At 32.9% G+C, this 118,117-nt stretch overlaps 2 protein-coding genes across 2 annotated transcripts; both read left to right on the forward strand.

The window, feature by feature from the left end:
* The first annotated feature begins 21,368 nt into the window (after positions 1–21,368).
* On the forward strand, positions 21,369–36,914 carry LOC114333436 (protein unc-119 homolog). Its single transcript, XM_028283304.2, has 3 exons — positions 21,369–21,971; positions 24,246–24,418; positions 27,677–36,914. The coding sequence occupies exons 1-3, from the start codon at positions 21,625–21,627 to the stop codon at positions 27,793–27,795; spliced, it is 639 nt and encodes a 212-aa protein (XP_028139105.1). The 5' UTR covers positions 21,369–21,624; the 3' UTR covers positions 27,796–36,914.
* An 11,523-nt stretch (positions 36,915–48,437) lies between these two features.
* LOC114333435 (WD repeat-containing protein 18) lies at positions 48,438–115,947 on the forward strand. The gene is made up of 3 exons (XM_028283303.2): positions 48,438–48,821; positions 79,987–80,321; positions 115,272–115,947. The coding sequence occupies exons 1-3, from the start codon at positions 48,589–48,591 to the stop codon at positions 115,937–115,939; spliced, it is 1,236 nt and encodes a 411-aa protein (XP_028139104.1). The 5' UTR covers positions 48,438–48,588; the 3' UTR covers positions 115,940–115,947.
* Positions 115,948–118,117: the final 2,170 nt, after the last annotated feature.

The raw sequence follows: 118,117 nt of genomic DNA on the forward strand, positions 1-118,117 counted from the left end.
CATAGAAATATTCCGGGCCATTAACACTGCAATCTAAAAATAATGTCAATTATACAGGGTGCTTCAAAAAAGAATGGTATATCAAAAATATATTTTTTATGGAACACCCTACACCTGATGGAATTTTTAAATTGCCCTTGAAAAAGAAGCTAGACTATACCTAAGTACAGGGTATTTTGATTTATTTCAATTTTTAGAAAGATGTAAAGATTAAAAAAAAAAAGAATATGTGTGTACTTTGTACTCACGTAAGAAGTTATACTTCTATTATATGATTTCTTAAAAATAAATATACTTTAAACAGATTGTTTTAATTTTTTTTAAATACCAAACTAATTTTGTGCTTACCGCTTTCAAAAAAATAAAAAAAAAGTATAGGATTATACTGGATTCGAACTCAAGACCTCTCGATCTCTGGCCGAATGCTATACCAAATGCGCTACGAGGACTGTGTCTGTATCGGTTCGGACGTACCTAATGACAATTCACAGTAACAAACAGACAAGGTGAATAAATATACAATAAAACGTTTTAATAATACTCATCTTACTCCTGAAGAAGACAAATCCAAAGACACAAAAATTATAAATATATTTACTAAAAACACTAATATATTCTTTTCACACCTTTTCTTGCAATGATATATTTATACATAACTAGAAAGATTTAGCAACTAAACGCCATACTGTCTGTGTGCGCATGCGCGCAGTATTATGAAATTTTACTCTCAATCGCGCCTGAAGAAGTATAACTTCAATAAATATTTACAAATCTAAGAATCGGTGACAATTTTTTTCTTGGATCTTCATAATAGACTATTCAGCATATTTAAACAGATGTTTTTTGTAACAAAATTAATAATTACTTAATCGTACATTTTTAGATTTAAAATTAATTGAGAACAAAAACGTTCTCAAATTAAAAAAAATATGTATAGATTATAATTATTCATCTTCGTTAATTCTACACAGTTTTTGTACAGGTTCATTAATTTCTTCCACAATATCCATAATTTCTTGAAATAAATCAATTGTACCGAGCTTTGCATAAATTGCAAAGATGACACTGGCGAAAAAAATGCTACAACCTTTTGACAGTTATTATAGATGACGAAAGTGGAAGTTGAAGAAGATTTGTTTAAAAAAATTAGGGATAATGCTGAAGAAATAAGAAATTAATGAAACTGTACATAAACTGTGTAGAATTAAAAAAGATCAATAATTATAATCTATACACATATTTTTTATCAATTTGAGAAGGTTTTTGTTTTCAATTAGTTTTTAAATCTAAAAATGTACTATTAAGTAATTATAAATTTTGTTACAATAAACATCTGTTTAAAAATGCTGAATAGTCTATTATGAAGATCTAAGAAAAAATTTGTCACCGACTCTTAGATTTGTAAATAATTATTTTTTTCTAAAATTTTATATTTTTGTATAAATTTAAATGAATCAAAATACCCTGTACTTAGGTATAGTCTAGTTTATTTTCATCAGTTGTAGGATGTTCCATAAAAAATATATCTTTGATATACCACTCTTTTTGTAGCACCCTGTATAATTCACATTATTTTTAGATTGTAGTATTAGTTGCCCTATATGTCTATGAAGAAATTTTTTACATCAAGTCATTTTCCGTACAGACACCGAGGCGAATAAAATGAACCACCCTGTATATAAATAGATATATACTATAATTATATTTTAACATTTATTTACAAATTTATAATATTTTATGAAAATATTTATCAAAATATATTAGTGTTAACATTGTAAATGAATGTTGAATAAAAAGTCCATTTTCCAGAATTTTCCGGTTTTTCCGGTAAATGAAAATTAGCTAGTTGTTATTCGTTCGTCGAGTTACCCAAATTTAAAAAAAAAACGAAGGCTCTACGTTTAGTGGAAGCTGTTCAAGCGTTCGAAATTGAACTTTCTGTAGCAAAATCTCGACGCGCGAAACTGGAGTCCGACAATCTTCCCCATCACATGGTCCCAGCTCAGTCAGCGTATGTAATAACTTCACTTTAAAGGGTTATTACTTGTTTTAAATAGAAGATATTTATTATCATTCTGTTTAAATTTCAACTCTTAATATTTGTAAACAATCGAGATGTGATTTTTCAGAAAAAAAAGTATAACTTGGCTATTATTGGTCCTAGAAAGTGGTTTTTTTCTTTTTTAATGTGTGTTTTTTACCAGCATTTTGAGACAACCAATTATAATTATTTATCAGAAAAAATAACAAAGATATTCTAATTGTTTATAAGGAAAAAACTCACCATTTTTCTATCGAAACAAATATATTCTTTTTTTTTAACTTTCTTAGTACTTTTAGTCTTTAAGAACTCATTGCACTTTGTCAAAAAGCTCTGAAAATACTCCTAGGGCAACAATGATTGTTTAAACATTCGATGTCTGGGATAAACATTTAACATAACTCGTAAACTGACAAACAGATCTTCTTGAAATTTTGCACACTAATAAAGGTACCTAATTGCCTCATGATCAAGGTATAATAAGTTCCTTACGACCTATTTGGTAAAAGTTATTAACATTTACAAAATAGTACAAAAAACGTGGTTTTTTGCAATTATCTCGATTAATTCTTTATGGATTTTAACTTGTAAAAATTCAAAATAATCGTTTTTTCATGATACATAACTTTAATAAAACAACTTTTTCTGTAAATATGATACTAAAAATGCTATAGGCAAAAAACTATATTTTCTGACTTTGGCCTTTGTTTATAAAAAAATGAGGTCGATTTACGAGTATCTCTGTATGTATTTTTAATTAATTATATCCCGCCTACGATTTAGCACCTTCAAATACCTGTATTGATTTTTTTCCCGTTTTTATTTTTCGGCCCTGGACTATATATTGTGGTTACGCGACTTTTGTTTGGTTACGTGTGCGTGCATATATTTCTATTTTCATTCTGTAAATTTTCCATTCCACAAGCGTTTATTTTTAAAATTGATCAATTGCATTTTCAGTACCAATTCCAAATGGCTAAAAATGTGGATTTCTTTACTGATATTTGTATTGAAAGGATTTACTATGAATGCTGGATTGGTTTTGTTGTTTTTGAATTACTCAAATCTATCAGCAAATTCATGTTTAATTTTTTTATACTCTGCTGAATTCGTGTCAACAGTTGGCTGGTTTTCCGGATATTCCTTTAGAATTTTAAAATATTAAAATGAAATAATTTACTGCTTTGAACATCTACTGTAAAAATAATTAATTTTTCTACAAAATAAATCATTTCTTCTTCCAAAACATAGGCTGGTTTTCCCTTTCCTTGTCGTTTTATATTCAGTTCTTTTAATTTCACTGGTGATATCCACCATAAAGTAAAATTTTTGTAATTGTTTGTCGTTCTCTGATTCAAGGTGATTAATACCTGTTTCATTTAGGAGTATATTATTCATGCAAGCACAAAGCAAAACTTTTCAATACCTTGTTAAGTAGGAGTACCGGAATACTGGAATCTCCATTTATGATGGAGACTCAATCTATTCTTTTTATCCACACTATATGGTAGCAAGCTTTTGACAAGATGCTGTTAGCAAGTTTGATTATCAAATTCAAGACTTTACCTATTTCGGTCTGAAATGTTTGGGTACAAAACGCTTCTTGGTGTATTATGCAGTGAAACATAAGAATTTCGTAGTTTATTTTGTCCTGAAGAATCGTTGTTGGCCCTTCAGTTTTCCTGTTACACTTACTCACTTATTCATTCACGGTATTCGCTTTATTCTCCCTTCTTGTTTGTACTGAGAGCGATAGTATTCCTGGAAGTTCTTCTTATGAACCTTGGAAAGATATATACCTGACAAGAAGGGCAAATTGTGCGGTGTCTTTTATGTCTCAAAACTCATCCATAGCACGTTATAAAACGAAGAAAGATAGAAGAAGAAAGTTAATATCGTCCACCTCCAAATATGTTACATTTGAAGATATTTTAGCTATTCTCTATTGTGCTGTTTTAGCGAATAGTGGCAAATCTTTTATTTTTCTCAAAATGTTTGGTTTGTTGTTGAAATCTCGAAACAGTTCTTTAAATGTACGTATGAAGCAATATTTGACATTCTCACCGTCTGTGAATGGTTTGTCTTTCTTTCATTTTCTAATGATACTACGAAGCTTGCCAAATTAACATTACTGGTAGAATGAACTCAGTTACTTAACGTTGAACTTGCATTGCTGTTTTTATTTTTGGAGCTAGCTGGCCGCTTTTTTTCGTTATTCACCAACTACTAGCAAACCGAGTATATGTTTTAGTGAAGAGTTTCTCTAAATTTTATTTCTTATTGTGGGTAGGTTGTTCGTGCGAGTAGACAAGTCAAGCGAGAGCTTTCGATAAACTGATAAAAGTGATTACAAGTGGCTGAGAGTTAGCATCGGTGCCTAATCATCGTTAATCAATTCAGAACGACCTGTATATAATCTAATAGACATATAATAAATTTTATTATTTATTTATTTATAAATAAATTTTTCGCTTCAATAAACTGGGAGCTTTCCCACCAATCTGAAATTTGCGATTATTAAACCCTGCCTAAAAAAGGGTGATATCGATTCTTTTGATAATTATAGACCAATTAGTCTACTTATTTGTTCCTCGACACCGTAAGGTACAAGAGGACGGCTTAAGTAAGTAAGTAAGTAAGTAGTCTACTTAGCTCATTTTCAAAATAGTTTCAAATTTGGTTGTTCATGATCAGCTGTTTCAATTTTTCCCAGAGGCGTAGCTACCGCCGTATCAGCCGTATCAATTATATGGGGCCCCCGAAATTCAGGGGATCCGTATCAATTATATAGGGCCCCCGAAATTCAGGGGCCCCGGCATGTCAAAACAAAATTTCCATTTAAAAAAAATTGATCAAAATATTCTACAATTTCACTATTAGGTCGTTTTGAAACAGTGTGTATTGTTTCGGTATTTCTTATATAAATATAAATTATATTTATGTATTATGTAGGTATATCTATTAGCCGCCGCGGGCCATACCATAAGAACATTTGTTTAAGCTAATTTCCATTGTCCATTTACCATTGGCTGTTACACCAGAGAAATAAGGCAAAAATATACCATGTTCGGGACACTTGAGCAGCCAGGTTGCAAATGGGTTTTTTGCGTACTATATACCTAATACATTATAAATACAAAAATGCCCGTCACAGTTTGGACAAGAAATTTAGTTATTAACAAATAAGGGTCAAAAATGAGAGTTTTTTCATTTAAATCGCTACAGGTAAAAATAGGGTAATTAAATGTCTTATTTATAATATTTTTCTTTTAGTAGATGAACCAAGGTTTAAAATAAAGGTTTAAAATAGCGTTTTTGAATTTTGGTCCGATTATTTGTTGCTTCGGATATTGCAAAATAAATCTATTAATTTAAACTAAAATAGAACTATTAAAATTTCGAAAATAAAAATTTGCTATAACATTTGCGAAAATGAATTTAGAACTTTCGTATTGCATGAAAAGTTGAGTCAAACAGTCCGTACAATCCACGAAAAATTTTAAGACGATGCGTCAATTATAGGTCTGGATCCCGCGTATGAAAAAAAAGTTGATTAATAGCAAGCTGAAAATTTGTTAATAGCTTAAGGGTGTCTAGTCGGACAAACTTTGATATATAGGAACACTGGAACAGAGGAAGTTTTAATTGTGGAACAGGTTAAAAATTTGGAACGGTCAGACCACGAAAACGGCACATGTATTTTGTCCGACAGAACAGACTTAAACTCTCCGAACAGAGATTAAACTCTCATGCAAAAATCAGACTGCTATTATAAATAAATGTGCCGTTTTCGTGGTCTGACCGTTCCAAATTTTTAACCTGTTCCACAATTAAAACTGCCCCTGTTCCAATGTTCCCATATATCAAAGTTTATCCGACTAGACACCCTTAAGCTATTAACAAATTTTCAGCTTGCTATTAATCAACTTTTTTTTTCATACGCGGGATCCAGACCTATTAGTTTAAATTGTATTCAATGTGTTTATCCCAAAGAGCTTTTTTTTCGCAATGTTATTGTTCATAAAATAATAATGATACAGCAATTCTGTGAAAAGAACATGAAAGAAGAATAGTCATATTATTATTTTCAAAGCATTTAAAAAAATCATTAAAAAGTCATTTTTGTCACTCAGAAAACTAAAACTAAAATAGAGTCATTTTTGGCTTATAAATAATTTGAATAACTTTGTTAATATTGACTGCAGGCTAAAACTACAATGGAATTTGGAAAACTGGTATTTTTATACGAATTTTCAAAGAAAAATGTTTCGCCTAGGTTAATTACGGTCAAAGTTAGCCACTTTTTTTAATTAATTGACGGCTACTTTGTTTATAACAATTAAGCAACCTAACTAGAGCCATTTTGAAGTTGAAGATATATAGGTTATGTGTAAAAATTTGAGTAAACTTTGAACCACAATAGAGTGGTTAATAAAGCTTTAAAAATAGCGTCCGAATGGAATTAATTTGTGGTCGGTGGAGGGGAATTACTAAAATACGTGCACTCAAAAAATGAAACTGATTCTGCAAACATAATATGCTGCGATTAACCCGGCACCTGCCGCGTGGCTTTGCAAGACGTCAACTGCCACGTGGGGTGCTCAGAGCACCCCTTAAAAATGTTCTGTGATCTACTTGTTAATAAATAAAATAATGTGTTGAGTTACACAAGAATACAAAAAAACATGTTTTATTAACTTATTAGCTATTAATGTATAATAAAAGTTAAAAAATAAAATTAAAAAGGTGTTATAAGCAAATTAGGAAGTACCAACCCATAATAAATGAAGTGAAGTAAAATATCTAAAAAAAAGATTTATTGAGTATAGAGACTGTATTAATAATTTAAATCAGTTATTACAATAAAAAATGTAAATCTGACCTCTTTATCAAAAACACAAAAAAATTTAAAACTTTAACTGACAGATGATGACACCCCGATTCGACTTTAGAGCTACAAAATTTCACAATGAAACTAAATAACCACTTCAAACGTAATCAGATCGATGCTATATAATATTATAGAAAGCTATTATGACGCAAAGCACGGTTAACAAACTTGAAATACCAAATATTTGATGAAAATGTGTTATGGGGTGCTAGTAGCACCCCACGTGGCAGGTGCCGGGTTAATATCGCTGGAACTTGTTGATAGATTTTGATCATAATTTTTTTAATTTGTATGTACTCGTAGTCTTATAGAGTACGTTATATGTACACATAACCCCACCTAACAGTACAAAATGTTAGGGTGAACTCCCCTTATCACTCAGGGATATGAAAAATAGATTACGACCGATTCTAAGACCTACCGAATATACATATATAATTTCATAAAAATCGGTCAAGCGGTCTCGGAGGAGTATGGAAACTAACACTGTGAGAGGAGAATTCTATATATATATATATATATATATATATATATATATATATATATATATATATATATATATATATATATATATATATATATATATATATATATATATATATATATATGAGTTAGTTAGAAGCAACCTACCTTGCTCGTTTCGGTACGAAACCGATTTGTTTGACACTTGAAACTTGTTTGACGCCGTAGGTATTTTTCAATAAATACCAGGTGACATCTCGTGGCCTCAAAGTAGAGGCACAGATCGGTTTCGTACCGAAACGAGCAAGGTAGGTTGCTTCTAACTAACTCAGATTGCGCTAGTCCCATAAGGACTGCATGGCTGTCTTACGGCCTCGGGTATACGGAGGAAATATTCTACATCTTCGTCTGTTCTGAGAGCTTGGCTGATGAGCTGTAGACAGCGAAAACGTTCCCAAGATGGCAGCACAGACGAAGGTAGAATATTTATTTCCCGTATAATATTTTACATATTATTTTCATACTTTTTAAAAAGTAGAAAGTTGCGATTATTTCCTGCTTGTTTGACGCCGTAGGTATTTTTCAATAAATACCAGGTGACATCTCGTGGCCTCAAAGTAGAGGCACAGATCGGTTTCGTACCGAAACGAGCAAGGTAGGTTGCTTCTAACTAACTCAGATTGCGCTAGTCCCATAAGGACTGCATGGCTGTCTTACGGCCTCGGGTATACGGAGGAAATATTCTACATCTTCGTCTGTTCTGAGAGCTTGGCTGATGAGCTGTAGACAGCGAAAACGTTCCCAAGATGGCAGCACAGACGAAGGTAGAATATTTATTTCCCGTATAATATTTTACATATATATATATATATATATATATATATATATATATATATATATATATATTCTGATGTCCTCGAAGAAACCCATTTTACAATATACAAGTAGTATTTTGATTGACTTGATTGGAAATACGAATTTCACAAATTTTTTGGGTATTGAAGTCAAATTGGGGCTTTAAAGTATACTATTGTCTAATATTCGAGCTTTCGGAAATGTTTATTTTTTGTCAGCCATGTATTTATGATAAACAACTTTTTAAAAGTCAATCAAATTTAGATCATTACTTCAAAATTTAACTAATTTTTATCCTTTGTTAAGTGTTTTTGCTAAGAATTTTTATTGTTTTTTATGTTATTCAAAATGTACAACAGCCGTTTACCATTGATATTTTTAATCTTATGTATAGTAACCAACATTTTTTTATAATCTAAATTCTGGTAAGTTACTCATTACTATTTGTTCTTTGATAAATATTCTAATATTTTTTTTTCTTATTGCATTATAGACATTCTTGAAAAAGGAAATAAACATTTCCGAAAGCTCGAATATTAGACAATAGTATACTTTAAAGCCCCAATTTGACTTCAATACCCAAAAAATTTGTGAAATTTATATATATATATATATATATATATATATATATATATATATATATATATATATATATATATATATATATATATAAAGGGTTGTCTACAGCTAATGCCGTTTCCCTTCCGTCAGCCAGGACTTCCATTTTTTTCGATCTTCCCAGTCTCCGTCTTCCAATCCTTTCTTAGACATGGCTTCGTCGACTTCATTTTTCCAAGATCTTCTAGGTCGTCCTCTTCTTCTCGTTCCTCTTGGGCTCCATTCTGCAACCTTGTTTATCCAAGTGTTTTCTGCTCTGCGGAGAAAGGAGAATTCTATAGATGTAAATATATAGATGGCTATTAACAAATAGGAGTTGGTGATAGAAGAGTGAAAATTAAGGGTTGTATGTAATTTTTAATTCTACATCATATAAAATTAAGGTACCTAGATAATTTTGTCCAAAAAAATTTAAAAAAATGTCAGGGGGGCAACCCCCCTTATAACTTATGGATATAAAAAATAGATTAAAACCTCTTCAACGTCCTACACGATAAACGTGTAAAATTTTATAAAAATCGGCCAAGCCGTTTCGGAGTAGTATGGTAACTAACACTGTTACAGGAGAATTTGATGTACATATATAGAAGTAACTGAGAATTAAATATTAAAAGTGACTAACTTTGAACCTAATTAACCTAGGCAAAAAGTTTTTTTCTGAAAATTCGTATAAAAATACCAGCTTTTGAAATCCTAAAGTAGATTTGCTCTATAGTAAATATTACCAAAGTTATTCAAATTGTTTTGAAGCCAAAAATGACTCTATTTTACTTAACTTTTTTCGGAGTGATAAAAACGACTTTTTAATGGTTTTTTTCAACACTTTAAAAACATAATTATTATTCTTGCATGTGGTTTCCACATAATTGCTATGTCATTATTATTTTGTGAACAATAACATTGCGAAAAAAAAGCTCTTTGCGAAAAACAAATTGAATAAAATTTAAAATAATTGACGAATCGTCTTAAAATTTTTTGTGCATTATATGGAATATTTGACTCAACTTTTCGTGCAATATAAAAGTATTAAGGCCATTTTCGCAAAAGTTATAGCACATTTTTTATTTTTGAAATTTTAATTTTTTTTTGCATTTTCCGAAACAAAAAAGGATCGGAATAAAATTCAAAAAGTGCCATTTTAAACCTTGGCTCATCTACAAAAAGAAGAATATTATAAATAAGATATTTAATTACCTTATTTTTACCTGTAGCGATTTAAACAAAAAAACTGCCATTTTGACCCTTATTTGTTAATAACTAAGTTTCTCGTCCGAACTGTGACGGGCATTTTTGTATTTATAATGTATTAGGTATATAGTACCCAAAAAATCTATTTGCAACCTGGCTGCTCAAGTGTCCCGACAAAAACCTTATTTCTCTGGACTATGTGTTGTGTGCGAGGCACTGTATAATGTATAATACAAAATTGCAATTTTTGTAATTGATTTACCTTTGAATATTTCATTGTTTGGGTACCGGCAATTTCGTATAATAATCTATTCATTATCTATAAATTATATTTATCTTTCGCTTCATATCAAATTATGACCCTATTTTAAAGGAACTTAGTTTAAAGCCCAAAGGTGAGATAAATTATTTCAGCCCCAAAATTCAAAATCAAATTAGTATTAGCTTACTTGGTACTAAAATTAGGGAAATAATTGTCTCAGAAATTAAAAAAGCTTCATTTGTTGTTTGAAATAATGAATCCTGTTTCTAAAGCTCAGCAAAATGAAAACAATGATTTACAGAAATCTGGTAGGTACTCTACTAAGTACTTAGTCTTTTAAATAGGCTGAGAGATAAAAGGAAATCAAAATTCATTTCATGATTTGATACACGAGTATAAAAACCTAGCAAAAAAGTGGGGATAACAACTATTTTTAAAAACTAAAGGCGAAAAGTAACAAAGCGATTTTTTGATGAGTTATCAGAAGATGAGAGGATTTCAAACTCGGAATCGTACAGCCTAATTATATTATTGCTGTTTGGATATATTTATTTCTACAACCAAACAAAAATTTGAAAGTTTCTGTGACTTGAGTAAGACATTTGAAGTATTACAACCGGAGAAACTTCTATGATTTCCAAATGAAATTTTATTATAAAGGAGTAAGTCGAAATACTGACTACTAAATACGATAAAGACATTTCATTGGATCTTTACGAACAGTTACTTGCTTTAAAAATCTGGTTACAAACTGAAAATCAGAAAATTCAATAATATGTTACAGAACTTACAAACTTACTAATGATAAAATATAATAACCTTGCATCCAGATTTCTGGAGGTAAGTAATAACAACATGTTTTCTGTTTTTGATCCTTCCGGTAACTACGAACTTAAAACTAAAAATATCACAAGGAAAAAAATTCCTTACTGGCTGTATACCATAAATCACAAAAAATAAAAACCTTATCTTGTAGAAGGTATATTTAAAATCCCTAAAAGGGTTGTATCACAACAAAACGTTTTCGGAATCAATATTCCATCATCAGTGTTATCACCTAAAATAAGGTAAAAAGTGAATAGATAGTTATACTTACAGGTTTACATGCGCACGGGTAAAAACCCTTAAATTGATATTAAACAGTTGGGGTTACATTATATTATCTGATTTTAAAGGATGTTAAAAATATTTCCAGATTAACCCCTGGCATCACATAACATCAACCATATTGGTTGGAAAATTGTTGGTAGAACCTTGCATGGCAAAGTTTAGGTGACAACTGACCGGAATGGCCCTCTGAAGTATGTCAGCACTAGACTGACACCGTACCTTGACAGACTGTAATAATATGTGTAGTTACTTTAGCCAAAAGAATTTAAATTTTATGTTAATATTTAAAATAATAACAGTAGTGAAAAAAAAAACCAATGTGTTACCAACCAATATGGTTGATGTCATGTGATGCCAGGGGTTCATCTGAAAATATTTTTAACATCCTTTAAAATCAGATAATATAATGTAACCCCAACTGTTTAATATCAATTTAAGGGTTTTTACCCGTACATTTTGGAATCTTAAAGCATGTTAACCTGTAAGTATAACTATCTATTCACTTTTTACCTTTGTCAAAATTTAACCTCACGTTTGTTTTACTTATAGAGTTATACTTATTTTAGGTGATAACACTGATGATGGAATATTGATTCCGAAAGCGTTTTGTTGTGATACAGCCCTTTTAGGGATTTTAAATATACCTTTTACAAGATAAGGTTTTTATTTTTTTTTAACTAAAACTTAAAGAAGTTTTTTAAAATTAAAACTGATTAAAAACTACCTCAGAACTTCTATGGATAGAGAAATTTAAATCTTATTTAGTTATGGATGCTTACATAAATAAGATTGCCGAACAAAAGGCGAGAAAAGAGGTTCATTTTTAAATTATTTGGTAATATAAATATTATTGGCTTGCAGGAGCATATTTTTGTATACTTTGGAACAATATTTAATAAGTATTCTGTCCAATACAAGCGTGTTTGCTTCTTTTGTTGAACAAGGTCAAAAATGGCCCCGCGACACACTTTGATACGGGGCCCCTGTGGGGCTTGCTACGCCACTGATTTTTCCTTAATGGTAGGTGCACCGAGACTGCTCTATTTGAACTAACTAATGAGATATATAATTGTTTGGATGCTGGGAATGTCTCATGTGTGATTTTTCTGGATTTAAGCAGGGCCTTTGACTGCGTTGACTTTGATGTTTTATTTGTGAAGCTTGAACACTGCGGGGTTAGAGGTGTGGAATTAAATTGGTTAAAAAGCTACATTACTGGACGTGCACATGCACTAAAAATAAAGGACAAAACAATGCAATATGTGCGGTCAGAGCCTCTGGCAGTGTCCAGGGGTGTTCCAGAGGGAAGGGTTCTGGGACCGCTAATATTTAGTATCTACTTAAATGATTTTTCGTCAGTTGCTAAAACTAAGGAATTAATTATTAATTATGCAGATGACAGTACAATGTTGGTTTCTGCCGAAATTTACCTGAACTAGTTCTGGCAGGTAACTCTTTGATGTCAGAAGTAGAAAACTGGTTCTTGAATTCAAGACTAATAGTTTTAAATCCCGAAAAAACTAAAGCTGTATTTTTTAATACAAACCGAGGTCCAGACACACCTGACAATATTAACCTAAATGAACATCTGATACCCTTTTCTGAGTATGTCAAATGCTTAGGGGTTGATTGACCAAAACTTAGATTTCACATATCATATCAAGAACCTTTGCAAAGAACTAAGCAGAGCCTGCTATGATATGAGAATTCTTGTAAAAAATGTTAACATTAATGTGGTAAAGTCTTTTTATTTTTCTAATTTTTATTCGAGAGCTCGATATAACATCATAGTATGTTTTTTTGTCATTATGTTTTTTTTTTGTTAAAACTAATTAGTATAATAAATTTTATTATTATTATTATTAAAAAATGCTGAAACGACACGTCAAGCGGAAAACACGGTTTGTCCGGGACGATAACTCCTAACGCCACCTACGAAATAAATCTGAACTACCAACTGACATGAACAGTTGTACGTCGCAATTTCAAGTGTGGAAAGAAAGTCAAACGTATGTGTCAAAGTTGTTGATACACCGTCATAGAAAAAAGTGTTGTGTGATTGGGTAGAATGCGATCTTACTCTTCAAAAAATATGTCACGTATTTCAGCGCCATTTCAGCACCTGGTTAATTGGAAGGATACTACAAATCTGGCCTCCACATAAGTGGTCTGTAGCTTCGACATGATAGGTGTGTAATTTTAAACGTTCTTGTTATTGATTGGATAGGAAGAGTGGCGTAATCTAGCCTCCATGCTAGGTACATCATAGCCTCCATACGGTACTTCCAATATTTAATATTTTATTCAAGTGGACAATAAAGGTACAACACAAACAACTTTTGTTTCTTAATTATTTATTTATACAATAATGTGACATTTTACATAGAAATATGAGTATTTAATTTGGATTAAATATATGTTTACTTGTTGAATTTTTCCACCGTCTGCACACAACACCTGATGGGAGCCATTAGACCTAACAACAAAACGCGAAATAAAATGTGTATTTTAAAACTGTTGGATAAACAGTACCTACAATCAGAAAATCTCTACCTTACAATCAGAAAAACTTACCTTTAAAAAGGTACTCGATTACTAATAACAAAAATATCAAAAAACACGACTGACTATCAGCTTTTTATGGTGATACAAACACAAACACATAACCGACCATAATATAATGACAACACTGAACACAGATAGCGAGATCAAATACTATTGGCGAGATAGCGCAGGATTTGTCAAAAGTCATGTTCCACCAATCACGATGCCGACATCAGCGCCTCTGACAAATTGGAAGGAAAATAAATACGATTACATTTTTTTTTCTTAGAGTGCGCGGGGCATGTACACCGTCGTCGCAAGGAAAATTAGTCCAAGGAAGTGATAGGGTTTTTACTAAAAATACAGTTTTTAAATTGTGTAAAATTGTATGCAATATTAATTAAATATTTATCCCGAAATTGAAACGAGTTATCACGAATGAATAAATCAATGATTTGTTTCATTCTTGTATTTGATCTGTATTTCACACATGCTAGATTCAAATTACAACACACTTACATCTGTGAGTAGGTTTACTCCCGTGACTAGGTTTACTCCCGCGAATGGGTTTACTCCTGAATAGGTTTACTCTTACTCCCGTGATTGGGATTACTCCCGTGAATGTGTGGAATCGGTTGACTCCCGTAAATCTGTGCGAATGGGTTTAACTCCCGTAAATGTGTATAAATGGGTTTACTCCCGTGATTGTATGCGAGTGGGTTCACTCCTGTGAATGGGTTCACTCCCTTGATTTTATGTGAATGGATTCGCTCCCGTGAATGTATGTGAAAGGGTTCATGCCTTTGACTATATGTGAATGGATTCACTCCCGTGAATGTGTGTGAATATAGTCTGGGCAGATTATCGTAATCGAATCTTATGATTGTATAAGTATATTAATAATATAGGTATGCAAAGTCCGCAGATAGTGTGCTACTTTTTTTATAAACAAAATGGCGCCCGAAAATCGTGTTTTTTTTTTAATTTTTGCTCTATAACTCCAAAGATTTTAACTCTACACCAAAAGCACTCAAATATAAATTCACTGTAATTAAATTCTGCATAGAGACGTGTTTTACCCGATTTACTTTGACGAAAATTTTCCCCGGAAAATGCGGGTTTTTCCAACAAAATCTTTAATTTTCAACTAAAATTTTCGATAAGTAATTGTTTATCAATACTTAACTAACTTGGTGATATAAAAGCTCTTTTTATATAGATTATAATTCCAGAAGCCGATGAAAATTGAATGGACAGTTTAGCAACAATTGAACTGTTAATTAAAAATTTACGATCGCTATAAAAACCACAATAATTATGATATTATTCATGAGAATAACTATGATTTTTGTATAAAAAGGCACTGTACCTATCTAATGTACTTTACAGAATTGAAATTGGACTATTTAAGCGGCCTCGGGAATATTTTAAAATTATAAACAATTTTTTGGCTTATAAACAAATAAAATATTTCGGGAAATATTGAATTAAATTAAATCGTTAAAGCGGTATTGGAAAAAAGCGGCAGGATGCTTCTTTTAAAAGAAGAAACGTTTAATTGTGATGAGTGGTTCCTGAGATACCACCAGTCAAAGTTGACCGGCGTTTACGGCAAAGATATAAACAATAGAGGATAATAATTTTCGAGCCATCCCCTTTTTATTTTTGTCTTCTTTCTCTACATCAATTTTCATATCTTTAAAATACTCATAACATATATTATTATAAAAAAAAACTATCGATATTACGAGTGAAAATAGCCAAAAATAGCAAAATTCCAATCCAAAATTAGGTTGGAGAAAATGTAATCTCAAAGTTCAAAATCGGTATACGTTAAGAAAATGCATTTTTTCGGCTTCCTATGGAGCAATTTTCTTCATTCTTTTTTTGTTCCCAAGTAACTTGAGTAAAAGCCATCTAACTAACGCATTATTAAATGTCAAAGTTGCTTTTGTTTTGTTATAAAAAATTAATTTATTTATTATAACAAAAAAATTTACAAAACATACTCGAGTTACTTGGGAACAAAAAAAGAATGAAGAAAATTGCTCCATAAGAAGCCGAGAAAATGCATTTTTTTAACGTATACCGATTTTGAACTTTGAAATTACATTTTTTCCTAAAATCTAATTTTTGATTGGAATTTTGCTATTTTCGGCAATTTTCACTCGTAATATCGATAGTTTTTATTATAATAATGTTATGAATATTTTAAAGATATGAGAATTGGTGTAAACAAAGAGAACCGAAACAAAAAGGTGAGGGTTTGAAAATTATGATCCTATTGTTTATATCTTTGCCGTAAATGCCGGTCAACTTTGACCGGTTGTATCTCAGGAACCACTCATCACAATTAAGCGTTTCTTCTTTTAAAAGAAGCGTCCTGCCGCTTTTTTTCCAATACCTTGTCCATGATTTAATTTAATTTAATATTTCCCTAGATATCCTTTTTTAATAAGCCCCAAAATTGTTTATAATTTTAAAATGTTCGTGAGGCCGCCTAAATAGTCCAATTTCAATTCTGCAAAGTACATTAGATAGGCACAGTGTCTTTTTTTATACAAAAATCTCTTATTTATTTTTATAAATCTTAATTATTGTGGTTATGATAGCGACCGAAAATTTTTAATTAACAATTTAATTGTTGCTAAACTGTTCATTCAATTTCCATCGGCTTCTGAAATCATAATCTATACAAAAAGAGCTTTTATATCACCAAGTTATTTAATTATTGATAAACAATTACCTATCTAAAATTTTAGTTGAAATTTAAAGATTTTGTTGTGAAAAGCATTTTCCGGGAAAAATCTTTGTCGAAGTAAATCGGGTAAAACACGTCTCTATGCAGAATTTAATTGTGAATTCTTATTTGGGTGTTTTTGGCGTAAAGTTAAAATCTTTGGAGTTATATAGAGCCAAAATTGAAAAAAACACGATTTTCGGGCGCCATTTTGTTTATAAAAAAAGTAGCACACTATCTGCGGACTTTGCATACCTACCTATATTATTAATATATAGACAACATAGAATCATAAGATTCGATTCCAGCAAAAAAATTGATGGTAAATAACTTTTCCTTGTATTTTGCTAATTAGCCCAGAGTAATATGTTTGCTCCCGTGAAACGATAAAATAGAAGGAAGTCAGAAAGAATTAGAGGAAAACACGATAAAATGGTCAGGAAAAATTAGAGAGCGACAGGAAACATTAGAGAATGTAAGAAAATATTAGAGGGAGTTAGGAGAAATTAATAGGTCTGGATCCCGCGTATGAAAAAAAAGTTGATTAATAGCAAGCTGAAAATTTGTTAATAGCTTAAGGGTAACTAGTCGGATAAACTTTGATATATGGGAACACTGGAACAGGGGCAGTTTTAATTGTGAAACAGGTTAAAAATTTGGAACGGTCAGACCACGAAAACGGCACATTTATTTTGTTCGACAGAATAGACTTAAGCTCTCCGAACAGAGATTAAACTCTCATGCAAAAATCAGACTGCTATTTATCACCTGTCATAATTCCTGTCATTTGACATATTCTACATGTTCCACTCATTAAAACGCCCATTTGGTGATAAATAGCAGTCTGATTTTTGCATGAGAGTTTAATCTCTGTTCAGAGAGTATGTCTATTCTGTCGGACAAAATAAATGTGCCGTTTTCGTGGTCTTACCGTTCCAAATTTTTAACCTGTTCCACAATTAAAACTGCCCCTGTTCCAGTGTTCTCATATATCAAAGTTTGTCCGACTAGACACCCTTAAGCTATTAACAAATTTTCAGCTTGCTATTAATCAACTTTTTTTTCATACGCGGGATCCAAACCTATAAAGGAAAATACTTTAAAATAGGAGGTAGTCATCAAAAATTAGAGAGATGATAAAATTGGAGGAAGTCACAAAATATTGGAGTAAGGTACAATTAATAAAATAAAGAGTAAAATAAAATAAAATAAGATAAAATAGGAGTCAGAAAAAATTGAGTAAAGTGACTATAGATAGCAATTGATTTGATCCCTAGTAAATAGTCCTGTCGCCAGGGGGGGGGTACAACGGCCTCCTGTATTCAGATGGACTTACCCAAGTTTTTTTTATGTATTTTGACCCGTAGAACACGAATTTTTTGGGTAACAGTTGATCCGGATGTCGATAAGATTGTTATAAACAAAGAAGTTGAGGAATTACATAACAGCGATTTCTCGCAAAACAAAACATGTTTTTGTATTTTTTGGGCCATTCTAACCAAAAAGTGTTCCTACAAATTTTTTCGTAGGATGCATCGTTTTCGAGATAAACGCGGTGGAACTTTCAAAAAATCGAAAAATTGCAATTTTTGTACCCGAATAACTTTTGATTAAAAAATAAAATAGAAATTCTGCTTACCGCATTTGAAAGTTCAAGTCAAAGTATATCGGTTTTAGTTATTTGCATTGCTAAAAATTTATTATTTTATTGTTAAACAAAAGTATAAACACCTAGTGCTGGAGTGATGTTTTCAATGATTTCTCATTTAAAATCGAACGAGTAGATAGAGTAGGTACAAGTGCAAGCGAGGCTATTTCTACGTAGCATACATGTAAACGCATGTATTAGGCACGGGAAACACTATGTGTTTATAGCTTTTTTTAGCAATAAACACATAAATTTTTAGCAATGTATATATTCGAAACCGATAGAATTTGACTTGAACTTTCAAATGCGGTAAGCAGAATTGCTATTTTATTTTTTAATCAAAAGTTATTCGGGTTCAAAAATTGCAATTTTTCGATTTTTTGAAAGTTCAACCGCGTGTATCTCGAAAACTATGCATCCTACGAAAAAACTTGTAGGAACATTTTTTGGTTAGAATGGCCCAAAAAATACAAAAACAGGTTTTGTTTTGCGAGAAATCGCTGTTATGTAATTCCTCAACTTCTTTGTTTATAACAATCTTATCGACATCCGGATCAACTGTTACCCAAAAAATTCGTGTTCTACGGGCCAAAATACATAATAAAAACTTGGGTAAGTCCATCTGAATACAGGAGGCCGTTGTACCCCCCTGGCGACAGGACTAAAATCATTAATACAAAAAAATATTTGCGTATGGAACTAAAAAGCACAGTTTCACTTCACATTATAGTCCGTTCTTTAACGGTAAAATATCGCAAAACCTCTAAATTTTAAAGAACCGCTTAGATTGACATGAAATTTGGCACACACATAGCTGACATGTCAAAGAAAAAAAGTGATATTGTGCCCATATGTGCTTTTGCCCTGGGGGTGGTTTTCGCCCACTCTTGGGGGTGAAAAATATTCGTCCAAAGTAAGTCAGGAAATGGATAAATTGGCTAATTTTAAGTAACTTTTGTTCCATATTTTTTCACTAAGTCAATACTTTTCGAGTTATTTGGCAGTGAATATGTTCATTTTTTCAACAAAATAACCACGCTTTTAGACGGTTTTTCGCAAATAACTCAAATAGTAAGTATTTTGTCGAAAAAACATTCTTAGCAAAAATATAGCCTGTAAAAAATTAAAAAAAAAATGGTGTATGTATCACGTCTCTATACCTAGTAGAAGCAGAGTTATAGCTAATGAAAAATAGGTTCATATTCGTCAAATTCCAAATGGAATACTTTAACGTGAAATAACCAAAAATGAAGCACATTTCGGGGAAAACTCATTACAACTTATTTAAATTATTTAAAAAAAGCTTCATTTTTGTTTTATAAAAAAATTTCTAGCATCAAAAGTAAACAAGTTACGCTCAAAATAAAGTTAGTCCCTTTTTGTTTTGGTAAAAAAATCGAGAAAATCACCCCCTAATTAGTATCTTAAATGAACTTAATCGTTACGACTTCACAAGTTTCTTGACTCGTGTATGTATTGTTTATATGATCTGTAAGTTCCACAGAAAATCTGTAACAGAAAAACAAAAAAATGCATGATATTCAGAAAAGCAATGCTGACTTTTTTTGTTTTTCAAGATTTTTGGTATCTCTAACAATTTTTAAGTTATTTTGAAAAAAAAAACATATTTTTCAAAATTAAAATTTTTAAAAATTTTACTTTGAAACCAAATTTTTTCAAAAATAAGCACTTTGAATCAATGAAACTTACAGATCATATAAACACAACATAAGTAAAATCATTTGTGGAGCGGTAACGATTAATTTCATTTAAGTTGCTAATAGGGGGTGGTCTTCCCGATTTTTTTTGCCAAAACAAAAGGGACCAACTTTATTTTGAGCGTAACTTGCTTAAATTTAATGCTAGAAACTTTTTGTAAAAACAGAAATAAAGCTTTTTTTAAACACTTTAAAAAAGTTTTAAGGGGTTTCCCCAAAAAGTGCTTAATTTTTTGGATATTTCACGTCGAAATATTCTATTTGAAATTTGGTGAATATGAATCTATTTTTCATTGGCTATAACTCTGGTTCTACGAGATCCAGAGACCTAAAGGCCGCGTCTCACCATCAAATAATTTGATCAAACAGTTTGAGCAAACTTGACGTACTTGAGGAAGTACGTCAAAGTGACGTCACAATTGCAGTTTTTTTTAATTCTAAAAATCTGTGCTCTCACTATCAGTCTAGTTTGATCAAATTTTTTGTATTGAGTTGTCTAACTTGTTTGTACTTTATTTAAAATTAAAATTTTTCATTATTATCCACAATGAACACTCAGGATGTGACGTCACTAACTGTCACTTTCAGTTTGCTCAAACCAGTTTGATGAAATTATTTGATGGTGGGACGCGGTCTTAACGCGTACACCATTTTTTTACTTTTTTATAGGCTATATTTTTGCTAAGAAAGTTTTTTTCGACAAAATACTTACTTTTTGAGTTATTTGCGAAAAACCGTCTAAAAATGTGGTTATTTTGTTGAAAGATTCACTCGCAAATAACTCGAAAAGTGTTGACTTGGCGAAAGAGCTCTATAGAACAAAAGTTATTTAAAATTAGTCAGTTTACCCATTTCCGGACTTATTTTGGACATATATTTTTTCACCCCCGATAGGGGGTGAAAGTCACCCCCAGGGCAAAAGCACACATCGGCACAATATCACTTTTTTTCTTTGACATGTAAGCTTTACGTATTCCAAATTTCATGTCAATCCAAGCGGTTCTTTAAAATTTAGAGCAAAAACCGTGAAAGAATGTACTATTAAAGCGTCGCATGTGGCTCGCTAGCCGCAGCCGCATGTTGCCCCTGTGTGCCCCTGGACCCCTGGACTATAGTCATAGATAAATAAATAATAATATATATAATACGTATTACCGGTATGGACTATAGTACCAAAGAATACTCCATCCTTGGATGGAGTATTCTTTGATAGTACTTAATATGAGCGCCTGCGCCTATGGTATGGTAAGGACAAAAAATCTTCTTTTTTACCTTTTTGGCCTCGCAATTGTAGTATATTAGTTTTTCAATGAAACACAAATTTGATTGGATGTTTTCTATTGATTTTTTATAATTAACCAATAACACTCGAACTATTTCAAAGTCATTAAATTGAAATGTATACAAATATAAACGCGAATTTGTTTTAACGTGTGTCACGTTTGTGTATCGACTTTTTATTTTGATTTATCCCTGTCAAAGAGGTCGTTTTTTTTGTATGTTTTATAGATAAATAGCTTCATAAATAAAGTTAAATTTTTACAATTATGAGTGTCTTACGAGAAAAAGTCGACACTATTAACAACAAGCCATTACCTCAATTAGAATCGAAAGTTATTTCACCAGAGGAAGTGTTGAAATTAACAAAAATTACTGATACCTATTTGTGTGATCCCGATGCAAACATATATGATATTGACTTTACAAGGTTTAAGTTACGGGATTTAGAAAGTGGGGCAATACTTTTTGAAATTGCTAAACCATTGCCAGAAAGTGTTGAGGACGGTGGGGATAAACATATTGAAAATGAGGAGATATTGGATCCAAATGCTGGGCGATTTGTTCGATATCAGTTTACCCCTCAATTCTTAAAATTAGCAACTGTTGGAGCAACGTGAGTATACGGTCCTTTAAGTTATTCATTCATTCATGAAGCATTACAATCCCTAGGGATTAGGTATAACTAACGCCACGGCCTTCAAAATCTTATTCTTAGGCAAGGTGGATCATTTCTCTATGTCATTTATAGCTTGGTATGTCCTTAACATTCATGTTGTTCTGAAGCTATTTCCTTGTGGCATTTTTATGATTAATTATTTATATGAAGGATATTCTTGAGTTGGGGTTAATTTCATGTAATCGAATGAACTATCTTTCAGTAAGTCGTCCCAGGAACGCAACTCATAAATATTGGCAATATCATTTTAAAGTCTCCTACTTTAAAATGTATAATATATGTCTGAATTGCCAATATAAATGAGTGAGATTAAATAAATTATTAGAAGAATTTTTTTTGCTTAGCAACAACACTTTAGTTTATTTTAGTAATATTTTGTATTTTGACAACGGCACCCGATTTGGGCGTCGAAACGTTAATAAAATTATTTTTTTCATTTTAATTGTGGCTTATTTCCCATATAAATAATTAATCTTAACATTCATTATTCATGATTCTTATATCTTCTTCAACATCATCCAGCCATCTTCTTCTAGGTCTTCCTCTACACATTGGCCATAGTGGTGTCCAGTTAGTTATCCTTCCCAACATATCCGAGTGTCAATATCTTTGTATATCTCCTATCCATTCTAAGCGAAGAGATTTTACGTATTTGAATATATTTTCCCCTTTAATTGTTCTTCATTTTCGGCATTTGTTTTCATTCTTATTTTTCCATCTCTTGTTACATTGTGGCCCAGTATCGTTCTCATTATTTTTCTTTCAAATTTCAGAAGACTGTCTTCCTCTTTTTTGTTAATTGTTGTTGTTTCCATCCCAACAATAGGTCTTATTAACCCCCTAGTGCCCGAATTTTTTTAGTGCCACTACCAAATTTCTCACTAAACTGAAAATTACGGTGTAAAAATTTGTCTCATTGGCCAAATTTTTAACAGTCGATGCTTATCTGATCTACTAACTATAAAATACGGAAATAGTAAGTCTGGAAAAACTTTTATTATGGTCCGCCTTGAGGCGGACTAGGGCACTAGAGAAATTAAGGTCGTGTATAGGTCCATCTTTGTTCTCTTTCTTAGAGTCTTGCTTCTCAGCAGATTTCTATTCATTCCATATGTTTTTTTCTTTCAGAATTCTTTTCTCTATTCTCTCTTTTCTGTTTTTTTTTGTGCAGGTTCTAAAGTGCCATCTTTGTCTTTGCCATGATAACTAGATTGTCTGCATATGCTATTACTTACTTGAAGTTGATCTATAACGTTTTTGTTCGCGAAGTTTGTCCTGCTTATTATTACTTCGAATATCAGGTTAAAAAGTGTCAGGAGATGGAGTCACCTTGTTTCACGCCTTTGTTCCCTTTAGTTATACTTGTTAATTTTATTAAATGTATTTAAAACCAGATATTCCTTATAAAGCTTGCTAATAATGTATACTTTTTGGATGGTTATTTTGAAATACAAATGAATTCTTCTTGTGCCATTTTCTAACGAAGGTTGCGATCACTTCTTTAAACTCGTCTCTATCTTTTGCAATGTGAAATATCTGTTCAACACAAGGTTAGTCCAATCTCTGATATTCTTCAGCCAAGATTTCTTGTTTCTTCTCAAGCTTTTTTTCCTTCTGCTCTTCCTTGGATGATGACCTGTAGCACAGAGTATATTTATCGTTTCGAAGTAGGTGGCCCAGATACGATGTTTTTCTTATTTTAATTGTGTTCATAAGCTTTCTGTCATGCCCAATTCATCTCAACACTACTTCGTTTGAGACTTTTATATAGCCACATTTCGAATGCCTCAAATTTTTTTACAGGCTTTCAGAGTCCAAGCTTCTACCCCGTATAGTAGTTGTGACCAAACATAACATTCAACAAACCTCAATCTGATGGCCATACTCAATTTCTTATTTGTAAACACTGACTTATATTTGATAAATGAATGGTGGGCTACAACAATGTTGTAAGCGACAGAATTAAGATTATGCAGGAGATGAAAAAAACTTATTGACAAGTCATTTATGACAATACAGATACTAATATTGCGGTAGGAAAAACTCGGGGAAGGTAAAATTTTTTTAGCCTGATTGAAAGATGCTCGCATTGGTCATTGGATATACAATAATATTGCATTAATACCTCACTTTGACCCAATCTGTCGCTTACAACGTTGTTGTAGCCCACCATTCAAATAATAAATGACTTATTATTTATTTATATTCTAGGGTTGAGTTTACGGTTGGCAGTAAACCTGTCAACAATTTTAGGATGATTGAACGGCACTTTTTCAGAGATAAACTATTGAAAACGTTTGATTTTGAATTTGGATTTTGTATACCATACTCTAGAAACACATGTGAACATATTTATGAATTCCCTTCATTAGCTCCTGAACTAGGTAAGTTCAACACCAGTATACATACAATCAATAGGTGATATGTATATATATATACAGTAAGCGCCACCCTACTATATACATAGGAACATTGAGCTATTACAGTCCTGGACCCTTCACTTGTCGCAATTTTTATTTTTATGTCTAGTGACATTTGTGACTTCAGAAAAGTATAGAAATTGAATATTAACATAGAAAGTTGACAAATAATAGTATACTGAATTCGCTCTACTGAGATTCACTTTGACACATTTAGAATAGGAAACATACAACACAAAAATTCCTACCTCACACTATTAACTGCTAAAATCAACTTAATCTTTCATTAAAAAAACTTGGACTTAAAACGGACTACTTTAGACAAAACTTGACTCCACATGTTTTTAACATTGGATTTTAGGGTCTCTAGCCACATCTATGCACCAAAGTCTTTACTAACGCAAGCAAATGAGTTTACACTTTCATGCATACCAGAGAGAGAGAGAGAGAGAGAGAGAGAGAGAGAGAGAGACATACTTTATTGATACAATGTACCAAAAGGCCATCGACCGAAGTCTTTCAGCCAATTTACACAATTAATATACATTATTACAATATATGTTTTTTGTTAATATTAATACAATACAATAATTAAAAAAAAAAAAATATTTGTATGTGGCGGTAATCACAATATCACTGACAATTAGTTACAATACAGATGATGATTTGAATAGAGTTGTTTATTGTCTTGATGTGTAGCAGATTTCTTCAAAAAGAGTTCTTCCTGGATATCTACGGGCACTGTCCTCTGGTATCTTCACAATGTGGGGCTCAATCAAATTTTTGTTATTGTCATTAATAAAGAGATATTTAAACAGCTTATTGAGTCTCTCATTAATAGGTTCAATTCCAGTTTCCTCGTACAGCATTCTGTTGGATGGATTGTGAAGTGGATTATCAGGATGACGCATTCTAGTAATTTGTCGAAGGCTAGTTGTTTCAGCCACTTTTATATTATTTTTGGCAGGGCCTTTAGAATTATAGAAAATTGCAGAACCATACTCAAGCATGGGCCTGCAAATCATTTTATAAATATTGGCTGCTGTTCGTAATTCCCTCATTCTTGTATGTTAAACTTCTGAAGTGTTTTGCTCTAGTTATAATTTTCCTTTTTATAACTGCTGTGTGGTGGTTGAACGTCAATTTGTTATCTATTTCTATTCCCAAATACTTAACAGTTTGGGAGGGTTTAATAATATTGTCGCATATGTTTATAGTTGGTGAGTGATCTTGGATTCTATGGTTAAATATTATTAGTTTTGTTTTAGAAGGATTTATTGTTAATCTCCATTTATTCATCCAAGATATTGTGTCATCCACCTGCCTCTGCAATAAGTCCATTGTTTTTATTAAATTTTTTCCATATGATATCACTGCAGTGTCATCAGCAAATTGTAGCAAATTAGTGTTGGTTAGTCTATTGTCGCATACCATTTTTGGCATTTTTGAAAAAAAAATGAGTTAAAACCTTCATGCACTAATAGCTTCAATTGTAAGTTAATATTTACATTTACCACAGATATAATTATTAGAAATAGTGGGAGTGTCTACTAATCTCATAAAATTTTTTCTACAAAAAGTTTTATTTCTACAAAATATTTTTATTTTGTACAATAAATAATTTTCTCATTTGTTATCAATACATTATAATGGTGTAAATAAATAATTATTGATTGGCGTAAGGTTTATGTTATTTTTATGTCTGTTTACTATTAATTATATTGGCTATGAGCAGGTGCGTTGGTTGTGTAGTAATTTCCAGTCACTTCTGACAACTGAAATTCCCAAAAAAGAAATTACTAACGTCAGTGTCAAAGTGAATCTCGATAGCGCGAATTCAGTATATCAGCTGTATTAAATACAGCTGATCTAATTTTTACGTTTATAGTTGACATCTTGTTAAAGTTGTAAAATTTTTAAAGTATTGTAATATTCTTGGTATTTGATTAAATATTTTAAAGCAGAGTAACAATACTATTAAGTAATGTATTTTTTGTACGGAAAAACAATCATTTCGAATAGTTTCTTGGCAGTAACATGACAGAGATGAAAGTCACATCTGAGAACGGACTGGATTAGCCCATAAGCATAACAATTAGGTACCCACCCATGTATCTAGTAGGGTGGTGCTTACTGTATGTATTTTAATTGTCAAGTTAATAATTAACATAGACAGACATGGGTGCTGCCAGGATTATTTTTAGGGAGGTGCGTCTGCATCTATGCATACTACACCCATGGACCAAAATATATAACTTAAAATAATAATGAAATATGTTGTTAAACTTATTATTTACAGAGATGAGACCAGAATTAAGTTATGATAGCCAAATGGTCAAAATTCGTCTACAGAAAAGTTGGCGAACAGTATGTCAGTTGTAACCTCATACAGAGGGTTAGTTTTTGTGTTAGCAGTATAATACTATGCACCAGTTTAGCTATGGAAGGCCATACCAAAATTTTGGAGGTGATTGGACAAATGACAGCTAACATGTAGATTGAAAACATTTTGGATTTTTTCATTGTGTTATAGATTTCCCAATTACAAAAAGATGGCAGAGTAGAAGATGGCAAAACCTGTTGTGTTCAGAAAACTTTAAATACCTAACTCTGATATCTTAAAAAATTTCACTTACAAACTTAAAACTTTAACTGATATTCAAGCTCTACGAAAAGTGACTCCTTTTATTAACTCTAAATTGAAGCTGTTAGTGCATGAAGGTGTCAAGTTATTTTTTAACAATTTTGAGATATCATGGGTTAACACTTTCTTGCTCGGACTACTTTAGACAAAACTTGACTCGACATGTTTTTAACATTGGATTTTAGGGTCTCTAGCCACATCTATGCACCAAAGTCTTTACTAACGCAAGCAAATGAGTTTACACTTTCATGCATACCATTTTTGAAAAAAAAAATGAGTTAAAACCTTCATGCACTAATAGCTTCAATTGTAAGTTAATATTTACATTTACCACAGATAGTTTATCTTATAAATGCTCTCCTGTAAATTAAGCGAAACTCAATATATCAAGTTATGGTTTAGTTCCACAGATATATTAAAACAGGAATGGGAATGATTCTTTTGAAAATAATGATACTTTCAAAAATCGTCATTGAACTGTTTACTATGTACATCGTTTAGTTTTATACTGTATATAGTAGCTTGACAGTATTTTGTTTTAGTTTTCTTATCGACTTTACATTTTGTCTTTTTTTTAGTTAATGAAATGATAGAGAACCCTTTTGAAACAAGATCGGACTCCTTTTATTTTGTGGACAATTGTCTTATAATGCATAATAAGGCTGACTATGCTTATAATGGTGGTATGTCAACATAGCAGTAAATTTTGTATACAGGGTTTTTAAACACAATAATTTTGTCTAAATTTTTGACGTTTGAGATAAATTTACACTACAAGTAAGTTTAAGCAATCATGTAAGTTAATAATATGGGCACAGGAAAATTTCTTGGAAACATTACATGATCAAGAATGCTGTCACTGTCTATAAAACTCATGAATGCCAATTTAAATCTATGTTTTTTTATAAGAATGGGCATTGTAAGTGTTTGGAGAAAACATTTGATAAGAACATAGTATGAAACTATTAAAAACCTTTAAAATTCACAAATTTACAATTCAAAATATCATGTTTTTTTATTTTATGGTAAAATTACATTTCAAATTATTTTATTGCAATAGAAGTAAAGTAAAACGTTCTTATTCTTAATATGCACATGGTACGGCAATAGCATTATGTCTATTGTAATTTATTATAAAGGGTCACTGTAATGTTAGTGGAATAGTAGGGGAGACCGGGGCTAGTTGTCACACTTTTTGGTTCTGGCTCTGTAACTCAGACACATTTTATTTTTTTTTAAACCAAACTTTCTCCAACCAATGTGTGACATGTGTGATTTGTGTGACAACATGCCCCTAGATGGGGCATGTTGTCACAGTACCTGGGGAAAATTGTCACAGGATTACAAAAATAAAGTAAATAAGAAATAGAACGATTTTATTCAAATAAGAACTCACAAACTTAGAAAGAACTACATATCATCCTCAATGGCGGTTCTAGACCAAAAAAACTGGGGGGGGGAGGGCAAGTCACAATAGATTTTGAGTGACCGGTTTACAAAAGTGATTATAGTACAAAAAGTCCTGTAAAAACTGCCCCCTGCCCCGGGCTAGAACCGCCACTGATCGCCCTCCGAGTTACAATAATTGTGGCACACATAAAATTCGTTTCCATTGGTGCAGTCTGTATGTGTCCATTGTTTGCATGCTATACATTGGATCTAACGTTCAATAGAAGCACTATAAACTTAAGAAGTAAGAAGAATTTCTTACTTCAATAGGTGTTAAACCAAAGTACATATCAGAAGCTTTTTTCAAATATTTTTCTAGTTCGATTTCTTCCCTCTCACAGAACACGAGTCGAGATTTTTTGTATTCCATTTGGACAGTTCTATTGGTCTCTGGCGTTCTTTTGATAAATCTTGTTAAACTCCGATAATGTATACCGTGCAGCTTTCCTAAAAGATATTATATGTTCCTAATTTTTTATAGCTTCTGCTGCTCTCAAGAAAACATCCAAAAGTACTCGATGGGTCTTTCGCTTGTATGTTCTAACCATCTGAAAGTAATTAGGTATCAAAAGCAATAACAATTGTTTATTACATTATATGTAACATATTAAGTTTTACTGAGCTGCTACCAAAAGCAGAGTCTGAGCAATAATTATGTTATTTGTAATACGGATTATAGTCTCAGAACGGCAACACTATCGTTGTGTAAGCAACTAGGTAGGTAACTATAAAACAATCATGTTAATCCCGTAGGCATTAAATCGCTTATTCACAAATACGTGTACTTTTGACAAATCCATAAATGATTTACCCTTTATTCTGCACCAATCTAACTTGATTTTAATACGTTCTAAAATCATTTCAACAAATTTAAATGCTGCGGAGCAAGTTGTCACAGTGACATCTTGCCCCGTAAAATTTGTGACAACTAGCCCCACATAAGCTTCCGTAACTGAATGTCAAATCAAAAATATTCAAATGAATAAATATATTAAAATATGCCTACATGCTAGTCTACAAGATTGACAGTACCCTTTAAAATATATTTTTCTTTCCTTGGTTTCACAAATTTACTCACAGAACGAGATGATTGAATATTCAAAATTTTACATGAGAAGCGCCAAAACACATTTACACAAATAAGAGAAATAATTACTGGCCGATCTCTGAAATATTTTGTGTGGAATTGGTGATTAATAAGACCTTTCGACTGTAGATGGCACAGCGTGTTAATTTCACAAATTTGGTAAAAATCGGCATTGTGACAACTTATCCCTGTGACAACTAGTCCCGGTCTCCCCTACACCAGAGCGAATTTTTGGATGTGAGAGGTGGCATTCAGATTTTTACAGAAAAGTTATATGATAACTTCAGTAATAATAATTGACTTATGCTACCTCTCAAATATGCCCGGAACATTAATAAAAAAATAAAAATATTTAAAAATTGTAAAAATATAATTTTTTTTACTTTCTTTGCTTATAACTTTAAAATGATTAATTTTGGTGCAAAGTCGTAGCGAAATAAAATAAATATAATTAAATTTTCTATGAGATAAGACTATTTATATATTTGTCTTAATTTATTATCTTTGCTGAAAAGTAGCAATAAATACAAAAAAGGGGAAAACAAGCATGTTCTTATTCAATGTTTTTCAACAACTTAAATATAAGTCTATTTTTCACTCAAAAAGGAACTATTTTCAGTTTGATCTGTCTTGCAGTGTATATAATAATAGGTAATCAGCTAATTCTTTTATTCCTCACCAAATCAATGAAAGTCAGCATAATTTTACAGTTTTGGATCCCAGAAATATTTTATTTATCGAAAATGTTCTTTGATAAACTTTCCTGTAGCCTATGGAATTATTTAAGTTACACAATTTTAAGCACAAACACTGCTTTAATAAAAGATATTCACGTGGTGCGCTTGACTAAGAGTGTTTTAGAAATTTTATGATAAATGTAGAGCTTTTATTGATAAAATACGTACTGATGACGAAACATTGTTATATTTGTTTAATCTTGAACTACTAACTCACTAAAAGATTAGTATTGCTATTTTTTAGACAATTAACATTAAATTGTCAATTCCTAGCTAGTCAAGTAGTATTGAAAGGCGAAACTTTTTCCTTCTATATTTTGTTTTACAGAAGTATCTCTCGAGTTATAGGCGAAAATATAGGCGCAAAAAGTAAAAATTTCCAATTTTTTTTCAGGTTTTGTTCAATAAAGAATTAAGCACAAGGTTTACGACTGGCGCACATCGCTATATCGAAAATTATCAACTCAGTTCAAAAGAAACAACAAAATAAAAAAATCAAATTGAATTAAAATTTGTGGTACTTTGTTTTTTAAAGTACTAAAAGCTTTTTACCATATATGTCAATGGTATTAAGGTCTGGACTTTGAGCAGACCAGTTCATTCTTGGAATATTAACATCTTCAAGATACTGTTCTACAATCCTTACCGTGTATGGTCTAGCAGTATCTTGTATTAGCAGGAAACCATTGCCAATAAACCCAGTATATGTCATCACACGATGTGAATCTCCGTGGTGTATCTGTGCCCTCTTAATTGAGACGAGATCCTCGTATGCGTCAGAAGAAATATGTGCCTAATAAATTATTGAACCACCATCAAAAGCAACCCGTTGTGATCAAGTGCAGGCAACATAACGTTCTCCAGCATTTCTGTAGACCATATTTTTACCACCTTTACCATAAATTGATATTACATACCCATCTGTAAATAATACTTTTTTCCAATCGTCTATTGTTCAATTGACTTATTCACGGCCAAATGCAAGTCTGTGTCTTTTGTGAGCAGCATTAAGTAATGGCCCCATTGCTGGAGTGCAAGGTGTCAAATCCTGTTCTCTTAACCTTCACCGAACAGCAGAAACTATGATTTTTGGTCCTTGATGAAGAAATCGTTGGTAAGTTCTTTGCTCAGTTGATGACTAACATTCAATTGTCTTGTCACATCCCTTTGGTTTGCTTCACTTTCCAGCAATGTAACAATCTAAACAGACTTTCTCGATATGTTTCCATCGTTATTAATATATACACTTCATTGTAAGGAGCCCAGTGTAATACAAAGATATCTCAGAAACTCTTTAGAACACTACAATATTTCACACAGTTCTTATAATAATCAATTCCGTGACACTTTGTTGATTCGTAAATAACCAGTTCTAAGAATTTTATGGATTAATAGGTTTTGCGAATTGCAATGGTTTCTAAAATCCATCATTTACTAAACTTTTTTCTTAATATATTTAGTGAGTTAGTAGTTTAGGAATATTTGTGTTTTTTATATTTTTTATAATAAATTGTGAAGTGGAATACAATATTTTAATATATACATATGTGATAAAAGTGTTTTAATCCAGAAATTTATGCATGAATCAAAAATTATATTGTCATTTACACGAAAATTGTAACGGTTGTACTTAAATGTTTTGTAAGTTACTTTTTAATTAATCAATTAATCAAAGCCCATTTTATGAAAAACTTTTATAAAAATTTTATATAACCCAGTTTTGAGAAAGCTCCGTTACTTCCGAACAGCGTAGGCGCAAAATTTCGGGCCGATGCTTTTTAAATGCATTCACTTTTTCCGAATCCGGAAAAAACTAATAAATATTTTTGATGGATTTCTTTTGAATGATATATTTGAAATTAAAAATCACACTCAATTTTCTCTTCTTTTTCACTCCTGTAACTTATAGACCTTATAGAAGTTTTCAGGGGCTTTCGGCGCTCGGTAATAATGTAATCTTTCATTCTGCGTTTAAATTTTTCAAAAATATTTATTAGTTTTTTCACGATTTGAAAAAAATTTGTAAAGCATTGGCACGAAATTTTGCGCCAATGCTCTTAAAAATTATACTCGATCAAACAATAACGCATAACATTTTATTTCTTTACTCATAACGATTTAGGTACCTAATATTAATTCATTTAGAGTTATGTGATTTTGGTTCACATGATAATACATTCCATTATTATAAATAAAACATATACAGTGATGAGCACACTAATAACCGGCAAAATAACGCAAAAGATGGAAAACATATTAAGTTGTGAGATAAAAAGGGATGAACTTAGTGGGGGTGTTAAATTTAGCAATAGTAACTTAAAAATTGACATTATATTGATTGTTTCCCACCTTTAGACGTATCGGAATAGTTTGAGAAATGCCACTGTCACAGTGGCAGTTTTAGTTGACACACTCCTTTGATACGTCTAAAGGTGGGAAACAATCAATATAATGTCAATGTATATATTACTATCGCTAATTTTAACACCTATACTAGTTTTATTTCTTTTTATCTCACAATTTAATATGTTTTCCACTTTTTGCGCTATTTTGCCGGTTATTAGCGCGCTCATCACTGTATACAAGTTAACCTTATGTATTACACATTGAAATACACTCATGGATAAAAATATTAAATATTTTGAAATTATTCCTCCTCTATCTTTTCTCTTTTGTAATAATGTAGTGGTGTCGGTTAATTTGTTTAACTATTTATGTCTAATTATCTCTCTCCTGTGAGTGTTATTTTGCTTCGGAGAAAAGTAACCAGTCCTGTCCCTTATTTGGTCCGACCATCGTACTGGAGATCTTCCTCTGGATCTTTTGCCCTCTACGTTGCCTTCAACTATCATTCGTTCCATGCCTTCTCTTCTTCTAGTTATATGTCCAAAATATCTCAGTATTCGCGGTGTGCAAGTACTTGGAAAGGGAAACGAGAAACGACCGTGCGCGAGTCGCGGAGAAATATTGCAACTATCTTAAATAATTCATATTGTCAATTGAAATTGTCAAATTGACGTATATTTCATACCTTCTGTCATTGACGCAGAAAAATTATATATTGCTCCACAATATTGATATGATATGCAATTTTTATATAAAGGTAAATTTATTTAATTGTATTTTGCTTGCAGTACTGCATTTTAATAACTGATTTTATTTACTACATACAATTGTTTACGTTTGCTAAACATAACCTGCATCTTATTTTTTCTTCTTATTATTTTTTTGGACTATGGTCTTGACAATTATACAGCAACCAGGACTAATATAATTGGCCAATATAATTAAAAGTGCGAATAAAAGTACAGAGCGTAGAAATAGAGGTCGCTTTGCCGAACTTGCACGGTCCCAATATTTTGGTTGATAGTTGTGGTGAGTCTAGTTTTTATGTAAAATTCTGCTAGTATTGAATTATTTGTGCGATGTGAGGTCCATGGTATGCGCAAAATTCCACAGTAGACCCACATTTCAAATGCCGTTATAAGATTCGAATCTGCTTTTTTGATTGTTCAAGTCTGTGATGCGTAGGTGGCGAAAGGAAATATTAATGCTCGAACAAGGTGTAATGTTTTGTTTTTTGTAATGACAGTGCTTTCCCATATTTTTGTGAGTTTGGCAGTTGCCGATCCGGCCATTGTGATGAGTCTACCGATCTCGTCTTCGCATCTTCCACTGTTGGAAAAGACGGAGCCTAAGTAATTAAATTGTCTGACTACTAATTTGTATCTAATTCGCTGTTGTGTCTGCGTTCGTTACGCAAGGCATTATATCACATGAAGGGTTTGGCGTTCTGACACTACTAATTTATTGATTTTTTGAAGTTATACTTCTTTAGGCGCGATTGAGAGTAAAATTTTATAATACTGCGCGCATGCGCACACAGACAGTATGGTGTTTAGATGCTAAATATTTCAAGTTATGTATAAATATATCAGTGCAAGAGAAGGTGTGAAAAGAATATATTTAGTCGAGGCATTGAAGGATTGAAGTGTCGATTTTTTTGCAGTAAGACGGATTTTAATGCGGATTGGTGCGTTGGATTCGTGAGAATGTCAGGAAATTTTGTGAACTAATGTAATGAATAGAAAATCTCAAATTGCATTTGTGCATAAGAAAAATGCATTTCAAAAGTGCATTTTGAAGGCAATTATTATGTGCAGGTACCTACATGCTTTTGTGTTTACGAATGTTTTGTATAAATGTACTTATTTACGAATGTTTCTTCTAAAATTTAGGAATGTATTAATTTTATAATACATTTAAGTATGTAGTAATTTTCTTTACAATTTTTACTTACCTATTTGTTTTTTTATACCTAATATCGCCCGTGTCTAGCAAGTGTCTGCGTATGCTAACGGTATGTGTATCTAGTTACGGGCGTGTTAGTACTTGGTTCGATTCCCCATAAGGAAAAATTTTTTGTTTATTATTAATAGTTATTGACATCTTAGACTATTATATGGACTTAAAAAATGATTAAAAATATTTAAAATAATTAATCGGGATGTTGCCCAACTATTTACCGAGTTGCAAATTTATAATAATTGCCTATTTCAAAATGCACATTTGAAATGCATTTTTCTTATGCACAAATGCAATTTCAGATTTCTTATTCATTACATTAGTTCCCAAAATTTCCTGACATTCTCACGAATCCAACGCACCAAACTGCATTAAAATCCGTCTTACTGCGCCAAAAATCGACAGTAAGTCCTTTTTTGTGCTTCAATGCCTCGACTAATTAGTGTTTTTAGTAAATATATTTATTATAATTTTTGTGTCTTTGGATTTGTCTTCCTCGGGAGTAAGATGAGTATTATTAAAACATTTTATTGTATATTTATTATACTTCACCTTATCTGTTTGTTACCGTGAATCGTCATTAGGTACGTCCGAACCGATACAGACACAGTCCTCGTAGCGTATTTGATATAGCATTCGGCTAGAGATCGAGAGGTCTTGAGTTCGAATCCGGAGCAATCCTATACTTTTTTTTATTTTTTTGAAAGCGGTAAGCACAAAATTAGTTTGGTGTTTAAAAAAAAATTAAAATAAAGTGTTTAAAGTATATTTATTTTTAAGAAATCATATAGTAGAAGTATAACTTCTTACGTGCGTACAAAGTACACACACATTCTTTTTTTTTTTTTTGTTAATGGCCATGTTCCGCGTTCGTAGCAGCTGTTGGTCGTATTATGATCTTGTAGACTTTGAATTAGAAGTTTTAATCTCATTAGATGTTGAATTGTTATTTGTACCAGACCGATATGTAATCCAGCTTCTTCAAAACTTGCGAGAAAATAATTGAATTGTGCTACCTTTTTTTATGGCAAGGAGGTGGTAAATCTTCTAAGACCGTGCCAGGCCGTGTACGGTAAAATAGAAGAGAGAAGAAATAAGGAAGTTCGTAGACAAACCGGAATGTTAAACGTTTTCGAAAGTATTACAAGACAAATACGGAATGTTGATGGGAATGTTGCAAGAATGCCCGGGAAGATCTCAAATGCGATGGCCCGACGACCTCCAAAAAACTGCGACCAATTGGATAGCAGAGGCGCTGAACAGAAATAGATAGAAGAATCTAGAGAAAGCCTAGATGATGATATTTCAATGCTAGGTTAAGTAACAATGGGGACAGCGGATTTCCCTGTCTTAGTCCAGAGTTTACGCACAAATAATTTTATTATTCACCTCCAAAAACCTGCGACCAATTGGATAGCAGAGGCGCTGAACAGAAATAGATGGAAGTATCTAGAAAAAGCCTAGATGATGATATTCCAATGCTAGGTTAAATAACAATGGGGACAACGGATTTCCCTGTCTTAGTCCAGAGTTTACGCACAAATCATTTTATATTTTCCCTTCTATTCTAACTTGTGCAAAGGAGTCATTTACACTCATTCGCGTTAGCGCAGCAAGTTTCTTAGGTCATCCCATCTCAACTATTGCTCCAAATTCTTTTCAAGCATTTGTCGAGTAGTAAATTTTATCAATTGTCAATCTTTCAGGCCTGAAGCCACACTGCTAGTCACAAACTATTTCTTCGGCGTAGTATAGTAACGTTTGTAGCAGACGTAGAGCTAGTATTTTATACATAGATTAGTGAAATTTCTCTGTAGTGGTCATTGAGTAATTTTTTCCATTTTTATGTATTGGTATAATAACGCCACACGCCACACTATTCCTTCGGCATTATTTCTTGTTCCCATGTCTTTACTATTATTTGATTCATTTTACTTATAAATTCATGTCCCTCTTTTTAATTTGGTCTGCATCAATATTGTCCTGACCCGGGATTGGTCGTTTTTAGGTTTTTTAGAGCATTACTAATTTATTCTAGGTTTGACGAGGTTATATAACTGATAGACCAAACATAACTTAGTTAACTTAAGGAAAAACGGAGCTTTATGAAACCCTAAGTATAAAATGAGCTTATGATAGATATTACCTAATCAATATAAAATTGAGCAATATAAGACTTTTAGTGATAAAGGTCAAAAATATGTAGTATCATCTAAAAATATAATTAAAAATACGTTATGGTTTTTTGTTTTCTAACAAGTTGTTCACAACCGCAACAAAGTAAGTCAGAGAATAATATGTCCCTTCTACTAATTTTGGTCTAGGGAGTTTTTTTAGTACACATGTATTTTTTAACTAAAATAACAGAGTATCCTAAACTTGGAAATGTGAATAAAAGAGTTTTATATTCACTGAGAATGCACCAGAAAAGTAAACAAACTGTAGATCACTCAAACTCGCAGATTTCAACTTGACTTTGATTACATGTAGCTATTATTGTATTTTTTTTTAATTTCTGACTCAAAAATATTCTCTCTAACAGTATATAGTACTGTCGCTAGGGGGGTAAATGGACCTCTTTATCTAGATGGACCCAAGTTTTTTTTATGTATTTTGACCCGTAGAACATGAATTTTTTGGGTAACAGTTGTTCTGGATGTCGATGAGATTGTTGTAAACAAAAAACTTGCGAAATTACAAAAAAGGAGGCCGTTGTACATCCCCTGGCGACAGTACTAATAATGTTTGTAGTGTATTATTATTAATGAAACATCAAATGATGGTCCTTAGTGGAGTTTATTTCCACATTCGTGGTCATTTGTTTATATGTACCTAGTTGGGAAAATTAATATTAATGTTGAAAAAAATGTATAGTAATTAAAATTGTTGATTCTGTGAAATTTAAAATCTTTTCATTGCGATGTTAATTATTGCTTATTTATATTTTTATATGTTACTACATATATTTAGACAAGATAAATTACAGTGAGAAGCAAAATATTTGAACTTTTGCAATATGCGACCTAGTTATTTCAATTGAACTTATTTTATTTCGTACTTCAAGCATTGTTTTCGACGGTGTTCAAATGCATTTTATACAAATAGGTAATTATATAGATAGATACAAAATAATTGCATTAATAGTTGGGCTAGAGAGTTCTTCGGAGTATATGAGATAAGGAAATTAGAAAACGTTTCAGATTTGGGTAGATAGTGATTTTTTTGTGATACTTGTACCATTCCATATAAAGTTGCATAATACGATTAATTTTATGTATGATTACGGTAAATATAAAAACGCCAAGCACCGTTTCCTTCATTTTCGTAATAGTCCTGTCGCCAGGGGGGTACAACGGCCTCCTTTATTCAGATGGACTTGCCCAAGTTTTTTTCATGTATTTTGACCCGTAGAATACGAATTTTTTGGGTAACAGTTGATCCGGATGTCGATAAGATTGTTATTGACCAAGAACTTGAGGAATTACATCACAGAGGTTTCTCACAAAACAAAACATTTTTTGTTTTGTTTGGGTCATTGTAAGTAAAAAATATTCTAACAAGTTTTCCCGTAGGATGCTCAGTTTTCGAGATAAACGCGGTTGAACTTTCAAAAAATCGAAAAACTGCAATTTTTAAACCCGAATAACTTTTAATTAAAAAATAAAATAGCAATTCTGCTTAGCGCCTTTGAAAGTTCAAGTCAAATTATATCGGTTTTGATTATTTGCATTGCTAAAAATTTATTGTGTTATTGTTAAACAAAGCTACAAACACCTAGTGCGTGAGTGATGTTTTCTATGATTTCTCATTTAAAATCTAACGAGTAGGTGGAATAGGTACTAGTGCAATCGAGGCTATTTCTACGTAGCATGCGTTAAAATGCATGTAGAGGCACGGGAAACACTATGTGTTTATAGCTTTGTTAAACAATAAAAAAATAAATTTTTGGCAATGCAAATAATTAAAACCGATATAATTTGACTTAAACTTTCAAATGCGGTAAGCAGACTGGCTATTTTATTTTTTAATCAAAAGTTATTCGGGTTCAGAAATTGCAATTTTTCGATTTTTTGAAAGTTCAACCGCGGTTATCTCGAAAACTAGCCATCCTACGAAAAAAATTGTAGAAACATGTTTTGCTTAGAATGACCCAAAAAATACCAAAAAATGTTTTGTTTTGCGAGAGATCGCGGTTATGTAATTCCTCAAGTTCTTGGTCAATAACAATCTTATCGACATCCGGATCAACTGTTACCCAAAAAATTCGTATTCTACGGGTCAAAATACATGAAAAAAACTTGGGTAAGTTAATCTGAATAAAGGAGGCCGTTGTACCCCCCCTGGCGACAGGACTATAAGATTCACTTGCTATAAAACATATTTCTGGAATGTTCTATTGCAAAGTGGTTAGTTGTTTACGTTTGTTTGTTAATATTTTATTTTTTGGAAATTACCTACAAATAAGTATTTTTTATTTGAAGTTTAAGTTTTTGAATCGAATATCGATTCAAATGTACACCCTGTATAAATAATGATATTATTATTTATATTACTGAATAGAGAATTGAACACCCTTTCAAATGAGCTATTACACGACCCCTATTCTCATTTAAAAAAATCATTGATTACGTCATCATGCCCAGATGGATGACGTCACTAGTATGAAATATATATTAAAAAATTGTAATTTAATAAATAAAAATCGACCTGTTTCGGCATTTCCTTAAAATCTAATAACTACCGCCTAATATCAGGTGGACTCTTTTCTTTGGCCCAGCCTGTATATATGCATTTTTATATGGAATAGTATGTTAAATAACATCTTAGTGAAAAATGTGCACTCCAAAATATGTACCTAGTATTTTTTTGCTAAATAAATTATAGTTATTGATAGTTCTAACTGCAAGCACTCTATTTGAATACTTAATGTTTTAAAATGATATTGATTATTGCAGAGAATGAAATAGTAAAGTGCGTTGTGAAATCCTAAAATTCTACAAAGTCGTAAACTGTAGTATTTGCGAAATTAAAATGCATGGATAACTGTTTTTATTTTAAATGGATCCTAATTTGGTACGTAATTGGTCATAATTCCCTTAACGTTTGAATATTGTGGATTACCTAAAATGATATGAACTGATACCTACAACTATGACTATTCAATTAAAATTGAAACAGACCAATATAATAATTGTTTATAATCTTATTTAAATTGCACTAGAAAGAAACAAAGAGAAAGCTGGTATCAACATATAACTGAAATGGATGAAATTACAGTATGCGACAAAATAAACAATACTGAAATGAATATTGAAATGTTTAAGTATGATTATTTATATATTTAATGTCCGACTGGTATATTATTTGAGAAATAATGACATGATTTTCAAGTCAGTTAAGTATGATATAATGCCCTAGGGCGTTATTTTGAAAAATTAACATTAAAAGTAATAAATATACCAGAATTAGTCACATCGACCGGTAATTATTAATAAATCCCATATTAAAATGGTAAATGTGATAAATTTTATAACGATCATTCAGGCTATGACGATTTCGTTGGTTGCTATACGGAATAGTTGTGTTGAGGTCTTTCTATACCATGTTCTCAGGTTAGCAAGCCAGACTATTCTTCTTCGTCCTGGCGCCCTTTTTCCTTCAATTTTACCTTGCAAAATGCATTGGAGTATGTCGTATCTGCCTTGATTTCTCATTATATGTCCCAAGTACTGCAACTTACGGCATTTCTCGAGGTTTACCAAATCTGTAGTTGTGTTCATCCTCCGTAGCATTTCTTCATCGGTGACTTTGTCTGTCCATGGTATCTTCAGGATCCTTCTGTACAACCATAGCTCAAAAGCCTGAAGTTTTAATAGAGTTTCCAACTTCAATGTCCACGTTTCTACTCCGTATAGAATTACTGAGTACACGTATTCCGTATTGTTTCTAGGGGGAGGTCATGGCTCTTGAACAGAGAGCTCATAGTCAAGAATGCACTTTTTGCCTTTCCGATGCAACATCTAATCTCTTGGGTATTATCCCACGACTCATTGATTACAGTTCCCAAGTAATTGTATTGTGAGACACGTTCAATTCTCCTTTGGTTCACATACAAATTTGCTTCAGTTATGTTTTCCTTGCTGATGATCATTAGCTTGATTTTGCTGGTGTTTCCAGTCCATATGTTCTACTTTTTTCCCTTATTTTGTTCATTAAGTTTTGCCTTCCTTCTATGGTATTGAAAAACACTATTGTATCATCTACATACCACAGGTTACTTAGCTTGACTCCATTTATTGAGATAACTTCATCAATATCTTTTAGAGCCTCTTCAAAAATGAGCTCTGAGTACATATTGAATATCAGCGCCTGTCTCACTCCCCTTAAGATTTTGACCAGATTTGTATATTTTCCATCTATTCGGAGTACCGCTGATTAATTCCAATACAGGTTAGCTATTATTTTTAGGTCTCTTCCGTCAATCCCTATTCTCTTCAGCACTTCCATCATTTACTGCAGAGTATAGACCCTTTAAATCGTATAAAAATTTGTTACATTAACATAGTTACTTAAACGATGGATAAAAATTATAAAGATAGATAAAATTATATAGATATAAAGTAGAAAGTGCCCTTAGGCACTGCATGACTCCCCCATCACGTGGGTTGCTAAACAGGTTGATTTGTCTCTACATGAGGAATGTTGGATGGCAAATGAACAGTTGCGAATGCGAGAATACGAGTCTGTTTTTACTTATTACTTGTCTAGTTGGATATTTTGATTGATAAGTTCTGTTTAGGCGTTTACCTTTATCGTCATATCTCATGAATAAACAATAGCAAAGCCCAAAATGCGTTTTTATTACATTAACAAACATTGTTAGGAAATTATTAACAATAGCCGGTAGGTCTAATTATAAAGGCATTATTAATCACATTGACCAACTGCTACGGTTACTATTAATATTTACCGGTAATTATTAATACAGACCGGACTTATCACATTGACCGTAACATATACACCATTGACCTCAAGTGTTATTATCCTTATAATACCCTTGGTACCTTAATAACTATAGTATAATGATATAGCTTTGCGAACATTATTCAAGACGACGGTCCCGATAAAACATATGTTAAAGATGCCCTCTGGTACGAAAAACTATTTAATTCTAGTCGGCAATTCCGTAATATCAGACGGTGGATCCGTCTGCCTCCTTCAGCATTCTCCATATGTATGTATCAGGTAGCATTAGGTTGGTGAGTGGAGATTTCCCAAAATGATGACCCAAAATGAAACCATTGTTGATTTTAAGCTTAGACCATTTTCGCGACCTTTTCCTTATGACCGAAAATAGCACTCCACGATAAAAATTTTTTTAAGCAAAACTGAGAACCATCCTGCAGCACCTAACATTAACACGACATTCACATACCTTATAACGACGTTCGGAAACCACTCCATACGTTTTGGCACATGACACATACAAATTGGGGGCATGCATACGCATGTCAGTACTGTTTATTTTGCCGCGTACCGTATTTGCACTAAAGAGATCGAAAATGAAGCTAGTATCAACCGATAACAGAAATGGAAAAAGTTATTTAATACTTAATTTAGGTATTTCTTCTTCATATGCCGTTTCCATCATTGGAGGTTAGCGTTTATGGTGGAAAACATGTATCTGTCTTCAGCTGTACGCATTTCAAAACCAAGTCCTATGTATATTCATATAAACCGGTATTTAGGCGTCAACGCCCTTCCGGTAGGGATCTATGGGGGAGTATCACTGAGCCGCAAACCCTTATTTTCTGGGAGTATCACTAAGCCTCAGATTTCTATGAATTTTAAACTGCTGCGTTAGATTTTTTATTTTTCGTTCATCGGGCTGGGAGTTGAACTCGCAATCATCACGGCGAAGTGATGTGCGAGCCACCTCTCGTCCCGCTAGCCTATCCGATCGACGTAGTCGTATTCAGTTTCTAATATTAAGCAGCCAGGACAATGTTTTCTTTCAATGCCTTGTTCCCCTCTGTTTTACCCTTAATGATCAATTGAGGAATGTAGTACTTTTTATAACGCTTCAAAGACGTAATAATCGTTCCCAATAGATATTTTTCTGTAATCTGTTTAGAAATTCTTCATTTGTTTCGTGCTGTCATTAAGTTTTAATAAGTTTCAATCTTAGTTTGATGTCAGTATGTTTATTGTAGTGTAGACCTCGCTTTTGGAAGAAACTGTCTTTAACGTGAGCAATTCTTTATTATAATTGGGTAATATTATTCTTGGCCATAATGTCATCATTATGAGAAAATTATACCTAATACTTAAAGAGTACACCATCATTTACTAATAATTTGTCAAAACAATATCGAATGTTCTTGCGAATAGAGAAATGGGGGACGTTTGGTTGTACAATATAACTTTAAAATAGTATAAATACTATACTATAAAAAAGTATAAATAAATAAAAACCATCAATTTCGGGTAGGATTAAGAGAAATAATTGCTTGTATTTGAAATAGTGACAAATCTGACAGTATGTATTCCATCCCTAGATTACGCTAGAACCTGGGAGTCTGCAGCTGTGTATGGTATTTGAATAGTAAAAAATGGACGTTAAAAAAACGTTTTATCAAGAAAAATAACATAGTCCGTTTAACCAAAAAAAGTTAAAATTATAATATGGAAGTAATTGCTTTTTGTACTCGTATTATGTCAGACTTCGGACGAGTTTTTATTTGTTGTTCCAAAATTTAGGTGCTTCGTGTATTGGCTCCGTGCGTCTCCCCTCTACAGAAATTTAGAGTCACGTGACACGCTGTCAGTTCTGTAAGGACGTTTTAGTATTGACTCTAATGGGATTATTTTGTTAAACTTGAATATTTTATTTTCTAGTGATAATAAACGAATACAAATTGTTAGAATTCATTAGTTATTCTTTTATAATGTCATTTATAGTTCAACAAAAATATTTTTTGTCGTTAATAAAGATTTATTGACATTTGCGATAGTGAGGTTATATAGGACATACCGTATCCGTACTTTTTGGAGTAAATTCGGATTTATTAGAGCTAAAAAGTGTACGTAATATGCACAAAACTTATAAAAACGTACCTAAATAATATTATTATATCATGTGTATATTGCCCCATCCTTTGTATATATAGAAAAAGTTAACCTCACTTCATCCTTATAACAGCGTTAACTAATTTTATTCTTTGATCTATTTTTTTTTGGGAATGAGGAAAATAAAAGTATTTCACATCACTAGTTTTCCATGTATTTTTACAGTGAACAACACAACAAATAACGCGATATGGCATTTTTTTTAATGTCCCATTTAAACATACAATAAAGTGTCCTTACAAAGATTCAAGCAACCGCCACCAAGAGCAGGTCGGTCGATTTTGCTTTGACACTTTGTTAACGCTCGGAGCGAATAGGTATGTTCCAAAATTTAGGTGCTTCATATATGTTCCATAAATGTGAATTGAAGTCATTTGGGGTACATATTTTTTATTATACTGGTATATAAGTTGCACTGATATTTATTTGACTGCAAATTTTTTTCCTATTTTTTTTTTGTTAGATTATTATAGTATTTTTTGTACGTTTATTTATACAAAATAAAGAGATTTAAAGCGACATCTTTTTTTATTTAATGCCCATGTAAAGTTAATAAACGAGATTCAATTCAATAAGTATGCTTCCCTCTCCCTTCCACTATTGTCTCCCTTAACTATCAAAATATCGACCACATGAAAAAATTGTAAAAAAGAAATAGAAAATCGCATTTTCGCCAATTTTGATTCTCACTATTTTTGTCGAAAAGTTGAAAATGGCAGAGATACTGAGCAACAACAGTTCTTTTTTTAAAATCAAGATAGCCGTTGCGGGTAATGCAACGGCGGAATTCAGTCGCGATGTTAAATTCACCCTACTATTGACCTCCCCCAAAAGTTTAGAATATAATATAATTTCAGGCCCAAGATAGAGAACAATGGAAGAATATGAAGGAGACTTATATGCAAGAGGATGAGAATGAAAATTTCGGGCAGCTCGCCATGCAAGGTCAATATGCTATCCCGACCACAGCATGAGAAAACCAATTGGTTTTGAACCGGTACGGGGATATGAAAAAACGCAAATAGTGCAATAGGCAATCTGGACACAGCATAAGAAAACCAAGTGCTATCCCGACCACAGCATAAAAAACCAATTGTGGTTTTCTTATGCTGTGATCGGGATAGCATTTGGTTTTCTTATGCTGTGTCCCGATTGGACTATTTTTTCGTATTGCCGTTTTTTCTTATCCCGCCCGTACCAACGGTGTAACCAGGATGCTCTTAAGGGGGGGGTTACAACTACTGGAGGGTCTCTAGCACTGACGAAGCGTCCATGTAACCACTGTTACCATAACAGTTAAAAATCTTGCAAATAAATATTTTATGACGATGAATAATTCCATTTACCTATATTATTACCAATAGAAATATGTTATTATAATTATATGTTAATAGTACCTAATTCAGTAAATAGCCAACTACTCGTAGACACACGAAAATATTGGCGAGTTTATGTGACTCAGTTGCACTTTATTATACTTTGTTACCAGATTCATTTGTGGTTACATCGTCGCTGTCGCTCGGGACCGGCTAATGTCTGAAAATTTTTAAGGAGCGACGGGCGTAAGCGCACTGTGTAAATCAGTAGCCCTGTTACCAGATTTAAATTTGGTTACAGTACCTATAAAAAGTGTGCGTGCAGTTAACAATGGATGAGTGTTGCTGTGTAATAGATCAACTACTTGAAAAGTACTTCTCATTGTATAATTTTGAAGAAAAAAATTTATTGAAAGTGAAAGACCTATTTTAAACAGTTTCAAAAAGGAATCAAAAAAGGTAGTTCGATATTTTAAATTTAGTTGGTACAGTGAAAATCCTTGGTTATGTGGTTGCAAGAAAAATAGACTGTATTGTTGGCCATGTCTTCTGGTTTCTACAGAAAAATGGGTGGACCAGGTTCACGATTTAAATAGTTTTAAAAAGGAGACATGAAATTTCTCCGTTACCTACATGTAAGATGTATACCCAATTTGATTCAGTTTGGCAAAACAAGAATCGAAAGTTCTCTTAACCAAGCTTTTAAAGCAAATATTGCTAAACATAATGAGTGTTAAAAAAATAGATAGGTATATACCATAAATAATTTATTTCTCTATGGGTATATCCTTAGCACACTTATAAAGGGAGCTCGCAAACCAAAGCAATAGGGCCTTTCATCGATTGTCATTTGTTTCGAACTTCAGTCATGTGTCACATAATATTAATATATCTACGTCATACGTCTTTGGTTTGTATCATTGTAAAATACCAATAACGTATGACGTAGATATACTAATATTATGTGACACATGACAGAAGCTCGAAACAAATGACTGTGAATGAAAAGCCCTATATCCCTACATCACATAACATACATTGCGGAAAGATACGCACTGAGTGTCACATCTGGTTTTCGGTGAACGAAATTCCACCGAAAGTCACCGAAAACCAAATGTGACACTCGGTGCGTATCTTTTCGCAATTCGCAAAATTAAATTCCAACAGAGGGCGCTCAAAATTTCAAAGATGGACGACAACGCTAGGAAAACAATTCATTTTGTCATTTGAATTCACAGTTCTAAAACGTTAAATTAAAATCATTTACAGGAGTGTTTTGCCAAAGTAACCACTAAGTTTTGCAACTAAGACATCTTATAAGTTAAAGACGACTCAAAATTATGTTTAATCTGTATGCATTCATTAAAATTTGATGCTAACTACTGATTTGTTTTTACTTTTTTTCATAAAAAAATCTGGCCCCCGATAATCACACAGCGTTCTAAAAATTATTAATCTATCTTAGGATTTCTAATTTTGTTTTTAATTTAATTAATAGGTGCACTACAGTTTATTTTACACCGACAGATAAAAATTTTTGATTAAATAAAAACTGGAAACTAAGTAGGTGAATTTATTTTATAATAATTGTGTTCTGGAAATTACGAAGTGGTCGGGATATTTTTCATAAGATTGTACATTCTATGTACAGAATATATACTACATTTTATTCGTTTATTTAATTTTGCAGTCGCTTAAACATTAAAAAATACTACGTTTAATACAAACGTTAAATTAACAAAATGTGTGATTTGGCATTGGTTAATTTAGGTCATTACGTAGAGTATAATAGGAATGAATACTGAGGAACACTGCAATAGTTTTTTTAAGTCGAAATTATTGTTAATGGACAGCCTAAGTCTTGACGTCACAAAATTGGGAGGAGCTTATATTTGGCTCCAAACAATTTTGTTTATAATGTTAAACACTCATAAGGAATTTTTAATTTATTGTTTACGTGGTTTGTGTGACAAAATAAGACTTTTCATTTAGGTATTTAGTTAAAGAAACGTGCCAATTAAGAGATTTTTATTCGTTTTTGCCCAGATGAGTTAATTTAATGCAATGATTAGAACGTAAACAGTTTTGAGGTTATGTTTATTTTCAATCACTAAGGAATAAAAACCACCTGAGCAAAAACGAATAAAAATCTTTTAATTAACACGTTTCTTTAACGAAATACCTAAATGAAGTCTTATTTTGCCGCACAAAACACATAAATGAAAAATTCCTTATGACCATTTAACGTTACAAACAAAATTGTTTGGAGCCAATATAAGCTCCTCCCAATTTTGTGACATTTGTGACGTCAGACTTAGGCTGTCCATTACAACATAAACTGACCGCAAATATGTACACAACCAGGCAAAGTCAATGTTTTCCTTGAGTTGATGCTTTTCAAATTGGCCACCAGGCGTCGCCCACTTTGCGGTTCCTCGCCAATAGGGCGTTTCATCGATTGTCATTTGTTTCGAGCTTTTGTCAAATGTTGTATAATCTGTGTATAATATTAATATACACGGATTATACGAGATATGCAAGAAGCTCGAAACAAATGACTGTGAATGAAAAGCCCTATGCATGCCACATGCGATGTAGGATAGGTAGATACCCTGTTTTTTGACCAAACAAGAATTAGCGTTTCGTGGTCATTTTTTTGAGAGCGACGACTCTGACAATCGAGACAATTACATGGAATAATAATAATTGTTAACATTGCCAAAAAAGATCAAAAGTTTTGCCAACATCTAGAACTGTTTTTTATTATACATTATAACTGTTTTTTCGAGAGTTTCAAGTGATATACAAAATGATATTATTGAAGCTATATTATATACAGTCGGAAAAATGAAAGAATACCCATGAACGAACATATAAAACACGCTGTATTTTCCTGTCACCGTGTCACAAAGAAAATTGCCCAGCGCAAGTATATACGCATGTAATAATAATTATTATACATGTACTTGCGCTTGCCAATTTTTTGTGTGACACGGTGACAGGAAAATACAGCGTGTTTTATATGTTCGTTCATGGGTATTCTTTCATTTTTCCGACTGTATATTATACATTTAGCCATTTTTTTTAAATACGATTTTTTGCATCTGTCTTTGGTAACGCTTTAGAAAAAGTCACGCGTATGGAATAGTATGTACCTAAAATGGTGTTAATCATTTAAGAGCTCAAAATACATCCTTACAACTACAACCCCCTGATTACGCCACTGCCCCGTACCGGTTCAAATAAAGACGTCCATAGATTTTTTAGATTGACCTGCTGGGTGGCTGAAGCTGAAAGACACAGAGTCATCGACAAAAAAAGAAGAATAAGTTAGGTTATGACGAGGGGTGTTAGGTTAGGCGTTAGGCCGATTCAAATTTGGATAGTTTATTTTATTATTACAGTTTATAGTTCACATGATAAGTATTGCATTGGTAATTTGAGTCCATTTCAAATTCATAACAATTATGCATAATATACCTGATTTACTAGTAACAACAGCACAATCTGATCAACAATTTTCTGCTTGTTTATGGGACTATAACACACAGAATGTGCGAAAGTACTATAAAAACGGGGGCACTGTTGCCCCTAAATGTTTTGAAATAATAGGAAAAGATTATTTTTTGTCTTCAAAGCTGGGTAAACCATTCTTACATTTATGGTTGTTAAACAGTCAAGATGTAGCCAAAGATATAAGGTATGTAGCTATGGAATTTTAAAAATATGTGGGGGCCACCCACAAAATTGGCCATTTGTGATGTCTCGAATTTCCTAAACCTGTTGTCCGATTAAGTGAGTTTTTCTCAAAGTTCACCGCACCCTGTGGAATATTATAGCATTTATAAAATACTGAAATTAAAACCAAACTACAGTCCATACAATATAGATACCCTTGCACATCATTATCTATGGCCGAGATCTAAGTTGACATTGTTGCCCATTTACAAAAAAATCTTGAATTCATTTTAAATCAAATATATCACATAATTATTGTGAAGTGGATTATACAACAAAACAAATTAATATTCAATGTAAATAAATAAAAACATTAGAAATAGTAAATAAGAATTAAGTTATAATCTTACGTTAAAGCATTGTTTATACAGTGATGAGCACGCTAATAACCGGCAAAATAGCACAAAAGATGGAAAACGTATTAAGTTGTGAGATAAAAAGAAATGAAACGAGTCGAGCTGAGAAATTTAGCGATATTAACCTATTAATTTACATTATATTGATTGTTTGGCAACTACCACTGTCACATTGACAGTTTTAGTTGACATTCTCCTCTAAATATGTTTGATTCAAATTGAGACAGTCACCAGATGTCCCCACAATTTCTGTCAGGGTCGCAACATCAAAATGCATAGACACCTTAACTCGTATACATATTAAGAAAAATAAATATATAGAAGAGTATATCGTTGGTGATGTGACAATACCTCCTATCTGCTTTTTCATGAATTTTGGAAGAGAGACTTCAAACTTTTTTTAGGATCACCTCCTGTTCTTATATGTTAGTTTTGACGTATTTTGTAGTAAATAAATAGTTGAATTGACTACAAAACAAGTTAAAAAATATCATAATATAAAAGCAGGAGGTGGCCCTAAAAAAAGTTTGAAATCTCTTACAAAATTCATAGATAGGTGGTAGTGTCACATCACCTACGATAATTAGAAATTGAATTAATGATGTCATGCTATTATACATTATATATATATATATATAATTTCATCTGTTTGATTTCGTACGAGTGATCGTCAAACCATTAACCTTGGATCTTTTGATCACTGAGTGTGTTTCAAGGATCTACATCTCATGTTTTTAAACATATATTTTACTTACTTTAAGTAATTAGGGAATTAAAACTTGAGACTGTCATTGTCGGACTTGCCGTAGATTTACGCACCTTCTATGTCTAGGTCTCGAATGTTGTTTTTTGATTGGAATGTGTCTAAAGATATTCAACCTCTCATCTTTATTGATAAGCCCAGAGAGGTTGAAGAGGGCGAAACACATTTCTAAGAACTGGTGTTTGGATCTTTGATTCTATTCAAAAAATTTTTCCCAACCCGAAATGGTGGATGTGTGAATTGTTCGTAAGGGGATTTTTCCACATTCTCTATTTCATCTGTTTGATTTCGTACGAGTGATCGTCAAACCATTAACCTTGGATCTTTTGATCACTGAGTGTGTTTCAAGGATCTACATCTCATGTTTTTAAACATATATTTTACTTACTTTAAGTAATTAGGGAATTAAAACTTGAGACTGTCATTGTCGGACTTGCCGTAGATTTACGCACCTTCTATGTCTAGGTCTCGAATGTTGTTTTTTGATTGGAATGTGTCTAAAGATATTCAACCTCTCATCTTTATTGATAAGCCCAGAGAGGTTGAAGAGGGCGAAACACATTTCTAAGAACTGGTGTTTGGATCTTTGATTCTATTCAAAAAATTTTTCCCAACCCGAAATGGTGGATGTGTGAATTGTTCGTAAGGGGATTTTTCCACATTCTCTATTTCATCTGTTTTATATATATATATATATATATATATATATATATATATATATATATATATATATATAATAGCATGACGTCATTAATTCAATTTCTAAATATTTTCTTCCATATATCTTTATTTTTCTTAATATGTATGCGAGTTGGGGTGTTATGAATAGGATCGTATCCGATTTGGTGTCTATGCATTTTGACGTTGCGACCCTGACAGAAATTGTGGAGACATCTGGTGACTGGCTCAATTTAAATCAAACAAATTTTCCTTTTGGACTGACCAACTATCCCTATATAAACAATGGTTAAAGTAAATAATAAAAACAATAAATATAATAAAACAAAGACTTATAGTAAAGAATAAAAACAAATCTGAAGTGTCAATACCGCAACTGTCAAATAAATGTTACCAATTTATGCCAAAATGTCACCTTTGTTTGATTACAGTTAGAGTGTAATCCGAATAAGTGTGCTTTATATAAACGCATTATATTCCACTTATACAAATTAAATGAAATAAGTTAGGGTATGTTTCTTTAAATTTACATAAACCTTTTCGCGGTGGGAAACGACTGTATTCACTAAAACTTTCGGTGCCTGTAGACAGGAAACGACTCAAGTCGTTTCAAAGAGGATCTGATTCATACAGTAAATGATTAATTGATGATTAAAATTACTTTCTAAAGCAAGTCTTATCTGTGATAATATTACAGTCTTATCTACTTTGTCAACGATATCACGTTACATGCTATTTCATCACTTTTTTAGGTACAATATAATTGAGTGTTGATTAGTTTTTACAAAAGCGCTGTCCGCACCTGTCCAGCCGGTTACATTCTAGTAAACCGGTGCCATCCCGAAAGGGTTAATAGAAATCTTCCAATTTTATTTCTACTAGTATATAATAAAATATGTCTAGTGGCTGTAATTCCAGTATACTCTGCTAAACTATTCTAAACTTGAACACACCTACGACTTCAATATTTCATGTTGGTATAGTTTATCCACGCATAATTTTCCAACATAATCAGCACTCATATTGATATCAAAGAGATCGGCTTTCGAATCAAGGTTGTCAGATATATTTCCTACAATTCCCAAGTACAGCTGGTTCAAAGAAAAACTGATACGACTCTTAAAGCATATTTTGTAAAAAATTGAGTAGTGTATTTTGAAGGATAAATACTTATTATTTACATACTGTCACTGTCACTGCCAAATATTAAAATTTGTTCTGTTCAAGCTCAAAAAATGGCTCCACATGCTAGCAAAGAACCAAAAGCAGGAATTGTAACGAAATTAGAAGATGGTTGGTCACTATCTGCCGTAGTGAACCATTTTAATGTAAGCAGAACAACAGTTTTTAATATTAATAAAAGATGAAGAGAACAAGAAACTCTCAAAAGAAAGCAATGTTTATTTATTTATTAAACGGTAAAATCTTTATTTTACAAGCATACATAAAATACTGAAATAGAACATACAAAAATAGTTAAAATTACCAGAGAACTCGCCAGTGGTGCACAACCACACCCCTCTACACACGACACTACACACGAAATTTTCGATTTTCTAAATCTGACTGAATTGAAAATTAAGCCAACTCCTATCTTAAAGTTCAGGAAAAGACTCAGCCATTCATATGTGTGGATTTTACGGCCCTTCCTATTTAGGGTCTGTTTTTCGTTCTCGTCCCCAAAACTCCCAAAACTTCGAAAATTTAAGTCCGACCTTTGTGGCTTCTAATAGCAATTAGAACCTTACCTTTAGATCATTACCTTTCCAACGCATGTCAATTTTGAAAATCGGTTATACCATTCAAAAGTACCCGAGCTCAGAAATATGACTCAATTTCTATTTAAAAAATTGAAAATGTTTGTTGTGGATATGTATGTATGTATGTGTGTGGAAAAGTTAAACGGATCTGAATTTTTTTCTGTGTTTAAAGAGGGGATCAGGCTCAATAACCTGGCAAAAGACAATAAAGTGTCTTTAATATGGGTGCCGGGTCATGAAGGGGTGCATGGGAACGAACGAGCAGATATGTTAGCGAAACAAGGCTCGAGAGAAACTTTTGAAGGCCCAGAACCTTTCTGTGGCATCACTAAAGATGCTATGAAAAACGAGGTTCAGAAATGGCTGATAAAGAATCATCAAAATAAATGGAGAACCACTCAAGGGCAAATCCAGACTAAAAAAATAATCAAGAATATTGATAAAAACTCTCGAACAGTTTGATGAACCTCAATAAACGAGAGATCAAAACGGTCACTGAAATGGTGACTGGACATTGCCGTTTAAGAAATCACCTATACAAACTAGGTAAGGTGAATGAACCATGGTGCAGAAAGTGCGAAATGGAAGAAGAAACTGCCATACACATAATATGCCATTGCAGTGTGCTAGGTAATGTAAGGCAGAACTTCACTGGTCAAATAAGGTTAGAACCAGAAGAGATCCTAAAACTACCAATAAGAAAACTGTTGGCCTTCGTTGAGGCCACAGGACTTATTAAAGTTTAAGGAGAAGAACAGGGTTTGGTACAAAGGTCTTATGACCAAGTGCCAGAGACTAACGAGTCTCGCCTGAGTTAAGAAGAAGAAGAGGGCGTCAGGGCCGATTCAGAACCGGTGTAGTTTGTGACTTTTTACCACCCATAAGCCAGCTATAGGACTTGGTAGGTACAAAACGGCATATTTTTTGGGGGTATATATCTTCGGTTCAAGAAGAGACAGAAGAACCGCAAATACACCAAATCAATTGTGTTGAGTTAAGCTTTCAAATGGTGTCTAAGCCGTGAGGATCAGACATACTTACGGCTCAGTATAGCCGAAAAACTAAAAAACTAAACTTTGAAAATTTTGGTTTTTCGACAATTACTCAAAATTTCAACCTACGAATTGCGCCAGTAACTGAGCGTTTTTAGGACTCTAGACGAATCTGACAGTGTATACCTCATATCCGGGAAAATTAGAATTTTTAGGTTATAGGCTTCATAAGTATGATCAAATCTATTTCCTATGGGAAAAACGGTTTTTCAAGCTCAATAATTCCTGTAATAGCTTCAGTTATCATACTTGACCTAAGATGCATCAGATACTACTGGTCAATACATTTCAAACTCATGTTTAGTGATCAAATTCGGTTAAGCCGTTTAGAAGTTATTAAGCTACAAAAGTATAATCTAATCATTAACGATTATTCCCGAAATGGTTTATGTAGTTGTAGTGGTTACGACGCTAAATTTGATCTGGCAACGGGCAATCAGAGTTCATTAACCGGCCATCCCAATATTTTTTTTCAATCTATTTCGAACAGAAAAAAAATCTAGTGTACATTCGATGGACACTAGATCATTTGGGAGATAATGCGACAAAGGCGACCATTTATAAAGCTTAACGTGTAATCGAGAAACATTGCATTCAACTTCATGCATTTAATTTATAAATATCTTTGAAAAACTCCTGATACAAGAATAAAAAACCGCTAAACGCCGTAAAAATGAGTGGCGCATACAATATTCCAGCTATAAAAGATCTGATATGAATATTACGTGGCGCGAAAATGTACTTTCATTTTGATGCAAAACAAAATTCTAGTTTTATTTTAAAAGATTTTTCCATAATATGTATTTGCTAAATTTGAAGTAAGCGCGCCACAAAAGAGTTTCAAAATTAAAACTTTATCAAAGTTACTCTCTTGTGGCGCGTTTTACTTCAAATTGAGCAAATATTAGGGAAAAATCTTTTAAAATAAAACTAGAATTTTGTTTTGCATCAAGATGAAAGTACATTTTCGCGCCACGTAATATTCATATCAGATCTTTTGTAGCTGGAATATTGTATGCGCCACTCATTTTTACGGCGTTTAGCGGTTTTTTATTCTTGTTAGAATATGTAGAAATATTTCATCATTACAAATGTCAAAAATAATAATAATTACACTAATAAAAGTAATAATAAAATAATAAAATATTTAACTTACTTAGTATCCTACTTAAAACCATGTCACAACTATATATTTATTCATAAACAATAAGAGAAAAAGAACACAACGTGGCAATGGAGCATGGTATCCGTAGTTGGTTATATGACTATTAGGGGCAAACAAAACATTGTTCCCTTGTAACTCTTAAAGGCACACGAAATCTAAACAAGGATAACAGTTCTTCTGAACCAAGAATTCTGGATATAACTTTAAACAAAAAAATTAAGTCTGCTAACAAACTACGGTTTGCCAGAGATGGAAGTTTCAGAAGATTTTGTAATTCTGCGCAACTAAATGTACATCTAGCATATCCAAGTTTAAATGCAAGATATCTAAAGAATTTACGTTGAACTGATTCCAGTCGTTTAACTGAATCGTAATAGTGTGGGTTCCATATAACAGACCCATATTCTAAAATGGATCTGACATAGGCTGTAATATCTACTTAAAATGCATATGCTGACAAGGACCGAATATTACGAATTATAAATCCCAACCTTCTCATTCCTGTATTCAGAATCGGGTTAATGTGGTTGTTAAAAGTTAAATCAGAATTGAAAAGAATCCCCAAGTCCTTTATTTCAGTAACACGAATTAAAGGCACATCATTGTTCACATAATATAGTCATAATTTAATTGAGTTTGTTTTCTTGAGAAACTTATGCAATGACATTTATTGGGATTCAATGGGAGAAGGTTAAGAGATGACCAATTGCTCAATGCATCAAAGTCGTTCTATAGATTAACACAGCTGTTTATGTCTTGAACTGTTATAAACATTTTCAAATCATCAGCAAATAATAAAAAGAGCAGTAATTAAAAATGGAATTAACATAATTAATGAACAAATTAAATAGAATCGGGGCCAGATGAGCACCCTGAGGAACACCAGAAGAAACCTGTATATTATTTGAAAAATAATTCCTTATTTTGACTTTTTGTGTTCTACCAACAATAGAGCTGCTCAACCAAGATATGAGGTAAGACGGAAATCCATAGGCATCCAATTTGAATAATAATAGCTCATGATTGACCTGGTCAAAAGCTTTTGAAAAATCTGAATATACAGGGTGTCCCGAAAAGATTCTTCATAAATTATATCACACAATCTGGGGTCAAAAATAGTTCGAGTGAACCTAACTTACCTTAGTACAAATGTGCTCATAAAAAAAGTTACAGCCCTTTAAAGTTTCAAAATGAAAATCGATTTTTTTCAATATATCGAAAACTATTAGAGATTTTTTATTGAAAATGGACATGTATCATTCTTATGGCAGGAACATCTTAAAACAAAATTATAGTGAAGTTTGTCCACCCCAAAAAAATTTTATGGGGGGTTTGTTCCCTTAAACCACCCCAAACTTTTGTGTACTTTCCAATTAATTCATTATTGTGGTACCGTTTGCATCTTAGTCTTTTTTTGATGAGTCACCTTTTATCGAGATGTGGCTTCTCTTTCAAAATATACCTTAAAAATGCAAATTATAAATAAATTTTCAGATTATTAACAGGTCTCTATAATCGTACTTAACCATGTACCGGGTGTCCCAATAAGAATGGCTCTCGGCCATATCTCAGTAACCGTTTATAGTAGAGCTTTGAAATAAAAAATTTTATAACAAAAGTTGCCTAAGAAAAGCCTGGAAATTATTTTCATAATTGTGGGACCACCGCTAGAGGGCGTAATTGAATATCAAAAATTAAAAAATCTAAATTTTACAAAATTTTCCTAATGAAGGGGCACTGGAAATCCGATCGTCGTATTCTTCATAAAATTCTACGCATATTTGATTTGACAAGTTTAGGTCTACCTTTGGAAATAAGAGGTGGGGGTGAGTGGGAACCTTGTTATGAAAAACTGGCTGTGAGTCCGGTTCTGCTTAATCAAATTTTGCAAACTTGGTCTTGTTGAAGACAGATCTTTTTCGTCAATGTAAAAGTTATGATTTCGAACCAACTTACTGAGTAATATGCCAGCTAGAAGGCGTTATTTAATTTTTTTCAGAAATCTAGTGTTCCTTGGAAAATATTAAATACAAACATGCATTTTTAATACCATATTACAAAATTAGACAAAATTAGCAACAGAATAGCGAAAACCGCATGTTAATACCTTTTTTCTATCTCGAGATATCTTACAAAACGTGTAAATTTAAAAACATAACTGTTACTGTCACCGGTAAACGAAATTCATTAAAAGTAGTGTGCTATGGAAACAACAAAGAAACATTTTCCAGCTGTCAACGTATATTAGGTCTTTTCAACGCTTCTCATTTGTTTCGAGCCTCGTTCATATCTCGTATATTAATATTATACACGGATTATACGGCATATGACAGAGGCTCGAAACAAATGAGAAGGGTTGAAAAGCCCTATTACAAAGAAATAAAAACAACTATTTAGTGATGACATAAACGTTCAAATTTTTGCCCTTCATTTTCGTTGCAAACATTTACTCTTTCAAGAGTAGATTGAACAGCAGTCTCAATTTCTGCTCTCGATATGCTTTGAATGGCGTTTAGTATTCTCTGGATAATGTATTCTAGAGAAGTGTATGATGGGCAACAATTTGAATATTTAGGTCGTCACTAAGTAGTTTTTTTTGTTCTGTGTTATATTTAATTTTAATAGTATTGTTTCTCTTTATATTGTTGTTTTAATTAATTATATTTTTATACGTTGACATCTGGAAAATGTTATTTTCTTTTTTTCCACAGCACACTATTTTTCATTAACTTAGTTTACCGGTGATAGTAACAGTTATGTATAAAATTTACACGTTTCTCGAGATATCTTGAGATAGAAAAAAGGTATCGACAGGCGGTTTTCGCTATTCTATTGCTAATTTAATCTAATTTTATAAAGCATGATTAAAAATGCATACTTGTATTTAATATTTTCCAAAGAAAACTAGATTTCTGAAAAAAATTAAATAACGCCTCCCAGCTGGCTTAATACTTATTAGAATGGTTCAAAATTATCACGCTTACATTGAAGAAAAAGATCTGTCTTCAACAAGACCCAGTTTTCAAAATTTGATTTAGCAGAACCGGACTTACAGCCATTTTTTCATAACAAGGTTCCCACTCACCCCCACCTCTTATTTGCAAAGGTAGAGTTAAACTTGTTAAATCAAATATGCGCAGAATTTGATGAAGAATACAATAATCGGATTTCCAGTGCCCCTTCATTAGGAAAATTTTGTAAAATTTAGATGTTTTTATTTTTGATATTCAATTACGCCCTCTAGCGGTGAACCCACAATTATGAAAATAATTTCCAGGCTTTTCCTGAGGTAACTTTTGTTATAAAATTTTTTATTTCAAAGCTCTACTATAAACGGTTCCTGAGATATGGCCGAGAGCCATTCTTATTGGGACACCCGGTACAAATATGTGGTGGATTCGACAAATATTCAAAATATGTCGATAAACACTGGCTTATCGAAAAAGTACTAAGAGGCCAAAAAGTTTTAAAAACATTGTGTTTAATTAATGGTGCCATAATAATTTAATTGGAACATACACAAAAGTTTGGGGGAGTGTAAAGGAACAAAACCCCCATAAAAATTTTATGGGGTGCACAAATTTCACTTTAATTTTTTTTAAGATGTTGCTGCCATAAGAATGCCACATGTCCATTTTCAATAAAAAATCTCGTAAGAGTTTTCGATATATGAAAAAAAATCGATTTTCATTTTGTAACTTCAAAGGGCTGTAACTTTTTTTGTGTGCACTATTGTATATAGGTAAGTGAGGTTCAATCAACCCATTTTTGACCCCAGAATCTGTGGTATAATTTATGACCAATATTTTCGGGACACCCTGTATAACACCAACTTGACCATTTTTGACTGAAGTAATTAGATGATTGTGGTAAATAATGAGATTTGAAATTGTCGATTTTTCACTTATAAAGCCATGTTGTTGATCAATGAATAAATTTTTGCAATACCAAGATAATTTTTGAGCAATTAATTTATCAAGCAATTTCGGAACTGCTGACTGGATCGAAACTGGTCTGTAATTTCTTACATCTTGTTTCGAACCACTTTTGTGAATTGGTATAACATAACTGTCTTTCCAGAAGTTAGGACATTGTTGAGTTTGAAGAGAATAATTAAATAATATTTGCAAAGGCTTTGACAAGGAATAAATACAGCGTTTTAAAAGAAACGAAGGAATGCCATCAGGACCAGAGCTCAATTTATCTTTTAGAGAACAAATTCCAGTAAAAATCTCTTCAAGGTTAAACTATATGAATGGAATGTCAACAGAAGAGTTGGGTGTAAAAGAGAAGTTATTCAAATTAACAATATTGTTAGAGTAGTTGTTTGCGAAGTAATTTGCAAATAATGTGGTGATAGATTTACCACCGAAACCTTCTTCGTTGTCAAAAGTCATAAAATCTGGTATATCAATATTTTTGTTAACTGAATTTAAGTAAGACCAAAATTGTTGCGGATTATTTGATACAGATGAGTTGATGTTATTAAGGTGATACAGTAGCGATCAACAGGTAGCCAAAACGCGTTCCAAGATTGCGGCTGTAATTTTGAATATTTTTTCGAGATATTTGGCACACGTATTCGTAATATAATAAAGAATGGCGGTACAGAGTCCAATTTGAAAAATATATTAATATGTGGAAATTACTCTGTAATTAAATACAATATTAAAAAAACGAGCCTGTACCGCCATTAAGAAGAACAAAAAAATACACTTTCTTCAAATAAACTTTTTTATCCAATGCCTAGATTTTGTGTCATTTTGGAACTACTAATGAAATCAAACATTTTAGTAGTTCCAAAATGACACAAAATCTAGGCATCGGATAAAAAAGTTTATTTGAAGAAAGTGTATTTTTTTGTTCTTCTTAATGGTGGTACAGGCTCGTTTTTTTAAAATTGTATTTAATTACAGAGTAATTTCCACATATTAATATATTTTTCAAATTGGGCTCTGTACCGCCATTCTTTATTATATTACAAATACGTGTGCCAAATATCTCGAAAAAATATTCAAAATTACAGCCGCAATCTTGGAACGCGTTTTCGCTACCTGTTGATCGTTACTGTTTCCTCTTAATATAATTCATGTAGCAGGTATGAGAAACAGTTTTGCAAATTTGTCTTAAATTAGAGAAGTCTAGATAGTCGCTGTAACTAGATGTTTGTTTATATTTTAATTGTGCTCTCTTTTTTTGCCCTGTGAGTTGCTTTAATTCACCTGTAAACCATACTGGATATGTAGATATCTGTCTACGTTTTAACGGAACAAACAAATGAATTGCAGTATTCAGTACTTGATAAAAATTATGCACCGAGCTATTAATGTCATTTCTGTTTAGTTTAATCTATCTATAGTTCCAATCTATAGGGGATAAGTAATTATTTAGAGCCGTATAATCCGCGTTCTTAAAATCAAAGTAGTATTCTGCATAACACAAAGGTTTAATATTGTTCAAAGGTTTATACAGGGTGTCCCGGAAAATAGTGCGTTCCTTAAAGGTATAGGTAGAAGGCACCATGTAGAACAAAAAACTCTTATAACATTTTTTTCTAAATGCAACCGTTTGACCAAAAAATTAAAATGTATTTTGGTATCCAAATTTAAATCTGACAACTATGTGCGGTACGCAAATTTAAGCATAGACAGTCCCATGTAAATAGATAGAAGATGATAGTAAACAGATAGTTTTAAAGAATCCTGTTTAGTGTCAATGCCGAAAATGTTTTCGAATAGTGAGTGTATTACCTATTATGTTATTACCTATGAATGGTGTTCGTGTTTGTGAAAGGTTACTTGAAACATCTATTCGGTATATTAATTATTTTCAAGTAAGTACAACTTAGTTATTTCAGTTCACAAGTAAACAAATTACTGAGACATTATCTGGTGTATTTAAGTTCCACTGTAAACTATTAAAACTATGTAATTCAGTTAAAGCCCTCAGCAATACTCAGCATTCAACCCATTTAAACCTTACTAAATACATAATACTAGTTTAGTTAAAAGATGTGTTTTTATGTTAAAAGATGTGTAATTCGTTTAAAATTATGCAATATGTATTTCAATACATTTCAAAAGAAAATAATTTTAGTAAACAAATAGTAAATACATAAGTAGTATTACCTACTATTAGGTTGGATTATTTTAAATACTGTTAATCACAATCACAAACGAGTTCTTATTATGTTATTATGCCGTAGTGCGTACGATGTTGCCAGTTTATTAAAATTTCCAAACATTAAAATACAGGTATATGGAAAACAATGTTTACTTTTTTTTGGAAACGCTTAACTTTAGAAAAAAATGGTATAGGACTTTTTTGTTCCAAATTGTGTATTCTCTCCATACCTTAAAGGAACGCACTATTTTCCGGGACACCCTGTATAGTTAATATTGTTAAGAGATTTAATAATGTTCTGGAAGACCAAAAATATCTACCGCTCATGAAGATCGTACGCTTTTGGAGAGATTAGAAGAGAATCTTTTTGAAGATGCGAAAACTGCAAGAATTATGTCACAGTTTCCGGGAAGAAAGACAACAACTTGGCGCAGAATTGAAGAAGAAGAAGTTTTAGGTACTGAACTGCAGCAAAAAACGAGCTCTTACACCACAACAGAAGCAATCAAGACTTATATTTGCTTAAACCATCAGCTACAAAATCAAGATTTTTGGGACAGGCTAATATTTACAGATGAGAAAATTTTTCAATCTTCTAAAAAGGGCAAAATTGGGTTGTATATACCAGATAATAATACATTTAATCCTCTATATGTTGCTAGATATCGAGCAGCTGGTCATTTTAGCGTCAATGACGGGATGGATTTCATCTAGAGGAATGGGAATGGTATGGCGTATTGACGGCAGGTTTGTTGGGCTGACTTATCTGAATATTCTAGAAAACATCATGTTTTCTAGTGTAGAACAGTTGTATCCAGAAAATAATTTTATCCTCCAACAAGATAATTGTCTTGTTCACACTGCAAATTTAAGGTTTGTTCTAGCAAACAGTCAAACTAGTCAGAAACCGTCAGCAAACAGTTGGTCAGTGAGAGAACATAATACAGTCACCAGTGCTATCCCCTCTACTCGCGCTGGTCGACTATTCGCTGATCGTTTCAAACCGTTTGAAACTGATGCTAGAACAAACCTAATATAAACCCGTGGCTCCAGAATAACAACATCGAAACCTTACAAAGGCTCAGCTAATAATCAACTCCTTAGTCTCCTTAAGTCCTCCTTACAGTCCAAATTTAAACCCAATCGAGAATGCGTGAGCGGTTATTATAAAACGGTTGTATCGGCGTAATTTTTTACCTCAAAATGCTGAAGAGCTGTGGCACGTTATACAATAGGTTTGGGAAGAGCTCTCCGAAGAAGACAATTTTATAGTTCCTTTCACGCAGATGGACCTAAGACTACAAGCTGTTATCAATGCTGATGGAGATATTGCAAAATATTAATTTTATTTTTACATATCTAAATTTTAGTATAGTTTTGGTCTTCCAGCCCCCTCGCTTTCTTTCGAGAGTTTCTTGTTCCCTCCATTTTCTATTAATAGAAAAACTGTGGTTCTGCTTATGTTAAAATGTTTTGCTGCCTCTGATAGTGCCCAGTTTTAATTTGGTTACAATTCTTGCTTTAATATATTGTTGAAGTCGTTTCTTTTATTCCTTAATAATAATAAAAATAATAACAACAACCCCATTTTATGTAAAAACTATCATTTATATACTCTCTCTAAAATGCAGGAATTCAAAATAATATCAAAATTTAGACGTTAATAATTATTACAATTTATGAATTAACATTAATTAATCAGTTGCTTGTTGTTTGTTTGTTTATTTTATTATTTGTCTGTCATAATAAATATAATATAAGGTTTGTTCCAACTCGATACAAAACCATTCTTGAACGGTTACGAGTATGCGCAGTAACGAAAAATGTGTTACTGCGCATAATTATTCGTTATTGCGCATGCGCGTAACGATTCAAGATCGGTTTTGTTTCGAATTGGAACAAACCAATAATGTCAGACCAATCAAATACACTGCTCAAAATGATCAAATCTTACTAAGAGTCGTGTCAGTCTTTTTAGGAACCAGCTGTATACAGGGTGATTTATTAGTGGGGTAAAACTCAATAGATCCGCTATAGTTAGGGTTACCATAATTCATTAAGGCCACATCCAGACAGGGGTAGTCCAAGGAAGAAAACATATCCTTGCCCTCATAGGCGTAACCAAGGGGTAGTTTTGGGGTTAAACCCGGGGATGGATCTACTTTGAGCTTTATATGCTTAACACCATTATGTGTTGTTGACAAATCAAGCCATTTTGAAGTTGTGACCCCCCCCCCCTTAGGATCATCCTGGTTACGCCGTTGCTTACCCTTGCCTTTTGACACCCCCAAAGTTAGTATTAGTATTATCAGCACAAAGGCAAACTACTTTTGAATCCATAGAGTACTTTTTATTACATTTTAAAACATGTTCTACTAAAAGATCGGATGTTTCACCCGGAAATTCATAAAAAAATAAAAGTTTCACGTTGACACCTTCATTTTGCTTAAAATAACGAACACATACCGGAGTCAATTTGATCTCGTTTCCGTTTGAACTATCAATTGTAACCGTAATAAAATTTACATCTTTGAGATCTTCGAGTAATTTGTTAAATATGTTTTTTTAATTATTTGTTTTAGTAGGGAAAGGTAAAAACAGAGACAGAAACAAAGGTATTCGTGTAGGGAAAGGTAAAAACAAATACATCGTCATGGAAAAAATAATGGAAGAAATAATAGAAAAACTTAATAAAATGGAAGAGAGAGAGATTAGGGTAGAAAATAAAATAGATGCTATATCAATCGAACTCAATAAGCTAAAATTAGAAAATGAACTGATCAAAAAGGAAAACCTGGAAATCAAAGAGGAGATGAAATTGCAAGAAAGAAGAATCGAGGCTCTAGAAAAAGAAGTAAGAAAGAAAAACATTGTGATACATGGTGTAGACGAAACAACAAATGAAAATAGAGCAATCCTAAAAAATAAATTCAAAGAAATAACTAATAAAATGAACATTTCAATAGACGAAAACGAGGAGATACAAGATATCTATAGAGTAGGAAACCAAAATAATAAAAGCAGGCCTATAAAAATAGAACTTAAACATGTGTCGAAAAAAATAGAGATACTAAGCCAAACACGCAGACTCAAGGGCAGCAAAATATTCATTACGGAAGACTACTCAAAAGAATACCAACAGAAAAGGAAATTTCTAATCCACCAACTGAAATTGGCTAGAGATAAAGGTTACAGAGCGTTCCTAAACTATAACGGGCTCAAAATAGATGGAGAAATATATACCCCGGAGCAGTTGGGCTACAAAAATGATAACAATGGAGAAATTCAACCTGAAAATGGAGCAGAGGAACAAAAAACAAAGGGGAGAAAAGCGAGTGAAAGATCCCCAGGAAACGAAATACAGCAAATACCAAAATCAATAAGAACAGCAGAAGGGGGAGCATATAACTCAAAAAACTGAAAACACAGGCACCAAAAACTGCAAAGATACTAGTAAAAAAGACAACGCAAAGGGAAAAGGACAACGAAAATAATGGAAAGGAAACAACAATAATAGGTACTTGGAATATCACAAGTCTTTATGGTAAAGAATTCGAATTGACAGAGGAAATGAAAACATACGGCATTGACATCCTAGGCCTGAGTGAAACGAAGAAGAAGGGAAGAGGAAATATGAGATGTGGCGATGGTTACAAGCTCTTCTACTCAGGTGTACAAGAAATGGAAAGAGCAAAAGAGGGAGTCGGTTTTATAATCACGGATGATCTGAGTGGGAGAGTTGTAAAATACCAAGCAATAAACTCTAGAATAATTACCGTAAGTATAAAACTAGACGAGTTAGTTAGCATGATACAAATATATGCACCAGTCGAGGGCACAGAAGAACAGAAAATGTCTCAATTCTATAGCGAACTCCAAACAGCTTTAGACGAAGTGAGAGAAGATACTGAGAACATAATTATTATGGGAGACTGGAATGCTAGAGTTGGAAATGACATCAACAAGGGACTTGGAAGCCTTGGGCGGTATGGAGAAAAAGCTGAGAACAGAAATGGGAAGAAGATGATACAATTTTGTGTAAATAACGACTTAAAAATTGGAAATACATTCTGGTATCAAAATATGGAGGACAGATACACTTTTGAAGCACAGGAAAGAAATGCCAAAAGTCTAATAGATTACATCGTGATTCCTGCAGAAATGAATATTATCAAAAATATAAAAACAGAAAAATTTGCAGAACTTAATACTCAACACAAGCTACTCGTAGCCGAAATGACTACAAAGAAAAAGCAATATATAGTCGATAAGTCATACACTAAGATAAATATTAAGAAGATGAAAACAGAGAAAGAGAAAAGTGACTATAAACAAGAAATATATGAGGAATTGCAAAGAATGGAGCTGGAAAGAGAGCAATTGGATATGGAAGAAAGATGGAAAATACTAAAAGACACACTATATAAAACAGCAGAGAAAATTTGTGGAAAAAAGTCAATAAATAAATATCATAAGAGAACAGAATGGTGGAGTCAAGAACTAAAGAAAATAATAAAGGAAAAGAAGCAAGCCTGGAAAAAATATCAACAATGTAGAAATGAAAATAACAAAGTAGAATACATGGAGAAACGTAATAGAGCAAAGATAGCAGTAAGGAAAGCGAAAAATATGAGCTGGGAAGAATTCGGAAAAGAATTGGAAGCAAATTACAAAACAGATAACAGAAAATTCTGGAACCGTATAAAGGGTCTAAGAGGGAAAAAAGGTAGGGAACAGTATGGAATCAAAGATAAAAATAACCAATTGAAAATAGAGACTACAGAAATAGTAGAAGTATGGAAACAATACTACGAAGATAAATTCAAACACGAAGAAGTAGAAATATATGAAGCAGGAAGAAATAGACCAGAACTGGAGGAGGAAGAGGAACCAGAGAGTATAAGGAAGGAAGAACTGGAAGAAGCTATAAACAATATTAAACTTGGAAAAGCGGCAGGAGAGGACCAACTAGATCCAGAAATGATAAAATGGATGGGTGAAAAAGGAGAGGACTGGCTATTACATATATGCAAGGAAGCATGGAGTACAGAGAAAATCCCAGATGACTGGAAGAAGAACATAGTTCTACCAATATACAAAAAAGGACAACATAATGAATGCGAGAATTATAGAGCAATATGCTTGTCATCGGTCGCCTTCAAGGTATTGGGACCGTGCAAGTTCGGCAAAGCGACCCCTATTTCTACGCTCTGTACTATTATTCGCACTTTTAATTATATTGGCCAATTATATTAGTCCTGGTTACTGGATAATTGTCAAGGCCATAGTCCAAAAAAAATAATAAGAAGAAAAAATAAGATTCAGGTTATGTTATGAAAACATCAACAATTGTATGTATTAAATAAAATTAGTTATTAAAGTGCAGTACTGCAAGCAAAATACAATTAATTAAATTTACCTTTATATAATAATTGCATATCATATCAATATTGTGGAGCAATATATAATTTTACTGCTTCATTGACAGAATGTATGAAATATACGTCAATTTGACAATTTCAATTGACAGTATGAATTATTTAAGATAGTTGCAATATTTCTCCGCGACTCGCGCAGGGTCGTTTCTCGTTTCCCTTTCCAAGTACTTGCACTCCGCGAATACACGAGAATTATAGAGAAGCGTCTAAGATCAGTGATAGAGAAAGAATTGGAAGACGAACAGGCTGCATTCAGATCAAACCGTCAAACAAACGATAACGTCTACATCATAAGAAATATAATAGAGAGACAATGCCGTAAAGGGAATGAACTATTTCTCATGTTCGTCGATCTGAAGGCGGCATTTGATACGATAAACAGAGAAATATTGTGGAAAATATTGGAGAGCTATAATATACCAAAAAAGATGATAAAAGTCATAAAATCTATATATATGGAAGTAGAAGGCCAAGTACAAATAAATGGAGAAAGATCAGGCACTTTTAAATGGGATAAGGGAATTAAACAAGGTGATGGACTAAGCCCCCTCTTGTTTATAATAGTCATGGATACTTTAATCAAAAATACCAAAGATCAAACAAGAAACCTTCAATACATAGTAGGATATAAAAACTTAAATGCAATAAAGATCAACTCCCTTCTATACGCTGATGATATAGTTCTAATCACAGACACAGTAGAGAAAATGCAGAAACTAATAGATATTTGGCAAAAAGAGATACATAAATTAAAAATGGAAATGAACCTCAACAAAACAAAACTTATGATAATAAATGAAGATGAGAAAAGAGAAAGGAATACTAATATAATAGTAAGGGAAAAAGTAATAGAACATGTATCTACTTTTGAATATCTGGGAAATATAATAACAGATGATGGGAAAACGGACTTGGCAATAAGTAATAAACTGAAGAAGGCAACTAGCGTGTATTACTCTTTAAATAATACAATTTTTGGAAAGTCAGAAATAAGCAACAAAACTAAACTCAGAGTATATAACAGCATAGTAAATCCGATAATGACATATGGGGCGGAAACATGGATTGTCCAAAAGAAACATGAATCAATGATAAACGCGACGGAGATGAAATACATGAGAAAAATAGCCGGAGTTACGAAGTTTGACAGATTAAGAAATGAAGATATAAGAAGAGAGTTGGAACAAGAACCGATAATTAGGAAGATCGAAAACAAACAATTAAGCTGGTTTGGACACATACAACGAATGGAGCAAAATAGACTTACAAAGAAGGTACATGAAGCCAAAATGGGAAACAAAAGAAAAAAGGGAAGGCCGAGGAAGACATGGATGGACCAGATCCAAGATATAGGTGAAAGGAGACACATCAGTATGAGGGATATGAAGAACCTGGCCACCAATAGAAGCAATTGGAAGAAGTGGATAAAAGGCGGAACCCGACATCCGACGCCCTGAAGGGCACTAAGGATTATGAGAAAGAAGAAGAAGTTTTAGTAAAGAAAAAAATCCGGACATTTCTCATATCCGGACGCCAATCCGGACATGTCTTTCAAATCCGGACTGTCCGGACGAAATCCGGACGTATGGTAACCCTAGCTATAGTAATAGATAGCAATAAAAGTTAATAACAAAAATTGTAATCAACTTTCACGTTACAAAATTAGTTAGTTGTTTAAAAATTAGTACAGGTTGTTCGATAACACAGTGGCAGACCAAACTTATGTTTTTTTAAATGGAACACCCTATATTTTATTTTATATTCGAAATCCTGTTAACTTCTCTATCACGAAAAAAGGTTTGTTATGTTATACAGGGTATTTACAAAGTTATAACCAATTTTGTATGAAAATCGTTACAAGTTCAACTCCCTGTATAAATAAGAATAAGCACAACAGCAATAGTTTATTAATGCCATATTTTTTATTTATTGTCGAAATTTTCAAGAATTATTGACATTGCTAATTTTCTATATAGCAAATACAGGGTGAGTCAAAACGCAAGTACATTATTTTCTCAGTAATGTTAAATGGAACACCCTGTATTTTATATCATTATTGAAAAGTAACATTACCGTACTTTAATTTTTGTATAACATTCCCTATGTTCAAATTTATTAGTTTTCGAGATATTTTCATTTTTCAGAGCAAATTATTTTAGGTGTCTAAATTTATCTAAATTTTAAGTAAACCATGACTGAATTGACGATTACTGATTATCAATCCGGTAATCAATGTAACAATGTAGCAAATAAAGAAATAAAAATAATTTATTAGTAATACCGTTGATTGATAGTATAGTTATCTATCAGTATATTTATTTACTGGCGTTTATTTACTACCGTTCTACTGGCTTTAATTAATTATTAGTCTTTTACCTCTTCTTCGATATTATTGTCGGCTGATAGATTAATTCCCAGGTATTTACTTTTATTGTCTAAGTCCAATTTGCATCTTATTGGTTCTTTGGATATTACTAAGCTTTTTGTTTTTTAATCTGATATTTTCATATTTATTTCTTTTGCGTTAATGTTGAATTCGTGCAGTAATCTTTGTAGGTCGTCTTCGCACTCTGTTACTAACACGGTGTCATCAGCGTAACAGAGTATTTTTATCTCTTTATCGCCCATTTTGTACCCTCTTTTTTTCTTCACTTGTTTTATTATTGCATCCAGCGTTACGTTAAACAGTAGAGGGCTTAGTAAATCTCCTTGCCTGATTCATGTTTGCTTCTATGGGTTCTGTTATTCCATTGACTTTCATTTCTATTTTATTTCGTACATAAATGTTTTCTATCAGTTTTATAATATCCAGTGGTAAATTTTTGTCATATAGTAGGTGTATCACATCTTTTAATTGTATTCTTTCAAACGCTTTCTCTAGGTATATAAAACAGAAAAACCCTCGCTTGATACATTCTAATGATTTCTCTGCTATTTGTCTTATCACAAAAACTGCATCGTTATGATCTTCCACTTCTAAATCCTTGTTGTTCAACCGATATATTTATGCACGCCATTATTTTCTTCATCAGTATTTTTGTTGTGAGTTTCAGTATAGTGCTCCGTAAATTTATCCCTCTATAATTACTGGGGTCTGCCCTATCACCTTTCTTAAATAACGCTATCATCTGAGTGGTACTCCATTTTTCTCGAATTCTTCCTGTATTTATTATTTTTCTTATCAGGATATTCAGTTCTTTGTGAAGTCTCTCTCCTTCGTATTTTAAAAGTTCATTACCTATTCCGTCTTTCCCTGGTGCTTTTCGATTTTTCATCTGTTTTAAGACGTTCGTTATATCTTCCTCTTTAATTTCTTTTTGCTCATCCGATTCTAATCCTGATTTTCCAGTTCTTCACGATTAGCTGTTTGTTACAGGTTTTTTAGGTAAGTTTTCTATGTATTTGTATCAATATGTTTTACTTCTATCAATTCCTTCATCTCTGCTGTTTGACTTCTCATCATTTTCCACATTTCCTTTTGCATCCCGTATAAGTCGTGCTCCGTGTCTTTTGACAATGCTGACCAATGTTCTGTTTTCTTCCTTCTTACTAGTGAGTTAAACTCATTTCGAACTCTTCTATATTCTTCATATGTTTGTCCCGTTCTTTTGTATTTGTATTCTAGCTAGATTTTCTTTTTTTCTTGGCATTTTATTTTTATTTCTTCACAGTACCATGGTGTTCTCCTTTTCTTTCGTATATGCTTACTTATTTTACGTTCTCCAAGTGCGTCTGTTGCTGCCATTTTGATATTATCTCTAATCTTCCTCCAACTTTCTTCTATGTCTTCATCTGGTGTTATGTAGTTTTCGTTCAGTACTTTTTGCAGTCTTCTCTGGTATAGATCTCGTGTTGACAAGTCTCGTAGCTGTTCTACCTTTATTCTTGTCGCACATTCAATAGGGTCTTCTTTCCTTTTTCTTTGTATATGTATTCTGATTTTTCCAAGTACTAGGTTGTGATCACTTCCGATATTAGCTGCACTTAAACATCTTATGTCTAGTACTTGAGAATGATGGATGTTTCTGTTTGTCAATATATAATCAATATCGGATCTGTGTCCTCCTGTATTTTTGAATGTATATTTGTGTTGATCTTTGTGTCTGAAGAACGTATTGTTTATTCGAAATTCGTTCTGAGAGCAAAAGTTAATAAGTAGTTCCTAAAGAATTTACAATAAATTATTCAGAATTGATTAACTTCTTGGGAATAAAACTGGATAGTCGTCTATCTTGGTAAGACAATATACAGTCACTCCGACTGTCAGCTCAAACGGCCTCAACTTAATGAAAAATATCTCTCATAAACAATGGGATGTCGACTTCCAAACTCTTATGACTGTTCACTGAAAGTTGGGTTTCAACTTGAGATACAATACGCTAATGTGTTACGTTTGGCTTGTTCTCTTGTATGGAATGAAAGCATGGATAATAAAGGCCAGCTCCATTAACAAACTTGAAGTCTTTGAAATGAGGTGCCTACACCGAATGCTTAAAATATCATGGACGTACTTAGGGACATATTGCGAGGAGAACGATATACTTGTCGGCAGCTGGTGCTCGAAGGAAACATAGAGGGTAAGAGAGGTCTAGGAAAAGATGTCATGGCTGCGTAATATTCGCCAAATGATATTAATGAAATTACTCTTAATAGAATAATGTAATTCTGACTATCTAATATCTCACCTGACAATACAATGCACGGTGGACGCTTACGCAGAAATACACGGCACCTTTAAGAAGTAAAGTTAATAATAAATAATTCAATAATTATACTTAGGCACAATTTTCCCCCTAACTCGGAAAATATCGACCGCACGAAAAAACTTGGAAGAAATTGTAGGAAATCGCGATTGCAATAATTTAAGTCCTTACCATTTTTCTCTTGAAGAGTTTAAAGTGGCTGAGCGGGTTATTAGTCAATTTGTGTATATACACCGTTCTTAGGCGTCAACGCCCTTCGATAGGGATCTATGGGGAGTATCACCGAGCCGCAAGCCCTTATCCCTTGCCGTACTGCTCCCTCATAGGTCGATCAGATGCCCGCATATTCCAGTCTAAGCGCCAGATTCATATTTAGAATTTTATACTGACGCGTTAGCCTTTTTGTTTTTCCGATGGCCTGGCTTGGGCTTGAACTCTCGTACCTCACAGCGAAGTGAAGTGCGGGTCAGCCGCTAGTCGCACTGAGCTATCCGATCGACTATTAGTCAATTTCATTTAAGTAAATACGGTTGCAATATCTCCAAACAAAATATACAAACATCAGAAGAGACTGTAATTAACGAAAATAACTACCTAATTTTTTATCGAGATTATGAGGCAAATAAGAAGTGTACAATATCTAAAATCACCCAGTGAGTATTTTTCTCGTTAAATAATTTTTTATTAAATAAATTATATTATTATATACATGTTTAAATAAAAATACATGTTATATACATGTTTTAAATTATTAAATAAATTTTAGAATATTCAATGATTTGTTTCAAGAATTTAAATTAAAAGACAAATTACAACTACAATTCTTGCTAATTTAAAAACGAGTTTAGAAAGTAATACATAGGTACACTCCAATAATTATTTTAAAGATTGCCACTGTTATCGTTGAATGACAACTCAAATTTAAATGCACCAGAAGAAATAAATAATTTTTATTATAATCCAGTCAACCCGACCGACCCCAAATTCCAATAAAGCTACCTGAATACGTCTCATCGTTGTCTCAAGTAAATTCAATCTCGTGTCTCGTACCTAGAAAGCTGCTAACGCCAGCTATTTCTAAAACCACTGGTGTCGTACATAAACGCTCGTTCAGTTTCGTATCTTCCAATATATTTATCAGTCAACGGTAATACATTTTACAAAAAAAAACATAACCACAACATGCAACATTTTTAAAACAATTAAAAACTACTTTTTTATGTAAATGTAACAAATAAAGAAAGAAAATTAGTAATCAATTTTACAAAAAAAAAACACACAAACACAAAATGCAACATTTTGTGAAGACAATTAAACACTACTTTTGTATGTAATTGTTACAATGTAACAAATAAAGAACGAAAAATAATTTATCAGTAATATATTTTGCAAAAAAAAACATGTTTGAAAAAATTAGAAGTTACTTTTAATAAAATATTTTTAATATTTAATTACATAAGGTGTTCAAAATTACCTCCAACACATTTATGCACGCCTAAAAACGATCATTGAATGAGCTACTTACTCTACGAAGCATTTGTAAGTTAACACAGCGAAATACACTTTGTATTCTATTTTTCATCTCATCTCTTGTTGTTGGAGGTATTTTATAAACTTCATTATTAACGTAACCCCAAAAAATCAGTTCAGTTTATTAAATTTTGGTGATTTGGGTGGCCACGCTACTGGTCCATTGAAAAATGAAAACATCTCGAAAACTAATAAATTTAGACATAGGGAATGTTATCTAAAAATTAAAGTACGGTAATGGTACTTTTCAATAGTGATATAACTTTTCAATAAATTACTGAGAAAATAATGTACTTGCGTTTTGACTCACCCTGTATTTGATATTAAGAAAATTAACAATATCAATCTTGAAAATTTTGACAATACGCAAAAAATATGGCATTAATAAACCATTGCTGTTTTGCTTATTTTTATTTATACAGGGAGTTGAACTTGTTACGATTTTCATATAAAATTGGTTATAACTTTGTAAATACCCTGTATAACATAACAAACCTTTATATTTTTGTGATGGAGAAGTTAACAGGATTTCGAATTTAAAATAAAATATAGGGTGTTCTATTAAAAAAAAAAAAGAAAATAATGTGTGTACTTTGTAAGCACGTAAGAAGTTATACTTCTATTATATGATTTCAACGAAATCAATATACTTTTAAACAGTTTCTCTACTACTTTTCTCACAAATGATTTCTGAACAATAATTGTTGCCAAAAATTTTAATTAAATACGTATTTTCTGAAAAACATTATATAATAATATACTTACAATCATAAAATGTATAAAAAAACTTAAAAAATAATAACTTGCATTGGGGCTCGAACCCGCTTCCCGTCTATCCCGTCGATCAAAAGTCAAAGCGAATTCCCACTGCGCCACCTTCGCGTATACGTCATGTGGGAATATACACAAACTGAACGTTTACACCATAAACTTTTTGACATTTTGTTTATTTATATGAATTTAATCAAATTATTAGTTTGATTTTTGTCGAATTAAAATACAACAAAATATAGAGTAAGAAAACGATATATTAGATGAAGATTTGTAGAAAGTTTGTTCGTAATCAGATTATGTAAATTAAAGCATTGCCTACTAATAGGTAAAAGTACATTATTTTTTTACATTTTCAAATAGGTATGAAGATAATTTTTTATTGCAATACAACTGAAACATTTAGAATTACGTACCTGTGGCTTTTCAAAACTATTTAAAAAGTCACTACAATTATAAATTTGATTTTATTTCTGTCCTCACAACAATAAAAACTAATATAATATACAACATTTTTGTTTACCGATAACCTCCATATTGAACAATTATTGACAAATCATTTCAACACAAAATCAGAGCCCGTATAACGACTAATACCACACTGTCGGTGTGCGCATGCGCCCAGTAAAATAAAAATTCACTCCCAATCGCGCCTACAGAAGTATAACTTCAAAAACATAAGTTTGGTCTGCCACTGTGTTGTCGAACACCCGAGACGAATTATAGACAATTTAATATCTGAAAAATGCGAAAGTATGTACGCATTTTAGAGACTTAAAAACTCATATTTAAATTATTGTTTTTGAGATTTTCAAGAGTTTAAATTGATGATATAAACATTCATTTTCAAGATTCTGAAGAGTAATCGGGTTTAACTTCAATTTGGACCGTTTTTCTTTAATTGTTCATTACGCGTCAATCCCATTTTTTATGCCGTATACTATTTCAAAAATCTCTTATTTTGCCCTGAAAAACATTTGTTTTAGATTTTCTGGGCCATCCTAAACAAAAAAGGTTTCTTGTCATGTTTCTTCGAAGTTATTAGTTTTCGAGTTATAAGCGATTTAAAATTTGAAAAATGAGAAAATATGCATTTTCGAGGCTTGATAACTTATGTAAATTAAAATTTTTGAGGATATTGAGTGCTTACACATTCATTTTCAAGATTCTGAAGAGTAATCGGGTCTAACTTCAATTTAGACAGTTGTTTTTTAATTGTTAATTATGCGTTCAAATTCGAGTGGACGCGCCTAATTTACAATTAAAAAACCACGGTCTAAACTGAAATAAGCCCCAATTACTCTTCAGAATCTTTAAACATGATGTTTATATATCAATTTAAGCATTTAGCAACCTCAAAAATTATAATTTGCATATGAGTTTTCAAGCCTCGAAAATGCGTATTTTTGAATTTTTCAGATTTTAAATCGCTTATAACTCGAAAATTATTAACTTCTCAGAAAAATGATACAAAAACTTTTTGTTTAGAATGACCCAGAAAATCAAAAACAAATGTTTTTCAGAGCAAAATAAGAGATTTTCGAAATAGTATACGGCATAAAAATCGGATGGACGCGCATCATTAACAATTAAAACAAATTGAAGGCACTCGTGGGAGTGCCGACAGAAGTGAAAACTTCTTATAGTATATAAATTACGAGCTCAATGCTTTTACCCCATCCTAAAAGAAGTGCTGTACCTATATCATATACGATATACGCAATGCGTATGCCCTATGCTGTTTATGTATACATACACATAATTTATACAGTATGTCCCTGTAAGTTGTATCCATATGGAAAACTTTTTTATTATTAATTTTACGAAAAAAAGTTATTCTTTATAAAAAGCTCTGCATGGTCCAAAATCTAAGATTTAACCATCAAATATCAAATTTTTTGAATATTATACGAGGTATGTCAAAAAGTTTGAATTTCACTCAAGGGTAAAGTAGCTTTATTTTTCGTAATATTGGAAATTGCTATTATGAAAAGATGTTTGGAATTAAAAACTATATTCTAATATGCAATTACATCCTTCTAATTGAAAAAAAAATTTTTTTGAGAAATTATGGATAACTATCATTATTTTTTCAGTTATTTCAATTCTGATAACTCTTTTATTATTAATTTTACGAAAAAAGTGATTCTTAATAAAAAGTTCTGGATGGTCTAAAACTTAAAATATGAAATTTTATCAATTTTATACGAGGTATGTCAAAAAAGATAAATTTAGATCAAAATTAAAGTACCTTTATAGTTCAGAATATTTCAATTAGAAGGATGTAATTACATACTGTAACATAGTTTTTAATTCTAAATAACTCTTCTTAATAACAATTTTCGATATTGTGAAAAATAAACGTATTTTACTCTTGAGCGAAATTCATATTTTTTGACATACCTCGTATAAAATTGATAAAATTTGACAAAAGATGGTTGTATTTTAGATTTTAGACCATGCAAAATTTTTTATTAAGAATCACTTTTTTTCGTAAAATTAATAATAAGAGAGAGTTATCTGAATTAAAATAACTGAAAATAATGTTAGTTATCCATAATTTTTCAAAAAAAAATTTCAATTAGAAGGATGTAATTGCATACTAAAATACAGTTTTTAATTCCAAACAACTTTTCATTATAGCAATTTTCAATATTGTGAAAAATAAAGCTACTTTACTCTTGAGTGAAATTCAAACTTTTTGACATACCTCGTATAATATTCAAAAAATTTGATATTTGATGGTTAAATCTTAGGTTTTGGACCATGCAGAACTTTTTATAAAGAATAACTTTTTTTCGTAAAATTAATAATAAAAAAGTTTTCCATATGGATACAACTTACAGGGACATACTGTATATGTACAAAATTTATTTCAGCGAAGTGATGACGGTCGCAAATTCAATACTTTTCCCCATCCAAGAAGTGCACAACGTCCCTAAAGAAATTTTCAATTCAAAAATTTATTTCGTCGAAGCGATAACGGTCGCTAATTTAATAATTTTCCCCATCCAAAAAGTGACAGTCCCTCAAGAAGTTTTCGCTTCAAATATTTATTTCGTCGAAGCGATTATAGTCGCTAATTTAATACTTTTTTACATCGAAAAAGAGCACAGCGTCCCTAAACAAGTTTCACTTCAAATATTTATTTCGTCGAAGCGATTACGGCCCTAATTCAATACTTTTCCTCCATAAAAAAAGTACACAACGTCCCTAAAAAAGTTTTCACTTAAAAAATTTATTTCGTCGAAGCGATGACGGTCGCTAATTTAATAATTTTTCCTTATCCAAAAAGTGCACAACGTCCCTCAAGAAGTTTTCACTTCAAAAATTTATTTCGTCGAAGCGATGAAGGTTCGCTAATATAATATTTTCCCCATCCAAAAAGTGTACAACGTCCCTCAAGAACTTTCCACTTTAAAAATTGATTTCATCGAAGCGATGACGGTCGCTAATTTAATACTTTTTTCTATCGAAAAAGTGCACAACGTCCCTAAAGAAGTTTCACTTCAAATATTTATTTCGTCGAAGCGATGGATGACAGTCCCTAATTCAATACTTTTCCGCCATCCAAATTGTGCACAAGGTCCCTAAAGAAGTTTCACTTCAAAAATTTATTTCGTCGAAGCGATAAAGGTCGCTAATTTAATATTTTTCCCCATCCAAAAAGTGCACAACGTCCCTCAAAAAGTTTCCACTTCAAAAATTGATTTCATCGAAACGATGACGATCGCTAATTTAATACTTTTTTCCATCGAAAAAGTGCACAACGTCCCTAAAGAAGTTTCACTTCAAATATTTATTTCGTCGAAGCGATGACAGTCCCTAATTCAATACTTTTCCCCCATCCAAAAAGTGCACAACGTCCCTCAAGAAGTTTTCACTTTACAAATATATTTCATCGAAGCGATGACGGTCGATAATTTAATACTTTTTTCCATCCAAAAAGAGCACAATGTCCCTAAAGAAGTTTTCACTTCAAATGTTTATTTCGTCGAAGCGATGACGGTCGCTTATTTATTACTTTCTCCCCATCCAAATTTAATAATTTTTCCCCATCCAAAAAGTGCACAACGTCCCTAAAGAAGTTTTCACTTCCAATATTTATTTCGCCGAAGCGATGACTGTCGCGATTACGGTCGCGATGACGGTCGCAATGACGGTCGCAATGAGGGTCGTAATGACGGTCGCGAATTCAACGCTTTTACCCCATCCAAAAAGTGCGATGATGGTCGCAATGACGGTCGCAATGACGGTCGCGAATTCAATGCTTTTCCTCTATCCAAAAAGTGCACAACGTCCCTAAAGAAGTTTTCACTTAAAAAATAACGGTCTAAATTGAATTTAGACCCGATTTCTCTTCAGATTCTTTAAAATGAATGTTTAAAATTAAATTTAAGCACGCGATAACCTCAAAGATTATAACTTACATATGAGTTTTCAAGCCTCGAAAATGCGTATTTTCGAATTTTTCAGATTTTAAATCGCTTATAACTCGAAAACTATTACCTTCTCAGAAAAATGACAAGAAACCTTTTTTGTTTAGAATGAGCCAGAAAATCTATAAAAAATGTTTTTCAGAGCAGAATAAGATATTTTTGAAATAGTACCGGTATACGGCGTACAAATCGGATGGACGCCCATAATTAACAATTAAAAAACAAGGGTCTAATTTGAAGTTAGACCCGATTACTCTTCAGAATCTTGAAAATGAATGTTTAAAATTCAATTTAAGTACGCGATAACTTCAAAGATTTAATTTACATATGAGTTTTCAAGCCTCGAAAATGCGTATTTTCGCATTTTTCAGATTTTAAATGGCTTATAACTCGAAAACTATTAACTTCTCAGAAACATGATAACAAACCTTTTTTGTTTAGAATGACCCACAAAATCTGAAAAAAAAACGTGTTTCAGAGCAAAATAAGAGATTTTTTGAAATAGTATACGGCATAAAAATCGGATGGACGCGCATAATTAACATTTAAAAAACAACGGTCTAAATCAGTGGTTCCCAACCTTTTATGTCTGGCGACCCACCTTCTGATGTTTTTTCATATTCGCGACCCATCCCTCACCCATGATGATACGCTATTCTGTACTCTCTACATCACTCAGCTACTGTAAGAGCGACGCCGCGACCCACTGAAATCTGCCCGCGACCCACTAGTGGGTCGCGACCCACCGGTTGGGAAACGCTGGTCTAAATTGAAGTTAGACCCGATTATTCTTCAGAATTTTGAAAATGAATGTTTAAGCTTCAATTTAAGCTCTTGACAACTGCAAAAATTATAATTTAAATATGAGTTTTTAAGCCTATAAAAATTCGTATTTTCGCACTCTTCAGATATTAAATCGCCTATAACATGAAAACTATTAACTTTTGAGAAAAATGACAAGGTGCCATTCTTGTTCAAAGTCACCCAAAAACATTAAAAAATATTTTTTGGCAAAAAGGTAATATTTTGAATTTGTTTAAATAATTTCTGCCCAAAAATTGAGAGATTCTCCTGAATATAATTATGCAAAAATTAATAAAACTAACAACAATTATATGATTTTTCTCGAAATATGACTTTGATGAACTGACCCATTTTCTTTATTTCCACGCCAATGGTCGGCATGGGCATCAAGAATGTAAAAAGCCGACACTTGGTAAACTGACTTTGGAAATTCTATATCATGTGACGTCACATGCTATGACGCGGATGATGTGCAAGGGTACAGTTGAGTCCCTGAATCTTTACCCGTGCGTCATCATTTAAAGCATACGAAATAAGTCGATGATAAGTCGGAAATTGAAATTTACTAAACGCAACAGCAAGTGACAGTAAGTGACTTGCTGTTGCGTTTAGTAAATTTCAATTTCCGACTTATCATCGACTTATTTCGTATGCTTTAAATGATGACGCACGGGTAAAGATTCAGGGACTCAACTGTATCTATATTGTATGGTATAGCCTCAGGTTTCCTTAACATTCTGTTTTTTTATTCATACGCTCATTATGTTCATTAATTCATTTGATTCATTATGTGGATAATAAAAAAGTTAGGTACTTTAACAACTAGCCATGTTCTTCATCAATAGAGGGTGTTTGCCTATGTGTTTTTCTTCATCATACAGTACAATGACCGTTTGCTTTATAAACATAATATGTCCGTAAATCTTTCATTTACCAGATACAGTATGTTAAATTTTTTCTTATAAACTGACGATTTATTTATTGCTCTAAAACAGGTTGAGATATGCAAATGAAATTTGGTAGGTTTTAAGATTGCGCATTTTTTGACCAGAATTACCCATTAAATGTTGTCGCATTTATTTAGAAACACCCTGTATTGACCAAAAACAAGGCTAGTTGTTAAATTACCTAACTGTTTTATTATCCAACATAAGCGAAATGAATAAAAAACAGAATGTTAAGAAAACCTGAGGCTATAATTGGTTTTTAATTTCAGTATTTTATAAATGCTAGAAAATTCGATAGGGTGTGGTGAAATTTGAGAAAAAAACACAGTTTGATTGGTACACCCAGTATACAATGACAATTTACCTGTCTAGTAAGTAACAATATTATTACTGCGATGTTGTTAAAGAATAAGGCTATAAGGTATGAAAGAAATCACTTAAATCGGACAACAGGTTTAGGACATTTGAGACATCAAAAATTACCAATTTTGTGGGTGGCCTGTTTTCTCTTACGCGCAGTGTATATATCTTGGATTACAATGATATGTATTGCAATTCACTTCATCTATGTGTTTTGTAAAGTAATAGTTGTTTTTAGACTTGTTCTACCAGAACCAGCAAATTGTTTAGCTGTCTCTCCAGAAAATAATTTTCTAGCTGTAGGAATTAATTGCAAACTTTACATATGGCACCTTTCATCAGGAAAACTTTTATCTATACAACAAAAGAACTATCAACCAATTACCTGCCTTAAGTTTTCAAGTGATGGAACACTTTTGATATTAGGAGGCCAAGATGGAATGCTGATTGTATACTGTGTAGGTGATTTGGCAACACTTGCGAATAATTTTATGCAACAAACTGATATTGGAAAAGCTGAACCACTCTACATAAAAAAAGATCATCCAATGGTGATTAAAGATATACATGTTGGTAAGTAAATACTTATTGCAATGAGTGAAATGAATGTCGACAACGAATCAAGTAATCTGTTAACCCAGGTACTAAGTACCAAACGGGCGACGCTAGCAAAATATTCCAACAATGCATCGCAGATTACCCATATGAAACGCTATCATTTTGCACTCTAATAAATACAGAGTATGGTATAAAACAAAAATGAAAATCATTGGTTTCGTTTTGATTCAAATTGAGTCTTTTGCCATCCTCTGACAGCATGTTTCGGGGTCTACCCCTTATCGAAGAGGCTTCGCGAGAAGACTGATTTGAATCAAGACTCACCGAGAAGATGAGAAGATTCCCTATTAAATTATAAAAAAATTTAGACCGATTATTTCACTTTTGTAAAATACTTATTGATTACGATATAATATTGTTTACTATTTTTGTTGGGAATAAGCCACACTTTTTGTCCTTGGAGTTATTTGACTATGGCCCCTTTCAAGGGCGGATCCAGGGAGGGGGCCATGGCCCCCTCCGAGAATTTAAAAAAATCATCATCATCATCATGGCATCCACACTCCTAGCGGAGTGATTATCGCCCTCTTTGGGCTCTTCCGATTCGTTTGTCGCGGTGAATCAATCCGCATTAACATTTTGGTTTTACAATAATTGGTTGTGTGACTTGGCATCTTCTACAATTTTTCTCCATTCCTTCCTGTTTTTGCTTATGGTTACCCATTCTTTAACTCCCATCTTCTTAAGGTCCTCGACTATCTGGTTCTCCCATCTAGTTTTGGGTCTTCCTCGTGGTCTGCCTGATACAGGTCTCCATTTGGAAATTTTCTTGATGACGGCTTCTGGATTTCTCCTTTCTATATGTCCCATCCATCTGAGTCTCTGTGCCTTGATAAATCTGATGAGGTCTTCTCCTTTCAGAAGTCCTCCTACTTCGTGGTTCATGAGTTTTCTAAATTCATTATTACCTAAGTTTAGTGGGCCTGCTATCCTCCGAATTAATTTCCTCTCTAGGATCCTTAATCTTTCTTCCTGTTTCTGGATCAGACACATTACTTCAGCACCATATGTGATTACTGGTCTAGTTGCTGCTTTGTAAATTTTCAGTTTAGTATTCCGAGTAAGCTTCTTATCTTTGAGGAAGTTATTGTATTTCCAGTAGGCTCTATTTCCTGTATGGATTCTTTCACTGATTACGATGCTTCTATCATTAGTTCCATCAACTCAGACTCCAAGATATTTAAAGTGTTCTACTTGTTCAAACTCATATTCACCAATATTTAAACTTGTCATATTAACTGGATTTTTTCTTGAGCTTATTAGGTATTTTGTTTTGTTTTGATTTATTTCTAAACCCCTTTTGAATGCTTCCTTGCATAACTTCGTAAATTCTTCCTTTAAACTGTTCAGATTTCTGCTAATTCTGTCGTCAGCGTACGCCACAAGTTGCGACGTCGATGTTATAATTGTACCTTTTATTTCTGTAGCTCTTATTGTTCATTATATTGCGACATTAAATAATGACGTTGATAGAGAGTTACCTTGTCGTACTCCACTTGCTATTTCTATATTTTTGGTGATACCGTTATCTGTAATAATTGCTGCAGTCGATCCTTCCATTGTCATTTTTTCGTAAGTTTTATAAGTTTCATTGGTATATCTAGGTTTTTCATGTCTTCTACTTGGTCGGGTCTTGTTAAGCTGTCAAAGGCTTGTTGAAATCTATGAAAAGGATGTGTAAGTCGATATCATGTTCGTAACATTTTTCAATTGACTGTGGGATTATGTGAACTGCGTCTATTGTTGGCCTTCCCTCTCTAAATCCGTGCTGGTAGTCTCCTATTTTAGTTTCAATGTATTTTGAGAGTTTTTGTCTGATTAGAGCTGTCAATATTTTGTAGCAGCTGTTTAACAGTGTTACTCCTCTATAGTTGTTTTTGTAGTGTCCCCTTTCTTTAGAATCGGAAATATCCATGCAGTTTTCCATTCTTCGGGCATTCTTTCTTCTTCCCAAATCCTTGTTATTAGCTCGTATATTTTCCGTTGTAGTTCTTCTCCGCCTCGTTTTATTAGCTCGTTTGGGATTTCATCTGGGCCTGCTGCTTTCTTTTGTTTTAGATTTCTTATCACACGTTTAAAAAAAATATAAATTTAAACATTTGCAGTTCAAATGTTTTTAATTGCAAACACATAATATGTACAAAACAGGGGATAAATATGTTTTCTGAAATCGTATAAATTTCCATATTCTATACACACAAAGAATAAAAAAGAAATGAAGCGCTACTTGGGTCACTAGAACTTAGAACAAAGGAGTTGGTTGGTATTTTCGCACAGTCAAAAGGAATTGTTTTACAAGTGTTGCGTTTTATTTTTCGAATAAAACATATGGTCACAATAACGGGATGACAGCCAAAAGCCTTGTCACGAAACCTTTAACATCTTTCGCCAAACTCATGTGCAAAGACGGAGCCATATAAACCCATGAAAAAACATCGTACCACAAGGAGTGCGTTCAGGTTGAGCTGGATTTTCTACAAAGTTATCGCAACCCTCAAAAGTCAGTCATTAACCAGATAGACTCTCAGAGGTCTAAACAGATCAAAAAAAAATAAAAAAAGACTACGACCAATAGGACTTTTCATCGATTGTCATTTGTTTCGAGCTTCCGTCATGTGTCATGTGTCACGTGTCATATAATATTAATATATCTACGTCACACGTCTTTGGTTTGTATCATTGGTTATATGAATAACGCATGACGTAGATATATTAATATTATGTGACACATGACAGAAGCTCGAAACAAACGACTGTGAATAAAAAGCCCTATAGTAGGGTCTATAATGTTCTTAGGTCGACAAAATATTCCTCTAAAAGACCATCGTAATGAAGGCCTTTCTGCTTCTGGACGAAGATGCTGGACCTAGCAATGAGGGGAATTGTTAAGGTTAAAAATCGCATCAAGAGATAAGACTCTTAAATAGCACCTATCCACAGCATCTTCCTGAGCAACATACATTAGTAGCAGCAGTAAAAATCCATTAATAACATGTTGTGGTGCAAAAATAATTGAATAAATAATATTTGACAAAACGACGGACGTATCCCACGTGGAACAGCTTTCTCTAAATTTGAGATACATACACAATAACAACATTCGTGAAGACTTTGTCAAATTCATTGACGCTGATGAGAACCTAAAAATAATTAGTGAAAATCAAGAAAGTGGGAAAGAACAAGGCCTGACAGGAGAAGCATTGGGAAAAATAGTATTAAATTTGTTGGAAGAACTGCACTTGATCCGAAGAAATGTGTAAGAATCGGTACTATGGCAGGAATGGTGAATTTTAAGGCACTTCTCACACACCTTAAAAGTGTGTAAAAAGTGCCTTAAAACTCACCATTGTAACCCTAATTTTTAAAAATTACCCCCGTACCTCCGGTACTCCTCCCCAAAAAAAGTTTATAGCCCCTCCCGAAAATCGGTCCTGGATCCGCCCTTGGGCCCTTTAAGGCTCATTCGCCAATATACCAATTTTGCTAATTTATTTTACTAATATACAGTATTGTGCAAATGAAAGGAATAAATTCGTTATTTCGTAAACCGACGACATTAAGGAAAACTTCCGAGATAGGTCGATTTTTGTTTTTAAATGATGATGTTTTGGCATATATATCATACTAGTGACGTCATCCATCTGGGCGTGATGACGTAATCGATGATTTTTTTAAATGAGAATAGGGGTCGAGTGATAGCTCATTTGAAAGGTCATTAAATTCTCTATTAAGTAATATAAACATTTACACAACTATTTGTACAGGATGTCAAAAAAAAAAATGTAATTAAAATTTTTTTATAAAAAAAAAGAAGAATGTGTGGAGTTTATTTAATTCAAAATACATTTTACTGTTGCCGAAAAACAGAAAAAATGTTTATTTCAAAAATAAACATTGCTTTTCGATTAAATTCAATGTTCAAGCCAGCTCCCGCCAGCCACCTGCCTCTTACGAAGTTTGAACATTTTAATTTAAGCGAAAATCAATGTTTATTTGTGATATAAACATTTTCTTACTGATTTCTAACAGCAATAAAATATATTTTGAGTTAAATAAATTACATAATTTCTTCTTTTTTTGTCAAATAATTTAAATTAAATTTTTTTTGGGCACCCTGTATGAATAATTATGTAAATGTTTATATTACTAAGTAGAGAATGGAAAGACCTTTCAAATGAGCTAGCACACGACCCCTATTCTTATTTAAGAAAATCCTCGATTACGTCATCACGCCCAGATGGATGACGTCACTAGTATGACATATATGGCAAAATATCATAATTCAAAAATAAAAATCAACTTGTTTTTGGATTTTTCCTTAAAGTCACCGGTTTACGAATTAACGAATTTATTCCTTTCATTTGCACCATACTGTATATTTTCCTATAGTTAGGGTTACCATACGTCCGGATTTCGTCCGGACTTCGTCCAGACAGTCCGGATTTGAAAGACACGTCCGGATTGGGGTCCGGATATGAGAAATGTCCGGATTTTTTTCTTTACTAAAGAAAATGGAAAATACTAGGCCCAACGGTGGGAAATTTCATTCTGAGCAGTACCTTAGTATAGGTCTAAAGCATGTTAAAACATAGGTGTATATGTATTTTAAACTGGCAGAGTTTTTCGATGTTAGTTGCATATTGTAGCGAAACAGCTGTACTTTTAATTGTGCCATATGCATTTAGCATATATGTACAATGTAGAGGTAGCAACACAGTCAAATTCACATTTTATATTTTCTACAACCTCTTGGACTACCCCTGTCCGGATTTGGCCTTAATAAATTATGGTAACCCTACCTATAGTTCTACTTATCCTAATTAATTTTTTTTAAGATTGACCACTGGTCAGTGTGTGACTACATTAGAGTCACAATTTTACTTTAAATAAGTTTATATTGACATTTAATAACCGTTAACGTCAAGGTTAATCGTTGATAATCGTTCTCAAAATTTCTGAAGTGGACACTAAAACGCCAAAATAATCTTATTTTAAAGTAAAATTGTGGCTTATTCCCAATAAAAATAGTAAATTGTATTGATATACAAAAAAGAATAGCTTCAAAACAATATTATTCATTTTTACGATATCAGTTGAACAAGTAGGTGTTCCGAATAAAGTACGTGCCTCCTAGCGGCGGGATACGGGCAACAATACATTGGCTTATAGGGCAGTCCTTACTGTAGGGATCCTGGCCTATACAGAAAAATGCAAGCGGGTGTGGGGTAATACTGCACTTTGGCTGCATTGGTGGTGTATTGGCTAAACGTGCAGGGCAGGGTATGGTGCTGATAGAAAAGGCATTCAGGCATCAAATATCCAAACAAAATCTTTTCAGGCCATAATAATGAAAAGACCTTCTCCAATTATATAAAAAACTTATACTGAAATGATGGCATCTCCTGAGGTAAAATGTGCCGGAAGTAAAATGAGCCTCCGTTCGGATTTCCGGGTGAGGACTATCTCAGGGGGAACACTATTGCAGGTTAGAAAAATCAGGATAGGGTCGTGGAATCTTGGTAGTCTTACAGGTAAGAGTCTGGAGTTAGTGGATGCGCTCAAAAAAAGGGGAGTTCAAATTGCTTGCATTCAAGAAACTAGGTGGAAAGGACAAAGGGCAAAAGAACTAGGTGAAGGATACAAATTGTGGTATACAGGGAGTAGTAACACTAGAAATGGAGTTGGTATAATTGCTGATAGTGAAATGAAAGATAACGTTGGAAGTTGTAAGAACGAGTGATAAAATGATATCAGTGAAATTTGTAATTGATAAAGAGGTATTGAATGTTGTGTGTGTGTATGCTCCTCAAACAGGTCTGGGTGAGAATGAAAGAAGAGCTTTCTATGACCACTTAGGAGACGTCCTGAGTAATATTCCGTCAGAGGAGAAAGTTATAATAGGAGGTGATTACAATGCACATGTGGGCCAAGCCAAGGCAGGATACGAAGCAATACATGGGGGATTAGGCTTTGGAACTACAAATGAAGCTGGAGATGATATGCTTGAATTAGCAACAGCACTAGATATGGCGATTGTTAATACATTCTTTAAAAAGAGAGAAACTCAACTTATTACGTACAAAAGTGGACAACATCAATCCCAAATAGACTATTTCATGATAAGGAAAGAAGACATACGTGAATGCAAGGACTGCAAGGTAATAGTTAGTGAGACAGTAAGCCAACAACATAAGCTGCTTGTTCTGGACATCGAAGTAGAAAGTGAAACTAAACCAAAATATCGGAGAGGACCACAAAAAATCAAGTGGTGGATGCTAAAAGATGAGAAAGAAGGTCTGTTCAGGGAAAGAATAGTAGAGAAAATATGTTGGAACATGAAAGGAAGCCCTACTACAATTTGGAGAAAAATGGCCAGTAGTATTAGAGAGACTGCTATTGAAATACTGGAGAAAACGTCAGGAAAAAAGTTTGAGGATAAAGAGACTTGGTGGTGGTCCAACGAAGTTCAAGGAAAAATAAAAGAGAAGGGAAAATTATATAAAAAGTGGCAAGAAACCAGATCCAACACAGATTTTCAAAACTATATGGTCGCGAAAAAGGAAGCGAAAGTAGCAGTAGCAAAAGCTAAAGCAGAAGCGTATTCAAACCTATACGATCAACTTGATACCAGGGAAGGCGAAACGAAGATATATAAAATAGCCAAACAGAGAGCAAAGAAAGCAAAAGATTTTAATCAGATTAGATGTATCCGAGATGAAAATAATAAAATACTAGTTCACGAAAAGGATGTCAAAAAGAGATGCAGAAAGTACTTTGACAGCTTATTAAATGAAGAATTTGACAGACAGCCTGTGGAGTCAACGGAGACAGTAGCAGCAATGGTCACCAAAGTAACAAAGGAGGAAGTGGTTCAAGTGCTTCAAAAAATATAGAAAAGAAAAGCGGTAGGACCAGATGATATTCCTGGGGAAGTATGGAAAGCATTGGAAGAGACAGGAACAAGGTGGCTAGCAGGTTTATTTAATAGAATTATGGAAGTTGGACAAATGCCAGACGAATGGAGAAGCAGTATACTAGTACAGTGGAACCCCGATAAGTCGGCCCCCGATAACCCGGAAGTCCGGCTAACCCGGACCGATTTTCATCAGACAAAAATTTAACAAATAAACAATTTAACAATTTTATCAAATAAAAATGTATGTAGGCCAAATAATATTTCAGAGATAATGTGTATTTGTGTAATTTGAACACATAAGTACAATAGTAAAAATGATTCATGCACACGGCGGCAGCCAGAGCGACCGTCTCAGCTTATCGGAAAGAACAGACACCTGTCTGTATTCCTTTTTCTTTATTTATGTCAAACTGTCTTAGCATTGTTTAAAAAAGACGTGACTATTTAAAAATTCTTTTTTAAAACAATGGTCTTGTCTGTTCTTAAATAACAACATTGTTCCTTGTGACCGTATTGTGTGTAGTACAGCCTATTAATCACTTCCGTTCTGTAATGTAATCGTGCTTCAGATTGTGTTTGCTTTGTCTACGTAATGGTAACAAAACGTAAAAATGTTGCAGTGACAATGGAAAAGAAACTAGAAACATTAGGTAGGATTGATAAAGACGAATCTTTAAAATAAATTTATTGCAGCATCATAATATGATATTATGCTACCATAGGTCTGGATCCCGCGTATGAAAAAAAAATTGATTAATAGCAAGCTAAAAATTTATTAATAGCTTAAGGGTGTCTAGTCGGATAAACTTTGATATATGAGAACACTGGAACAGGGGCAGTTTTAATTGTGGAACAGGTCAAAAATTTGGAACGGTCAGAACACGAAAATGGCACATTTGTTTTGTCCGACAGAACAGACATAAACTCTCCGAACAGAGATTAAACTCTCATGCAAAAATCAGACTGCTATTTATCACCTGTCATAATTCCTGTCATTTGACATATTCTACATGTTCCACTCATTAAAACGCCAATTTGGTGATAAATAGCAGTCTGATTTTTGCATGAGAGTTTAATCTCTGTTCGGAGAGTTTAAGTCTGTTCTGTCGGAAAAAATACATGTGCCGTTTTCGTGGTCTGACCGTTCCAAATTTTTAACCTGTTCCACAGTTAAAACTTCCCCTGTTCCAGTGTTCCCATATATTAATGTTTGTCCGACTAGACACCCTTAAGCTAATAACAAATTTTCAGCTTGCTATTTATCAATTTTTTTTTGTACGCATGATCCAGACCTACCATATTATGGTGTCGGTACATCTCTACAGTATGACTGAGTTTTTTACCAAGAAATGAACAAAACTCTACACTCTATACAACTATACGTAATTTAGATGTGTACTGTGCATATGTGTTTCATGTTTTTGTAATTGTAATGGAGGTTATTTATTAATTTTTACTATATTCTCCGGCTAACCCGGATTTTCGATAACCCGGATCGGCCGCGGTCCCGATTAATCCGAGTTATCGAGGTTCCACTGTACCTATATACAAAAACAAGGGAGATACACAGCAGTGTACAAACTACAGAGCTATAAAACTGCTTAGCCACACCATGAAAATATGGGAGAGAGTAATTATTGACAGACGGATACGTGAAGAGACAGACGGATACGTGAAGAGACTGACATATCCGAGAATCAATTTGGCTTATACAGGGCAGATCAACAACAGACGCAATTTTCATTATAAGGCAGTTGATGGGAAAATACAGGCGTAAAGAAAGAAACGCTCATATGATTATAAGGCAGTTGATGGGAAAATACAGGCGTAAAGAAAGAAACGCTCATATGGTATTCATTTATCTTGAGAAAGCATATGATAGAGTTCCTCGAGAGATTCTGTGGTGGGCACTCAATAAGAAAGGAGTCCCTGGTGCATATGTAAAGATTGTGAGGGATATGTATGAGGGAGTAACGACTAGTGTTAGGACAGGTGTGGGAGAGACTGATAAATTTCATGTGAAAGTAGGATTGCACCAAGGCTCGGTGCTTAGTCCGTATTTATTCTCATTAGTTTTGGACCAGATAACAGCGAAACTACAGGGTAACATTCCATGGTGCTTAATGTATGCTGATGATGTCGTGTTAGTAGGAAATGGTGAAAGAGACTTAGAACAAAAACTGGAACAGTGGACACGAGCTCTGGAGGAAAAATGTTTAAAACTTAGTAGGACAAAGACAGAGTATTTGGAATGTTCATTTAAAATGGAGTTACTACAAATAAAATGGTATCTTTGGATGGTGAACTGATTGTAAAAAGCAATAGTTTTAAGAACCTGGGATCGGTATTACAGAGTAATGGAGAAATAGATGGAGATGCATGCAGTAGAATTAGGGCTGGATAGATGAAGTGGAAGGAAGCGAGTGGTGTGTTGTGTGACAGAAAAGTTCCAATGAAGCTGAAAGGAAAATTCTATAAAACAGCCATAAGACCGGCTATGATGTACGGAACTGAATGTTGGGCAGTGAAAAAGAAAGAGGAACAACGAATGCATGTGGCGGAGATGAGAATGCTTAGATGGATGAGTGGAGTGACAAAAAAGGATAAAATTAAAAATGAGTATATTAGGGGAAGTCTAGGTGTGGCACCAATTGATGCCAAAATGAGAGAGCTTAGGTTGAGATGGTTTGGTCATGTTCAACGTCGAGACGTTAATCATCCAATACGAAGAGTAGCGGAAGTGCAAATTCCTAAAAGGAGTAGGAGAGGAAGACCAAAGAAGACGTGGGGGGAGACTATTAGGCAGGACATGTTGGTAAAGGGGATTAATATTGATATGACCCAGGATAGAATTGTGAGGAAAAATGCAATTAGGGAAGCCGACCCAGCATAGGGATAAGGCAAATAAAATGATGATGATGATGAGTTGAACAAGTAGGTATAACATCAGCATTTTCGGCAGCTTTGTTAAATAATATGAGTGGGGCCATAGAAAAAAATTAATTAAGTTTTTCCATACATTAACGTCCTATGTTTGTTACAACTTGTACTATGTTATCTTTAATTTCTCTGTCAGCAATTATATAAACTTCAATCCTGGTATTATTTTTCTCTGCATGAACTATGTATAGGTACTTAATCTAGTTGTTGCGCCTTTGCTCCTTTCCACCTCATCTCTTGAATGCAACCAATTTGTACTCTCCTTGTATCAATGCCAGCAATTTGTACTCTCTAGATCTAGAAGGTGGAAAACTGAAAATAAATTGCGCTGTTAGAGCACTTTTCATAAACATTAAATATAAGCAAATTATTAGTTGTCTATATTTTTTCTATATTGCTGCTGTTGAACATTGAATGGTCTTACATCTTAAAATAGCATGACCCAAGGCCCAATCACTTCTTGAAACTTTATTTATCACATATTCGAGTAACACAAGAGCTTTCAAATAAAGTACTACTTGTCATATGATCGCATTAAAAATTATTCTACAAAATGGTGCCAGTCCGCAATTTTGAATGATTATTGAATTACCATTGTTTCAACATGACGGTTGCGCTTGCGTTCATCACATGATGAAAAGGCTTATAGGATACGATGTTTAATTCAATTGTTTTCATCCTTTTTACAACATAAATATACAAAAACCTTTATTTATCCATGCCTGTCTGTCCGTGAATACCACTGGTCTGTTAGTAGAATAGAATGACGAATGAGATATCGAATGAGACTCTTACAAAACAAAGATGGTATTTGATCACAGACTTCCGGTTCCAGAGTTACAACCGGATGTACTGTTTTGAAGTCGTCGAAATAGTACAAGCGATATATACTTCGGATTTTTATATCACTTCCGATTAAAGAGTTATAACCGAAGTACCACATAGTAGCCGGAAAAAAAGTATATTATATTATCAATCGACGCGTATTTAAAAGTCGTGCTCGAACATGTTCTGGTTTTGATGTCATTTCCAGTTAAAATGTTGTGACCGGAAGTTTGACAAAAATGACTCAAAATTAGTGAAATCGAGTGTATATCAATAGACGCAAACAAAGTACACAAAGAGTTCAAATGTATAAGAGTATGAAATATAATTTTACGTTTCTGTTTTCGTAATTTAATTGTCAGTAAACTACAATAGAATCGTCATTACTACGATCTGTGGCTAATTGATTAAGGCCGAAGCCAACACACACACACACACACACACACACACACACACACACACACACACACACACACACACACACACACACACACACACACACACACACACACACACACACACACACACACACACACACACACACACACACACACACACACACACACACACACACACACACACACACACACACACACACACACACACACACACACACACACACACACACACACACACACACACACACACACACACACACACACACACACACACACACACACACACACACACACACACACACACACACACACACACACACACACACACACACACACACACACACACACACACACACACACACACACACACACACACACACACACACACACACACACACACACACACACACACACACACACACACACACACACACACACACACACACACACACACACACACACACACACACACACACACACACACACACACACACACACACACACACACACACACACACACACACACACACACACACACACACACACACACACACACACACACACACACACACACACACACACACACACACACACACACACACACACACACACACACACACACACACACACACACACACACACACACACACACACACACACACACACACACACACACACACACACACACACACACACACACACACACACACACACACACACACACACACACACACACACACACACACACACACACACACACACACACACACACACACACACACACACACACACACACACACACACACACACACACACACACACACACACACACACACACACACACACACACACACACACACACACACACACACACACACACACACACACACACACACACACACACACACACACACACACACACACACACACACACACACACACACACACACACACACACACACACACACACACACACACACACACACACACACACACACACACACACACACACACACACACACACACACACACACACACACACACACACACACACACACACACACACACACACACACACACACACACACACACACACACACACACACACACACACACACACACACACACACACACACACACACACACACACACACACACACACACACACACACACACACACACACACACACACACACACACACACACACACACACACACACACACACACACACACACACACACACACACACACACACACACACACACACACACACACACACACACACACACACACACACACACACACACACACACACACACACACACACACACACACACACACACACACACACACACACCACACCACAGTTCAAATGTCGACTTCCGTTTCTACTTCCGGTCACGTTGGTTGAAAACCTATAACTTGCGAAGTCCAATTGCTGGTTTTAAATAGCATTCAACCGAGCGTCTATCCTGATAAACTACTATATTTGGAAAAAACTTGGATGAGTTTACTATTTTGTTAACAGTCCTTTGATTATGAAATGAAGAATACGTATAAATTAGTTTTTTTAGTACTGATTCGGGGGATCCTTTTTTTTTTTTTTTTTTTTTTTATTTATTTACGCTGTAACCACAGGGGTTATTAGCGATCTAAAAAATATAACAAAAGTAAAGTTAATAAAAATTACAATAGGTGATACAGTCCAGAGTCTTTAAGATAATTTATTGTGTTTTTAACATTCATGTTTACTCCTAAGGCTTCCTTTATATTCATTGGGATGGTATACTTCTTTCTTATTGTTTCATATGTTTTGCACTCAGTTAATATATGTTTCACGGAGAGTGTTGTTTCACAGTTTTCACACATAGGCGGCACAGTTCGCGTAAAGAGATGTTTGTGTGTTAGGTTGCTGTGTCCCAGCCGTAAACGTGTTATTTTCACTTGGTCGGGTCTGTTCGCTATTATTTGCGGCCACGGTTTCACTGATTGTTTGATTTCCTTGAGTTTATTTTGAGACGCACTCCATTTATTTTGCCACGCACTAAACACTTTATATTTTATTTCTGACTTCAGGTCATCGGAAGAAACCTCGTTAATAAGGATGGAGTCCTGGCTGAGAGATGCTGAACGGGCTAGTAGATCTACTTCCTCATTTCCTTGTATACCTGAGTGTGATGGGACAAACATAAAGTCGACAGTGATCTTATTTTTATTTAGGATCGCTATTTCTGATTGGATATGTAAGGCAATTGGATTATTGGTGTAAAGACGTTTGATAATGTTAAGTGAGCTGAGTGAATCGGTTATTATGAGAGACGGGGATTGTTTCGACTCTTTTATGTGGATCAGTGCTTGTAATATTGCATACAACTCTGCAGTGAATGACGACGTAATAGGCTTGAATTTAAATTTTAATGATGTATTGGGTGTGAGGATGGCTGCACCAACACCGTCTGATGATTTGGATGCGTCAGTGTATATCTTGTAGTGATTTTTAAAGGTTTCCATTTCTTTTAAGAATGATTGTTTGATTAGGTCTGTTATGGTCTCACTTTTTTTGTATATACTAAGGTTAGTATTAATTTTGGGAATTGGTATTAACCAGGGTGGAGAAGTTGGGAAATTTGTTGGGATAATTTCAGGAAATTGAAGATGTAGGTCATGAAGGTTTCTCCTAATTCTTTCGTAAAATGGTGGATCTAATCTTGTTGCAGAGAAAGTGCCTTGAAATCGATCTGTGAATGTATTGGTATAAGTAGGGTGTTCTTTATTACTGGCTATTTTAGAAGCATATGAGAGAGAAAGATATTTGCATCGTAAACTTAGGGGTGGTTCTCCTGTTAAGCATTGTAAACTTTCAACTGGTGTCGTTCGAAACGCACCTGTAGCTATTCGTAGAGCCGCGTTTTGAACAGTTTCTAAGGTTTTCAATACTGACATTTTGCTTGATGAATAAACTATCGTACTATAGTCGAGTTTGGATCTGACTAAAGATTTATATACGTGTAATAGTGTATTTTGATCTGCTCCCCAGTTTTTGCTGGAAATAGTTTTCATAACATTTAATCCTGCTTGGCATGATTTTTTAAGTTCTTCTGTATGTTTTTTCCATGATAACTTTTGATCGAAAACCATACCTAAAAATCGGACATTATTTGTGAAACTAAGGGTTTGGTTATATAGCTTCAGATGCGGAGTTCGAGTGTTATGTTTTCTTGTGAATAGAATACATTTAGTTTTTGTCGGTGAGAATTGTAATCCGATAGACCTAGACCATGTTTCTAACTGACTGATTGTTTGTTGTAAATGTTTTTGTATAGATGTAGAGTTTTTTCCTTTGGCAAATAAAACTAAGTCATCAGCGTATAGTCTTCCTTTGACAATTGGTGAGCATTGTTGAAGTATATCGTTTATGGCTATTAGGAAAAGGGTTGAGCTTATAACTGATCCTTGTGGTACTCCGTTCTTTTGAACTTTTTTATCTGAGTTAACGTTGTCTGATCGAACTATGAAGCTGCGAGATTGAAGAAAATTTGATATAAATTTTAACATATTTCCTCTGATATTCCAATTATGCAATTTCGTTATGATATTGAATCGCCACACAGTATCGTAAGCTTTATTAATATCAAAGAAGACTGCGATACAATCTTGCTTATTTGCAAATGCTTCATGTATGCCTGACTCTAAGTCTATTAAGTTGTCTACAGTGGATCGATTTTGCCTAAATCCGCTTTGCTGTGGGATAAGAAGTTTTTGTTGTTCTAAATACCATCTCAGTCTTTTATTTATCATTTTCTCTAGCACTTTACATATAATATTGGTTAAAGATATTGGTCGATATGATTCTGGTGATGTCCGGGATTTATCAGGTTTGAGAAGAGGTAGTATTATTGCTTCGGACCAGGTTGAAGGGAAAACCTGGTTACTCCAGATTGAATTATAAAGGTCTAATAATAAATTGTTCCCATTGTCTGGAAGATGTAGTAGAAATGCTAGGGGAATACCGTCTGGTCCCGGGCTTGCATCTTTCGAAGAGTTTAAGGCTTCGGCAAGTTCTATTAAGGAAAAAGGAACGTTAAGGTTGTGAATCTCATGTTCGTCAAATCCCAGTATGTTTTTTTCTACGTTGTTTTTATGCATTTTGAAATCGTCAGTATAATTTTCATCACTGGAATTTAACTCGTATTGGTCTGCTAACATATCTACGATTTCTTTTCTATCTCTAATTATTTTGTTATTTTTTGCTAGAAAAGGAATTTTATATGGTTGGCTTTTACCAGAGATTTTTCTTAAGTTTCTCCAAACTGTACTTATTGTTGAAGAGGTATTTAGAGATGAGATGAATTTTTTCCAGGATTCTTTTCTATTCTTTTTTAGAATGTATCTTGCCTCAGCTCGTCGTTTTTTGTATTCCGTTGTGTTTTCGTCTGTTTTGTGACGCTTTAGTTTATTGAAAGCTTTCTTATACTCTCTCGTAGCTTGGCTGCATTCAGGTGTCCACCATGGAAGAGGCTTATGTTTCTTTAATATTTTTGTTTTTCCTACATATGTCATGGCGGCATTAGTGATCATTTGTAAAAATGTACTTAAAAATTTGTCTATGTCGTTTGATGATGTGAAGTTGGTTTGGTTAATGTCCTGTTCAATTTGTTTGGTAAAGTTAGTCCAATCAGCGTTTTTAATATTCCACTTTATGATAGATGACTCAATATTTATTGTGCTCTGATGTGTTAAAGAAATTATAATGGGGTAGTGGTCACTACCGTATAAATAGGGTAGTACGTCCCATGTTAATATGGTGGACAAAATTGGGTCACACAGAGAAATATCAATTGCCGATGTTGTGCCATTTTGGATGTTGAATCTGGTTGGTCTTCCGTCGTTAAGTAGATTCAGATTTTGGGATGTTATTATGTCTTCTATAATACGACCTTTCGAGTTGAGTTTTATGGAGCCCCACATCGGATTGTGGCCGTTAAGATCTCCGACGATAATTCTAGGTGAAGGAATTTGTTCCATAATAGCTATTAAATCTTCTTGGGATATGGATTGATTTGGTGGGATATACATATTACATATATAAATCTTTTGAGGTATATTTATTGAGATAGCTATTAATTCAATATTATTTGAAGTCACTGTTAACTGTGTGCTCATGAATTTTTCATCTACGTAAATTGCTACTCCTCCACTGGCAATATTTTGGTTTAATCTGTTTTTGTAGAAACATGAATAATTACGAAAGTTATATACGTGGCTTGAATTTTTGAAATTTGTTTCCTGTAGGCAGATAATAGATGGGTGGGTTTCAGAGATAATATGTTTAAGTTTTTCGAAATGGGTATAGAACCCATTTAAGTTCCATTGAAGTAGAGAAGTGAATTTAATTATTCTTTAGAAGAGCTTATAGACGAGTCGGAGTCTTCTCCCGAGAATGAAGTTTTTAAACCAATGTATTTGCCAAGTTTTTTCCTTAATCTGGTGCTTTTGTTTTTCATTCTTTTGTCGGTATAATATGGATGTAATTCTGTTAGAAACTTTATAAGTGCCTGAGAGTCATCTGAGCATAATTTTGTTATGCTGATTATGTCTTTTGCTCCTTGTATATTTTCGAATAAATCCACTACTTGATCAAAGTTTAACAATTGTGTTTCGCTTTTTTCTAGATATTCTCGAACTGGTTCTAAAAACGTTTTAAGATTTGTTATCTCATCTGTTAAGTTTTTGTCGTCAGTTTTGGTTTTTTTCATTAATTGAAGTTTAGGTTTTTCGAATTCGTCTTCGGCGGGTGGCGATGTTGCATCTTCTAAGGTTCTTTTTCCTGTTGTTTTATCCGAAGTTATCTGGGGTTCGTGAGTATTCATCTGTGTATTTTTGTTTAGAGGTAAGTTTTGACTTGCTTCGGGTGAGGTTGATTTTTGTTTTTGGATATTATAGGATGACTCAGACGATGTAGGTGTTGCGATTGTAGTGTTGACTGAAGACGTGGTTAAATGTATGGATGTATTTTGTAGTGGTGGTTGTTGGGTTGTGTTTATTGATAAATGCGGGATGGCTTCTGTTTGCGATGTGGTTTGAAAAGACTTGGTAGGTGTGGAGGGAATGGTATTTGAAATTGTGGGAGTATTTTGCGGATTATCTTGTTGAGTATGATTTATTGGTAAAGTTTGTTTCATCTCTGTTTGCACTGCATTATCATTGTAAGGATGGCTATGAGATGAAATATTTGGACAATTAGTTGCCTGGTGTCCAGTTAATTTGCATTTGAAACATGTATCGTTTTGGGCTATAAATATGCGGTATGATGTTTGTTCTAACTCGACAAAAAAAGATTCAGGTAATACAAAGTTGTCTGGCAGAGGTGAAATGAAAATTTGTCGTCGGAAGCTTAGAATGTGACTGAAAGCAGGATTGGTTGCTCCTATTCTTAGGTATGATATGTCTGATAGAGGATTTAGACCTAGTTTTATTAATTCGTCTTTAATTAAATTCGAAGGTATACTTGGACATACACCGGACAGAATTAAGCGGACTGATGGAGTTATTAATCTTCTTGCTTCTAGTATATTTCCATTTACTTTTATCTTCTTTGTTTCTGTTAGGAATTTGTCTACTAAGTTTTTAGATGATAGATATATGCATATTCTACCGTTTGATATACGGGATGCGAAAATTATATTTCTTGGTTCTATATGCTGACTCAATCCTTCAAGATAGTCATTGATTGTACAATTCTCTAGAGTGTTAAATAAAATGGCTTGATCTCTGTCTGGAGTTAATATATTGCGTGGTTGGCTAACTGCTTTTGAATATGATGCAATTTGTTGTGGTTGACTGGAAGATGACATCTTTTAAATTTATTTAAAATCCAACTCCGGTGCTGTCTCACAGCTTTCGCTGTGACACCCGTTCATGGAATTGGATAATGTAGAGATAATTGTCGTGATTTATTGAAATATTCAATCCAAATAGACACAAATAATAAATTTCATCTACTTACAATTAAAATATTCCGTATACAAATCACTTTCACTAGTACTTTTATATTATCTCGGGGGATCCTTGTTATCGGTAAATGTGAACATTTTAATGAACAATACAGATAGTCCAGAGAAATAAGGTTTTTGTGGCGACACTTGAGTAGCCAGGTTGCAAATGGGTTTTTTGGGTACTACATATATTCCTAATACATTATAAATACAAAAATGCCCGCCACAGTTCGGACGAGAATTTTAGTTATTAACAAATAAGGGTCAAAAATAGCAGTTTTTTCGTTTAAATCGCTAAAGGTAAAAATAGGGTGATTAAATATCTTATTTAGAGTATTCTTCTTTTAGTAGATGAGCAAAGGTGTAAAATGACAGTTTTTGAATTTTGGTCCGATAATTTGTTGCTTCGCTAATTGCAAAAAAGACTAAAATTTCGAAAATAAAAAATTTGCTATAACTTTTGCGAAAATGAACTTAAGACTTTGATATTGCACGAAAAGTTGAGTCAACCAGTACATATAATGCCCTAAAAATTTCAAGATTATTCGGCGATTAGTTTAAATTCTATTCAATTTGTTTATACCAAAGAGCTTTTTTTGCAATGTTATTGTTCAGAAAATAATAACGATACAGCAATTCTGTGGAAACCTCTTGAAATAAGAATACCTATATTTTCAAAATGTTTAAAAAAATCAATAAAAAGTCATTTTTATCAAAATCCACAAGGAAAAGAAAAAGTTTTCCTGTAGTTGGCTGTATACCATCAATCACAAAATTGGAAAGAAATCCTTTGTTAAAGGTATAAAATTTTTTTTTATTAAAAATCCCTTAAAAGGGCTTCATCACAACAAAACGTTTTCGATTTTTATAAAAAATCATCATCAGTGTTCGATCTAAAAATAAGTATAACCGATTTAATGAATATAAAGTTATTATTTAAATTTTGACAAAGGTTAGAGCAAGTTGGTTATACTTACAAACTGGATGCTAGCTGAGCCACAAAAGAAAAATATCTGGGTAAAAACCCTTTACATAAAATATAGATGCCTTAAAAGTGCATACTTCAAGAAAAAGGCCTGTGATGGTCACATGGCAAACAGGATAATGCCCTAAGGTAAGGTATACAGGTTTCCCAACACGTGGGATCCAAATTGAGTTGATCACATTTCAATGACTTAATGGCAACTGAATGCGAAATGAGTGATGTTTCTGAAAGGTGTCAAAAGACAGATGGACAACGTGACGTGGAATTTACCCTGTATTACGACAGCCAACTAATTGTTAGTAAAATATTTAATGAAAATTTACATAGTAATAACAAACATCAACAAAGTTGTGGCTATAATTACATTTAAGTAAGTACCTTGAATATGTAAGATGAACGTAAAGTATGAAATGTTTTTTATAATGAGAAATAGCCAGAATCTATGCAGCCATCTATACATGTTCCTATTCAAATTGAAGTAAGTCCAACTGTGCTGTTGAAAATTTGATTTACTATGAATTAAAAGGAGTGTTTGGTTTAATTGTACCAATGGCAGAGTAAATTAGAGAGTCTGTGGTAAATGAAAGTCTGATATTAAAGTAGTGTTGAAATTAAGATAAGTTGTATGAGTCACAGGAGGAAACTGATATGATATAATGATATGTGAATTAATTGGTTAAGGTACCTGAGTGTTGATATTGGAAGTGAAGAAGAATATCAATTGAACTAATAACCTGGCAAAAGTATGAGGTCCTTTTATGTAACATAAGCATCTAGGGCTAAACATGTTTATGAAATAGGGATTTTTTCTATTTTTTATTTTTTTTTTATACCAAGTTATCGAGTTGAATTGAAAAGGTTTAAAACTGGATGGATGTATGAAGGTGTATTGGAAAACAAGCAATATGTGTAAAATTAGAAGGTAGTGAATAATTTGTGATTTGATATCAGAATTGTTTACTGTAATGAGGTGTGATGAAAAAGGCTGGGCGCCCCAGAAACCAGACCCCACATCCTATGGATAAGAGAGTGGAAGAATTAGTATAAAAACCTTTTATAAATATTTTTCTGAAGTTTAGTTGGACCTATAACGAAAACCTGATCAAATGGCAATAAGTTACGAAATTGTGTGGAAGAGATCAAATAGTGTTAGAGTTGTGACTGGTCGATTTAGTAAAAACTGTGGAAAAAGTTAAAGTAGATTATTTTGGAACACTAGTAGAAGTTAAGGGATAATGAGTTGATGTTAGAAATGTCATCTGTTAAATAAGTAAATATGGAGGAAAAGTTAATATAAATGAAAAAAGAGTTTGGAAACAGCAAAGAAGTTTGGAAATTTAGGTTAAGAAAAAAGTTGACGATGTAAGGGATTGAAGTCACGATTGAAAGACACATGGCGGTTAACACAGTTAGGGCTACTTTGCTTTTCTCTAATTATTTCCAAGTCCTCGTATAGGTCCAGTCTTAAGAAATTCTTTTGAGGTATGTTGTGTATTAGAGAAACATTTTCCGGAATGTTAAGAGTATGACTGTTTTGTTTTAAATGTTGAGAAAAGGTGGAAGTGTTCTCTCTTTTTGTGTGTTCAAGGGAACGAGATGCTAGTGACCTACAAGTTCTTCCTATGTACGTAGCATCACAGTCAGAGCATTGAAGTTTATAAACCCCACTACGATTCATGTAGTTGATAGGGTCTTTGGAGTTGGAAAGACATTGTCCTAAATTATTGGAAACTTTAAAAGAGATGTGTATGTTGTCAACTGATCTCTTGATAATATTACTGATATCACCGGAAAGGCTCTCTTGATGGAAAGGTAATGAAGCATAAATGGGTCTGGTGGTCAGATCCCTGGGAAACGCAGCCTCCCTCAGAACCCTCAGTTGTCTCTTATGAAGGAGTTTGGTTATAAGGTTTGGTTCGTAACCGTTATTGAAAGCAATTTGTTTGATAGTGTTAAGTTCTTTAGTGTAGTTAGATTGAGATAGGGGGATGGTTTCTAGACGGTGTATGTAACTATGGAAGGCAGAGTATTTATGTAACATTGGATGGTTTGAAGACAAGGGTATGACATGATCAGTTTGTGTTGGTTTCCTATAAATACTAAAATCGAAGTGGTCATTCAATCTGGTGGTGGTGAGGTCGAGAAAGTTAATTGAATTGGATGATTCAAGTTCCAATCTTGATCTTCAAGTTAATTGAATTGGAACTTGAATCATCCAATTCAATTAACTTTCTCGACCTCACCATCACCAGATTGAATGACCACTTCGATTTTAGTATTTATAGGAAACCAACACAGACTGATCATGTCATACCCTTGTCTTCAAACCATCCAACGTCACATAAATACTCTGCCTTCCATAGTTACACACACCGTCTAGAAACCATCCCCCTATCTCAATCTAACTACACTAAAGAACTTAACACTATCAAACAAATTGCTTTCAATAACGGTTACGAACCAAACCTTATAACCAAACTCCTTCATAAGAGACAACTGAGGTTTCTGAGGGAGGCTGCGTTTCCCAGGGATCTGACCACCAGACCCATTTATGCTTCATTACCTTTCCATCAAGAGAGCCTTTCCGGTGATATCAGTAATATTATCAAGAGATCAGTTGACAACATACACATCTCTTTTAAAGTTTCCAATAATTTAGGACAATGTCTTTCCAACTCCAAAGACCCTATCAACTACATGAATCGTAGTGGGGTTTATAAACTTCAATGCTCTGACTGTGATGCTACGTACATAGGAAGAACTTGTAGGTCACTAGCATCTCGTTCCCTTGAACACACAAAAAGAGAGAACACTTCCACCTTTTCTCAACATTTAAAACAAAACAGTCATACTCTTAACATTCCGGAAAATGTTTCTCTAATACACAACATACCTCAAAAGAATTTCTTAAGACTGGACCTATACGAGGACTTGGAAATAATTAGAGAAAAGCAAAGTAGCCCTAACTGTGTTAACCGCCATGTGTCTTTCAATCGTGACTTCAATCCCTTACATCGTCAACTTTTTTCTTAACCTAAATTTCCAAACTTCTTTGCTGTTTCCAAACTCTTTTTTCATTTATATTAACTTTTCCTCCATATTTACTTATTTAACAGATGACATTTCTAACATCAACTCATTATCCCTTAACTTCTACTAGTCTTCCAAAATAATCTACTTTAACTTTTTCCACAGTTTTTACTAAATCGACCAGTCACAATTCTAACACTATTTGATCTCTTCCACCCAATTTCGTAACTTATTGCCATTTGATCAGGTTTTCGTTATAGGTCCAACTAAACTTCAGAAAAATATTTATAAAAGGTTTTTATACTAATTCTTCCACTCTCTTATCCATAGGATGTGGGGTCTGGTTTCTGGGGCGCCCAGCCTTTTTCATCACACCTCATTACAGTAAACAATTCTGATATCAAATCACAACTTATTCACTACCTTCTAATTTTACACATATTGCTTGTTTTCCAATACACCTTCATACATCCATCCAGTTTTAAACCTTTTCAATTCAACTCGATAACTTGGTATAAAAAAAAAATAAAAAATAGAAAAAATCCCTATTTCATAAACATGTTTAGCCCTAGATGCTTATGTTACATAAAAGGACCTCATACTTTTGCCAGGTTATTAGTTCAATTGATATTCTTCTTCACTTCCAATATCAACACTCAGGTACCTTAACCAATTAATTCACATATCATTATATCATATCAGTTTCCTCCTGTGACTCATACAACTTATCTTAATTTCAACACTACTTTAATATCAGACTTTCATTTACCACAGACTCTCTAATTTACTCTGCCATTGGTACAATTAAACCAAACACTCCTTTTAATTCATAGTAAATCAAATTTTCAACAGCACAGTTGGACTTACTTTAATTTGAATAGGAACATGTATAGATGGCTGCATAGATTCTGGCTATTTCTCATTATAAAAATCATTTCATACTTTACGTTCATCTTACATATTCAAGGTACTTACTTAAATGTAATTATAGCCACAACTTTGTTGATGTTTGTTATTACTATGTAAATTTTCATTAATTATTTTACTAACAATTAGTTTGCTGTCGTAATACAGGGTAAATTCCACGTCACGTTGTCCATCTGTCTTTTGACACCTTTCAGAAACATCACTCATTTCGCATTCAGTTGCCATTAAGTCATTGAAATGTGATCAACTCAATTTGGATCCCACGTGTTGGGAAACCTGTATACCTTACCTTAGGGCATTATCCTGTTTGCCATGTGACCATCACAGGCCTTTTTCTTGAAGTATGCACTTTTAAGGCATCTATATTTTATGTAAAGGGTTTTTACCCAGATATTTTTCTTTTGTGGCTCAGCTAGCATCCAGTTTGTAAGTATAACCAACTTGCTCTAACCTTTGTCAAAATTTAAATAATAACTTTATATTCATTAAATCGGTTATACTTATTTTTAGATCGAACACTGATGATGATTTTTTATAAAAATCGAAAACGTTTTGTTGTGATGAAGCACTTTTAAGGGATTTTTAATAAAAAAAATGTTATACCTTTAACAAAGGATTTCTTTCCAATTTCATTTTTATCATTCCGAAAACATTTTACTGAAGTAGAATCATTTTTGGCTTCTAAACAATTTGAATAGCTTTGTTAATATTGACTGTAGGGTAAATCTACTTTGGGATTTCAAAAGCTAGTATTTTTACACGAATTTAAAAAAAAACTTTTTGCGTAGGCTAATTACGGTCAAAGTTAGCCATTTTTATTATTTAATCCACAGTTACTTCTGTGTACATAAAATTCTCCTGTAACAGTGCTAGTTACCATACTCCTCCGAAACGGCTTGACCGATTTTTATGAAATTTTACACATATATCCTGTAGGACTAAGAATAGGTTTTAACCTATTTTTCATACCCATAAGTTCTAAGGAGGGTTGTCCCCCTGAAATTTTTTTTATTTTTTTGGACAAAATTGTCTATCTTAATTTTGTATTATGTAGCATTAAAAAATACATACAACCCTTAATTTTCACTCTTCTATCATCAACCACTATTTTTCAATAGCCATCTATACCGACAAACCAGACAAACCGACTGTCCAGAAACTCTACCGACAAACGAAGACAGAAGCTTCTTCAGATAATTTTAAAACAATTTAACCCAATTCGCTTAGTCCGAAAATGCTTCCTAAGGGAGATATAGCTCTTTGAAGATGGCGTCTTGTAATTAGTTTTTCTTAAATACCTCCAGAACGCCTCTATTTAGAAAAACAAAAATTGGTACGCGTATTTATCTTCCAGAGATAAGTCTATTACATTGATTGCGAATTTCTAGTACCGATCATAGGCGTCCGTTTTGGGTAGGGCAACGGTTATTTTATCGCCCAACTTTTTTGTCTTTACTTTTTAAGCATTTTTGACTCGGAATTATTAAATTATGAGGTATTCTAGTACTAAAAGGTACTCTTGCTTTAAGTCGATAGGATACACCGTTTTCTAGACAAATCGATTTGAAAATTGTTCGTTTTTTGAATTTAAAATTTTTTTTTCAAAAAAACTATTTAGAAAGACGAAAACTGGTACATTTATTTATATTCCAGAGATAAATCGATTTAATTAATTGCGAATTTCTAGTACCGGTCATAGGCGTCCGTTTTGGGTAGGTCAACAGTAATTTTACAGCATAACTTTTTTGTCTTTCATTTTTAAGCATTTTTGACACTAGATTATTAAATTATAAGGTATTCGAGTAGTAAAAGTTACTCTTGGTTCAAGTTGGTAAAATACATCGTTTTTTTTTTAAATTTTTTAAAATTTTTTTTTTAAATTTCCAGAACGAAAAACTTTCAAATCGATTTTTCTAGAAAACGGTGCGTCCTACCGACTTACAGCAAGAGTACCTTTTAGTACTAGAATACCTCACAATTTAATAATCCAGTATCAAAAATGCTTAAAAGTTAAAGACAAAAAAGTTATGCTATAAAATAACCGTTGCCCTACCCAAAACGGACGCCTATGACCGGTACAAGAAATTCGCAATGGATGAAATCGATTCATTTCTGGAAAGGAAATATGCATACCAATTTTCGTTTCTCTAAATAGAAGCGTTCTGGAGGTATTTAAGAAAAACTAATTACATGACGCCATTTTCAAAGAGCTCTAGCTCCCTTAGGAAGCATTTTCGGACTAGGTGAATTAGATTAAATTATCTTAAAATTTTCTGAGGAATCTCCTGTCTTCGTTTGTCGGTAGAGTTTCTGGACACCCTGTATATTTACATCTATAAAATTCTCCTGTCGCAGTGTTAGTTGCCTTACTCCTCCGAGACTGCTTGACCGATTTTTATGAAATTAGATATGTATATTCGGTAGGTCTTAGAATCGGTCGTAATCGATTTTTCATATCCCTAAGTGATAAGGGGGGTTCCCCCTAATATTTTGTAATGATTGGTAGGGGTATGTATACATAACGTACTTTAAATAACTACGAGTACATGCAAATTAAAAAAAATATGATCAAAATCACTCAACAAACTCCGGAGATATTAATCGCAGCATATATGTTTGAAGAATCAATTTAATTTTTTGAGTGTACGGATTTTAATATTTCCCCTCCACCGACTACGAATCGATTTCGTTAGGACGTCATTTTTAAAGCTTTGGTAACCACTCTGTTAAAGATCAAAGTTTACTCAAACTTGTACACATAAACTATATACCTTTAACTTCAAAATGGCGCTAGCTAGGTTGCTTAATGGTTATCAACAAAGTAGCTGTGAATTAAATAAAAAAAAGTGGATAACTTTGACCGTAATTAACCTAGGCAAAAAGTTTTTTTTTTAATTCGTGTAAAAATACCAGTTTTTCAAACCTCAAAGTAGTTTTAGTCTACAGGCAATATTAACAAAGTTATTCAAGTTGTTTGACATAATTTTCTTAAAAACTCCTCACCCCATTCTCCTTCAGTCACTGATTTAAAAATGTTTTGTAATCGTTTGGCTTGATTCCACATATCTTTAATTGGTGTACTTTTGTTTAAAGTTTTACAAAAATTTCTCCATACATTACGCTTACTGTCTAATACAACTTTTTTTGGTTTTTGCTACACATTTATTATAATTTATATACTTTTGTATATTAGACTGTAGTTTAAACTTGCGTAAAGCTAGTTTTTGTTCTTGTATTACCTTTTTACAATTGTCATTCCACCAAGTTTTTCTAAATCGTGGATTAGTCCAGAGCTGAAAGTATCTTTAGTAAAAAGATAAAAAAAGTATCTAAGATACTAAAAGTATCTTAGATACTTTTATTTAAGATACTTTTTGGTTCATTTAAAAGTTACTTTTACTTTAGATACTTCTTAAAAGTATCTAGTATCTTTTATCTTTAAAAGTATCTTTAGATACTAAAAGTATCTTAGATACAAAAAAGTATCTTAGATACAAAAAAGTATCTTAGATACTTACTCAGGACCTGAGAAATAGATACTTTTCATGATCCGACAAGCTTCGACCTGTCGCGCCGGCCGTAGCGGGAGAGACGATGTGTATTGTTATTTGCATCCCGCCCGCCGGCCCGCAGCATTATCCGTTATCCTTTACAGCGTTAAGTTAGTTTGCCTTTGCCGTTCGTACTCGCTAAAGGAAAAAATATTAGTGCACTAGAAAAGGTAAGTTCCTTTCTTTGCTTTTTATAACCTATTTTAAATTTAAATAAAATGTTTATTTGTTTAAATTTAAAAAATGAAGTGATTCAATAAATTATGATCCCTGATCCCTGCAATGTAGAGTAGAATACCTAAAGTCCTATGGTCAAAGAAATCAAAATAAAATTAACATTACGGTTGTATCTACAGGGTGCAGGGCGCAAAATATATATCCTGATCTGATATATATATTGACACTTATCTATAATAAATATCAAGATCAAGATATACATCAATATTCTATTTCATTTCCTACATTTCAGACTTATAAAGTTTGACGGGAATTAATGTTTTTAAGTTATTTTATAATATTATTGCTTTTCTGTTTTTATTTTGATTTATATTGAAGACTTAAGAGTGTATCAATTTATTAATTATTTAAGAAGGAATTTATGGTTTTGTTTCAAAGACATCAAAGGTTATATTTTTGTTAATTTTGTTTCTTATTTTTATCTTTTATGTATCTATTAGCATTATTTGTTTTTTCGCTTTAGCGTAATATCATTTCACATTTTACTAGCATACTTAATTTTTTATTTAGTTTTACATGTTTTTTTTATATTTACTTTTGAATAAACTTATTATTTCTGCTTTTTTTCCATTTTGTAACTTTTTTCGAAAATATATAAATATCACATTTGGATATATATCAAATATATCCGATATTTTGATATTTATATAAACTATCATGATATTTTTGTGCTCTGACAGGGTGTCCCAATTCCCAATGGTGCAGTAAAGTTCGATATATCTGATACTGTACAAAAAAAACCTATTTATAAAAATTGTGGACAACTTTAAATATCACATTTTAAAATTATTTACTTTTATACAGGCAGGGTGTTTCATATTTCCAGGATTAACTAATTAATATTTTTTTAAATGGAACGCCCTGCCCCTGATGTATATTTTCATCTTTTTTTATTCTTTGCATTAAGCCGATTCAAACAATCTCTAATACTTGGGGTCTACAATTAGAAGTTTTAAGGTAGAATTCCGCACCAAGCGACCGAGACAGGAGACCGCGACAGGCGACAGATAGGTCGCGATAAACGATAGTTGGTCGCTCTTCTCGGTCGCGGGCTGCAGAACTACCCTGATATAATTGCATTGAGAGCTGTCGTGGGGAGACCTCGCCTATCTGTCGCCTGTCGCGGTCTCCTGTCTCGGTCGCTTGGTGCGGAATTCTACCTTAAGAGATACAGGGTGTTAAAAATCTTATTTTTTGAAGTTTAAGTAGTTATTGCAGCGTGGTCCTTGTAAAATCATTCAAAAAATAATTATAGTAGTGCTAACAAAATTAGGGTCGGGGCCACATAAAACTTGACAATTTTGTTTCAGATGGATATATATGAGAATTGTCATGATAAAGAACTAAATGTCGATGTTGACATGACATTTACTGAACCTGAATCACCTGAACCTGACCCTTTTACACCAACTGAAGATGAAAAAGACCCTACATATGTTCCTGAAAGTCCTGAAACAACAACAAAAAAGAAGTTCAGAAAATTTTTTGGCGGTGCCTCCTCTTCAAAATCTTCGGAAAAAACCTATGAAAATCAGGATTCAGATTCAGACAACTCGGCTGCTACTAGTGCTACTGCTGCTAGTAGTTTTACTAGTTCTGTTTCTGTAACTAATAGTCAATCCTCACATCATAATGCAGCAACCTCAAATCTCTTTGATGGGAAATATTTTGAAATTACGCAACAAATGTTAGAAAAACTTGACGGGACAAGAGACATTATAGCTAAGTGTAGAATGTGTTTACCTAATAATAAATATTTAAAGGGAAATTCAGGTTCTACTAGTAACTTCTTAAAACATTTTAAAACGAAACATTCAACATTTTATAAGGATTATTTAAGTTCTAAACTTACGAAAAAACTGGAAATTAAAAATATCAATGATAGGCAAATGAACATTAGACAAATGATTACAAAGACCGAAAATGTTACACAGGATAAATTTAACAGAAGACTTCTTCAGTTTATTGTAGATACCATGTCACCTTTGTCGTTGTTACAAAATCGTAGCTTTTTAAATTTATTTAAGGGAATTACTCCTTTAAAAATCATATCCAGGCCTACAGCTGTAAAAAAAATTTCCTCTATGGTGTCTGAGAACAAAGAAAACTTAAAATTAACATTACATGATATCCGTTACGTCTGCACGACGGCTGACATTTGGTCATGCAAAACCCGAAGTTTTCTTGGTGTTACATGTCATTGGATTGACGACAAACTTCTACGAAAGTCAGCACCGCTAGCATGTAGAAGATTTTCTGGAGCGCATACACACGACCGTATAGCTGAACTATTAGAAGACATACATACTGCTTATAATCTACATCCAAATAAAGTGTTAGCAACAATTACTGACAACCGCTAAAATTTTGTCAAAAGCATTTGGTGTTTTTGGTATCAATAATGTTTTACACTACACTGGTGACGACGGTGAACATCAACAACAAGTGCCAAAAGATGATATCGACATCATTGAGGAAGATCAGGAAGATATTTTGGAGAATGAAGAGGATATTCCTGACATATTTGAAAACGAAAATTATCTCCTTCCAAATAATTTAAGTGACAATAATTTGATCATGATCATACCTACTTTATCTGAACACATACGTTGTGCAAGTCATACACTTGCCCTAATAACAACTACTGATATTATGAAAATAATTAATTCAACCAGTTCTCTTAGATCAAAACATGAACAAGCAATAGCTAGGTGTAATCAATCATATATGGAAAAAGCAGGTCGTCCTAAATCAGCTGAAGTGATAAAAAAAGTATTAGGACATACTTTAAGTTACCCGGGTGTGACTCGTTGGAATTCCATGTTCGATGCTCTGAACCAGATTCTTAAGTCTAAAGAAAAACTGGAATCTCTATACGAAAAATTAAATTTTGCAAAACAAGATCGGCTCAGAGATACTGATCTAAATTATTTAGCAGAATTATGCCAAATACTAAAACCGTTTGCTTTGGCACTTGACATTCTTCAAGGCGAACAAAATATGTACTACGGTTTCCTTCTACCATCAATCGTAAGCTTGTTTGTTAAAATTGAAAAGCTTAAAACCAATAAGTTTAAATATGTGGAACCTATTTTGAACGCTCTGACAGTATCTTTAAACTCCAGATTTGAAAAACTTCTTAAGTTGACTAACCAATCTGCAATAATTGCTGCAGTTACTAATCCTTTATTTAAAACACGTTGGCTTACTACATTTCGAGGAATCAGGAATATCGAAAATGACCTTAGTGAAATTAAGGATTTGGTAATTACAGAAGCTATAAAAATTATGAAGGAAAATGAGGAACAATTAACACAATTTGATGTAAGTACAAATAACATTACTACTGTAATGAAAAGTAACAAAATGCAAAACGACTTCTTTGAATTTGATATTAACTCCGATCTTCAAACGCAAAACGAAAACACTGGCTATACTGATTTAGATTATAAACGACAAGCTGAGCTGCAACTATTACAATATTTGGCCGATTCTGAAAGCAACATACAAATGTTAAAAAAATATAATATTATAGAACAATTATTTAAAAAGTTCAATACGCCATTTCCTTCTTTTGCAGCTGTTGAAAGAATGTTTTCTTTTGCAACTTTTATTAATTCACCCCGACGTCATGCCTTGTCTGATCATACTTTTGAAAATTTAGTTTTACTAAAAGCTAGTGGTTATACTAACTAGTTATTAGCTACCAAAATGTTACTATTTTTTATATCCTATCCTATTGTGTTTAAAAATTTATTTATGTTGAATGTTCTGTTTTTAATGCATAATGCATCTTATGCTGTTTTTAACACATGAATTTATGTTTATTTTATATTGTTTTGAAAATTTAATGTTTGATTTTTGTTTTCAATACATAGTTATTAGTTTGTAATAACTTAACGTCTTTTATTTCTTATCTACCCCAAAGCCCAAAGTATACGATTTCAAAGAACCTGCTGGGTTAAACTAAAATTGTATGATAATTTAAAGGGTTAGAATGATGTTTTTAAAACAAAAGTATCGACAATCTACTGTAGAGTACCGAGTACCTTTATATTATACCCTAAAAGTATCTTAGTTACTACAAAAGTATCTAAGTATCTTAGATACTAGAAAAGCATCTAAGTATCTTTGATACATAAAAGTATCTTACATACTTAAAAGTATCTTAGATACTTAAAAGTATCTTAGATACTCAAAAGTATCTTAGATACTTGAAAGTATCTAAGATATTTTTACTCTAAATACTTTTCCGGTATTTTGTATCTTTAGATACTTTCACAAAAAAGTATCTTAGATACTTAGTATCTTAAGATACTTTTTGCCTCAAGTATCTTAAAAGTATCTAGATACTTTTAAAAAGTATCTTTTACAGCTCTGGATTAGTCCATGTTCTCTTCTCCGGTATACATATCTTACAATATTCGTTTAATTTATTTAAAAATTGTTGGTAACTTAAATTATTATCAATTTCCATGAAATTATCAGTGATAGAAGAGAAAAGAGACCAATCCGCTTTATTTATGTTCCATTGGAATTTTGTATTTACACATTCCGCTTTATTAACATTAATATTTGACTTAATAACAATAGCAAAATGATTTGATCCTAATGTCGTCCACAACATCCCAATCGAAAAAATGACTATTATTTGTTGAGCATATTGTAAGATCTATTGCAGATTTATTATTGCTATTCGGTCTACGTATCAAAGTTTCTTTACCATTATTTAAAATTACAAGATTGCAGTCCTCAATAGCTTCTAACAGATTTTTTCCTATAGTATCTACAATACTACAACCCCAAACATAATTGTGGCTATTAAAATCACCACCAATTATAAAAGGCTTCTCTAGAATATTAAAAAACTTTTTCCATTCATTTACTGTGATTTTAAGATTGGGTTTTACGTATATTGAATAAATGTTTATCTTTTTGCCGGATTGAATTTTAATTGATATGCTATTGCACATTATGTCATTGATATGGTGAAAAGTAGGACTGTTGTAAAATTTAATTAATTTTTTCAAAAGGATGGCTACATCATCATATCCATCATCTCTATCATTCCTAAAGACATTATAACCAGTAAAGTTAATAAAATTACTTTTTTTTAACCAAGTTTCTGATATTAATTCTATATCTATTTTATTGTCATACAAGAATTTTTCTAAATAACCCTTATTTGTTTTAATTGATCCCGCATTCCATTGAAGAAATGAAACGTTAGCCACCACGAGGTAATAATAATTGTGAAATATTGTTTTTTAATAATTCCAACTTTTTTTGATCTAAATTGTGATTCATTTGATTTAATTTTATTTAATTTAATTCATTTGTATTTTGACAACGGCACCCGATTTGGGCGTCGAAACGTTAATAAAAATCATTTTTTAATAATATTGTGGCTTATTTCCCATTCTAAATAGTTTAAATTTGATTTAATGTTGCTGAAATAAAGTTTACTATTATTTCTCCTATATTATTTGGAATATCGTTTTGTGTTTGTGTGTTTTGTTAGAATAAATGGGATTATTAAAATTATAATAAGGCTGACTTTGTACTTTTGGTGTTTGCAAAATTTTTCTGCGTGCTTCCATTGTTTCTTTATCTACACTACTAAAATCAATACTACTTGATCGTTTTCGTTTAGATATTGTATATTTATTTTAAGTATTTTCTTGTTATTTACTTACTGTTGAATAATATTTTTTATATTTATTATTAGCTTCATAATATGTTATATTTTCATTATTCATATTTTTTAATATATTCCTGTTTTTGTCTTTCTGTACAATCTGCTCCCTTGTCAGTAGCTTTGTGTTTTCCTTTGCACAATACACAAAGTAAATTATTCGGATTGAAACAGTTAGATTTGTTGTGTTCTTCGCCACATCTTTCACACCTATCTTTTCCTCTACATTGGGCACTTATATTCCCAAATCTCAAACACTTTAAACATTGGATTATTCTGGGTGTATAATTTTCCACCTCGTATATCATTTTTTCTATTATTACATTTTTGGTATAAACTGACCTTTAAAAGTGACAATTACGGTTCCTGTTTTTACATAAATAGTATTACCATTATCTTGAATCACTTTCCGCATAATTCTTTTTACATTTAATACTTCGAACTTAATTCCAAATCTAGGTTTAATTAATGATAATAAATCATTATCTTCTATCTCTTTATCTACCAATTTTATAACACCTTTCTTTTCTATATGTACTATATAAGGTGCATTATCTCCAAATTGACATCTATGTTTTAATCTTAAATTGATTACTTAACTTAAATTTTGCTTACCTGACTTATCTGTTTGATTTAAATTTAACAAAATTTCATCGTTATTGGAACTAAATTTGTTACCTACCTCAATAGTGCTACTTGTTTGGTTTTGTTTGTTTGTTACCTTATTATTTACCCTATTGTTATTTTTATTTAATTCCTCATATTTCCATTATCCCATCTCCTTCCATTTCTACATAAAATGTCCCTCTATCTGGAGGTTCGGGTGCACTGGCGAAGCGTCCATGTCACCACTGTTACCATTGGTAACAGTTAAAAATTTTGCAATAAATATTTTATGACTGTTATGAAATAATTCCATTTATATTTTTTACCAACAGAAATATTTGTTAAAATAGTACCTAATTCAGTAAATAGCCAACTAGACGCACGAAAATATTGGCGAGATATGTGAATCCATTGCACGTTATTATATACCGTTACCAATACTGGCAGTGGTAACGCAGGAGAAACCGCGCTACCGCTCGGGACTAGCTCGTTTCTGAAAATTTTGAAGGAGCGACGGCTCTGTTAGAGACAGCGCGGGCACGCTGTGTATATCAGTATTGTCACCATTTTGAGGATTGGTAACATTAGTTTAGTACCTATTACAGATTACAGTGTGCGTGCATTTAAACATGCAAGAGTGTTGCTACGTATTGCGTAATTGATCAACTACTTGAAAAGTTATTCTCCTTGTATATTTTTTTATATATAATTTTGAAGAAAAAAATATGATATTATTGAAAGTGGAAGAATTAAAATATGAATAAAAAATAGTTTTCAAAATCTATGCTTTTTCCTACTTGTTCATTTTTTATGTTAATTTTATGGCAGAATAATATGTTTAGTTTGTTTATTATTTATTGTTATACCTGTTACATATACATAATTACATACATATAATTTGGGAATAGTGATTTGTTTAATTTTATCCCACAGGATTTAAAACAAAAACTTATATTTGGGAGGTTCAAAATAATTTTTTTTAAATAAGATTTTTTTACATCAGGTTTGGTAACACTTTAGAAAAAGTCACGCGTCGCCACTGTTCGGGTGGTATACCTTCCATGTTATTTGTTTTCTGAAATTTAACTAGGCGCGAAATTTCACACTTTCTTACAGAGAATTGGTTTAGTACTTCTTTATACTACTCGTAATACTCAAAAAGTTAAGAAAAAACCTTAAAAATTAATAATTTTTAGTAGAACTTCTAAATAAACTGTCTTTCAATTTGACGTTTATTTGATGATTTTTAATTATTTTATGATTTTTTATTATTTTAATGATTTTTAATTGTTATCTTATGTCTATGTTTTTGATAATTTTGTGCTGCTTTATATTTGATATTAAATTTGATTTATTAAAAATAAAATCCGACAAGATCCTGGGACAACCTGAAGCAGCGTTCTACGTTAAATATTCACTTGATTTCTATCTAAAAACAAATCAAAACATAAACCTAACCTTACAATCCTTAACATAACCACAGAGTTATCTCACAACTTGGGGTTTAACGTCGCGTTATAAAGTGACAGTTGATATATCAGATAACTCAAGAACTGTCAAGAAATAACGCAAGTAGTTAAGTTAAATATGATACATCACACCAATTTGAGGATTATAACTTAACTACAGGATAACTTTACGTTAAGGATAACTTCGGTTATCCATCACAGGGCTGATTGTCTATTACTGCATACAAATGCTTTTTTGCGTAAATACCCTTTAGTACCTAATGTTTAGGTATTTGTACTGACTTCTCATTTCAGTCAATTTTTTTTAACTAATTAGCTTTTTCTTTTTAGGATGTTTTGGTAGGAAATCCCGTTTTGCAACAGTCTCTGTTGATAAAACTTGCCGGATCTATACCTTGTTAACCGGCGAATTACTTCAAAATTTAACTTTCGGAGAATGCTTGAATAGCGTAATATTTGATTCATGGTTTGGTTCATTGTTCGTTGGCTTGGAAAATGGGGATATCCGTTGTTACAATCTTAAGGAACCAGTGAAAAGTTTAACTCATCACATAGACGAAAATACTTCTTTGGTGTTTAAGGGACACATTGATAGAGTTGTATGTTTAGCTTTAAACATTTCCCAAACGATTTTAGCATCCGGAAGTCTTGATTGTATAGTTTACACTTGGGATGTCAGACGCAACCAAATACTTAAAACGTTTAAGCACTCTAGTCCTATAACCAATATTCGATTTGTTGTAAGTTATGAAAACTTTTTTGCAGAGACAATAGTACCTGAATATGCGGTAAAAAGTTTAGAGAGGAATTTAGATCATTCTTTGGACTTAGTAGAACCTATTTTACAAAAAGCAGATATAGAAGCAGATAAAAACGATTTTAAAATACGTAACGATGAAAAGATGAGAGAAGTAATCATTGAAAATATGACAATACGAGCTGCCAATAAGCAGTTATTTGACACAGTTTTGTCTATTGAAAGAAATAAATTAGTTTAAGAAGGAAAGTGTTGAGTTGAAGTCTTTACAGAATATCTCTCAAGGTTTAAAAGCCTTATGTTAAACCTTACACATATAGGGCTGGATCCCGCGTACCAAAAAAAAGTTGATTAATAGCAAGCTGAAAATTTGCTAATAGCTTAACGGTGTCTCGTCGGACAAACTTTGATGTATGGGAACACTGGAACAGGGGAAGTTTTAATTGTGGAATAGGTTAAAAATTTGGAACCATGTCTCTACGTCTACGAAAACTATCCACGTATTTTGTCGGACAGAACTTCCAATTGATTTGTTACCGTTTCATTAAACTCTCATGAAAAAATCACACTGATATTTATCACCAACTGGGCATTTTAATAAGTCCGACACGTAGAACATGTCAAATCACAGGAATTATGATAGGTGATAAATAGCAGTCTGATTTTTGCATTAGAGTTTAATGAAAGGGTAACAAATCAATTATAAGGTCTGTCCGACATAATATATGGGACGTTTTCGTAGTCTGACGTTCCAAATTTTTAACCTGTTCCACAATTAAAACTTCCCCTGTTCCAGTGTTCCCGTACATCAAAGTTTGACCGACTAGACACCGTTTAGCTATTAACAAATTTTCAGCTTGCTATTAATCAACTTTTTTTGGTACGTGGGATCCAGGCCTAATATTCAATAAACACTCCTATGAAGACGTCGCGTCGTTTTGAAATCATTATTAAATGCTTCATGTGGATTCAAGTTGTGGTGCTCAAGCGGACTAAAATGGATACAGAAACATTTGCTTAAGTAGACTTAATGTAAATAGGTAATATGGTTGTGATAGCTTTTACGGCAATATTGGTTCTTTTTAATGATTTTTATTAGTACCTAAAAATATACCAGTTATACAATCTTTTTATTTTATAAATTGAATTAGAATATTTTTACATGCAATTTTACGTAATCATATAATTTTTGACTGTAAATGTAATTTTGCGAAAATCGCTAATATGTTGCATCTGTTTTGAAATACTAACATGAAAACATCAATTTTGTTAATTTTTACTAAAATGGAAACCACAGCTAATAGAACCTAAGGAAAAAATAACTTTCTTCAAATTTACATAACAACTTTGCTATGTCTAATTCAACTAAAATGCCTACGATAGTTTCTGTAGACACATTCAGGTCTACGCACCGACATCCGAATCAATTGAAGAAGAAATAGAAAATTTCTACCAGACTCTAGAAAACTCTCTAAAGCTGAGAAAAAAACATGAGCTAACTATCATCATGGGCGATTTCAACACCAAAATAGGACAAGGTACAGTCGAGAATGTTGTGGGGTCATATGGTTTGGCACAAGAAACGAAAGAGGAGAAAGGCTGATACAATTCTGCCAAGAGACGGATGTGGTTGTAACGAACACATTTTTTAAATTACATCCAAGAAGGCTTTATATACATGGAAAAAACCCGGTGATACCCCAGGGAAAATCATAAGAAACCAAATTGATTTTATCAACATAAGCAAAAGGTTTAGAAATTCTGTCACCTCAACAACAACATATCCAGGCGCCGATGTCTTCTCAGATCATAGTCTGTTAGTTGCAAATATCAACATACGACTCGAAATAATTCATAAGAAAATGAGACCCAAGATAGATATAAAAAACTACTGAAAGAAAATAACATCCAGGAAAATTAAAAACAGAGATTAATAAGAATTTTGCGAAAATAGTTGAAGACGCTCCTAGTGGCATAGAAGAACAATGGAACGAAATGAAGACATGTATTAACACACTTTCACATGAATATCTTAAATCAAAAAGAGAAAAGAAGCAAGAATGGATGACAGATAAAATATTGCAGATGATGGAAGAGCGAAAGAAATTAAAAGGTAGAAATGACAATGAATACAAAAAGTTGCATAAGAGTATACCAAAGGAAATAAAAGGGGCAAAAGAAGCATGGCTGATGGAGAAATGTACCGAAATTAAAACACTACAACGTAAACATGACGATTTCCATATGCACAAAAAGATTAAAGAAGTACAGAACATCAGAAAACAACGCAATACAGGCATAGTCGTAGACGTCGAAGGTAGGATTTTGACTACAATTGAAGATAAATTAAGAAGATGGAAAGAATATATGCAAGAATTATTCGAAGATGCTGCACGAAGTCTGTATGAAATAGACAATC

Source organism: Diabrotica virgifera, chromosome 3 (assembly GCF_917563875.1).
Source record: "Diabrotica virgifera virgifera chromosome 3, PGI_DIABVI_V3a".
Lineage (NCBI taxonomy): Eukaryota > Metazoa > Arthropoda > Insecta > Coleoptera > Chrysomelidae > Diabrotica > Diabrotica virgifera.

What these genes read in the sequence shown, in the direction of transcription:
- LOC114333436 (XM_028283304.2), top strand. Translation starts at nt 21,625, where the DNA reads ATGAGTGTCTTACGAGAAAAAGTCGACACTATTAACAACAAGCCATTA. An exon ending in TTAGCAACTGTTGGAGCAAC is followed by an intron (nt 21,972 to 24,245) that starts GTGAGTATACGG and finishes TTTATATTCTAG; the next exon opens with GGTTGAGTTTACGGTTGGCA. An exon ending in TTCATTAGCTCCTGAACTAG is followed by an intron (nt 24,419 to 27,676) that starts GTAAGTTCAACA and finishes TCTTTTTTTTAG; the next exon opens with TTAATGAAATGATAGAGAAC.
- LOC114333435 (XM_028283303.2), top strand. Translation starts at nt 48,589, where the DNA reads ATGCATAATATACCTGATTTACTAGTAACAACAGCACAATCTGATCAA. An exon ending in GATGTAGCCAAAGATATAAG is followed by an intron (nt 48,822 to 79,986) that starts GTATGTAGCTAT and finishes AGTTGTTTTTAG; the next exon opens with ACTTGTTCTACCAGAACCAG. An exon ending in GATTAAAGATATACATGTTG is followed by an intron (nt 80,322 to 115,271) that starts GTAAGTAAATAC and finishes TTTTCTTTTTAG; the next exon opens with GATGTTTTGGTAGGAAATCC.